The 121896-nt window shown below is 39.2% G+C and overlaps 4 protein-coding genes and 2 pseudogenes across 6 annotated transcripts; 1 reads left to right on the top strand and 5 right to left on the bottom strand.

Annotated features, from left to right (window-relative positions):
• Positions 1-9866: 9866 nt before the first annotated feature.
• On the bottom strand, positions 9867-15544 carry LOC127424657 (transmembrane protein 26). The gene is made up of 4 exons (XM_051670016.1): positions 15442-15544; positions 14592-14821; positions 12172-12316; positions 9867-10672 (listed from the first exon to the last, which is right to left on the bottom strand). The coding sequence occupies exons 2-4, from the start codon at positions 14783-14785 to the stop codon at positions 10031-10033; spliced, it is 981 nt and encodes a 326-aa protein (XP_051525976.1). The 5' UTR covers positions 14786-14821; positions 15442-15544; the 3' UTR covers positions 9867-10030.
• A 22450-nt stretch (positions 15545-37994) lies between these two features.
• Positions 37995-45800, bottom strand: LOC127424065 (forkhead-associated domain-containing protein 1-like; annotated as a pseudogene).
• A 1993-nt stretch (positions 45801-47793) lies between these two features.
• On the bottom strand, positions 47794-50422 carry LOC127424662 (chymotrypsin-C-like; annotated as a pseudogene).
• Positions 50423-53986: 3564 nt separating this feature from the next.
• Positions 53987-60208, top strand: LOC127424658 (chymotrypsin-like elastase family member 2A). Its single transcript, XM_051670018.1, has 8 exons — positions 53987-54107; positions 54324-54412; positions 54649-54746; positions 57787-57909; positions 57988-58124; positions 58868-59013; positions 59833-59985; positions 60125-60208. Exons 1-8 carry the CDS (start codon positions 54068-54070, stop codon positions 60140-60142), a joined length of 804 nt encoding a protein of 267 aa, XP_051525978.1. The 5' UTR covers positions 53987-54067; the 3' UTR covers positions 60143-60208.
• A 2-nt stretch (positions 60209-60210) lies between these two features.
• Positions 60211-68083, bottom strand: LOC127424653 (5-aminolevulinate synthase, erythroid-specific, mitochondrial). The gene is made up of 11 exons (XM_051670010.1): positions 67975-68083; positions 66943-67104; positions 66521-66697; positions 65438-65515; positions 64705-64927; positions 64316-64500; positions 63807-63986; positions 63101-63265; positions 62703-62971; positions 61774-61936; positions 60211-61382 (listed from the first exon to the last, which is right to left on the bottom strand). The coding sequence occupies exons 2-11, from the start codon at positions 67091-67093 to the stop codon at positions 61216-61218; spliced, it is 1758 nt and encodes a 585-aa protein (XP_051525970.1). The 5' UTR covers positions 67094-67104; positions 67975-68083; the 3' UTR covers positions 60211-61215.
• A 254-nt stretch (positions 68084-68337) lies between these two features.
• LOC127424647 (inositol 1,4,5-trisphosphate receptor type 3-like) lies at positions 68338-120496 on the bottom strand. Of its 3 annotated transcripts, none has more exons than XM_051670003.1 (59): positions 120141-120496; positions 115481-115551; positions 112949-113070; positions 112660-112746; positions 109738-109896; positions 107250-107348; positions 106904-106987; positions 106464-106610; positions 106113-106208; positions 105984-106022; positions 105659-105798; positions 105468-105567; positions 103448-103608; positions 103210-103351; positions 102952-103113; positions 101919-102091; positions 100782-100901; positions 100468-100650; positions 99691-99942; positions 99272-99416; positions 99003-99150; positions 97623-97816; positions 97410-97530; positions 97052-97106; positions 96773-96938; positions 96035-96211; positions 95809-95886; positions 95445-95564; positions 95214-95336; positions 93976-94176; positions 93620-93871; positions 91461-91586; positions 91201-91326; positions 90867-90987; positions 90418-90599; positions 90115-90263; positions 89954-89983; positions 88821-88929; positions 88426-88513; positions 88069-88244; positions 87766-87928; positions 87368-87516; positions 86824-87024; positions 86083-86193; positions 85886-85981; positions 85669-85767; positions 83858-83944; positions 83695-83772; positions 79999-80191; positions 79161-79280; positions 78481-78653; positions 78222-78386; positions 77258-77447; positions 72404-72484; positions 71958-72079; positions 71707-71872; positions 71437-71597; positions 69792-69953; positions 68338-69603 (listed from the first exon to the last, which is right to left on the bottom strand). In XM_051670003.1, exons 1-59 carry the CDS (start codon positions 120230-120232, stop codon positions 69481-69483), a joined length of 7956 nt encoding a protein of 2651 aa, XP_051525963.1. In that variant the 5' UTR covers positions 120233-120496; the 3' UTR covers positions 68338-69480. The 3 variants fall into 3 exon arrangements, with proteins under 3 accessions (XP_051525963.1, XP_051525965.1, XP_051525964.1); XM_051670005.1 differs by lacking the exon at positions 120141-120496 and adding an exon at positions 114819-115086 and having other exon boundaries at positions 115481-115534; XM_051670004.1 differs by lacking the exon at positions 89954-89983.
• Between the last annotated feature and the right edge of the window lie 1400 nt (positions 120497-121896).

A 121896-nucleotide genomic window follows, 5' to 3' on the forward strand; every position in this document is an offset into this window, starting at 1 on the left:
AGATTTAACCACAGAGCTCAAAAACATTTCAGGTTACTTTTCATAAGCTTGCTCTTGAGTTAAGAAAAGAAACATTGTGAGAACTAGATATAATCGTATTACAACATCCACCTGAGAAATGAGTGTGAGCCAAAGCAATGAAGTCTGTAATTCAATTCACAAACTGCAAGAATATATTAGTCATATTGTAGACATTGATATGAAAGAGAAAAAAAAAACTACCAGAAAAGATTGCTGTAACTTTTTTTATTTGGTATTGATTGTGCCTTTTCATCCTCAGACTTTCATACATTACTCATAAGGTTTATTGTACAAAGTATCTATATATTTTTCCCCCTTTTTTTTAAATTATTATTATTATTATTAGTTTGCCCATAAATCTTTAATTTTCCTGAGTATATTAAAGGAAACCCTATTTGAGATTATTTTTGGACAACACAATTTTGAGCTTTTTATTTAAATATGTAATTTTTTAATATTGCAATTATGATATAATGTTAATCACTACAGAAAATTATCACCACCACAGGTCATGCAAGAGAAAACAGTAATGGCACAGAAAAAAGAAATCAGAAATTATTTTGAATTAGTAGTTTGGGGGGGTGGGGCTTTTCTGATTATGCTCTTTGGTAAGTCACCATTCTGTATAATTCATGTTACACCTTTAAAATGAAAATGCAATTTAGAGACTCTCTGTCAGAGTCAATAATGGCCAGGGGCTATATGGATGGGGAGGTCTCTCTCGCACTAGAGATATTGCCCGACTTTTCCCACACCAACAGGTTTGAGTTTGGAGTTTGTTGTGTAGTGAGACTTCAATATTCTGTAAAAGATTTGTTTCTGAAGGCCCCTGCACAATTTATACAAAATTAATGAACGAACGGGTGTGACGTTATTTAGAACAAAATCTGGTTTCAAAAACGATCATTTTTTTATTTTATTTTTTTAGTTTGTTTTGGGGGTTCATAACAGCTCGCCAGCATGAACTTGCAGGAAAACCTTATACCAGCTGCTAAACACCTTCTTACTGGAATTGGTTAACGTCATTGGTAGGTGTGAAATGGAGGGCCACCTATTTTGAGGCCGACAACTAATTCCCATTCAGTCAGTTGAGATCAGTCAAGATAAACACACCGGCATGCAGAGTTATTAGCAAGCTGATAGAAATGTACCTACATCTGTTTGATCATTTATGTAGAGACAATTTCCAAGAACATGCTATGTGATTTTTTTTTTTGTTTTGTTTAATTAGTCCTCAAAAGGAATCAGATATACTCAAATGCACTTAAGTGCCCATTAACTCTGTTGTTTGATATGATGCTGCTTGAATTCAAAAGGTAAACATGACAAATTACACATTATATAGTGCATTTAAATTACTTTAAATCATCGAGTAGTTAAAACAGCTTCTTTTACTGATCTTGAGTGAATTCTACTCATGAAATGAGGCATGAACTCATTAATAATATATTTAATTTTAGTCATATTAGTCTTGAGTATCCTCATAATCCCCTTTTCTCCCAATTTGAAATGCCCAATTCCCACTACTTAGTAGGTCCTCATGGTGGTGTGGTTACTCACCGGGTGGTGGAAGACAAGTCTCAGTTGCCTCTGCTTCTGAGACCGCCAATTCGTGCATCTTATCACGTGGCTCGTTATGCATGACACCGCGGAGACTCCGCATATGGAGGCTCATGCTATTCTCTGCAATCCACGCACAACTTACCACGTGCCTCATTGAGAGCGAGAACCACTAATCGCGACCGTGAGGAGGCTACCCCATGTGACTCTACCCTTCCTAGCAACCGGGCCAATTTGGTTGCTTAGGAGACCTGGCTGGAGTCACTCAGCACACCCTGGATTCAAACTCGCAACTCCAGGGGTAGTAGTCGGTGTAAATACTCACTGAGATACCCAGGCCCCCGAGCATCCTCATAATTAAATGTACCTCTATATGCCTCCCCCAACGGTTTGGCCGGTGTGTGAATGTTTGCGAACCCTACCATATGTCGTTGCTCAGCTGTTTCAAACTTCTTTTTCGCTCTGAAAAGAACAAATAAGCACTCTGAGTCTGAAGAACAAAGAAGCATTTCGCTGTTGGTTGAATTTGTTAAATAAATGTTTGTAATAACAAGGCAGGTAGTAAAATAACTCTCATTTTATTTTATTTTATGAACTCACTCGGCCATGACTACCTTTGCAGTTTACTTCTTCTCTGTCTTGAACAACTTGTTTCTCTTTAACCAGTGAGCAACCCCTATGTAACACACAGCCGTGAGTGTGACAGGGCCTTTACTATATAACTTTCTTGTTGGCCTTGATAGGGTCAGGCTGTCTCAGGGAAGCAGCTTGCACATACTGTAGTATGCGAAGGTAGAGTTTACCGATAAATAATCTTACCAATGCAGTTTTGTGCTGTTGTTTTCTCACATTTTCAACCTGGTAAATTACACTGACAGGGATGAAGGTTTTTCAGGGCACAAATAGATAGTGTTAAAGTTTACTATGCAACATGGCCTTGATATTTTATGTAGATTTGCCAAAGTGTGATGTAATTTTTTAAAGAGTTTTTTAACATTTATATTTATTTATTTAGCAGACATTTTTATCCAAATCGACTTACAAATGAGAATAATATAAGACGAAGAAAATACTCCAAGGGAGAACACAATAAAGTGCTATGATATTTTCTTTCTTATAGTACAATAAGACTAGTTAGTTAGTCAAATGCTCCCGGAAAAGGTATCTTCAACCATTTTTTGAAAATTGCAATGTTTTAAATATTTTAGTCAATTACTGATTAGTAATCTTTAGTCTTGAAATGTGTCTAAAACATCAATAATACGCTACTGTGTAGCTATAATATCAACAGAATATTTTCTCTCCAATCCAGTACTTGAGATGTATGTGTAGGTACTTCTTTTAATATGGATTCACTGTTTATAAAATTTGTGTAGGTCTGTATTAATTTGCACAGTCGAGCAGTATGCATAGCATGTACTTCTGAGAACTCAGATTCAGGCAAGCCACAGATATCTCCACCCGTTTCTGAGTGGGATGCTTTTAAAGTCAAATCATTACACACATCTTCCTGTTTTCAAGTGAAGATGTTTGAACTCTGTGTGCGAGTTTGTGTGTTTGAGAGAGAGAGACCGTGCATATATATATCTCAAGCTGCATTCCTTCCTTAAGAAAACTCTAGAGCTCTGCTCACAGATAGCTTCATCCCCGTCTCGACACCCTGAAAAGGCTTCGGTATGCCCTTCCTGCTCTCAGCCTGAGACTAACTGACTGACTGGCTGACTCTGTCTGGAGGGAGTGCAGAGTGCAGATAACACTTTCTCACTCAATTTAGGAGCTGCAGACACTCTGTAACTCTTGAGAAGAAGAAATGAAGCTGTTTTCTAACTGAATTCTTAGTGTGACAGAGTGAAACACAATTAAGGGTTTTAATTTTAGTTAGTTTTACAGATGTGCTGAAATAATTAATCTAATAAATCCCTTTTAAATTATCTACTATACATTTTTCATATGTTGTTTGATTAAAAAGTGACAGATCTGTCAACCTCTAAACCAGTGGCATAGGTTCTATTTGAACATTTTGCATGTTACAAAGCTACTCAGGGTTGGGGTTAGCCTAACAAAATATATGCAACAGTATTACTGTACCTATTTAAATAGTTGCAGTTATTTTAAAAACATTTATTACTTTGAATTTTACTGTAATTTTTCTAATTAAGTCTATTCTATTGGAATTTTTTTTTCCAAAGAGGCAATTCGGTGCTGGCTATTTCCCATAAGTCCCCCTAGTGTTTAAAAAACAAACAAACATGCAGCCTATTTTAAAGCTGAGCAACTTGTTTTATCACTGAACAACTCACTAGCTAGGGGAATGAAAGCCAAAGAAAGCCACGAGCACAATGCGTTAATGGAAATAGATACCATTTTACTTTTATATTTGCCAAAGTTTGCATGTAACTGTATTTTCCAACTATCCCCTTCAAAAGATGTATTTTCTTACCTTAAGAAGCATCTTGATGAAAGTCTTTCTCAATATGGAATAGTTCAGCCAAAGAAATTCTGTCATCGTTTACTCACCCATGTCATGCTCGTTCCAAACCCGTATGGCTTCCATTCGTCTGTTAAACATCATAGAAGAAATTGTATCTTCTGAAAGTCTTCTGAAATCATATGGTGTGAGAAACAGATAACAACGTATGTCGTTATTTATTTGACGCCTGCATGAAAGGTCATGAGAGAAGTAACAATGTCTGATTTGTCAACAAATTATTCCTTTGACAGATCTTGTCAATGAATCTTTTGATCCGGTTTACAAAACAAGTCATAACTATTCATTCACAAATAAAACTGATCTGATTCACGATTTCAGCTGTTTGTAATTGCATGCGAAAAGATGTCCCAGACCCCATGAATTTTGGCCACACAAGACACAGCTGTAAAATATGTGGTTTATATACAGTATAAATATATTAATAATTATTACTTTGAATTCTAGAATTCTATGAACATCTGTGAATCTCAAAAAAAAAAAAAAAATTGAGACTGGGCAGGCATCATCTCCCCTATGATTTATTCATTTCATAATGGAGTTGTGGGTATTGAACAAAAACACATGGGAAAGACATCAAAGTTTGGTCAAATGTAACATTTTAACTGGGGCAGGGGACAGTTAATATGTTATATTTGGCAAGCAGTGTCAACGCAGTTAGAATGTTACATTTTAACTGCGTTGACACTGCTTAGAAAATGCAATTCATATGTATATGAATGTATATACAGTATCTCTGTGAGAAATGTAACTCATCAATATTCTTGTATGATCTTATGGAAGTGTCGTCAGGTTGATTACTTCAATATGTTCTGTGTTTCCTGAGTAATTCATGTAAAAAGATTCATGAAACTGTCCACCTACGAGTCTGCCCTCTCCTCTGAAATTATAGACCTTAGACACATGAGTCGAAGCCATGGAAATGTGTGGAAAGACTGTGAATTCAAGGAAATGCTATTTGCTGAAAGTGAAAGTTTATCCTTAATGTGTTCTGTGTGCAACCATTAATTGATTAATCAACGATTTTCACACTGGCAGCAATTTGCAACGGCAAAACAACTGTTTAGAATAACTGTGAGCAATTTCCTTATTCTGTATGATTATGTCTCTGCCCTATGGACATAAAAATGATCTGTTGAAAACCATGTCAGAAATTCATCATTAATTTTGTTCATGATATAATGTATTATGCACTGCTGCAATTTATATACGTATAAACGCTTTCCACTACAGAGTGATATTTTTTAGTGACAAGAATACTGATTCGTTGGAGTTGGACTTATAGCTAGGGTTATCTAATGTGCAATGACATTCATATGAGTGTTGGGGACGCTACTTTAAAACTGTAGCTTCCCAACCTACAAGCTACTCATAACTAAAAGTTGTTAAACTACTGTCAAGCTAAAATTTAAAAAAGTAGGGTCTACACTACAACTAACTACAAAAGTAGTTAACTACATTGAAGCAATAAAACCTCCTGTCCCTGGATGCATAAGTTAGGTATGTGGTATCATTTGAAAGCTTAGAATCTGAACTTTTCAGAGAATCCCATCACTTTTGCATTTAGTTAAATATAATATCAAAATAAGGCCTGAAAACATTTGTGTCGCAAAATGGCCCCACCTACCGTTGTAGACATTTTAAAATGAATATAAATGTCCTTCACATAGTAAGTAGACTTAAGTAGACAAGTCATATATCAAATGAAAGCTCTCATTCTCAGGAAGGTGACTATACGGTTTATTTTGTTACCATAATACCACATTTTAAATGATTTTTAAAAATATCACAAAGTGAAATTTTATTTCGGTTAGGCATAAAATGCAAACGTGTCTTTTCTGTGCTGACCACTGATCTTTAAAATTAGTTAAATTAAATATATGTTTACTTGTTTTTTAGCTTGCTCGGGTTAATAATCCAATGTTGTGTCACAAAAACAAATTGAACAAAATATGAGAAAAAGTATGAGAAACAAATCATCAGCAAAATAGGTAAATAGCAGTACCTAACTAAAATGTTGATTCAAAAAGAAGGCAAAGTCATAAATGTGAACTAGTTCATTTACATGAACCACCCGAAAGAACCAACTCATTAAAATGAATCGGAGTTCTCAATCCCAGCGCTAAATATGAGGGAATCGTCTATTTCAGCCACTTTATTTACATGAACTAGTATCTGAATGAACTGATTCAATTAAATTATTTGGTTTTGAGAGAGAGAGGATGATTTAGGTGAGCATACTTTTAGTTAACTACTCCCCAACACTGATTCATACATAGTATTTTAGCATAGCTTAAGTGTCCAAATACATTTTGGGGCCACTGTATACCAGAACTGTAGTTTTTCAAGATTGATATCAAAATGTTTTTTTTTTTTTTTTTTGAGGAGGAGGAGGAGGAGTTTAGAGTGTAACTGATGTAAGAGTGTACATTTTGTTTTCAAACACTGTGTATCTCACTGAGAAAAGAGAAGATAAGGGAGATGTATTTTGAAGAGCTAAGACAGTTTAGGTAATGGGATGGTGCCAAACTAAGATTTGTTTTTGTACCCAGGAAAAGCTACAACTTTTTGATGGTCTGAGTTTTACATTACTTAATTTCAGAGCACAAACCTTAATCTTTCTCTCTCGTTTTTTTCCTCAGAGTGAGGCTTGCCTTTGTAAATATCCCACATTCTTAATGCCTTTCCAAAGTATCCAAAATATGTTATCATCGCTTACCCATCACAGTTGCAGTGGGAGGACGGGCAGGCAGTTAAGCAGAGTGCAGTGGGTGAGCAGCAGAGGGGGTGGAAACTGAGAGTTTATGCCTTTATATGTGAATCATCTAGTAAAAAGCCAGAGGGAAAGTGATGGACAGCTCATGATTTATGAGCTTTAAATTATGCAAAATACATGTGTGATGACTGCAGACGTTTGAGATCAGCTTGAGGGAGAAAAATGGGCTTATGTCTTGACAGAAAGTTCTATACAAGAGAAATAAATGTATTTTATAAATGTATCACAAAACAGGGGTATTTACTGTCAGATTATTTATGGATTGTAAAGTATAGCTGTCATCCTTCACCACTCTGTGGTGCTTTGTGCTCCCAGTTACTAACATGCTGCTTTCATCATTAATAAATATGCCATAAAATGTTTTAACTTAAGTCCTGTAACTCTATATCTTGGAAAAAATGACTGATGGTAACAACACATGATCTTTCAAATCTCATAGTACAGATAGATTGAGGCAGTGAGTGTTCTTATTTTGAATTCAGAAGAAGAGGTGTTGTAATTATCTGTTGCTGTCTGGTGTTGCTCTACAGTTGTGCACCTGTTCATCCTAAAGCTAGTCATTAAATGTGTGAGCATATGCATTTTATATGAAAGAAAACAAGGGTTTAAGTGTTTATGTGTGGGTGGTGCGAGTAGATTGTTCTGGTTAAGGGAAAGACATTTTAAAGTGGCATTTGCTTCTTGTGTCATTTGCTTCAAATGTTTCTTCCTTTCCTTTTCCTCTTCTGTTCTTCTCTCTCTCTCTCTCTGTCTATCTAGGGCAATTCATTGTTTAACCAGTTGATCAGCTGACTGCGTGTCTCCTCCCACGAGTTTAAATCTCATTAAAGCATGCAGTTAATCTCTTTCCTCCAACAATCTGCTTTTTCGCTCTTCTTTTCCACTGTCTTTTCTTTATCTTTTATTTCTCTTTTCCTCACTTTCCAGATTTTGCTCTCTCTCTCTCCATCTTTGCTGTATCCTCCACATATTATTCACAGAGCTCTTGATTTTGGGAAAAAGACTTTGAAAATGAGAATGTGCACTCTGGGGAGCTTAAGGGTGTTAGAAAGGTGGAAGTAAAAAACAATGCAGGACAGTTTCATTGTGCTATGTTGTTCTCATGGGACTTTAATTGTTATTGCTTTATTTGAAAGCAGCATAGAGAGACAGACAGCCAGACAGAGAGAGAGAGACACAGTGATAGTAAGAGAGAAATGAAACTCTGTTTTCCTGTCTGTATTCTCTGGTTCTTTTGTAACAGGCACTGTCAGCCATCACAGGAATGAAAGATTTTGTGACACAACAGCACTAATGACAGAGCTCTCTTTGAGGTGTCTCTCTTTTTCTCTTCATGTCTGTCAACCATTTTTTCTCTCTTTTTTAGGTTGGCCAGATATCTGAGAGCATGTCAAAACAAACAACAATCATGACAGTATGATATGTGCATTTATTCTTAGTGATATCTTAATTGCTCCATTAGAATAAAACACAAACGCAAACTAAATTTTTTCTCCATAATCACATAATTGACTGAAAACATGTGTATCGAAATCTCACTGGTTTGTCAGCATGCTATTAAGGTCTTCTTTACAGTGCATTAATCAAACATATCACAATCAAAGAAACATTTAAGTTCTGGGCAAGCAGAAAGTTTAAAACTGAGTAAAGAGACAGCCATCGACAGATCATTCAAAAACATCAGAAAGCCCTCAGAAGAGACAGAACTGATTTGATCATCTATTTATATGATGTATATGATGGTTCCTGTGTACAGAGGGTGTGGGTCAGGGTACAGTTGAGGATGTGTCATGATAACGGTTCATGACAGTGCAAGTGGGGTGGAAGACGATACCAATTCTAGGGGCTCACAGGTTCATGCAGGGCCCAGAACAGATTCTAAACTGCATTTTAATATGTAAAGGGCCCAGAGCAATATACAGTCAGGGAGCCGTGAATTCCTTGTTACGGCACTGGGTCATAGGAAAGAATTTCCAAATGTCATGATGGTGTGGTTCTTACAGTGAGTATGTTCACACTGCCATCTGGTGGTCACTGAGTTACAGCAACCATCACCTCTTTTATTGTGCTGTTAAAGGAATAGTTCACGCAAAAATGAAAATTCTCTAATGATTTACTCACCCTCCTGGAATCCCAGATGACTTTCTTTCATCTGCTGAACACAAACAAAGATTTTTAGAAGAATTTCTCAGCTCTGTAGGTCCACACAATGCAAGTGAATGGATGCCAAAATTTTGAAGCTCCAAAATCCACATAAGGGCAACATAAAAGTACTCTAGACGACTGGTTAAATCAATGTCTTCTGAAGCGATATGATAGGTGTGGGTGAGAAACAGATCAATATTTAAGTCTTTTTTTAAATTATAAATTATCCTCCCTGCTCAGTCAATCTTCACTATAAATTTAATTTCCCATTCTTCTTCTCTTGTTTTTGGTGATTCACAGGCTTAATGCATATCGCCCCCTACTAGGCAGAGAGGAGAATTTATGATAAAAAATGACTTAAATATTGATCTGTTTCTCACCCACACCTACAGGTATCATATCATGTCTGAACACATGGATTTAACAAATGGAGTCATCTGGATTGCTTTTATGCTCACTTTATGTGAATTTTGGAGCTTCAAAATGTCGGTACCTATTCACTTCCATTTTGAGGACCTACAGAGCTGAGATATTCTTCTAAAAATCTTATTTTGCGTTCTGCAGAAGAAAGTCATACACATCTGGGATGCCAGGAGGGTGAGTAAATCATGAGGGAATTGTCATTTTTGGGTGAACTAACCCTTTAATGGTGGCTGACAAGATTACTGTAAATATATATATATATATATATATATATATATATATATATATATATATATATATATATATTATTATTTTTTTTTTTTTTTTAATATACTAAAATACAAAGTAAAATCTAAGAATCTAAAACTGTGAATCAAATTCATATGTTTATGATACAGTTACATTTAGAGTAAGTTTGAACTTCCAAAACCTCTACAACTTTTACAAGGCACTTTTTGCATGAATGCATCAATCTTATAGACAGATAGACAGATAGACAGATAGATAGATAGATAGATAGATAGATAGATAGATAGATAGATAGATAGATAGATAGAATGTGATTCTTGCATACAAAACTCAGCTCAGTCTTTTCAGGTTGATTCTGTATGTGTAAATCAAATCGATTCCTGACAGCTGGCTTCTACAGTCTCTCCATCATTCCATTCTGACTGGCCGTGAGATAGGTCACATGATTGGGCTCCACCCTCAGGCCTGCTGTGCTCAAAGTGTACAACACAGATCCTGTAGACCTCCAGTAAAACAATGAGGATGTTCTTGCAAGTGAAGAAGATCATCAGCTGGTTCAGAACATTCTCACGTATCATGAGGTACAGACGGTAAATAAGGAATGGTCCATCCTGCAGACCCACTGTAAGCAAAAGGCTCCAGACTTCACTAGAGCAGCAGGAAATAGTCCAGCCAGCTAACCCAGGTTGGGTGGTCTCAGACTGGGCTTGCTCCTGGTCTTTGGGGCGGCTGGTCTGGGTAAGAACAAGTGGAAATTGCATCAAGGCCCAGGAGAACAAACTGAGCCCAACAATGATCACTGCCTTCTTGGTCTTCACCTGTGGCTCCTTGAAAGTATCAAAGATGTCCAGGATATCGGCTCCAAGACCCACGTAAACCATGAGGAGTTGAGAGAGCTGGTCTCGTGACATGTCGCCCTTTGGCATCAGCCAGCGACCCAGAACCAGAACGATCAGCATGGTCTGCTCCAGAGCCTCCACCCAGTTCTCAGGATGAAGTTCCGCCAACCCCTGTCTCACACACATACACACAAATAGGCTAATCACCATGGTAACAGACGAGACACTGAGAGCACACAGCGAGACAGTGGTGATTTGAATGGATGAATCAAAAATGTTAAGATGTTATTGTAATACCAGATTAAAAAGGTTTCTTCAAACGGTTTATAAGGGAAATGATTTCTTTGACTAATTGGAATGCTCGAACAAAAGATCCATAGGAGGATTAAATTGATGAAAGAGGACAATTGAGATGATATGGTTTCTCATAAAGATTTTCAGTAACTCTGATTAGCTTTTGCAGAGTATTCTTAAATCACGCTGTGAGTTTTCCACCCACCTACACCCAAAGTGTTCAAAAGAAAATATGATCAAAGACTTCAGTATTAAAGAATATTCAGATCCACGGCTGTCAGTTAGATATGGAGGTATTAATTTTCCAAACATTAAAAAACTCAGACAGGCCCTCAAATTACAATGTAAAATGGCTTCTCACTCAATTTGGTGAGCTACGCACCATAATACTGGATTAAAATTAAGCCTTTATATTATTGTTTTTATGACTATGAGCTCTAGCTAGATTAGGATTAGTTGTACTGCATCCCTCAGTGTAGCAGAAACCTAGCAAACAAGCTAAGCACAGGTGACACTATTTGCTTTAAGTCTATGCCTGTGTCAGTGATATTTTAAGAGTACAATTTTGCAATAAAAGTCTGACAAATCTGTGTCAAAATCTTTTCCCCTTTGCCCCCTTTGGCTGTAGACATGAGTCACTGTTAAGTGGAACTGCCATGATCAGATTGGTGGAGCTGTGATTAGTGTGTGGGTTTGGGCTGTTTTTGTGGAGGGCACACAGATAGATCAAAGGTGAAACTGTGCTCTCTCCCAGTCTAAATCTATTAATCTTCTTCATGAGATTCTGCATGAGAAGCTGAAGTAGACATTGTAATATATTGTACAGTATACTGTATACTAATAATAACATTAATTCATTTATCATTTTTAATAATATATATATATATCAACTTCTGTCAGCCCGTGTACCTCAACAGAAATCAAGATTCATCAGACCAGGCAATGTTTTTCCAGTCATTAACTGTAGTTTTGGTGAGCCTGTGCCCACTGCAGCCTCAGCTTTCTGTTCTTAGCTGGCAGAAGTGGTCTTCCTCTGTTGTAGCCCATCCACCTCAAGGTTTGACTAGTATGTAATATATATTGTATGTGTGAACAGTATATTTGGCTAAATAAGCATTATTGGTATAAAATAAAAAAGTCTGCTTCCACATAGATGATTCAATTTCTATTCCAGCTGTTTTTGTTTATAGCTTTCCCAGAAAAGTGTGTTTGACAGTGAAATATTTAGAAATATCCAGCACAGCACAGAGAGAGAGAGAGAGAGAGAGAGAGAGAGAGTAATAGAGAGAGAGATTGTAAGTGGTTTTGCTCAAAGCTGAATTTATTATCCGAATTTATTCTGTATCTGAGTTTTATGGTTATTGCTTTTAACCCACCATTGTAAGAGGGATCTGGGAGAAGATATGCGGGTCAGAGTTTGTGCTGGTATTGATTGGCAGGTTGGATTGTAGGAGATTCAGCTCCAGGAACCAGACAGAGGGAATCACGGTGCTCAGGTATAGAAAGATCATAGGGGAGAACCTGCAGAAGAGTGGAGAGACCATCACTTGATTGATTGATAGACAGAAGGATGAACAGACTGATGGATCACAGTGGATGAGAGTCTGGGTCAGAGTTTGTGCTGGTATTGATTGGCAAGTTGGACTGTAGGAGATTCAGCTCCAGGAACCAGACAGAGGGAATCATAGTGCTCAGATATTGAAAGACCACAGTAGAGAACCTGCAGAAGAGTGGAGAGAACATCGCTGGTTGGCTGGCTGGCTGAATGGATGGATGGATGGATGGATGCCCTACTGAATAGCCATTAGACCAATATAGTCTCATTCCATGCTGGTCTGGCCAGTCAACCAGCTCAGCCATGCCATTTAGCTGGTGAGAGAAAAATTAGCTGGAAAGAAAGTCTTGCTGGTTAAGCTAGTTAAAAAGACTAGTGAAGACACCAGCATACCAGCATTCCATGCAATGCTGGTCTTCTCAGCAGGGTACACTTTACTGTCTACACAATAAAGCCACCAAAGGGTTCTATGTGTGTCAGATGCTTCTGATTGAGTGGTAAAGATGGGTCACACCACAAAGTCCAGTGCTGCAGGCACACCAGCCCAACGCAGACTGCAAATTACTTCCATTAGCTATGCAAATCCCCCCTGACACAGGCAAGCCTCTCTAAAGAGCACAGAGACTTCAAAGTGTAGAGAGTGTGAGAGAGAGATAGAAAAGTGGCATGGCAGTGGGAGAGAGTGAAAGAAAAAGAGAGGTTGAAAGGAAGAGATTGAGATCATGGCAGAGTGAAGGGGATGATGAGAAGGAGGATGTTCTCAGCAGGTCCTTGGTTCATGACTGTGGGAGGGGAGAATCTCATTAATAAATGTATAGCACAGCAATCTCCATGCACTGTACATAATTCTGCCTGGCTGCTTTTTAAAGTCTGCTTGAACACAATCATGTGCTGCTCTGTGTGAATGTAAAGGTTATTTTTGCATCATTGTTTTGAGAGATGGGGGTATTATTATCATTCATCCCTGCGAGAAAGACTGAAGACCAGAGAGCTTGAAGAATAGAGAGTGTAATTTTCCATGTTCTCCTTAGCCTTAATCATGGCACCCTGCTTCTGAGCTGCATGTCTTTTTATACCAGCATGTTTTGAGTAACTATGTAAAGTTATTTTAAAAAAAGCTGATTATATTTATTTATTTGTTTATTTTTTTTTTTATTATTATTTATTTATTTTTTTACAGGCACTGTCAAGACAAGGCAGGGCTATTTTTGCCCACACAGTCAGTGAAAAGGAATATTTCCCCAAAAATTAAAAATCATAATTTACAAACCCTCATGTTGTTCCAAACTTGCATAATTTTCTATATCTTTTTCTGAGAAACACAAAGACGATTTTGAACGTCAAAGCTGATCTTTTCAATACAATGAAAAGGAATGGAGATTGAGGCTGTCATGCTTCAAAAAAGACAAAGCCATAGAAGTAATCCATGGGACTAAATAAAAGTCCTCATTCACTGAAAATCTTGTCTTCCAAGATCTCATTTCTCACATTCAAACCTAAAGATACATCTGAAAGCCAGTGACATTTGTGTACAGTTACTTCTCTTCTTGCTCCCTCTATTATGAAGTGCTTATGTATAATATACTCAACAGATGTGAATGGGCAGAAGTCACAAATTTCAGTGAATAACAACTTCAATTTCTCACAAAGCTGTTCCTTACACAATACTATCGCATGGATTTAGAAGGCCTTTTCTGTCCTTTTTAGAGTTTTACAGCATCAGTTTCTATTGACTTCTGTTTAAATGAAAACTTCCTTTGTGTACCACAGAAAAAAACAAATCATACTTGTTTCAAATGATATGAGGGTAGAGAAATGACTTTTGTTTTTGGGTGAACTATTCATTTTAATTTTAAAAATCTGTAATACCTGAATAGTACCCTGAATAAACTGTTTTTGTTTATAAACAGTTTATCATATAAATAGATTGCCTTGCTTGAACTACTCAATATTTTTGCCATGGCATATTCATTTCATAGAAAGTAATATATTTGGAGTCAGAAAAATATCAGAAAAAAGTGAAGTCATGGTAAGATTCATTCACAGCACTACATGCTAATTTCTATGGTCTCTGCTAATAGTGACAAATTATCGTAAAACTGTGCTAGAATTTAAATGACGTCATGACCACACATGATCCAATTTTACTTTGATACTGACTCAGAGTTTGTAGTCTCCCCCTTAAAGAAAATCACTGTAACTATGTAAGCACTATGATAAAATCAAAGAGGTCATCATCACCATTTCCATTCTGCATTGCGTGTGTATTTGATCGTGATGGTCATCTCTACCCCCAGGAGTGCCACACCCATCAGCAGCAGCCAACAGGAAGGTTCGCCTGTCACCTCCACCACGCGCCACACCGTCAGCACACCATGCACCGAAAACAGGAAGCGACTCAGAAGAGCCAATAAGATGTTCAGAACCCGGCACATTTTCCAATCAATACAGTCTGAATCAGGCAGAAAGAACTGAAGGGCAAAGACACGTTGTTGTTGTTGTTTTACAATGTGTTGTTTGTTTTTATCTTTAAATAAAACATCCATACTTGCACCTCAAAAAGTACCTTAAAGGAGCAGTTACCTGATTAATTAATTAATTCATTGTTCAATTTCTTTCTAATGAGGAACACAAAAGGAAGCATTTTATTGGATATCGCAGATTGTCTTTTCAATTCAATGCCAGAAGATAGTCCCTAAAGCTTAAAAAAAGGACCAAAATGTATTATAAAATTGGCCATGCAGCTTTTGCGTCATATTCCAAGTCTTCTGAAGGCATACAATTTAAAATGTGAGTAATTTTTCAGTGAAAATCTTGAAATCTGTTGCACATTCATAAGTGCATAAAAAAGCTTGTTCACAGTGGTATGCATACACATGTGAGATCTTGCACTGTTTTAACCATTGAACTTTCATTTTTGGATGAACTCTTCCTTTAAAATATACATCCCCCAGTCAATTGTTAAAGTGAAGATGAGTAAACAAATAGTTCAAAACATACAGTTGGTACTGTACTGTAAAAAGACAACTTGCCTGGTCAAGATCTAGGTCAAGATTTCCAATGCAACAGTATAAAATTATATCAGACTTACATTCCGCCTATTAAGCCCAAAATCCAAATTCCAATTCTGGAGTGGCCTTTAGAAAATAATATATTCCACTTTTTCCAAGGATTACCAAAACAGAAGCTTCTACCATATCCACAATCCTCTGTGTACCTCTGAGTTGGCGACAGTCCTTTTAAACTGCATACACAACTTTACCCACCCCCCTAAGATTTCTGGGACTTCTTGTGTGTGTCTATCTTGTGTATCCACAGAAGCAGATAAAAAGCAGCCTTTTGGGAAGGTGTGTGTGTGTGTGTGTGTGTGAGAGAGAGAGAGAGAGAGAGAGAGAGAGAGAGCGAGAGAGAGAGAAAGTTTTTTTGGTTTATGAGGACATTTTTTTAGGTTACAAACTAATAATTACGAGGGTATTATGCTATAAATGTGGTTTATGAGGACACCCCTAGTGTCCCTGTAATCCAAATGGCATATAAAAACATACTAAACAATGTTTTTTTGAACATGTAAAAATTGCAAATGTGTGGGTTAGGTTTAGGGTTAGGGTTAGGGGATTGAATATGTAGTTTGTACAGAATAAAAATCATTATGTCAAATAGAGTCCTCATAATGATAGGAGTACCAACATGTGTGTATGTGCGTGCGTGCATGTGCATGTGTGTAAAAATGTGTGTTTGTGTGCATTTAAGGCTATTGTGACTGACCTTCTTATAGATAATGCTTCCTGCTGCTCTATGATCACCCATTATGATGTCATCTTTAAAGGCCCCAAGAACAAAGTTATCTGTAATGAGGAGCCAGTCAGTGAGACGGCATTTTCAGACTCTCTACACGTACACACCCTGTTTCCACCATGCTAAAGTCCCACCCAGGACCACGGCCAGTGATAAGACACCTCCACAGGAACCCAGAAAAACATAGGCTATACTACCTTCACAGCTGTCCAGGGAGTTAAAAGCCAGCTCAGACAGCACTACTGTGACTTCTTTGATTACATTTCAAACTAAATGTATTTATGCACTGTATAGCTTTAGCTTTGTATTAGCTACAGCAAAACAAATGTGGGCCCAGTGGTGGAAATGGCTCAGATGTATTGGGGGGACCCTAGCTGGGGAGTCAGTGGGCACTTGAAGATCAGATTACAGAAAACTGCAGGATGTTTTGGATGGCTATCAGTCAGTTTAGTGCTAGTAAACTGTTAAACACATGTGGAGGTGGATCCTGTTGTAGGGGATTTTCCTTTAAAAAAAAGTAACCAGTTGGAACAGACTAATCTTACTGTGAATTCGGTGACTGTAGTTAGAAAGCTCTTCAGTTGTTAATGATGTAATACATGGAAGAGGAATGCATATTTTATTAACTCTACCCCCAAAACCTAAACCTCACATCAGTGGAGTAAAAAAATTATTTTAGAGGGAAAATGGAACCTCCAAATGGCACTCATCATTAAGCATGTTTACATGCACACCAATACGCTGATTACTTTCTAAAATCAGCATATTTAAAAAATCTGACAAGGCAATAATTTACATGACATTTGAAATGATTGCGTTACTCTCTGCTTTTTACGTCAGACTGTGAAGAGGCATGCAATCAATACGTGCGCACACTGGATGAGTCTGTAAGAACGGCAGTTAATGTGTTTACATGCCACGCAAAATCTGCATAATGGGCAAAAATCTACCCGTGTCGATCAGTTTATTCTTACGCTGTTTATGACCTTACAACGATAAAGGAACAGCGTTTATTGCATTTACATGACCACACGCATCATCAGCTTGTTAAGCATAATTGGTGTAAGAATGTCCATGTAAACATGCTCATTGATTACGTGAACATGCTTACTTCCTGGTTTCAATGCGGTACACAAACCCAGGTCTGTGATGCTGCTGTGCCAGCACGCATTCAGTTGCACCACAGGAGATGGTAAACATACTTGAACTGATGCAAAAATATCTGATAAGAGATGTCGCTTGTCAGTAAATCGGCAAAACGGGGTAAACGTCAGGGTACTTGAAAATTCGGTAGCAACATGTCGTCCAACATGTCATCATAGACCCCTCCTAATGGTGTGAAATGTCTATGACAGGACAGAATCATTTGTGCCACACAACAAATCTAGAGCACAGCACACTGTATCAGAAGTGAACATTTGTTAAGAGAAGACAGGCTGTCAAGGGGGAATCCAGGTGAAGACAAACTGTGTTTGTGGATGGATTGAGAGGCCATTTATTTTGGTCATTAAGGAATCCATCCTTACTCCCAGCCAGGTCCATCAACCCTCACTATCCACTGCTATTTATGGACCCACTCAAAGTGCGTCTGTCATTCTCCTCCATGAAATCATCAGCATTTTCATGAGAGAGGAGGATGGGAAAATGTCTACACTTTCCGATCTCTCTCAGGGGAGCTCTGGATATCTGAAAATGATAGAATAGCTTTTGATGAAATGGTCCATCAGCACTCAGTTGCCTCAGTCTCCTCAGCAGCAGTTGCCTGTGATGTAGGAAGTAGTCAGTGTCATTATATAGGCTATGAGATAAAAACATCAGAGGTTAGATTTTAGGATGTACATGAATACATGAAAAGAACTAAAATAGCATCCTATAAAACTAGCACTGCAGCAGACAGCTTAATATTTATATCTTAATTTTCTGTTGTGTGATAAATAGTTGTATCAGCCAGCATTTAACTCACTCTGACGGTAATGTAAAATATTTAATCTTGTGTGAATGTATTCAAAATGTGGGAAACATTTATACATGCAGTGGACCTAAAACTGACATTTTTCTGAAATGTTTGTGCTTGCTCTTAAAGCTTCTTAAAAATAAATGTCACTTGGTTTGATAATTTGTTCTAATATATCTAATACAATGACATTTATACATGTGGGGCTCATGCCCTGATATTTTTCGGGGCCACTGTTTTCCAGTGAAATGATAATGTAATGCCAAGTGATAATGTAATACTAACATTTGGCCACAGGGAAGCAGTATAAATTGAAGAAGACAATTTGGGGAGCTCAGTACTGCATGTGCTGTTTGATTTACCATGAACAAAAGATTTGGATTCTTCCAATAATTGAACTGATTTCCCTCTCTTGATCCTCTAATGGGCTGGGCTGGATTGATGCCAACAGTCTGAATGGAACAGATGCCAGCTGGAATTCATCCACCCACTTCATAATGATCAGCACTAATGTGGAAGAGGAGGATCATCTCAAATATTACAGAGGTCACTGGTATTTTGCTAATAATCTTACTTATTTTCATAATCAGAGAAAAATCCAACACATGTCAATTGGGTACTTCAGAATGTTTAACATGATCTTATCTGCTTGTATGATGAAATTTAATCATCACTCCAGTACTCCTTTATTCATGTCTCCCCTACAAGTAAACCCAGTTGTGTAACAGTAATTAAGACCAGATGAGGGAAAACCCACCACTGATGTGTCTTAACACAACACTAAATATTTAATTTTAACATTATCCACAATAATGTTTTTTTCTGTAGAGATATTTTTTCTGCATCTCTACGCTTGTGTCATTTGGCTCTGTAAATGAGAAACAAGAACAAGTGCTAAGGTACTTCTTCCTCAGAGAAGTGGCTATACTATATATGAATAGCTGGGTAAAGATTACACACTGTGGATTAGAGTTTAATCTAAAGGCTTGTTTGTTAATGCCTGCATGATCTTTGTGCTTTTATTTGACTGGGACCAGGAATGTATTTAATATCTCAGAAATTGCAATGACATTAAATTGAGACATGCAGAGATTTGTTACCAAATGCCAATTTGCCTGGTGATGCTGACATCATTGTAGACACAGCAGCCTCCAGTGTTTTTAAGCACTGCAACTGTTAAGTGATGCAAGGACATAAAATGAATTAAAAAATTAAACAGTGGCAGGTTTTTTACACTGGAATCTAGAAGTTGGTGCAGTTTTGTACAAAGCTAGCTGAGGACAGCCAAATTAAGTCAGTTTTAGACAGTATTTACCATATAGCAACAGTAGACAGAGGCATTCCTGTATATACAGTATAGCCTACCGTCAAATATAAGGATAGTTTACCTATTCTGTAACCCTAGTCATCTGAAAGCAGAGAGATCAGAGAGATCCACCTATAGGTGGAACACCCGTAACAACCTCTGCAGAAGCATCCAATTGCACCAAGTCTGGCTTGACAGACAGGAGCACATGTCCAATGCCGCTGTAAAGCCCCGGCCTTACCCAAGGGCATATAGCACCAGTATATGCTACTTTTCCTTAGTGAACACATTCGCTTCTCATGCAGTAGCGGGGCAAGCTTGGTGGATTTCTCCACTCAATGTTTCAGAGAACTAGGGTTACAGAATAACTAACCTATCATTCTCTTTCATCATCTCCTCCCCAATTGCCCTATACACTCACAGTGAGACTCTGTCAGCCAGAAGGATGGTCTCCTCATAAAGGCGGTGCCTGACAAATCCTATATAATATAAGCAGGCTTTAAAACCTATCAACACAGCAAAGCAGGGATGAAGGGCCATGCATTATGCTTGGTGTGTAACCTGTAAGGTATCATCTACACAGTGTAAAGATGAAAAGGGTATGGGTGAACCCATTATGAAGAGCCCACATCCAGAACCGCATGCGATACTGGGGTTCTGGTAACATCAAGTTGGTAATACTTGACAAAAGTGTGGGGAGAAACCCAACATGCAGCTGAACAAATGTCCTGCAGTAAGACACCCTGAAACAGGGCCCAGGATGCAGCCATGCCTCTCGTGCAATGGGCCCTAAGACCTGAGGGAGGCTGTAACCCCTTAGAGCTATATGCCAAAGATATTGCTTCCACAAGCCAATGGGAAAGGTGTTGTTTTGAAATGGGTTTACCCATGTGGTGGGAAGCCCGTGAAACAAAGAGCTGGTCACCCTTCCTGATAGCCTCAGTCCTACGCATATACATATGGAGCGCATGCACAGGACACAAAGCATTCAGCTTCTCATCCTCCACAGAGGAGAAGGGGTGTGGGTGGAAGGCGGTGAGCTCTAACACCTTACATGTGAGTTTAGGGAAGCACTTAGGCATAAAGGCTGGATTGGGTCTAGAGAAACCTTCTTCATGCCTGGGGAAAATTTTGTGTGTGAGGAATGAACAGAGTGTCCATGTAAATCACTGACACGCTTGGCTGATGCTATTGCCAGGTGTATAACTGTCTTGTAAGACAACAACTTTAAAAAAAATATTCTTCAAGTGCTCAAAAGGCTGCTGTGACAATGCTTCCAGCACCATGTAGTGGTCCCATTCAGGAACAAGCTTTCTAGTTACTGTTAAGGAACGGCGAGCCCCCTTATGTATATACGAACGAGAGTATGCTGCCCCACTGCTGTGTCATTGAAGCCAATGTTACAAGCTGCCAGGTAAAACTTAATGGTAGAAAAGTATTTCCCTTTGTCCAAATGGTCCTGCAGAAAGCATCGTATATCACCAACTGAACACTGATATGACACCAGATGGCATGGATGAGGCCTTGGCATTCTGTATAGTGGCAACTACCCTGGGGGAAGCCTCAATGTGTTCAGGTTAGACCTCTCACGGGGCCAGCCCATAATGCCACCCTGCCTGGGTGAGGATGTTATATTTCTCCATTTGCCTGAAATAAGAGGTCTGTGTGCAACGGAGGAAGGAGAGATCCATGCTGCTTTGGGCCATCTGGGTGCTACGAGAATCAGTGCCAAGCTCAGCTCCCTCACTCTGGCTAGAGTGGGAAAAATCAAGCTGAGAGGGAGAAAGGCATAGAGCACCACACTGGGCCATACGTGAGCTAGTGTGCCTACACCAAAGGAAGCATCCTTGTCCCTTAGCGAGAAGGACATAGGACAGTGGGCGTTTTCGTGCGAAGAGATCGACAGATGCCAGACTGAATCTCTCTCACAACATGCACACCATTTGAGGATGGAGTAGCCACTCTCCATAGAGAGGGTTCCCCCTCAACAGGAGATCCGCACCCGAGTTCAAAATACCCAGAACATGGGTTGCATGTATCAACAAAAAGTGCTCCCTGCTCCCAGCTAGACAGTGAAGCTGAGGGGAGCACATCCCTCCTTGGCGACTGATGTGCTCTATGGCTGTAGTATTGATGCCCCTAAAGGCAGGGCAGAAAATGGCTTTGAGCCTTCCATACTGTTAGGAGCTCTAGATAAGTTATGTGAGCTGATCGTAGTTCGTTCGGCCACATCCCATGCACTGTTCTGCCCTCGCCTGTCATTGCCATCCTCAAAAGCCCCAACAGCAACCTGTATGGCTGATGCCGTAAGTCCCTGTAATCTGAGACAAGTGCGAAACTGCATGCTTGCTCCCCTCTTTGAACTGTGAGAGACAATAAATAAGGACAGAATGTGCTCTTCTGACAGACGGGCATGCATTGCAATGGAATTCAGCTCCAGTCCCAGAAACATCACAGTCTGGGCCGGAATGAAATTGCTATTGCTCAAATTCACTCTGAACCCAAGGGATGAGAGGTGTGAGAGCACTAGATGTGTGTTTTGCACTACTTTCTTGCTTGAATTGGCTATGATTAACCAATCATCTATATTTGTCAGTATTTTCAATCCCACTAGGCGTAACTGGGCTAATCCTGCTTCCACACACAGACAAAATATTTGTGGGCTCAAAGCGAGACCGAAAGGCAGAACCTTGAATTCGTAACAAATGCCGTGATAGGCAAAACAAATACATATTCTGTGTTGGGGTAGATGCCAATGTGGAAAAAAGCATCTTTCAAATTGACTGATGTGAACCAATCGTTATGATGTATTGAATGAGAGAGAGTGCTGTATGTTAACATTTTGAAATTGTATTTCCTCAAATGTCTTGTTTAACACTCTGAGATGTAATTATTTTTCTTTGGCAATAGGAAATAACTGGAATAAAACCTCGGTTGACATTGATATTGAAACTACACAAATTGCTTCTTTCTCTAAGAGACAGGAAATTTCCTCTTCCAGAAAATTATTTCTAATTATTGAAAGTTATTGTCTGAATTACCCACATGGCTGATTCATTTGATTCTTTTGATTTTTTCAAATGCACACTGGCCAAAGCCTTTAATGGGAGTGTGAAAATGGTGTTGTGCAAACGGTGTGGTGACACTGCTTGTGCACTGGACATTGAGTCTCTCTCCAACGTGAAAACTCTTTGAACTGTGCGCTGGGTGGTGACACTTGTTCTGGATAGCACTTGAATGAGTGCGGTGCAAGAAAACAGAGGATGGGAACCTGTGGGGGAGTGACCCTCCTTTTGGAAATAAGGATGGGGGTTCGGATTAGGCAGGTCACTTTCTTTTGGAGTCAGTAGGGTTGGGGGGTTTCTTGGCTGCAGCAGCAGCAAAGGACATTTTCCCTAAGGGCATAGGAGGGGGATTGGGCAGCTGACTAGGCAGCTTGTTGTGAGGTTAAGGTCTGCCTGCATTGTGTCTAGTGTAAGCCCTGTGGTCCGGGCCTGTGCGGCACATAGTGGGTGCCTGGTGAGGTGCAGATTTCCTTGGAACACACAATTTAAAAGCCTTGTCCTTCTTATTATCGTTGCAGTGCTGCTGCATGAGGGTGACGGCTGGACCAAAAAGAGCATTCGACTGGGGTTCCCACAATGCGCCTCTTCTCGCTGAAACTTGGTACAAACCCTTAAAAATGGAGGCAGACAAGCAGTCCATCTTGTTAGGGAGGGCAGGCTTGGGGGGAGCAATCAAGTCTCCCTGTGAGGGGTTGAGGTGTCTGGCTATCGAAGGTTGGATGGTAGGGGGCTCACACATACCGTGCGCAGCCATGTCCTTTACCTCCAAGCCAGCGAGACCGTGCTTAAGGTCAAGTGGGTCTCCCCAGTAGTGTTTCATGTGCTTTGCACACAAAGGAGGACAGAGCTGTTCTCTCAGGTTGGACGGCAGCCCGAACAGTTCTCTGTTGCAGACAACTCTCTCCTGACTTGCTGTGTTTTGGAAAGCCATCCATTCTATGCTGAGCTGAGCGGCACCTCGCTCACACAACTCAAAGAGAATAGCATGCGGTAACATATCCGAACCGCTAACTGGTGGAGCCTGAGCTGACGGGATGGCCTCGTTGTCGTCCGAGACTTCAAGCACAGTGTCATCATCTTCCCCAGAGCCAGGCAGCTCGTAATCAAACGGGTAAACACCGGAAAGAGTAGGGTCCTTGAGTAAACACCAGTCAGTTTGCTCGGCTCAACTGAGTGAAGGCACAGTCTAGGAGGCCCCCGGAGTCGCAGCGTCCTCGCCATTTCCCCCGTCCAAGTCATCAAGCTCAAGTTCGATGCCCTGGGTAGCAGCTACCTTGAGCCTATGGCACAGGAGCTTCCTTGGCATGGTGTAGTAATGGAAAAGAGCATCCTCTGCGTGTTTCAACCCCATGCATACAACGCAGAAGGGCTGGGAATCTCTTGCTGCAATTAGGGCTCCACAGACGGCCGGGCATGCCCGCGACTTCTGGTTCCTGGATCTTGCAGATGTTTTGGGTTTTGACTGAGCCATGCCGTGGAAAAAACACAGAATTTTAATCCAATGTAACCGCAGGCAGTTAGCCCGAGATGCAGGGGAAATGGCAAGAAAGGCGGGCTGCCATAAAAACATGAAGGCCAGCGAGCATGGGTAGCTTGCAGGCTGGATAAAACCAGTATTTTCTTAGGCAGTTACGTCTACCAGAGGCTGATCCAAAGATGTGTCCTCCTGCAGACTGTAAAACCCAGTCGCGCTGCAAGTATACGTGTAGAGGGCAAGAGAAGCGAACGTCGACTGAGAAAAAGTGGCATGTGCAGGTCCTTTATGCCCTCAGGTAAGGGCGGGGCCTTACAGCTGCATTGTACACATGCTCCAGTCTATCAAGCAAGATTTGGTGCAATTGGATGCTTCTGCAGAGGTCGTTATGGGTGTTCCTCCCATACTGTATGTGTATCTCGAACACAAAATGATGAAAGAGAACTACAGACAGGATATGGAGCAGAAAGGCCACAGAAAACGAATTAGAGAAATCGCTCAACATGGTGACTTTAGCAAAGAAAGTCATCCCTTTCAATTAAAAGAGCCAAGCACATTATTGGTAAAGGCATCATCTGGTCCTTACTCTAGAACACACAAGGCATTAATTGGAAAAACACATGGAAAATTATTACATTTCTGTGCATATTTTCTGGGTTCAGATTAGCACGTGGTTGGGTTCGTACTGTATGAGACAAAATGCTCAATTTTTAAACAAGCGGTTCATATAGACAGCAATGTGTAATATTTATACAAATCAAAACTACCCCAACCTTTTCTTATCACTTCTTCTGTAGCGGGTTTTAAGTCATAGTTTGGGGGGGTCAGACACCCCAAACCCCCACGTAACTCGCATCTTTGCTACAGTATGCGTGAATATGTTTTCTTGCCTCTGCTGGGACAGGTCTGCATATGAAAATTGTATTTTTTTATCTCACAATTTTTTTATCTCACAATTATGAGTTTATTTCTCATAATTGTGAGATACAGTATAAACTCAAAATTGGGAGATACAAAGTCACAATTGCAAGATAAAATGTGCAATTATGAGATATTAAGTCACTATTGCAAGATATAAACTAGAAATTATGGTTATGACATTTGCAATTGCAAATAAATAATCTCACAATTGTGAGATAAAAAGTCTTAAAAGTCTTACACTGTCTTAAAAAACATCATTCATCTGTAATGGATATCATGAACATTTTTGGGATTACTTTAGTAAACCTTTGTTGGTCAACACCATTCGCCACTGCATTCACAGATGCAAGTTAAAATTTTACTATACAAAGCATTCACAGATGCAAGTCATTTTTGGGTGAACTATTCCTTTAAAGGACGAAAACCACTTCTGAATGTGCATGATATCTGATCCCTCAGAGAAAGTGTCCAATAACAAGATGGTTACCGATGTTCATTTTTGGGTGAACTATTCCTTTAAGCATCACTCTATGACAACAGGTGGAAATATGCCAATACAAATGAGATCATAAATACAATTGTCAATAATAATAATAATAATAATAATAATAATAATAATTAAAAAATAAACAATAAACAAAAATAGATAGTTTACCACAAATCAAAAAAAAAATGGCTACAACAGTGATTGTCAGGGACATAATTTGATGCTTCACTACATTTTCAGAGATTAGATATGAATCTGCTGGTGGAATCTCCAAACTGCAAATGTAGGAACTAAATTTGAAACATCTTGGCACAATAGCCTATTTCTCAGTAAAATAGCAAATTGCGCTTCGTGCTACTTCATTTACATACAATACACCTACAGTTTGAGTACATTCACCCACAGACTGCGCAAACACTCCCACCTACTCCCACATGTGCTTTGCACTGGCATGAAAATTGTACTTAGAATTAGAACTCTCACAAAAATGTGATAAGACATAGCGCACAGTTGCACATAGCACTGCACTTTTTGCACTCAAGGAAATAGAGCCCATAATGTATAATGTAATGTGTCATTTCACATGTGTTTTTTAGAATTTAAATAAGTGGCTATCGTGGATGAAAAGCATAGTGTATGAGACAAAGGCATTGAAGAATAGAGTTTGATTTGCTTCTGTATGTTGTTTTATGGGAGGGCTTAGTTGTCATGGGCCTCTTTGGTCCACAGGCCCCAGTGCAACTGCCCCACCCGGACTTCTGGTAGTTATGTCACTGATCAGAAAGCTGGTTCAAGACCAGTCCCCTGGGTCACTGAGTTTACCTTCTCATAGCTTTCCTTTGGTATACAGTTGTGATGGCCCAGTCTTCCAATCCAATATATATATATATATATATATATATATATATATATAAACAAAGCTGTTCGTTCTCTTGTTTCTGAGTCTCCAGCTCTGCCTCCACATTCTCAAGCTCGGTCTGCCATTGGTGCTCCAGCGCCAGGCTCTCTCTGAGAGGGGAAAAGAAGGACAGGCTCACAAAATTGAAATTGTATGCACAGGTACTTCATTTATATTTATTATTCTTATTATTAATTTTTTAACTCTATCATTATTATTATTATTATTATTATTACACTTTATGTAAGTAAGTGCACTCAAAAAACTGGATTCACATACATTTCAAATCATAATGTTACATAAACATGTTCTACCATAGGTTAGGGTATGTTTTAGTGATGTATTGTGTGTAATGATGTCTATAGTGATGAGCTTTATACACTATATCTTCCACACCTCACATATGTATATGATATCTTGGTGATGAATGTGTGCCATCAGGGCTGTATAATTTGTACTGTTCTTTATATTAACCTTCTCTCACTAATAGTTTGGTAATACAAATGTACCTTTATTTGTCATGCAAATAAGCCCACTGAAACACTAAGTGAAAAAGGAATTATTTGTCTTGAGTTTTTGTTGTGCTGTTGAATATACCAGAGTGTGTGTATATCTCTCTGGTTCTCCTGCAACAGTCGTTCTTGCTGTTGGCTGTGGCTGTTCTGGAGATCAAGGCAGTTTCGCAGAAGTTCCAGGTCTGTTTGTCTCAGGGAGACTATATGCTGTCTCTCATCAGGTGCTTTAAACTAGCACAGCTTGACAGCTCCCCCTCGCAGAGCTCCAGAGCCTCACGCAGCAACCGAGTTAGATCCAGGTACTAAACAAAAGACCAAAAATACGTTTTTTAATCAAAGGTGAAGTGTATAATTTCTAGGTCTCCATAATGTTATCAAACAGAATTGCGAAAATTAGGGTTGTTCCCTATCTGTCACTCACTCGACGTTGTGTTGATGTAGTGACACTAGGGGTCACTCTTGGGAGCCCGAGACACCTCTGGTCTTTGATAAAAGGCCAATGAAAATTGGCGAGTGGTATTTGCATACCACTCCCCCAGACATACGGGTATAAAAGGAGCTGGTATGCAACCACTCATTCATATTTTCTCTTTGGAGCCGAACAGTCAATGTTTACTGAGCTGACTGTTCATTCACCTCTGCTGGATCTGACAGCGCATTTCAGCGGCTTCTCCCTCCTCTGCACTGGTGGACTGCAGAGAACGCCCCTGGGCGCTTCGGCAGAAAAAAGAGAGTATATTTTTCTAAAAGAGTATATTCCTCTAAAAGAGCGGCACACACAGAACGTCTTTTTAAAGATGCATCTTTTTGAAGATGCCTTTCCGTTTGTGTGTTATTCCTGGTTGCGGTCGTTTCCTCTCAACTTCGGACGGTCACGAACGCTGTCTTTCGTGTCTGGGCGCGACCCACGCGGAGACAGTGTTCGTGGATGGATCATGTACTCACTGCAAGAACATGACCATGGCAACGTTGCGGTCGCGGCTTGCTTTCGTAAGAAAGGCTAGCACTGGGGGCGATTTGGAGACCCCAATGGGACCACCTCCACCGGGTATCCCCCCACGGACCTCCCATTCCCCAGCACGCTTGTCTGCCCCGATCGGGCTTCCAGATGAGTCCGCCGATGCGGAAATGATGGACATGCTTTCCCAGGCGGCCATGAGCGTTGGGCTAGAGTAGAACCCTCCGCTCTCCCCTGAACCCTCGCGGCTCACTGATTGATTCCTGGGCTCACGGCGCCGCTCAAAGCAGCCACACCCCACTCCAGTCCCTTTCTTCCCGGAAGTGCACGAGGAGCTGACAAAATCGTGGGAGGCACCTTTTACTGCCCAGTCCTGATCTTTCAGCTCCCCCGCCCTCACTACCCTCGATGGCAGGGCGGCCAGGGGCTATTCGGCGATTCCCCCGGTGGATAAGGCGCTCGTGGTGCACCTATGCCCGCAGAGCGCCGCCACCTGGCGAGGACACCCAAAGCTCCCATCCAAGGCCTGTAGGTTCACGTCATCCCTGACGGCCAAAGCCTACAGTGCTGCTGGAAAAGCCGCCTACGCCTTGCACGCCATGACTCTCCTGCAGTTCTGCAGGGTCTACAGAGAGCCCCCTTTTAGCCTTTGCAGTCAGCTGAGCTTAAGGCCCTCTCCTTGAAGATTGCCCTCCTGACTGCACTCACTTCCATCAAGAGGGTAGGAGACCTGCAAGCGTTCTCTGTCAGCGAAATGTGCCTGGAGTTTGGTCTGGGCTACTCTCACATGATCCTGAGACCCTGACCGGGCTATGTGCCCAAGGTTCCCACGATCCCTTTTAGGGACCAGGTGGTGAACCTGCAAGCGCTGCTCCAGGAGGAGGCAGACCCAGCCCTGACGTTGCTGTGTCCAGTGCACACTTTACGCATCTATTTGGATCGCACGCAGAGCTTTAGAGTCTCTGAGCAGCTCTTTGTTTGCTTTGGTGGACGGCGGAAAGGAAGCGCTGTCTCCAAGCAGAGGATCGCCCACTGGCTCATTGACGCCATAACTATGGCATATCATGCCCAGGACGTGCCACCCCCGGTAGGGCTACGAGCCCATTCTACCAGGGGTGTAGTGGCCTCCTGGGCCTTGACCAGGGGCGCCTCTCTAACAGACATTTGCAGAGCAGCAGGCTGGGCAACATCTTTGCGAGGTTCTACATCCTCCGGGTGGAACCGGTTTTGTCCCGTGTAGTGGCAGGCACAAGCAGATAAGTCCGGGACAGCCGGCCGGGTGTATCGCTTGCGCATAGCGCATTTCACCTCCCCTGAGCTGAAGACGTGTGCCGTTAACTCCCAGTAGTGTTCACAAACTGTTTTCCCTGGTTGATTTCCTCCGAACCCTGTAGCAGTTTTCGGAGAGACTCGCTGCCGGCCTAGTACACGTGCTAACTAAAGCCCTGTACTGGGGTAGGTGCTCCGCATGTGACGGTTCCCCGTAGGTAACCCCATGCGACGTATATCTTCCGCTAATTCGTTTCCTTGTTGGCAAACCTCCCCCCCCCGGGCTGGGTGTGATCTCCACGGTGTCCTCCCCTTGGGACGCCCCCCGACTAGACCTGGTCGGCCCAGTCAGTTAATCCCCCTTTTTTGTGGAGTGGAAAAAAAGGGGATAAGAGGCCATGACTGGGCTAGCCCATCTCTATCTTTTGGGTAGTGTTCGGGGAGGTTACGTGTCGGCCTGGTGCGCTGGCTACGAGGCACACAGTGGTCTGCCCTTCACACACTGCCAGTTCAATAACACAGTTCAGCCAGTTGTGGCATTTTGTATAGGGACCCCTAGTATCACTACATCGACACAACGTCGAGTGAGTGACAGATAGGGAACATACTGGTTACTTGCGTAACCTCCATTCCCTGATGGAGGGAACGAGACGTTGTGTCCCTCCTGCCACAACACTGAACTGGCCATGACCTTGTCTCGGTTCCTCTGCATAAAACCTGAATTAGTGGTTGCATACCAGCTCCTTTTATACCCATATGTCCGGGGGGAGTGGTATGAAAATATCACTCGCCAATTTTCATTGGCCTTTTATCAAAGACCAGAGGTGTCTCGGGCTCCCAAGAGTGACCCCTTGTGTCACTACATCGACACAACGTCTCGTTCCCTCCATCAGGGAACGGAGGTTACGCAAGTAACCAGGACGTTTTCAAACAGGTTTATTAAACACTGATGTTCTCCAGCATTTATTTTATTTTGTGCTTTTTTATAATTTAATACAAATATATGAATTGCAAATTATATTATCAGCAAAATGGTTTGAGTTCATGTATGTGAGATGCACATGTATTTCAGTTTCCTTACACCAAATACTAAGAAACTGAAATTCATGTAAATTCAGTCTTTTACCATGCTGATAATATATAATGAATAATGTTTTATTATTATGATTATTATTAAATTATAAACGGTTATGCTCATGCTTTTTTGGGATTATGTCATATCTAGGGCACTGGAATCACCACCGTATTATTTCCAATTTGACCCCTGCTTACACCACTGGTTAACCCAATGTTGCTATGTCAGGCTGGTCAGAATGCTCAAACAAACAGAACAATGTTTCAAACTCAAAGCACAAAGCTAGGGGTGGGGGCCTGGGTAGCTCAGTGAGTATTGATGCTGACTACCACCCCTGGAGTCGCGAGTTCGAATCCAGGGTGTGCTGAGTGACTCCAGCCTGGTCTCCTAAGCAACCAAATTGGCCCGGTTGCTAGGGATGGTAGAGTCACCTCAGCTAGTCTCCTCATGACCATGATTAGTGGTTCTCACTCTCAATGGGGCAAGTGGTAAGTTACGCGTGGATCGCAGAGAGTAGCATGAGCCTCCACATGCTGGAGTCTCCGCAGTGTCATGCACAACGAGCCACGTGATAAGATGCGCAGATTGACAGTCTCAGAAGCGGAGGCAACTGAGAATTGTCCTCCGCCACCTGGATTGAGGTGAGTAACCACGCCACCACGAGGACCTACTAAGTAATGGGAATTGGGCATTCCAAATTGGGGAGAAAAAGGGGATAAAAAACAACAAAAAAATCACAAAGCTAGTGTTTACACTTTTTGGGGAATTCACACTATGAATGGCTTACTCATAATAATATTATTACGCTGGTAAAGGAAAAATGATTTTAACACAAAAAATGACATCACTTTTGTGAGAAGTTCAGTTACATTTAACAAATGCCAGCTGGTTAAATGATTAACTCAAAGAAACTCAGGGCCACAGATGCCCGTTTCGCACGATTCTGTTTGCACACCTACTGTATGTACATACATACACACACACATGTGTTGTGTGTAACTCACTGTTCTCTCACTGAGCTCCAGAGCATCAGATATGTCCAGCTTGGCTGTACATTCTCGTGCTGATTCTGTCAAAGCCTCAGGGAATGGAAAACCACTCTGCATGGACTACAAATTAGCACAGTTATTACACACATCATAAAACCAAACAAATATACATGTATACATACATTCTCTCACAATCTTTTCTAATCCCAGAGTCCTAGACATTCAATATGTGACTGTGGGGATCATTTATATATCAAAACCATACTTTCACAGACTGTTTTGGGTTCTGTACTCAAAGATGTGGCTTGGTGAGGCTAATACCACAGAACTGTTGGATCCTCTCAAAACTGCTGTTTTCAGTAGCTTCTGATTTTTCATCTGATCCTGCCTCTCTGGCTCCCACTGCTCTACCACATGCCCTGTACACCAAACACAGAAAACAAGTGAGAAAACTGAATTCAGATTTTCTAACATACAGACTTACATTATTAGTTAAAGTTAGACAATACGAAAGCTCATAAGACTTACTGCTGTGCCACTTCTGTTCTAGAACTCTGATTCACTCTCTCATGTCACGCAAACCTTCCTGCTGCTGAAGTATCACTTCCTCGCGGTGATGACCTTTGTGCTTTGACCTCTGATGGATGAAACTATTAGGAGTTGTCATGAGTTCCACATCCTGAGAAATCAACATCTACCACAGTTAGCAAAGTGTCCATATGTGATCGATGACTGTGCATTGTGTGTGAGTGTGCCTTGCTCTCTTTGTTGACCATTTCTCTGATGATCAGATATCAATACTTCAGATGTAAAGACAAGATTTTCTCTCTGAAAATGTGCTCTCAACTGGGTGAAAGACTGTAAAAAGAAAACTGTGATTTTATAGTAGTTACAGGCTGAATACCAAATGGCATACTGTCTGTCCCGAATATTATGTGAGATTAGTGTTAGTGCACCCCAAACCATAGTACATTGTAAAAAGTATGTTAAAGGTCCCCATATGGCACACTATTTTCAAGGTTGGGTTAATATTGCCAAAAACCCTTATGTTACGGCAGAAGAATGTGTGATGGTATTCTTTTGACATATTCAGTTGCAGAAACATCACAACAAATGCAAGGCAGAAGCTGCCACATAATTATGAGTAATACACACAAACTCAAATGGTACACACTAATGTGATCTATGGTCTCAAGACACGTTTTTATAACTTAGTACTACATACCAATACTGGTGTCTTATTACATGCTTAAATGTACTTTTGCATTATCAGCTGAGCACATAATTTTAGCGCTAAGCAGAAGTATGCCAATTAGAATTGAGCCACATTCTGTGCCTCTATGGGACTCTGCCAGCTTTTTTGTCTCTTAATCTTTCTGTTCTACCAGTTGTTACATCATGGTTAGCTTTTGTGTGAGCATGCTCATTTGCATCCTCTGGTCCACCACTAAGGCTCTTTGAGTCTCCAACTCCAACTTCTGCTGTTCGCTCATAGATACACACTAACAAACACAAACACTACGTACATACACACACTCAAATCAGTGGTACTCCTTCATAGTCTTGATTGAGTGGTACCTGTCATGTCAGATAGGCGAGCATGGGCTTGGGCCAGATCACGGATTAAGGCATTGATGATCTCATTCTGACTGATCACTTACTGTTGGGATGTGACTAGAGATGCCCTGCAGAAAAGAGAGACAGAATCTGTATGAGTGACCTCTGACACACTATGATCAAGCAAATAAAATAACAAAAATAAAAATATGATAACCTGAGGCAATACAGGATAAGTATTCAACAGCCGTATTTTCAACATACGTTGTAATTGCAGCTGTTTAAATTCTTGAAATTGTTCTCACTTCCTGACCTTTATACAAGTGTCTTCCACTTTCTTTATCAATGCATAACATTATTGTTATCTGGCAATTATTTAGAATGAATACATCTTTTATTGGTGTTAATAACCAGACATCTTCTGTGGTTATTATTGAAATATTATTTAGGAGGTTTTAAGATTGGACCATAAAAGTGATTGGAGGTGGATAGACAGTGAAGAGACAGACAGAAGATTTGTAGCTGCAATTTAACACTGCCTGATCAATGAGATGTTTTTTTTAAGAGAGATGTGGACTGTGTAAATAGTTATTAAGCAGGAGTTTCATAAATAATTAATGAATTAATATAAATAATTAACTGAATGCATTATGCATCAAGGACCACACTGTATGGATGTTGTGCTGCTCACATTGAGTGTGACAGCAGCATCAGGAAATAGCTTTACACATATTAATAGCTGAATTAAAGATAAATGGTCTACATGTCTCCTAAATCAACAAAATAATTTATTTAAATAGGAAAGTCTTGTTATTGGATTCCAGAGTAGGCGTTATGGTCAGAGTAGGCATTATGGCATTATGGTGGACATGGGTGAAACTTTTAGAATTAGCAAGTATGGTTTCAAGAAAAGTGCTCTAATAAAGTGCATTAAAACACTAAAACATTTTTGTAATTATAAGTAATTATGAGTAGTGTAGCAGGTCCTCAGGGGAGCTGTATTATACCTGAGGGATGTTATGGTCTTATCCAGTTCTTGTTCTTTTTCTGATGTGCAAGATGTGTTGTTGCTTTAAAATCCCTCCAGCGCTTCTGTGGGACAAGTTAAAAAAGGGCAAACATTATCATGAACAAAAAACATATGTTGGACTGTAGGACACATAAACTGTTTTAAGGCTGTTTCTCATGTTGCTTTAATTATAATACCAGGTAAGCTGATATGCAAAAACATGGAAACTTAGCTTATCAAAATTATTAAAAACAATTTTCTGAGAGTATGAGCAAAAATGTAAAGGTGAAGGGTGTACTTTTTTCAAAATACTTTCTCATTTCCCAACTTAATATGCAGAGACAACTATAATTTGTTGGTTGATTCCACTATGGCTCTATTGTGCTTTCAAAACATTGCTCTACTTGTATTCCAGCATCACGACAAGTCCGACACAGCAACATTGGCTCAAACAATGGCTTGAGTTTTAGGTGGGATAATCTGTTTTTTCGACCAATGAAGACAGAGGGAGTGTTCCTTTTTTAAAAGGAACTTTTTGAAAACAGTCATTATTTTTGCAATGCTAATCACACAGAAATATAAAAGTGGAAAATGAAGAAATTCTCTCTTTACATCTACGCTATGTACTTTGAGTTTCTTCTCAAACTCATGTGCTTTGGTTTAGTACTTCTCCATCTGTTCTAGTAGCTCTTATAAACAAAACAGAAAAGTGTTCGGGAAACCTTTTTGAAAACGAAGAAACATAAAAGTGTAAAATAAAGAAATTATCTCTGTAAATCTACGCTAGTTTCTTCTCAAACTCATGCACTTTGGTTTTGCACATCTCCATCTGTTCCATTAGCTCTTATAAACAGTCCAAAACCAAAAAAGTGTTCAGGAAACCTTTTTGAAAATGCAGAATTATAGAGAAATTATCTCTGTACTTCAATAAATGAGAGTCTGTTCTCACACTTGAGTTGGTCCTTTAGTGAGTATCTCTCCTCCTCTATCTCTCTCCATCTTTCATCACTCTGCTGGCCTTTTTTATTTTTGTTTCCATGGCAACGATGGTGTATGCATGCTGTCGCATCTGCTCCCTATATTCCTCCACCTCCACTCTGTGTCTCTCTTTCTTCTCTTCAGCTCGTCTCTGAAGGGCTTCACCTCTCTCTCTCCTCAAACTCTTTCATTATCTCATTCCGCTCATTCTCTCTGAGTTGTAATTCATGCAGTTTTTCCTTCAGCTCTGCCTCTCTTACCTTGGCTTCTTCTATCTTTGCTTGCCACTCAGCCTTGTGTCTCCATCTTCCTGTGCAAGGCATCCTGGGAAGGGAATAGTGTCAATAAGGACAGATCATTGAAAATGCTGTACAAGAAAGTGCCTGGATGGTACACTAAAAAAACTCAGAAACCAGATAGGTTACAAAAGCTGCTCCAGCATAGAGATACACTAAAGTTTAGGTGATTTACATTTGAATTTCAGCAAATTCAGGGGATGAATTCAATTACATTAATTATTTTAAACTCGTTTGTTTAACTGACTATAGATCAGCTGCCTCATCAGTGTGTTTTTCAAAATCTGTGTCTCTCTGCACCCTGCAGCATTAACCAGTCAAAAGATAGTGGAGACATCATCTAAATTCAGTCAATTATATTTGGTACTTAATTCTGTTCAGGAAGGGGTCCATTTGCTGAAACACTGTCATGGATATATGAATTCTATTGGTACTGGGATGTGTTTCTGTTATAATAACACAAATTGAAAAATTTGAACGACAGTCTAATTGAGGCAATCCCCTCAGAAGGTCTGGAGTTAAATTTGACTGTCTGTGTCCCTGAGACAGGCTGCGGCACCTGTAGCCTCTCAATCTCCAGCTGTTTCTTCATAGACTCCAGTCTGCTGTAAAGATCTCTGTTCTGCATCGCTCTCTCCTGAAGCCTTTGTATCTCTGACATTAGCACAGGAAAGAAAGACATTTTTATCCATTTGGTGGGTGTCTTAATCTGATTTTGACACATTTGTGAAATTCTTTGTTGCTATATCTTCAGATTCCTGAGCTTTGATTGATTGTCCTTGTGCTCCCTGCACAAAAGCTGTAAGGCACCTGATACTTCTAAAGATCAATGAAAGCATGAGCACATTTTTCCTCACTGATTAAATAAAAAATTATCAAAATAAGTTTGTATATGTTGTTTCACCCTCTGACGTATTGCGCAGCAGGTGGTGCTGTATTGTTGTTGTCTCTCCCTGTTCTTTGTGTTTTTTTCTCTCCCTCTCTTACTCTCCTCCCCTTTCGCAGGATTGGGCCATGGTGGAATCAGCTACTCCCTGTGATTGATGCATGTTGGAGAGTCTGGGCTATTTAAATAGAGCTTGCCACTCAGAAGAGCAGAGGAGGACTGCTCCCATGGCTGGAGTGTAACCTGGATGGTCATGCCTATCTGTGAAGCGTTTCTTTTGTGTGTGTTTAGTGGTTGTTGCTGATAGTGGTTAAACCCATGTTGAATTTATTGTTGTTAAAGTGTGAGCTAATGTGTTACCAGAGTTGAAATGTGTGTCAACTTTGTGATAGACAATTGTGATGGCTAGTGACTTATAGCTCTTGTGTGATTCTAGTTAACCTTAAATAAGAAGCTGTAGGAGATAAAGGCCTTTTCTTTATCTTTGTAATGATTTTCCCTTGTTTATATTTAGTTAAGGAGATAGGGAAGTTGTCTGTATTTTGTTTTGATTTTCTTGTCTTGATTAGGAAATGTATATCATATTTGGGGGAGTTAGAATGTTTTGTTTATAGTTTTGGCCATTCTCATCTCTGAAGTCTTTGCTTCCTTTCTTTTCAACATACATTTTCAATAAATTCAGATTTGTGGATTACACTTCTTGTGGTGTCACCTTTATGTTGTGTCCTTAGTCCTAGAGGGGATGTAACAGTTAATATTAATTAATGCAATAGCTAATATTATCTAACAATAAATCATGCTTAAACAGCATTTACTAATCTTTGTTCATGAAAATTGTTAATATAATAATACATCTTAAAAGTTGTATACATTGTTGTAACATTAACTGTTAAACATGAAATAATACTGTTCATTTTTAATGATACCTAATACATTAACTGATGTTTTCCTCTTTCTCTTACACCCAGTCTTTCCTGACACATCTACCCCTGCCGTCTCTGAGCAGTTTTATGCAAATGTGCGCAGGAGATTAAGTATAGAGAGCGAATGCGCCTGAACCCAGCTGAGTGCAGGACTCAAACTCATGCCCTGCAGCGCAGATATTTCCATCTGCATTCCAACCGCCATGCATGTATTCTGTACATGACTCTGCATACAAATGCAAAGAGACATTATCTAACTGTAGAAAATGTTGTGCATTGATGTTACTGAAACATAAAATATTACAGTTTACAAAGTAATTTACCAATGTTATATTTGCTTGATCTACAAAGCATAATCAATGTTTCATTTTAACAGTACCGCCAACTACTAGTCTGGCTCTGAATTTTCTGGGTCTCTTCTGACATTTTCCTCTGTCTCTCAGTTTCCTCTTTGAGTTTTTTCTCAAACACATGCGCTTTGGTTTTGTACATCTCCACCTGTTCCATTAGCTCTGATTAACAGTCCAACACCTCCAAAACAAAACAAAAAAAAACAAAGCAAAGCATAAAAGGAAATAATTTGAAATAACGCTGCTGAAAAAAGCCTAATATGGTTTGCTGGTCCAAGCTGCATTCCCAACCTGGTCAGGCTGGTCTGTTTTGCAAGTTTTAAGAGGGGTTTGGGTTATTTGTCAGTTGATCAGGCTGTGAGACTAGCTTTATGACAACTTAATCCAACTGAGCACCATCTTGGTAATGTTAGAGTAATGGGTACCAGAGCAGTTGCCATACCAAGCTGTTGTTCCTGTCTTGAGCTCAGTCACCCATAACTGTGTCTGTTTGAGATCTGCTTGGACTCTCTGTTCTCTTTGCTGTGTCTGCTGGTGGAGCTGCTTCAGTCTGTCCATCTCTGTCAGCAAAGAGGCCTGTTCCTTCAGCATAATGGACAAATGGTGAACAGAGTCATGATGCAAGATTTCATATGCTGCTACTGTCTGGACTGTGGTTTCAAGTCTCACTTGGGTTGCAGTGTGTAAGAAGATGTATGTTTATATGACTGTGCAAATATCAGGATTAAGTGTGAGTGAGAATAAAAGTGCTTACTTTCTTTAGGGATTCTACATTGCTTTTCCTGGCAAGAAGCTTGTCTTGATGCTTCTGGGTCTCTTTCAACTTGAAAAACAATATCAAAAGAGAGAAACTGTTATCTTTTCGTGAGTATGAAAAAAGCAGACTTGCTTTAAACAGTAAAACAGTGTCATTAAAATACAAGCTCTGATCTACAGTGCTCAGTGGCTGCGGAAGAAGAGTGATGCTCGAACCTTGTCTGTCATGTTTGTGAGCTTGGCTGCAATGTGTCTCACATCTTGTCTGAGCTTGTCCACCTAAGTAGCCAGTTTAAGAGCCTGTTTCTCTCGAGAGGTTAGATCTCTCTGCAAACTGCTTACCAATGCTGGATCAGACATAGAAATACAGTAACAAAAAAGGATTACAAAAAGGACTGTAATACAGTAAGAAAATTATCCTGTCCAAACACAAATTTTAAAATTAAAATCAGCATAAATTTAAGGCAGTAAAACAAATACTGTCACTGTCACAGTCTGTCTCCCTCATGTTTTCCAAGGACTCTTATCGGACTACATTTCCCACAGTACACTACCCTTATCAGCCATCTGTTCCCCATCATCCTCACCTGTCTTCCATTCCATCATTAGTTCCGTCTGTGTATAAATACCCTCCTGTTTTGTTCATTGATGGTCAGTTCTCATCCGTGTAACACTTATATGTTAGTGCGCAGTTTATTTGGTTCTTTGAGATGGTTTATGGTTCTATGTTCTCCACATTGTTTTATATCTTCATTAAAGCCTGAAAATTGATCCATCACCTCTTGCTTCCATCATCACTACCACAATACATGACAATCACGTTGTATACAGTTGTACTTTACAAATTTAGCATTATTTTTTGGCACGTTAAATATGACCCAAACATTTCTTGACAGTTTTTGTGAGGTTTAACCACATGTCATCCTCATACCTGTAGATGAGTTATTTTCATTTCTCAGTTTATTCAGCTGTTCTGAGAGACTTCAGGTCTCTCTGTCACGGCCTAAGCATGTCTCCAGAACATTTCTGAAGCTCCAGCATCATAAGGACCATATGTATAATGTAGACAAAAAATGTGACATCAGTATAATAATTAATTGGCACATCAAACTAATTTGTTAATGTTACTGGGTTACAAAAAAACTGGACTTTCCCTAGTGAAGTAATTGTGGGTTCAAGTCCCATTTGGGTCATCTCTGAGGAAAATGTGTTTGTTACAAAATTAAGTTACTGCAATCACATTTTTGTTCTCCGGCAGAATTATGACTCTTAAACCTGGATTAACTTTCTATTGTAGTGCACTATGAATTCTGTTGAATGAAAACTCACTATTAAATAACATGAAAAAGCTGCTTGTATTTGGTCACTGAATGCTGCTATAAGCAGAGGTATTCCTCTGTTTACAAACCATCTCCTTCAACAATGACCCAGGTGAGACTTGAACACACATAATTCCCAGAGGCTGATGCCTTATTCATTAGGCCACTGGACAAGTCACATAACACAGCATTATTAAGATAGACAGATAGGCAGAACAAAAACAAAGAAACCTAAGACCACACCTGATATTTAGCTGTTGTATCTGATCTTTTTTCTCTTTGATGTCACTCTCCAGGCAGCAGAATATGTGCGTGACCTCTGGATGAGCCTGCTTGCTCTGAGACAGCTGGAGCTTGAGAGCCGACACTTCCTTCTTAAGGGCCATGATCACATCATCTTTCCTCTGGGACACATCCTGTAGGAACGCAGGCAAGGCAATTTATTTATTTTAGGCACACAATCAAGTTCCTCTCCCAGCCAATGCAACCTCTCCTCCTGACAGAAAAAAATACAGTTGGGAGATTTACAACTAATAGTTTTGGTCAATATATTGAAGTGTGTATGTTTCAGCCTTATACAGTAGTTTTATGGCCTTATAAAGACCATATACAATTTTTTTGTCCATATTAAAGTCCCACAAATGGAGGCTAGATGAAAGTATTTAAAACATGATATTGCACTCACCCTTTCCAATGGCATGAATTGGACACTGAGAATTATGAGGTAGAGTTTTACTTCTGAGATAACATCCTCTTCCTGTGTTACCACTACAGCTCCCTGTAGTCAAGTCAAGATATTTATTGACATATGCACAGGGTAGCAGGTTACACTGTACAATTAAATTCATACTCCTTCATATAATAGGAAAATAAAAAGCATAACAAATTATAGAAAATATAAATTATAAATTTGACATTTATAAATTAAACTTAAAAAATGTAGAATAAACAAGAAATGGCAACTATATAATTAAATATTCAGTGTGTGTGTGTGTGTGTGTATATATATATATATATATATATATATATATATATATACATACATATATTTATATGTGTGTGTGTGTGTGTGTGTGTGTGTGTGTGTGTACAACCCCAATTCCTAAAAAGTTGGGACATTATGAAAAATGCTGATAAAAACAAAGAGTGATTTGTAAATTATATTCACCCTTTGCTATATTAAAAGCACTACAACTAAACATTATATGATGTTTTACATTGTGAATTTCATTGTTTTTTTTAATGTACAGTAATTTCAAATCAGATAATTGCAACACACTCCAAAAAAGTTGAGACAGGGGCAATTTAAGACTAATAACAATTTGACGAGTTAAAATAACAAGGCAATGTGAAACAGGAGATGTTAAACAGGTGAGGCAATCGTGTCATAGTACACCGATCAGCCACAACATTAAAACCACCTGCCTAATATTGTGAAGGTCCCCCTCGAGCTGCCAAAACAGTGCCAACCGGAATCTCAGAATAGCATTCTGAGATGCTATTTTTCTCAACACAATTGTACAGAGTGGTTATCTGAGTTTCTGTAGACTTTGTCAGTTCTAACCAGTCTGGCCATTCTCTGTTGACCTCTCTCATCAACAAGGCATTTCCATACACAGAACTGCCCCTTACTGGATTTTTTTGGCACCATTTGGAGTAAATTCTATAGACTGTTGTGCATGAAAATCCCAGGATCCACAGAAATTCTTAAACCAGCCCATCTGGCACCAACAATCATGCCAGGGTCCAAATCACTGAGATCAAATGTTTTCCCCATTCTGATGGTTGATGTGAACATTAAATGAAGATCCTGACCCATATCTGCATGATTTTATGCACTGCACTGCTGCATCACGATTTGCTGATTTGATCATCGCATGGATGATTGTTGGTGCCAGACAGGCTGGTTTGGGTATTTCTGTAACTGCTGATCTCCTGGGATTTTCACACACAACAGTCTCTAGAATTTAATCAGAATGATGCTAAAAACAAAAAACATCCAGTGAGTGGCAGTTCTGTGGATGGAAACGCCTTGTTGATGAGAGAGGTCAACAGAGAATGGCCAGACTGGTTCGAAATGACAAAGTCTACGGTAACTCAGATAACCGCTCTGTACAATTGTGTTGATAAGAATAGCATCTCAAAATGCTGTTCTGAGATGCGGGTTGGCACTGTTTTGGTGGCAAAAGGGGAACCTACACAATATTAGGCAAGTGGTTTTAATGTTGTGGCTGATCGGTGTATATGAGGAGCCTCCAAAATCAGCCTAGTCCTTCAAGAGCAAGGATCATTCGGGACTTGTCAATTTGCCAACAGATGCTTCAGCAAATAATCCAGCACTTTGAGAACAATGTTCCCCAAAGACAAACTGGAAAGATTTTGGGCATTTCACCCTCTAGAGTGCACAATATAGTTCAAAGATTCAAGGAATCTGGTCAAATCTCGGTGCGTAAAGGGCAAGACAAAAACCACAATGACGCGCTTCTTGACTCCTCCTCCACTTGACGCGTGACCTTACCAATGAGCTTACATCATCCCTCTCATGAGCACACGTCACAGAGATGTACGGAAGTGAACATTTGTAGTTAAAAAGTATATAAGTATTGTTTTTATTCTCAAAATAATCAATCGTTTGCATTCAGAAGAACTTTATTTGTCAACTGGAGTCATGTGGATTATTTTGATGCACCCTAAATATGCATTTTGGACCATCAAAAAATGGAGTACATTCACTTGCATTGTTTAGAGGAGGAGGCCTGAAATGAAATCCTGAAAGTCTAAATTCTGTTTTGATGAAGAAAGAAACTCAGATACATCTTGGATGGCCTGAGGGTGAGTAAATTATCAGCAACTTTTCATTTTTGGGTGAATTATTCCTTTAAGACTTTACTATGCAAAGCAGAAGCCGTACATCAACACTGTCCAGAAGCGCTGTCGACTTCTCTGGGCTCAGTCTTATCTGAGTAGAACAGAAAGTAGAACAGTGGAACCGTGTTTTTTGGTCCGATAAGTCCACATTTCAAATCGTTTTTGAAAAACACAGCTGTTGTGTTCTCCGGGCCAAAGAGGAATATGACCATCCAACCTATTATCAGCGTCAGGTCCAAAAGCCAGTGTCTGTATGGGCCAGGGGTGTGTCAGTGCCCATGGCATGGGTAACTCGCACATCTGTGAGGGCACCATTAATGCAGACTGATATAAATAAAATTTGGAGCAACATATACTGCCATCTGGCAGCATCTTTTCCAGGGACGTCCCAGAATTTTCAACAGGACAACTTCAAACCACATACTGGCCGAATAAGCAGAGAGTGCGGGTGCTAGATTGGCCTGCCTGCAGTCCTGACCATCTCCAATTGAGAATGTGTGGTGCATTATGAAGCGTGTAATATGGCAACGAAGACCCCATACAATTGTGCAGCTGAAGACCTGCATAATGGATAAATGGGGAAAATTCCACTTTTTAAATTTAACAAACTTGTGTCTTCAGTGACTAAATGCTTAATAAGTGTTATTAGAAGAAATGGTGATGTTTCACAGTGGTAAACACTTGCCTGTCCCAACTTTTTTGGAGTGTGTTGCAAAAAAACAATGAAATTCAGGTAAGGTAAAACATCAAATAATGTTTAGTTGTAGTGCTTTCAATGTAGCAAAGGGTGAATATAATTTACAAATCACTCCTTTTTGTTTTTATGAGCATTTTTCATACGTCCCAACTGTCCCAACGGAATTGAGGTTGTATATATGCACTTTATAGACACCAGTCTTGTACAGTATGTCCAGATAATGACTTACTTGTGCAAATATGTTTTGTGCAAAAACGATGCAAATGTGCAATATACAGTATGTACACTATGTGACTGCATTAAAATGTCAAAAAAATTGACTCCAGATAACACGCTCAACAAGCCACGTGATAAGATGCACGGATTGACGGTCTCAGACACGGAGGAAACTGAGATTCGTCCTCCACCAACTGGATTGAGGCGAGTCTCTACGCCACTAAGAGGACTTAGAGTGCATTGGGAATTGGGCATTCCAAATTGGGGAGAAAAGGGGAGAAAAAAAATTTGTCAAAAAATAATTGCACATTACAGGTCTAATTTCTTTGAAGAGAATCAATTATTATAATATCTACTATTCGTATGTTATACTGTGCATGTTATCACAAGACTAATAAAAAAGCAGTTGATGAGGACACAAATTTTTACTGGTTTCTCATTCCAAATATAGAGCTCATAGGTTGATGCTCCGTAGCCAAAGTGAAGCTTGTCTCCCGGAGAGAGACGCACAGAGGCATTGTGTATGCGACAGTCATTGATGTAAGTTCCAAGGACAGAGTTCAGGTCCCGGATAACGCAGCAGCTCTCCGCTTCACACCAGTCAATAGTGGCATGATACTCTTCCACCCCACCATTCTTAGAAGAGAATAGACACACACAGAGTGTCCTCCGGTCAAAGACAAAATCCCCCAGTGACATGTCCAACAAGAGACAATATACGGTAGCCTATGTCATATCAGATCATATCTCATCATGATGAGCAAAAACAAAACAATCACTAAATAATGAAAAGTCATATAAACTGGTGAAGTAAAATTGCTGGGGGAACATTTTAAGTTAAGGAAATAAGATTTGATACCTGAAGACAGAGATCAGGTGCCAGTTGCATAAAACTTTTTTAGACTAGTCTTACTAGTTAGTCATCTAAAATTTTGGTCTTAACTTTTTCAGTCAGTTGCATAAAAATATAGATCGGTCTAATTTAAGACCAAAATGTAAGCCTGCAGACCCCCAGGCTAACTATTGTTTACAATCTATGTTGCCATGAAAATAACTGTCAGCTGAGCTGGTGGGGTATTCAGGTGAGCACTAAAAGGGGCTTCAGTTGAGACCTTATAGAAGACTTTGGGTGTTTCTCAATTCTAAAAACGCAGAGAACGGTCTTGTTTTCTTATGAAGACCAGTCTTGCCAAGCTACCTTGGAAGGATGAACTCGGAAGGACAGGAGGACGTAGAACGCATCTATTGCGAGCTTTGAAATGTACTGCGATCTTCCTGTTGTGCAGTTAACCGTCACAGCACATCTGAATCCAGTGAGAGATCTAATGGCATTATCACACCAGTGAGGTTTTACAGGACTAGTGACATGTTAAAAGAATAAAGTCTGTAAACATTTGTTTTCTCCATGTTTATTACTGTATTAAAATTATGCCCAAAAAAACAACAAAATATTGACGGAATATATAATGTCAGACTTTCGCAAGCTTACAGCGGGAAACTCTTGAGGAAAAAAAACAAAAGATAAATGTCCTTCGTCTGTCACCGTAGTAATGAGTTCTTGCCCACAAGTCACCATCCGATGCATCCTCGATTTCAAGGACACACCAGGGTCATTTCCTGTGTTCACGGTACTTGCTTGAGGATTGGAATCGAACTTTGAGAAACAGCCTTTGACTTCTACGATGGTAACAAAAATTCTTGTTTTGTATTATTTGGGTTTAAATCACTAATGTGTTCATTAGAATCAGTTTTGAAGCATTGTATTCCTCTAATAAGCAAATATTTTCAGCAAATGAAAACTGCATCGAGTGTCCATGCACAGTCGGCCATTTTTCAACTGTTCAGTGTCTTTTCCCACAATGCAATGCGAATTAGATTGTCTTACTAAAGACAGCTTTGAGTTTGTTTTATGCAACAGGATTTCTATGGCGTCTTAAGCTAGTCAGACTAATTGTTAGCTGAAGTCTTAAGTTAATGGCTATGTTTATGCAACCGGCCCCAGGCAGCAAGGCAGCTGGTCCAGCATCTGGGAGCACATACATCAATCCGGATCGGTCACTTCCTGAGTATGTATTGTTTTGTCTTTTTCCCCATGTGTGTTTGTTGTCTTTAGTCAGTTTGACAGTTGCCACGCGTTCCACCGTGGGTGATTATCTTGTTGAGATAATTACTTGCACCGGCACCACTATCATTACTCACACCTGTTGCTCATTTAGCTCTGTCTATATCAGCTCGCCTTTTTCTCTCAGTGTTTGTCAGTTTGTTGTGTGAACACCATCAGTCTAGACCCAGTTATTTCTCAGTCAGTCAGTCAGTCAGTCAGTCTGTTACCTAGTTTGTCAGTTTGGTTGATCCTGTGCTATTTTTTTTTCTGTTTTTTTTTTTCTTTCTCCTCACTCTGTTCATCAGTGGACATCTGGATAACTTCTCTCTCTCTCTCTCTCTCCCTGCCTGCCCTGTTTGTGCCTCCTTCCTCTCTCAGACTCACCGATTTGTTGGCAGATCAACCGGACTGCATTCTCTTCTCTTCCTGAGCCGAGAGGACCAGTCGGCTCCCGGATCTTCTCCCTGGGTTCCCAACTTCACTCCATGAGGAGCTCAGTGGACTATTATTCACATCCTTCTCTGCTGTGTGATTTACCCTGCCTTACCTCTGACTCTGTTTATTGCTGTCAATAAAGACTGTGTTTTGCATCCAGCTTTTGGGTCCGAGCCTGTCCTTATCAGAACAGTCTGGCCAACATTGATCCAGCGGATGAATTCCAGTTGAAGGTGGCTCTTACACAGCAAGGAGCGCTTCTGGGTCGACACGCCGAACAGCTGGCCGGCTCGAACCAAGCTCTGGAGGCCATCACGGTCCAGCTGGCAGAACTTATGGCTCAAGTTCATCATCTACATGCTACATCGGAACCTGAGCCAACTTCAACATAGGCATCTGTCCCCGAACTTCCCGTTCGCTCAACACATGAACCCCATATCAACACTCCAGCTCTGTATGACGGCGATCCGAAGTCCTGCCGGGCTTTCCTCTCCCAATGTTCATTGACCTTCTCCCTTCAGCCTTCCACCTACCACTACCTACCACTCCTGAGGAGAGCAAGCTGCCCCTCTGTGCTTCCTACCTCACTTTCGCTTCTGAACTCAGGAAAATGTTCCGCCTATGGCAGAGAGGCTGCACGGATGTCAAGGATCCAGATCTGTTGCCGATTACTCGATTGGTTTTCGCATCCTCGCCACCTCATGCCGGTGGAACGAGCAGGCTCAGTGGGACCGCTTTCTCAATGGGCTGTCAGAAACCATTCTTGACGAGATCTGTTCCTTGATCTACCTGAAAAGTTTGATGACTTAGTGGACCTCGCCATTAGGGTCGACAGCCGTCTCAGTAAATCTAGAGCCACATCTCTCCCTCCGCATTGTCTGTACGACTGCACTATCAATCTCCTCCCCGGCACATATCCACCCCGAGAGCAACTTTACTCTCTTTCTGCTCCGGAACGGGAGGCGATGGCGAGGTACATTAATGAGTCGCTCTCGGCTGGCCTCATCCACCCTTCCTCTTCCCCAGCAGGTGCGGAGTTCTTCTTCGTGGAGAAGGAGGACTCTTTGCATCCCTGCCTCGACTATCGGGGGCTGACTGACATCACAGTCAAGAATAGATATCCCTTGATGTCTTCAGCCTTCGAGTTGCTGCAGGGAGTCGCTTTCTTCACGAAGTTGGACCTCCACAATGCTTACCATCTTGTCAGGATTAGGGAGGAGGATGAGTGGAAGACGCCATTTAACACACACACTGGGCACTTTGAATATTTGGTGATGCCCTTTGGCCTTTGTAATGCACTTGCCGTCTTCCAAGCACTCGTCAATGACGTGCTCAGAGATATGGTCAACCAATTTGTTTTTGTGTACCTGGATGACATTCTGATTTTTTTCCAGGTCTCTCCAGGTACACATCGAGCACATCAGGCGAGTGCTTCAATGGTTACTTGAGAACCAGTTGTTCGTCAAGGTGGAGAAGTGTGCGTTTCATGAGCAGTCGATTCCGTTCTTGCGCTACATCGTGTCGTCCAAAGGCATTCGCATGGATCCAGCTATGGTGAAAGCCGTCACCAATTGGCCAACCCCAGATTCTCGCAGAGCCCTGCAGAGGTTTCTGGGGTTTGCCAATTTCTACCTATGCTTCATTCGTAACTTCAACTCAGTAGCCACCGAGTTCACATTTTGCTGGTTGCCTGCTGTCCAAGAGGCTTTTGTTAAACTTAAGGCACTTTTCACACTTTTGTGGTGGAGACTGACGCATCTGAGAGGGATATGGGTGCTATTCTCTTCCAGCGGTCTCCTCAGTAGATTACATTTACAATAATCTATCCAGCACTGGACACTATACTGCAGAAATAATGGGATCAATAGCTGTATTTTAACTTAACTAATATTTAGTAGCCTATTTATCATCTTGTATATCCTGCCTTGTCTTTTTGTGGCAAAGGCACTTTAAAGTTATTAAAATTCTGGCAGTGCATTGCTGAAAAGTTAATTCAATAGATGACTTGGAAGAAAAGAACTTAAGAATTACAATATTTTAATCCAAAAATTTGAAAAGTAGGCAACCTATTCTGATCAGGTCCATGTCTATTTTAAATCTGGAGTAATTCTGTCCTTAGTTGCACTAGCTGTTTTTAAAAATCCATAATTATGCCATTGGTAAAAAGAACAACAACCAGAAGAAAACACATGAAAACAATGCTTGTTTAATGATTATTTATTTATGCCCAAGAATTCTGAACTTGTTTTATTGATTACACTTTATATTTGTTGTTGTTTATAATGTTGATTTTGAAGTAACCAGGCCTTTCACAATTTAGTTAGAGGTCATTACCTGAAAAAAAAAAAAAAAAAATGAGGCAAGATTAAAAAATGTATCTGAACATGTTCATTTAAAATTGTATGCATTATAAAATCTATTTTATGCTTCCAGGAAAAGCCAACAGTTAAGTAACAGATATGTAAAGTGTGCCCCCCACATGTAGCCAGAGACACGAGTGAAGACGGAGGGCTTCTTAGGGTAGTTGCAGCCCAAGCTAGAGCCAAAGCTCACAATACCATTAACATCCCAGATGCCATCACTTCTCTGGCAGTTCAGAGGGCCACCAGAGTCACCCTGCACCAGTGCATAATGCATAAGGTACATACACATTACAGTTGATTCTTCACAAAGTATAGATTCTACATCTACACTGGAAGTTAAAAGTTTGGACATACTTGACTGAATTTATGTTTGTCATTTGAAAACATTATTACTAAATACTTGAAATTAGTGTTATTTAGTGCTGACTTGACTATTATTCTAAAATGTGGGAAATTGAAATAACAAAGAATTAGGTGGGTGACATGAGTCCAAACTTTTGTCTGTGAATAAACATCTGTTTCATCTGTTATATATAAAGACAAATTTTGAGAAGGTTTATCAGAAATAGACCTGAAAAATATCAAATGTGCCTCAAACCCACATTGCAGCTGGACACCACTCCATTTCCACCAGCACACACCAAGGTCAGTAACCTGGGTGCACCACCAGTCAGACCTAGAGCATGTAGTTTGGTCCACAATAGGGAACAGGGCCTGCTTCAGGATATCAGCAATGGGACCACTGGCTGGTGAGAAAGAGAGACAAAAAGGGGGTGAGTCCTTTGAGACCGGAAGTCTTTTTTTTATTCTTTAAAGTTTATGGTGATTTCCAGATTTAAATTAGATTTTATTTTTATTTTTTTTTGGACTCATACTTTTGAACTCCACTTTATCATGTTGCCATAGCACCACAGATGCTCTTCATATAACCCTTCTAGGCCTTTGTAGTAAAAAGCCACCTACTCCAGAGGCATCCCCAACCAGTGACAAAGTTGCTGGGCATGATGATGCCATCAGGCAGGCGAGATGGTGTCAGAGATCTCCACTGGAGTCTCCAGTTTGATCATGGCAATGTCATTGCTGAGGAACACATTCACAGAGACAGATCATCATAGACTTCTGTTCCCCTACAATATGCTTGGGCTGGTTTGGAAAATAAGGATAGGGAAATAAGATAAGATGAGAACCAACCGGATGTTGTAGGAATCCCATTTCTCATGCACATTCTTGGCAGGAGCGATTGCAATGGAACGGGCCTTATTAGTGAGTGGCAGATTGTGCTTGCCCAGGTAGACTCTGTAAGTATGACTGCTGCTCGGCAAAAGCACAAAAGACATGGTTTTAGTCCATCTCACAATACAAGTCAGCTCATATGGAAACTATTATTGTTCTCTTGCTCTACCAGTGAGAGATGTGCCTTTCTACTATTTCTATTTCATACCTAATGCAGTGAGCAGCAGTCATCACTCACTCCTTGGAGATCAGGGTTCAACCACAGGTGTGGTAGAATCTGGAGCCACTCTTGTACTGGAGAGATATCTGAAGTTTGGAGGTGCAAAGCAGAAAAGAGGTAAAGAGCGCTGAACTGTCCTCACTCAGTATGTGTATTCCTGCAGATTTAACCAATTAGTTGGAGCTCATTCCAATTCATTTAGTGAAAGGATCAGTATGCCTGAAGAATTGGAAGTTGTTTTGAATGAGCAAGTTTCTAACAATGGATTAAATATTAAGAGGCTAAAGAAGATGTTAACTAGTAGAAGGAGCAATCGTAATTAGTGGATTAGCACTAATATAGTCAAACATTTTTAGAATAACAATAGATGACTGTGTTTATAATAATTAATTAAAAACAGAGTGTGGCAGCGTGGGCGTGGTCAAGCATCTCTCCGGAGAGAGAGAAAGCAGTAAGGGCGCTTACACCTGAGTTAATTTATGTCTAACACCTGTCTCTAATTTCAGTGAGCATGGGGAGAGCGGCATAAATAGAGCCACACAGCAGTTAGAGGAGAGAGAGAATCTGGGCACGGACTATGAAGCCAGAAGTTTTTATGATTACAAATTTGAGAGTTTATTTTGTAAGCTAGTTTGTGGATGTTTTGAGACTGTGTTTTCCAACAACGTAAAGCCCTGAGAGTGTGTTTGTGCTGCACTGAGGAAAATAAAAAAAACGCCTACCTGAACCAGGAAATCTGCTTCTCGCCTCCTCCTTCCACTGAGAAGTGTTACACTGGTGCCGAAACCCAGGATTAAAGTCTGGTTGAAGATGGATGGAAGTCGCCCCATAGAGTCCTCCCAGTTGGCGGAGATCCTCCAAGCCCTCGCTGGCTTACATCGGAGCCACCAGCAATCCCTGCTTGAGTTCCAGCAAGATCAAGACCGCCGGTTTGTGGAGCTCATGCGCGCTCAAGCAGAGGACCGACAGGCGATCCGGAGCCTTCTCAGCCAGGAGGCATCCCCAGCCGCGACCCCGGACACCCACATGCCGTTACCCCCGCCTGCGTTACAAAAGATGGGGGCGGCGGACCCAGAGGCATTCCTGGATCTCTTTGAACGCACCGCCGAGATCTGGGGCTGGCCGCTCGACCAGTGGGCGGCCTGACTCATACCGCTACTGTCCGGGGAAGCCCAACTCGTGGCTCAACAACTACCAGCGGTGAGCCTCCTGACCTACGGAGATCTAAAGAGAGCCATCTTGCAACGGGTTGGTCGTACTCCAGAGGAAAGTCGTCAACTCTTCCGGAGCTTGAAGTTGGAGAGCTCCGACCACCCGTTTGTCTTCGCCCAGTGGCTCCGCGACGCCTGCCGAAGATGGTTGCTAGCGGGGGACCGCGGCGTCGACGCGATCATCGACCAGGTGGTACTGGAGCAATTAATACGTCAACTGCCAAAAGGGACGGCGGAGTGGGTCCAGTGCCACTGCCCGGCGTCGCTGGAGGAAGCTATCCGACTTGCGGAGGACCACATGGCGGCGATCCTGAGGGCGGAAGAGCCCTCCCTCTCTCTCTCTCTTCCCCCTGTCTCATTCCCCTCCCCTATCTCCTCTCATTCTGCTCTCTCTCCAGGTCCCGCTCCTGCCCCACGCAGACGAGGAGGACTTCAGCCACGGAGACCAGTTCCCTGGGTGTGGGAGGTGACACCTTCCCCTTTTCCAATGCCCAGCCGCTCTCCCCCTCAGGGGGGGGGTGCCTGCCGACGCAAGTGTGGGCGTAGCGCCTGGGCCGGCCTACCGGAGGTGCGGAGACCCGGGCCACTTCCAAGATCAGTGCCCTCTGATGGAGCTGGGGACAGTGGTGCGGGTCTCTGACCTCCCACAGGCTGCCCCCGACCAGGCCGGAGCGTACCGGATACCGGTAAGTGTCAAGGGGGGTACTCACCAAGCGTTGGTGGACACCAGGTGTAATCAAACCACTATCCACCAACGCTTGGTTCAACTCGAGGCATTGGTCACAACTAAAACGGTGAAGGTGAAATGTGTACACGGGGATATTCACAAGTATCCGGTAGTTACCCTGACGATTAAATTCTGGGGGAAAAAGCATAGAGTGGAGGCCACGGTTAGTTCCCGCCTCACCCATCCGCTGATTTTGGGGACTGATTGGCCTGACTTTAGAGTTTTATTAAAGGGAATTTGCGCGGATGGGTCCTGTACAAAAATAGGGAGATGTGTGATGTGCGATGCTCTGGCAGGGGAGGCGGAGCCGGGGCTGTCCTCGACAGCTCCACGTCATAATGACGAGAGAGGGGGAGAGGCTGCAGCCCCTCCCCTTCTCAGGGGATTCCCTGAGGGGGATTTCCCTTTGAAGCAGTCGTGAGACGAAACCCTCAAACACGCCTTTGACCAAGTGAGAGTCATCGATGGTCAACGACTCCAGCCTGACATCGCCCTTTCATACCCCTATTTTGCAATTATAAATGAGCGGTTGTATAGAGTGACACAGGACACTCGGACCAAAGAGGATACAACCCAACTTTTGATTCCAAGGAGCCGTCGGGAAATGGTATTCCAGGCGGCTCATTATAATCCCATGGCAGGTCACTTAGGAGAAAGGAAGACACTGAACCGTCTAATAGCCCGTTTCTATTGGCCGGGCATTGGCGGCGATGTCCGCAGGTGGTGTGCGGCATGCCGCGAATGCTAGCTGGTTAACCCACTGGCCACCCCAAAAGCGCCATTGCGTCCTCTCCCTCTGATCGAGGTCCCCTTTGAGAGAATTGGAATGGACCTCGTCGGGCCATTAGAACGGTCAGCACGCGGACATCGCTTTGTATTGGTCCTAGTGGACTATGCAACACGATATCCGGAAGCAGTGCCTCTTCGCAACATCTCAGCACGCAGTGTTGCGGAGGCACTCTTCAAAATAATATCCCGGGTGGGGATTCCGAAAGAAATCCTCACCGATCAGGGCACAACGTTTATGTCACGGACACTACGCGAACTGTACGAGTTGTTAAATATTAAATCGATTCGCACCAGTGTGTACCATCCTCAAACGGATGGCCTGGTGGAATGATTTAATAAAACCCTCAAAAACATGATTCATAAGTTCGTGCACGATGATGCTAGAAATTGGGATAAATGGCTCGACCCCCTGTTATTTGCAGTACGAGAGGTCCCGCAAGCCTCCACTGGCTTCTCCCCATTCGAGCTGCTGTATGGGCGACGCCCACGCAGTGTGCTTGATGTATTGCGAGAGGCCTGGGAGGAGGGACCTTCAAAGAGTAAAAATGAAATCCAGTACATTCTTGATCTTAGAGCAAAACTCCACACTTTGGGGCAGCTAACACAGGAGAATTTGCTCCAAGCTCAAGAACGACAGTGCCGACTGTATGACAGGGGAACTCAGCTAAGGGAATTTGCACCGGGAGATAAGATAGAGGGGGCGCACATCAAATATATCACCTCAATCTCCTGAAATTGTGGAGGGAGGCAGTTCCCGTGACGTTGGCTATGGTAGTTCCCGAGAAGGCTGAGCTCGGACCGGAGGTGTGTTCAAAACATAATCAGTTCACCCCGGTCATTTGCGGAGACCACCTCTCACCGAGCCAACTCGCGGAGATTGCTAGGTTGCAACAGGAGTTTGCAGATGTGTTCTCCCCTCTACCGGGACGTACAAACCTCATCCATTGCTCGATCGGTTGGGCACTGCTCGTTTTTATTCGACATTGGATTTGACGAAGGGTTATTGGCAGATCCCCTTGACACCAATTTCCCGTGAGAAAACCGCCTTCTCCGATACTACCTGCTGGGGCAGGCCTTCACCCTCTGTTCCGATCACGCCCCGCTCCAATATCACTTCCACCCACTACCCTTGAGAGGAAAGTATTGTAGGTGGGCCGCCCACAGCTTTAGGCCATTTCAGGATTAAACATGCATAAATACAAATAAATAACTTAATTGGCTGCAACTGTGTTTTATGTGCTTAATTAGTTCGTAACATTTTCACCATAAATATTTAGCTTGAAGGCTTTCTTATTTAGAGAAAAACATGTTAAACAAAAACAAAGTAGAAACAAAATAGTCATCTTACCACCAGCAGTGAGCACAGCCAAGACCACAAGTTTCATAAAGCCTGATTGCAATGGCTACATGCAAGCACCCAACATTTATATAACTCACCTGGACTCCAGCACTACAGACCAGTTAGATTTGATGTAGCACTGCCAGTATCATTTAACCTTGCAGATAAACATCCCAAAATATCATAGTTATCTTAACAGTACTGTATACAGTATGAGGTCTGTGAAATGCACAGATGACAACCTGAAAAGTAACACCCTGTGGAAAAAAATACATTTCATTGCACACGTGCACAGATGTTTATTGGGTATTTATATATTTTTAGTAGAGTGTTCTGTGGCAGACCTGAGTTTTGGATTCATATAAATTCTAAAAAATATGTAATGTGTCAAGTCAAGCTTGAAGTATACATATTGTTGGTGCAAATAAAAATAAAAACAATAAAAGGCAGTTCTGCAATAATACAAAATGTGAGAACATGACAAACCTCCAACACAAGTTCAGTAAAAGCAACATTATTTTTAATTGATTAGATTATATTCTGTAAATGTGTACAGATTATATTCTAGGAATACTGTAAATTGTATCCAAAGAGCCCCCAACTGGGGCTGTTTGGGTCTCTTATTTGTTTTTCCATAGGCTATCAAAGACGTTCCAAAGAATTGCTTAACATTCTGAGGGTGAACTGGTCAGTATATAAACCCCAGCAGAGTGGGCAGAAAGTGCAGATACAAACATGATGAAGTTTGTGGTTCTGGCTGTTCTGGTCGTTGCAGGTAGGAAGCCTCAATGAGACTTAACAATTTGTTGATTTCTGATAAACATAGGGAGAGTTTCATAATTATGAATAAGCATAAAACACATTTAAATTAACAGTTATAACAATTATACTACTTTTACTATTAATAATAATTTTAAATTATTAACAGTATATTTATTGCTATGATAACAAACATAAGTGGACTACATAATTTTGTTATATTATTCCTCAGTTTACGGATGTGGGCTGCCCACATACCCCCCTGTTGTGACGAGGGTAGTGGGGGGTGAGGACGTGCGTCCACACAGCTGGCCATGGCAGGTAGATTCAAATTCAATAATCTTATTTATTTTTAATGAAATATATTGTTAGGATTATTTTAATTTCTATCCAGACCAACTCAGGCAGCAAATTTAATCAAACAAATATCATAATCTTAGAGCATCTTGTGCAGGTGTCCTAGTTCAAACACCATCTACTTGTGTACAATGAATTATGTTGATGTTTGCCCACTTGCCAGCACAGGGAATGATAACTGATGCCTGTTCTATTATTAGATCTCCCTTCAGTACAGCAGTGGTAGTAACTGGGGTCACACTTGCGGAGGCACCCTCATTTCCAATGAGTGGGTTCTTACTGCTGCTCACTGCATCAGGTAAGTCTTGCTTTAGCCCACATAAAAGTCAGAACTTCTTACAGGATTAGGCCGAGAATCTAAAAAGGCAGCCCTTGACAGACAGACAGACAGACAAACAGGTTGATTGATTGATTTTTGTTATTCAATACATTTTTTTGTTATTTTGATAATACCATGATAATCTATGAAGTAGCCTACCTTGGAATACCATTCTGATTCATTGAATAATCAAGTAACATTAAATTACCATTTAAGGCCATTGCTGTACCAATGTACTGCCACAGTGCTTTTACAGTTGAAGTCAGAAGTTTACATACACCTTAGCCAAATACATTTAAACTCAGTTTTTCACAATTCCTGGCATTTAATCATAGAAAACATTCCCTGTCTTAGGTCAGTTAGGATCACTACTTTATTTTAAGAATGTGAAATGTCAGAATAATAGTAGAGAGAATGATTTATTTAAGCTTTATTTTCTTTCATCACATTACCAGTGGGTGAGAAGTTTACATGCATTTTGTTAGTATTTGGTAGCACTGCCTTTAAATTGTTTTACTTGGGTCAAACTTTTTCCAGTTCTCCAGACAGAACTGGTGTAACTGAGTCAGGTATGTAGGCCTCCTTGCTTGTACACGCTTTTTCAGTTCTGGCCACAAATTTTCTATCAGATTGAGGACATGGCTTTGTAATGGCCACTCCAATACCTTGACTTTGTTGTCCTTAGCCATTTTGCCACAACTTTGATGGTATGCTTGGGGACATTGTCCATTTTGAAGACCCATTTGCGACTGAGCTTTAAATTCATGGCTGATGTCTTGAGATTTTGCTTCAATATATCCACATAATTTTCCTTCCTCATGATGCCATTTATTTTGTGAAGTGCACCAGTCCCTCCTGCAGCAAAGCACCCCCACGCTTCACGGTTGGGATGGTGTTCTTCGGCTTGCAAGCCTCACCCTTTTTTCTCCAAACATAATGATGGTCATTATGGCCAAAAAGTTCAATTTGTTTCATCACACCAGAGGAAATTTCTCCAAAAAGTAAGATCTTTGTCCCCATGTGCACTTGCAAACTGTAGTCTGGCTTTTTTATTGTGGTTTTGGAGCATTGGCTTGTTCCTGGCAGAGTGGCCTTTAAGGTTATGTCGATAAAGGACTCGTTTTACTCTGGATATAGATACTTGTCTACCTGTTTCCTTCAGCATCTTCACAAGGTCCTGTGCTGTTGTTCTGGGATTGATTTGCACTTTTCACACCAAATTACGTTCATCTCTAGGAGACAGAATGTGTCTCCTTCCTGAGTGGGATGATGGCTGTGTGGTCCCATAGTGTTGATACTTGCATACTATTGTTTGTACAAATGAATGTGGTACCTTCAGGCATTTGGAAATTGCTCCCAAGGATGAACCAGACTTGTGGGGGTCCACACATTTTTTTTCTAAGGTCTATGCCAATTTATTTAGCTTTTCCCATGATGTCAATCAAAGAGGCACTGAGTTTGAATGTAGGCCTTAAAATACATCCACATGTACACCTCCAATTCAGTATGCCTCCTATCAGAAGCTAATTGTCTAAAGGCTTGACATCATTTTCTGGGATTTTCCAAGCTGCTTAAAGGCACAGTTAACTTGTGTATTTAAACTTCTGACCCACTGGTGTCATACACAAAGTAGATGTCCTAAATGACTTGCCAAAACTATAGTTTGCTAATATTAAATATGTGGAGTGGTTAAATTAGTTTTAATTACTTCAACCTAAGTGTATGCAAACTTCTGACTTCAACTGTATGTACAGTTGTGCTCAAAAGTTTGCATACCCTGGCAGAAATTGTGAAATTTTGGCATTGATTTTGAAAATATACCTGATCATGCAAAAAAACGGTCTTTTATTTAAGGATAGTGATCATATGAAGCCATTTGTTATCACATAGTTGTTTGGCTCCTTTTTAAATCATAATTTTAACAGAAATCACCCAAATGGCCCTGATCAAAAGTTTACATACCCTTGAATGTTTGGCCTTGTTACAGACACACAAGGTGACACACACAGGTTTAAATGGCAATTAAAGGTTCATTTCCCACACCTGTGGCTTTTTAAATTGCAATTAGTGTCTGTTTATAAATATTCAATGAGTTTGTTAGCTCTCACGTGGATGCACTGAGCAGGCTAGATACTGAGCCATGGGGAGCAGAAAAGAACTGTCAAAAGACCTGCGTAAGAAGGTAATGGAACGTTATAAAGATGGAAAACGATATAAAAATATATCCAAAGCCTTGAAAATGCCAGTCAGTACTGTTCAATTACTTATTAAGAAGTAGAAAATTCAGGGATCTCTTGATACTAAGCAGGTATCAATCTTTCAGGTAGACCAAGAAAGATTTCAGCCACAACTGCCAGAAGAATTGTTCGGGATACAAAGAAAAACCCACAGGTAACCTCAGGAGAAATATGACAATACTTGAACAAAAATGAGCTGCATGGTCGAGTTGCCAGAAAGAAGCCAATGCCCCGGTTACAATATGCCCAACAATGCCTTGACACGCCTCACAGCTTCTGACACACTGTAATTTGGAGTGACGAGACCAAAATAGAGGTTTATGGTCACAACCATAAGCGCTATGTTTGGAGAGGGGTCAACAAGTATTGTGCTCCTTGAAACAACCACACCATCTTTTTCCAGAGCAGCCTGTATTTCTCCTGAGGTTACCTGTGGGTTTTTCTTTGTATCCCGAACAATTCTTCTGGCAGTTGTGGCTGAAATCTTTCTTGGTCTACCTGAAAGATTGATACCTGCTTAGTATCAAGAGATCCCCAAATTTTCTACTTCTTAATAAGTAATTGAACAGTACTGACTGGCATTTTCAAGGCTTTGGATATATTTTTATATCGTTTTCCATCTTTATAACGTTCCATTACCTTCTTACGCAGGTCTTTTGACAGTTCTGCCAGGGTATGCAACCATTTGAGATCAACTGTAAGTGAATTGTTGATAATCCCTTTCTATTTGTGTCTTGGCAAGTGTTTCTGAACTGCTTTGTCTTCCCCTTGTGGCCCTGCAGCAGCAGCAGAACTTACAGAGTGTATCTGGGAAAACATAACCTGAAGGAAGAGGAGGATGGATCTGTCGCCATTCCCGCTGGCAAGATCATTGTCCATGAGGGTTGGAATTCCTTCATTATCCGGTATGAGGGCCAAGAAACTATAAATGTCTTGAGATTGTAATGAATCTAATGAACTAATACTTTGTTTCTGGACTACAGTAATGACATTGCCCTGATCAAACTGCAGACTCCAATCACCCCAAGTGACAAAATCGCACCTGCATGTCTTCCTGTGGATGGGGATATTCTGCCCAACAATGCACCCTGCTATGTCACTGGTTGGGGACGCCTCTACAGTAAGTAATGCTTATGGTTATGGATAAGGTTGGTGGCATTTTGTTGCTAAACTTACAGTAATTGACTACAGGCAGCACAATTAAAAAAATAAATAAAATCGGGAGTAGTTACAGTGGGGTGCACTTTGCAAATCTGTCATTTAAATTCTAATTTAAACCTGGAAATAAACAGAAAAATACTGATTAGAGAAATTTTGACTTGAAATGAATTAGAAATAAGATTCTAGGTTTCTAATCATTTCTGTCATTGACCATGTGAACTCCTTTTAACAAAAGGTCAGGTTTCCTTGCCTCCATTGAAGCACATGCAATGTTCTTTGGAACATTCTCAAATCATGCTGGAATAACATGGATTCTCAGGTTTTGCACAAACTTCTTCAATCAATGCCAGATTGAGTGCTTGCTGTTATTAAAGCAAAAGGGGGGCATTAAGAAATTCTCAAATTAATTTTAAGTTTAAATTCAACCTTTTCAAAATTGGTATGTTGATAATACAATTTGTAAAGCAAATACTGTATTAAATTCTAAAAATGCAAAATAGAAGCATTCTCAAAGCTAGACCCAGACTTTTGTAATCTGCTGTATTTTTAAAAAAAATTTCTTCCAGCATTTAATTTTATTCTCCTCTGATTTCATGTCAGTCTGTTTTATCTAATACTCTGCTAAATGAATCAGTATGATAATCAGCACCATAAGTCACCCTAACTTATCTCTCGCCCCCTTTTCCAATTGTCAACAACTAGCCAATGGTCCCATTGCTGATAACCTGCAGCAGGCTCTCCTGCCTGTGGTGGATTATCCCACTTGCTCAAGGTTTGACTGGTGGGGCTCTCAGGTCACACAGAACATGGTCTGCGCTGGTGGAGACGGTGTTGTGGCTGGATGTAATGTAAGTACATTTTATTTATTAAGAATATGAACTGAGCGTGATGAAAGCTCATGTTGAAGGGTATTACTTGGTCAATGGTTACAAATAATTTGAACAAGAGTATTTTGAATATACGTACATTTAAGATTAGAAAAAATAGGGTGAATCTTATGAAATCTGTAAAGAAAATATCCATACTTATATTTTTAAAAGAAAAAGGAAATTATATTTTGCAAATAGAAAACAGTCTATTTTTAGGACCATCAAGATTTTTCACATTGCAATATTATTTTCGGGGCTATTACACACAAAAACTTTCTCATATTCTCATTACTGTAATGTGAAAACAATGATATAGGCCTATTATCTAAATTATTTAACAGTGATGTCATACTGCCTTTAATTTTGAAAAACAAAAACAAATCTTTGTAAACGTAAGGATGTATTTGAGAATTAGGGGCAAAATATGCTTACTTGTCTTGAAAATGATGTCACAATCTTAATGGTGCAAATTGTAGGCTATGATTTCTTTATGAAGTGTGTGTGTGTGTGTGTGTGTGTGTGTGTGTGTGTGTGTGTGTGTGTGTGTGTGTGTGTGTGTGTGTGTGTATATGTATATTCTTTTTCTTTAAGGTGAAGTATGACCTGGCATTTTTTTAAAGGTTTCATGGGACTCATCCAATAACTTTTTCATTTTTCTGAGCTTTAACAGAATGTTTTTCTAAAGGAAAGTTTTGGATCAGTAATTTAGTTCCAGTAAAGAAGTCTTTAGACTTCATAGAATCTTCTTTAAATCATATAGAATCTCTGAATTGATATACTATATGTCACATGACACAGGGCGACTCTGGTGGCCCTCTGAACTGTAAGGGTAATGATGGAGCTTGGGAGGTCCATGGTATTGTGAGCTTTGGTTCTGGCCTGAGCTGCAATTACCAAAAGAAGCCCACTGTTTTCACTCGTGTGAGCGCCTACATTGACTGGATCAGCAAGGTACTTGTTGTATGATAGCGAACAGAGGAGACTGATGCTATAATCATATTAAAATTAAGTGGCATTTCCTATTGGACAATGTTTGTCCTTATGGAGATTACTGCTAATAATGTTCTTTTCCCTTTCTAATACTTCACAGAACATGGCCTCCTATTAAAGAGTGGACAGAAAGATGAGATTTGTATCATCCATTCCTTGAACAATAAAATATTAAAAAACACAAGAGAGAGAGAGAGTAAATTTATTTACACATAGCATTTATCAATGTTCTAGATGCACAGTTCATATGCAGTTATGATCTAAATTATGTCGTGTTTTTAGATGTTTTTTTGAAAACTCGTGAGATGTTTCCAATACTGTCCGACAAGTGGCAGTGTGGTGATTTACAGAATTTAGAGAGCCACTCTTTTAGCTTCCACAAAAATATTTTATGTGAAAAAAAATCTAAATATTTGCCTTTCTTTTGTTAGTTTTGCTTTTAAATGGCCCTCTTCAGTGTTTTGATTAAAAAACAAGTTTCCCAACCAAATGTTTTCCAGTCATTTCCAGTCTCAGATCCCACCTAAATTTGAATGATAAACAGTTTTGTATTTTAAATGTGGCCAACATTTCTTAATCATAAACATAATCTCATTTTTTTTTATTTTTTTTGTAGTAGGGACAGATACATTTTATTGAATTTCTAAATACATACATTTTAATAGGAAAATAAAATAGTCCAAAACACCAATATGACACGTGGCACAGTTTCAGTGTAAGCTGTTATTAAAGAGATAGTTCACCCAAAATGAAAATTCTCTCATCATTTACCCTCCTGCCATCCCAGATATGATTTTCTTTATTCAAAATTCTTGCATTGAATGGGGGGGGGGTGCTTAAATAATAATTACCTACCAAAAAGTGCCCATGTGCAGGTTTGTTGTCATGCAGAGGGGACACACTGTGTAATTAAGCCAGTTTGTTAATAACTATACTTTAGTGGTACATTTACACAAATACATAAAACATATTTTCCTTGCATTATTAATAACAATCACAGCAAACAAAATGGCAACATTTCACATTGCCACAAACAGTGCTTAAAATAATTTATGACATTTTTGAGCACCCTCCACATTTGTTTTAGATACTATGAAAGATAATTTGGTTTGGAACTGGATGTTTGAGTTTCGAGGAGTTGAGATAAATCTGATATAACAGATCATCATCTTGGTCTGCTGAATGGTTGACTTACTGTGCAGCCACAGTGATGTACCTGGGCTCCATGTTACCAAAATATGACTTCTCCCACTCGCTCATGAGGTCAAAGTGGAGTGGGCGATCACAGAAGGTACAAGAGGCCATCGCTGGTCCATTCAGTGGTAGTCCAACCTCCTGCCAGACGTCCAACAGTTTCTCTGTCCAACACAAAATACCAATAAAATATTATTAAAAATACCAAGGTATGTCATCATCAGTCTGAAATGCAACCAGATGTTATTTCTGTGTATTTGACTGTTGTCACTAGCAACCAGTCTCGTACACTGTGCTAGTTTCTTGTCTTGTAGCACTCCATACTCCATGAAGCACTTTCAATTGAAATCAATGATTTAATGTCAATTTATTTACTTATTAAGTAATTAGCTGCTTCAGGATTATACAAGACCCCTCTCCTTCGTGTTGATAGAAAATCCTAAAAACAATCCTTGCATTTTTTGTTTGACATGAACAATCTCTGAAAGTGTCGGAAAAGAGCTTCCTCTCAGATCAGAAGCCAAAGGTGGTTTTCACCAGTACTTGACCACTCACCAACAAAGTAGTTCATCATAATAGGGTTGTGGAAAGGAGAAGGGGCCAGCCGCAGCAGCTCCTCTCCACGAGGCACTGTTGGGTAATTTATGGCCTGCACGTAGATGTTGTGTCTCTCCAATAGAATATCACACACTTCAGAGTTTTTCACTGCATTTCCAACCTGTAATAAACAATAATATTTGTGCAAATTAAGGCTTCCTCCAAATCACAATTAAAATTGTAAAATCTATCACAACTCATTTAGGAAATAAGCTGGTTGAAAAGCTATAGTTTGGTTATGGTTAATGGGGTCAAACTATGTGCAAAACATAGTCACAGCACTTAAAGTCCAGCATGAGTGTTTACTGTGCTTGCAAGGCACAGGCATAAACATTCTAGGGCTATCCCAAATTGTTAAACTTCTGCAATTAATTCAGCTCAAACTGCTTGACGAATCCATTGAAATTTTGTTTAGTACAGTAGATAATTTCAGCCTTAGGTGTGCTACCTATTTTAGTTTTTTGTAAACTTTGTACTTTTTAAGAAATTTAAGATTGAAATTTGAAAATTTCACATTGATTAGTAATAGAATGTTTCTTTTAAACACCAACATCTATGATATCAATGTATATTTTCATACTGCATATTGCAATTGGTTTTCTTTCTTGCATTTATTTGCATGGAGAATTGTGATTGGTCTTGCTTCCTTACATATGCCACATTTAATTTACACAGAACCTAAGTCTAAACCAAATCTTATCTGAAGCCAAAAATCTAGTCATGAATGTGCAATATTTTTGCAGAAAACCAATACATGACATGCCTAGGCCAAGAATATCTTATAAAATAATGTAACTAAAATTGCACGTGATCATGATTTTAACATGATTTAACATGTTTAGTCATTTTGCCTCCAGAATCTTTTGCAGGCATGTGCAGATACTCACTCGTATGGGAATGATGTGACTGGGGCAGTTGACTACAGGCAGTCCAGCATCCAGCAGCAGCTGTCTCATGTGTTTGACGTTTCTCTGGTGAGCTCTGCGCAAAGCTTGACCCTCTGGGCTCTTCAGCACACGTACTGATTCCATTGCCCCCGCAAGCACCATAGGAGGCAAGGAGGTAGTAAAGATAAACCCTGCGGCATAGGAGCGCACAGTGTCCACCAGGGCGGCAGTACTGGCAATGTACCCACCCACACAGCCAAACGCCTTACCTAGAGATGTTTAATATAATGTAACAAAAAAATTATAAATAGAATCAGGACAAGAATACAGGGCTTACAGTAAGGTTATGCAACTGACTTTGTATAAGTTTTAAGCTTTTATTTGGTAAAGAATCTTACCCAGAGTTCCAGAGACAATATCGATCTTGTGCATGACATTGTCTCTCTCTCCCACACCTGCTCCATGTGCCCCATATAGCCCAACAGCGTGAACCTCATCCACAAAGGTCAGAGCCCCATATTTGTGTGCTACGTCGCACAGCTCTTCTAGAGGGCAAATGGCACCTGAATAACAAATTGGGATTTTCATCATTTCCCAAGGCAAAGCACTTTGTGTTAAGGGGCTAGTTCAACCAAAAATAAAAATCCTGTCATTGTTTATTCACCCTCCATGGAATACAAAACGTAGAATGTAAGGGACTGACAGTCTCAGAGACCATTCACTTTCATTACATCTTTTTTTCTATACAATAAAAGTGAATGGTGACTGAGACTAACATTCTGTCTAACATCTCCTTTTGTGTTCCACTGAAGAAGGAAAATCATACAGTTTTAAGACAACATGATGATGAGTTAATGATGACAGAATTTTTATTTTTGAGGTGAAGCTGTTTAGCAAACTTTGGTATTAATGGAAACAGTGACAAATTAAATGAAATGGAAAAATGTTGGTTCACTAAATTCTTGTCACATATTTTCATTTTGGATTGCATCAATAATCTGTAATAAACAGGTTACCTACCAAGTGATATAGTTGCTTCATTTTAATAGTTGTGTCTTATAATACTGCCTTGAATCAGTTCTGTGTTGTCCTCCCCTTACTCACCATCCATAGAATGCACAGTTTCAAAAGCCACGATTTTGGGGGTGAGTGGATCGGAGTGGCTGAGCAGTTCCTCCAGGTGATTGGCGTCATTGTGTCGGAAAATGTAACGTTTGGCTCCACTGTTCCTGATGCCCTGGATCATGGAGGCATGATTGCCCATATCTGAGTAGATCTCACAGCCTGTGCAGAGAGAAGACATTTATGGTTCTTGAATACCTCATAATTAAAAAAAAAAACAGGCAAAAATAACAATTCTAACATTCACAAATATGTGTATGGTGACTCACAAAGACAACACACAAGGATTTTATAGGCCTAGAAGGCCACTTTTCCATAATTATGATTGTACTTTTTAGTGGCTTTCTACATTTGAAGGCACATAGATAAGAGGCAACCTGCAGCTTTTAATTTAATAGCCGTTATGTCATGACCCCTATGATCAGTATTACAGTAAACATTTATTCATCATACATTCATGCAGAGAAAGCATGGTCTGCTTTCTAAGATACCTGGGAGCATTTTTGCCAAGGTAAAGAGGGTGGAATCATTGGCCACAAAGCAGGAAGAGAAGACTAGTGCTCCATCTTTCTGGTGTAGACGGGCTAGCTCACTCTCCAGGGCCACATGATAATTACTCGTCCCAGAAATATTCCGTGTGCCACCTGCTCCTGCTCCATGTTTTTCCAAAGCCTCTCTAGAAAACATTGTCAAACCCCATGACTGGCCAGCTAATTTATTTCCCCCCTTCAGAACAAGTTTGAACAGCTATGTATCCAGAAATGCAAACATTCAGAAACTTGCTTTAAATAAAACAGTAATAATAATAATCTAAACGTATAAGCTTCATGACATTTATATACAATTAATTTTGTTGTCTGCTATGTTATGTTGTACTGACCGAATTGCCTGGACAACACGGGGATGTCGACTCATGCCCAGGTAATCATTACTGCACCATACAGACACCTGGGAGCCCATGCGTCCTGGGACAGAGTAGTCCTCAGCAAAGGGAAAAACCTCTGCAAAACGGTTCACCGTCTTAAAGACACGGTAGGTATGGTCATTCATCTTCTCCACAATCTTCTGTGTGAAGAAGTCATCATAGTAGAAACTTGGCCTGACTGTAAAATTTTAAGAACAAATTGGGCAACCACCTCAGTAAGTATGAAAGCAAGCAAGAGAGAAAGGAATAGGAAAGGAAGGAAAAAAGAAGGAAAAGAAAATGAAGGACAGAATGAAGGAAGGAAGGAACAAAATGATGCCCAAAATTGAGGTGGAGAGGTGGGGGGCTGGAGGGTTTAGTAAGGGGCATGGTGCAAAGGCGAGGTGAGAAAGTGCAAGCGCGAGGCAATCTGTGTTCCATAACTGTTACCGGATCCTTGAATAACATATAACATGTGAGTAAGGGCAGATGGTGGGGTTTCTGGTGCCCCCCTATGGTAAGATGGCGCTCACCTAGGGAGCTGGTGCCCTACACAGACTGTGTAATATGCATATAAGGCGGTACTGGGAAGCAAGGAAGAGGGGGAAAAAAGGAAGTAAAAAAAGAAGGAAGAAAAATGAAGAATATAAGGAAAGAAGAAAGAGGAAAGGAAGATAGAAAACATCAAAATAAAGTTGGTTGAAATTACCAATGTTGTCCTGGAGAAGGTGTGTAGGACCAATAGAGTGATGACTTTGTAAGCCACTGAACAGTGAGCTCATCATGCCTGGAGAAAAGGTGGTTGAATATGAGAAATTATTCAAATAAACAAAATATAAAGTATTTTAGCTATTTTTTCATACTGAAATTACAACAACGTAATTGTTATTGCAGCACCTTCAGTGCAAACCTTAGTGTTGTGCTTGACTATTATTCAGTAAATTACAACAAATGTATAAAAGCTGTGAAACCAAGTAAAACCATCATAGCTATGAAAACCAGAGAAATTGGGTAATTTGTTCTGAGAAACTACAATTTTCCAATAAGATGTTATTTTCTAGTGTACATACTGACAATACATACATACTGATATGAGTTGCATCTGTAATTTGATTGCCTGAAGACTAGTGTTTGTTTCATCTGCACTCTTTGAGCCATTATCTTCTTACTATTCACAGCTGAGGAGTCTCTCAAATTAAAGATAAATTGTGTAAATTGCAGAGGAGAATGCTCTCCAAGCTGTGTGTTATTATGAATAAGGCTTTAAATTGCTGCATGATACACTGCTCAGACAAAAGAGCATCTTCAGCAGCAAACTAATTACACAGTGGTGAAAAAATGAGACATAAAGGCAGTCAGGCTCTACAAAACACCAGCTAAACAATATCTGCCTCTTAAGCAACATATAAACTCTTACTGTAAGCACTGTTTGCAGAATGTCACCAAAACAAGCTATGTTCATTTAAAGTCCTATGTTAAGTCCATTTGTGTGGTGTATTGCTATAATAATAAGCATTTTTTCCTCCCCGATCAATAGTTCTTTCATATATATATATATATATATATATATATATATATATATATATATATATATATATATATATTTATAGTGTAAGTATTTCAAATTTTTTGTCTATTAATTTTCTCATAATATGAAAACATTATTTCCACACTTATAGCCTATACCAATCCACATTTCAAACAGCACTGACACACTCATTAAAACATTTGAAATTAATGAATTGGGCCTCACATGTCTGTATTTTGTTTATTTTTTTTATTTTTTTTTTACCTGTTGTGCCTTGATTGTTTGATTCATTGATTGACTGTACATCCTCCTGCACTTGCGGACTGGCTTTAACCAGTCCAATCTTAGAGGAAACAAATGGACAGCTCTGTGACATGGAGATCGCCACCTGAGTGGCTGTCATGGCCAGCTGTCGCTTTGGCTCCTTATGAGGGAGCAGGCCTGAAAAGAATAGGAACACAAATGTAAGCAAGTGTATATTTCTTAGCCAAAGAGTGTAAACTAAATACTACTGATTTGGAAAATTGTAATGTCAAACTATTAATTTTTTTTTTTTTTTTTTTTTTTTTTTTTGTATGGCTGCAAATAAAGCATCTGGTATGATAAACCTTGCAATGAAATGGTTAAGTGTCACTGCAGACATTATCAGTTAGACAAACTACATTTTAAACTGGCACACCATTTACCATTTTCCTCCACTGACTGGTCGGCTTTTACCGAGATCTGCCGGACAATGATCGGGCATCGGTCAGCCAAGCTAAGGTACGCAGCCACATTCCTCAAAGAAGGGCCTGGAGTGGACTTCAGGAATGGGCAGTGATGTAGAAAAACAGACATGATTTAAACAGCTGTAAAGAATGACAAAATGGTGATTAGTAACCAATTACAATATTACTAGTGGCTTATGTGCATTAACAAAATTATTATTTTTTAAATGTGCTTTTTAGTGTGTAATAAGCATTTACTTAAGATTTTATATGATTTTCATGAGGTCCAACTACAATAAGTATTATGTTGCCAACAGTTACATAATGTTAACATGTCAGTCCCGTCGAGACACTCTCAAACGACGCTACTTAAGCTTCGCGTTGCTTCTGTGATGCGCAGCGAGCGCTGGGCTCGTCGAGCACCTGGGCGCGGCCGATATCACGCTTTATCTAGAGCGCGCAGACGCACGGTCTCCACAAGTTAGAAATTTACGTCATGCGCACTGATAAAAGCTCGATTAAGTTTACCGACTAGTATCAGCCCATAAACCCGAAAGCATAATTAAAATGGTCAACGTTTGACAAGCTGTGTTGTGAATATGTGAAAGGTAAATGAATTTGCCATTTTTCTATTTGAATAAAAAACAACCCATACTTATTTCAGAGGTCTAGTTGTGGTATAAAGATAAAACTTGTGGTTTCCCTGCCAATTGTTTCTGTGGTCTGAGGTTACATTCACATCACCTAAACGATCAGATAATACACTTTCTATAAAACATAAGCAAACAGGATTGCCAACTGCAGAAATTCGACCCTTGAGCAGCTTTTTGTTGAGACTGATCCATCCATAAAGGAATAAATGCCATTGATAGCTACATTCATCCAGACTTTCAAGTGTTGAATTATATATTCGATCTAATAATTTAATTATACCTGCATATAATTGTTTGATACAATGGTTCAAACTTTAAAGATGAACTTAAAATATTTAAGTACTAATTAAAATATTACCTGTTGACCTGCACTGAGGACGAACTTCTGAACAGCACGCGACTGTCACGCAAGCAGAGAGGGAACTGAGCCCCTCATTCCGTTCACACCCTGATACTGTGAATTTTGCGTGACAGGAGGGACATAATCAGACACGAGACATTTCAATGCACAGATCTGCACTTATTACTGAGAGCAAATTTTAGAAGTTGACATTTCGATTAATAGGTTAATTGTTTCATTCATGCAGTCTTCCAACTTCCTATTCATGAATCAAATTACAAGATATGTTTGCACAATTTAGCCGAGTAAAATCATAGTATAAATATGACTTAGCAGTTTCTCTTATGGTCCTGCCATGTTTGATAATGATGACACAAGTGGTTAAAAGGCTAACAGTTTTATTTGGTGCAAGGCTGGTGAGTCACTTCATATAGCCTATAGCAAACAATATGGACAGTAAATTAATAATGGCCTCTGAAACTGACATATCAGTAGCGCAGTTTATTAATTACAAGCACTGGCTACCTATACATACACTGATATAATAGCAAGGCCAAAATACAAGTATGTTCCAGCATTCTAGTTGTGGCCATAAAAATGCTCCAAAGCAACAGTTGACATATAACTTCATTTTGGTCTTGTGCTGAATGATTAAAAAGTCACACATAAATATACATATAAATACAATATATATATAATAAAACCACAAGACACCGGAGCTATACAAATTGGCATTTCTATGATACAGTAGATAAGTCTTATAAATATGTTATTTTCCTGAGCATAAATCAGATTACGTTATTTTGACAGGTGCAATTTTAGGCACTTTGACTTTTCACTTAAAGCTGTATGATATTTAACACAATTAAATATACTGCTATACAATATGCCATTTATAATCTTCAGACAAGAAAAATTCCAACTATATTAAGATGTTAGCATTGCCAGGTTTATCATGACCTGTCATGACAGGATATCGGCCTTCACGTTGGGTACATTTCATGTTAACACATCCAAAACACATCAAATGCTTTCCCAAATCATTACATACATATCAAGTCAGGTGCATACATGATACAAGATTTTTGTAAAAATCATCCCTAAAAATATGATCTCATCAGCTCACACTTAAAAATAAAGAGTTTTACTGTAGTAACTTAATGATCCCTTATTATTTATCTAAAAATCAGCCTTACTTCATGCCAAGTGTATCTGTACATCCAGTATGATTTTTAAAGATCAGTGAAGCTTTCATTTAAATGACATAATCACATCAATGATTTTAACACATTAAATACATCAAATCAAAGGCTGCTCTAAAAACAAACAAAAAATTATAAAAAAATGTTGTGCATACTAAAACCTTTAAATCAGCCCTTCAAAACTGATTGAATGTTTGAGTCAGTAGTGCTCTTCCTGTATGGATGTGTAAATGCACACAACTTTTCCAAATTGACAAGTACATTAGCATCACTGGATTACATTATTGGTCCTATAATGCCTGTGGAAGGTTGGTTAAAGACATTAAGGCTTGAACATCTGGTGATTTCCTCCTGCAGCACTAGGAGGCAAAGGCAGCCCAGGGTTTGAGCCACCCTGTACATCAACAAAACCCATCCGCTGCCTTCTCTTCCTCTGATCTGTCATCTAAGTGATCAAACACACAACCACTATTTATTATGCTTGAGCATGGAATGGAGTGGCAGAATCACAAAATTGTCTCAAAATTTTGGTTGATAACAATAGTATATCACCATATAGGTATTTTTTTGGAAAAGTGATTTAAAACTTCTGAAAAGAATATGGAAAGGTCTAACTAAAATTTAGAAAAATACCTGCTCTTTCAGCTCTGTTAACTGACTCGTGAGTTGTTTGACCACTTTCATGGTGGAGATGAGACGATCCTGCAGGTTCCTCATCTCATTTTGTTCTCCGTCTCCCTCCGTTACAACCAGAGACATGGCCTGCATGCGTGGGAACCAATCCAGGTTCTTATTCTATCAGGAGAGGGGCGGAATTATCAATGAATGTATGAATATTTTTCCACTAAAGCTCATCAATCTCAGTGGCGTAGCCAAAGGTGGGCCAGGGCCCACCTAAATTATAATAAAAAATATTAGAGATTATTCTTTGATTTCAAATATATATTTATAAAATAGTTTTAAAAAATGCATAAATTCTGATTTCTGAAAGTGTGAAAGAACTGTTTGAATGTGTCGCTTCTCTGTTCTTAAGGAAAATTTGGTCAAAAACAAATTTGGGCAAAAACTTGGCCTATCCATTTTTATTGAGGCCCACCCAAAAGTAATTTCCTGGCTATGCCCTTGATCAATCTGAAGCTGCTATGCAGAGAATATTTTTAAATTGATATGATCTTTTATAAAGACATTATTTTTAATTTGATCAATTTTATATCAAAATGTAATTATATAGTATTAATTATAAAAAATATTACATTATTATGACTATTATTGGTAACATTTTACAATAAGGTCCATTTGTTAACATTATTTACCTAAATTAGTAAACATGAACTAACAATGGACAATACTTTTACAGCATTTATTAATCTTGGTCTTGTTTAAAGGATTACTCCAGGTTCAATACAATTTAAGCTCAATCGACAGCATTTGTGGCATAATATTGATTACCACAAAAATTATTTTTACTTGCCCCTCCTTTTCTTTACAAAAAAGCAAAAATCTTTGTTCCAGTGAGGCATTTACAATGGAAGCAAATGGGGCCAATCCATAAAGTTAAAATACTCACTATTTCAAAAGTATAGCCACAAGACAAACAATATGCATGTTAACATGATTTTAGTGTGATAAAATCACTTACTAACCTTTTCTGTGATTAAACCAATTTTACAACTTCGTTATCATGACAATGTAATGTCAACAAACCCTGAAATGACTGTAATAATGATGATTTAAGCAACTTTACAGCTCAAATAATACACAACTTTTAACAGAAGAATTAATGTAAGTGATTTTATAAAATTATAAGCTTCACATTTCTGCCTTTTAACCCTCCAAAAATTGGACCCATTCACTTCCTTTGTATGTGCCTCACTGTAACTTGATTTTTGCTTTTTTTAAGGATAGGATGGATGAGTCGAAATGACTTTTTGTGGTAATCAACATTATGCCACAAATGCTGTCGATTGAGCTCAAGTTGTACTGAACCCGGAATATTCCTTTAATTTTAATTTTAACATATACCAAGACATTTGACAACTGAAAAGTTGTATTTGTTAACATTAGTTACTGGTAATGCACTATGAACTAACATGAACTAACAATGAATAATTGTACTTTTGTAAAATTACATTAACAAAAGCTTGTTAGTTCATGTTACCTCATGCATTAACTAATGTTTACGAATGGAACCATATTGTAAAGTGTTACTGTATTATCTATCTTCCTGCAACAATGAATCAAAACCTTAGCAAGGTGATCCAAGCAAGATCTAACTTACCTTTATCATATGGGCCACATAGCTCTCCGGGCCGGTGTAGTCTGTCTTGTTTTTCTCTCGCACCAAGACAATGAAATAGAGGTAGTTCCAGATGTTGTGCTCTAATTTAATGTGTTCCTCAAATGACACTGTTTTATTATCAAACTTGTCCCTCTCAAGACCTGTTGGAACAGATATCACACTGCAAATAAAGAGCAGTAAGTTTCCTTGAGGTAAGATATTCTTTTCTTTTATGTTTGCTATGACAGTATATGACCACTCAAGTCATACCACAGATGAAACATGTGGTCTTCAGGATCTCCTCCTTTTTCTGTTTTTCACTACGCAGATCGGCAAAGGTGTCAATAATCACACCAAAGATCAAGTTGAGGACGATGATGATTACAATGAAGTAGAAAAGAAGGTCAAACACCACACGAGCAGGGAACAACGGCTCCTGTAAGGTGAAGAACAATTTGTCCACTTGGGTGGGTATGAATTCATGCGTGCATGTGTTTACATGTGATTGTGGGTCTTCATACGTTTTTCGAAGGTTTGCGTAGAACATCTCCCACACCTCCTCCGTTCCTCAGCCCATGGTTCAGTACAGTAACAATACACATGAGGAGTGTGTCACAGGCTCTCTCTGTGTTCCCTTCCTCTTCTGCAAAACCACAAAATCAAACACACAGCTGAGCTCTGATGCAAGCATAACACCCCCCCATCTCTTCACACAAACACATACACACACACACACACACACACACACACAGACACAACACCAACACAAACACAAAAAAATGATCATAGATAATTTCTCAGTCTCTTGTAATGCTTAAAACACAGCTGTACTCTAGAGACCCAGTGGCTTAATGGATACAACATCAGCCTTCAGAGTTATATGTCAAAATGCACTTTGCTTTGTTAGGTAGTTAAAGAATACTTCAAGGGAAATTATTAAAATACAGGTTTTTATTGTTAAACTCACCATCTGGAGGTGCAACCAGGCCAGTTTCTTTATTGCATTCCACTTCATCTGCACAGCAGCTGCCCAGAGAGTTCTCTGTACCTGATTAGAGACCAAGTCACCATAAAGATTACAATTTTGCTCTACAATATTCTGCCTGGCACAGAACCACAGGCACTAAAGGTGTAGATGTTCTACTAACTGGTGTATTTTATGATTAATCATAATTACGATAAATCATAAATGCTCGATTTGATACTTAACCGCAACCACTATATGGCAAAAACATGCAGTACTTGCAAAAACATAAAAAAATAACAGATTCAGCTCAACCCCAATTCCAAAAAAGTTGGGAGAGCATGCAAAATGCCAATAAAAATAAAAAGGAGTGATTTGTAAATTCTAATCACCCTGTGCTATATTGAAAGCCCTACAGCAACACTTTATTTGATGTTTTACCATGTGAATTTAATTGTTTTATTTGGAAAATATACAATCATATCAAATCAGATAATTGCATCATGCTCCAAAAAGTTGTGACAGTCAAGCGTTTACCAATGTGTAACATCACCATTTATTCTAAAACTTATAAAGCGTTTGTGCACACAATTTTACGTTTAGCAAGCAGAATTTTCCCCATTCATCCATTATCCAGGTCTTCAGCTGAACAATTCTACAGGGCCTTTGTTGCTGCATTGTGCACTTCATAATGCGCCACACATTCGCAATTGGAGAAAGGTCAGCACTGCAGGCAAGGTAATTGTGGCAGCGGGGGCGTGGTCAAGCGTCCGTCGAGAGAGAGAGAGTAAGGGTGCATACACCTGAACCAAATTATGACTAACACCTGTCTCTAATTGTAGTGAGATTGGGGAGAGCGGCATAAAAGGACCATGCCAGCGCCAGATCGAGAGAGAGAGACTGGGTCGAGAAATGTTATTGTGAAGCTGATGAGTAATTGTGAAGCTGTAAACCAGAGAAGTGGTCAATTAAAAGTTCCCTACCTGTGTTTGAAGAATCCAGTTCCCGGTGTCCTTCCTTGTTACACTGGTGCCGAAGCCCGGGATCTGATTTGAAGACTGCACGCCCCATGGAGTCCTTCCCGCTGACCGACATCATCAAGTCCCTCACCGACCTACATCACACCCACCAACAGGCTCTGCTTGAACTCTGCCAAGATCAGGAACGCCGCTTCCATGTGGTCCTTAGAGTTCAGGCAGAGGACCGGCAGGTCATTTGGAGCCTCCTCACCCAGGAGAAAGCCCTGGCAGTGACCCCCAGACAACAGCAGCCCCCTGCCCCTGCCAACGCTGTTGAAGATGGGGGCAGAAGATGACCCTGAAGCCTTCCTTAACATATTTGAGCGTACCTCTGAAATCTGGGGCTGGCCGCATGCTCAGTGGGTGGCCCGGCTCATCCCTCTTCTGTCCGGGGAAGCCCAGCTTGCAGCACAACAACTGCCGGCGGCTAATCTTCTGGTCTACAGCGATCTGGAGAAGGCCATCCTCGGGTCGGCCGGAGTCCAGAGCAATACCGTCAACTGTTCCGCTCGATGAAGTTGGAAGGGGCCGGTCACCCATTTGCCTTTTCTCAGCGGCACCGTGATGCCTGCCGGAAATGGCTGTGGGTAGGGGACCGCGACGTCAAGGGAGTGGTCGACCAAGTGGTGCTGGAACAGCTGATCCACCGGCTTCCAGAAGGGACGGCGAAGTGGGTCCAATGCCATCGTCCGGCGTCGCTGGAGGAAGTGGTCCAGCTGGCGGAGGACCATATGGCGGTGTGCCCAAGCGCGGAGGAGCCCTCTCTCTCTCTCTCCCCCCTCCCCCTGTGTTTTCTCCCGTCTCTTTCCACTCCCCTCTCCCTCTGTCCTTTCTCCAGGCCCTGTTCCTGCACCCCGGAGGCGTGTAAACCTGCCGCCAAAGCCGGATCCTCGCTTGCGCCGGTTTATCCCTTTCTCGGCGACTTCAGGGTCTACCCGTTCTCCCACTCAGGCGGATGTATCCGCCCCCACAAGTGCAAGTGTAGTGCCTGGGCCGGCCTGCTGGTGTTTTGGGGATCCGGAACACTTCCGGGATCAGGGTCCTGTGATGGAGCTGGGAACTGAAGTCCGGATCCCCGACGCACCACGGGCTGCCCCCGATCAGGCTGGAGGGTACAGGATACTGGTAAGAATCAAGGGGAGTACACACCAAGCCATGGTGGACATGGGTTGTAACCAGACCACTATCCACCATGGCTTGGTTCAACACAAGGCTTTGGGCACAACTAAAAGGGTGAGGGTGAAAACTACCCTGTGGTGACCCTCATTATTACATTTCAGGGAACAAAGCATAGAGTGGAGGCCACGGTTAGTTCCCGCCTCACCCATCCGCTGATTTTTGGGGACCAATTGGCCTGATTTCAGAAATGTGTTAAAGGGAATATCCGCGGCTGGGTCCTGCACAAAAGCGATGAGATGTGAAATGTGCGATGCTCTGGCAGGGGAGGCGGAGCCGAGGCCGTCTTCGTCAGCTCCACATCAGGATGACGTGGGAGGGGAGAGGCTGCACAACGAGTGGGGGATCTCGATTATGAGGTAAAGTGAACCGATAGAGGGGGCACACGTCAAATTTATCACCTTAACCTCCTGAAATTGTGGTGGGAGGCGGCCCCTGTGACGTTGGCTATGGTAGTTCTGGAGAGGGCGGAGCTCGGGCCGGAGGTAAACATAAAACAAAATCATGTCACCCCGGTCAATTGCGAAGACCACCTCTCACCGTACCAACTCGCAGAGGTTGCCAAACTACAACAAGAATTTGCAGATGTGTTTTCCCCTCTACCAGGTCGCACGAACCTCATCCAACACCACATCGAGACCGAGCCGGGGGTGGTGGTACGTACCCGTCCCTACCAATTGCCTGAACATAAAAAAAAATTGTTCGGGAAGAATTAGATGCAATGCTCGATATGGGAGTAATAGAGGAATCCCACAGCAACTGGTCCAGCCCGGTTGTTCTGGTGCCTAAGAGCGACGGGTCTGTACGGTTTTGTGTGGATTATAGAAAAGTCAACGCAGTGTCTAAATTTGATGCCTACCCAATGCCTGGTATTGATGAGTTGCTCGATTGGTTGGGCACTGCTCGTTTTTACTCAACACTGGATTTGACAAAGGGTAATTGGCAGATCCCCTTGACACCAATTTCCCGTGAAAAAACAGCTTTCTCCACGGGGTTCGGATTACACCAATTTGTGACACTTCCATTCAGTTTGTTTGGGGCACCGGCCACGTTTCAGCACCTCATGGCACCTCAGACCGCATTCGGCTTACGCCACTGCCTATTTGGATGACGTCATAATTTATACAATGATTGGTAGCAGCATATGCAGCATCTGAGGGCAGTTCTGAGGTCGCTGCGATGGGCGGGGCTCACAGCAAATCCTAAGAAGTGCGCGTTTGGGCGGGTGGAGGTACGGTATCTGGGGTTCCACTTGGGCCATGGGCAGGTGCGTCCCCAAATTGACAAGACGGCGGCGATTGCAACCTGCCCGAGACCCAAGATCAAAAAGGGGGTGAGACAGTTCCTGGGGCTGGCTGGCCATTATAGGAGATTTGTGCCTAACTATTCGGACATCACCAGCCCGCTGACTGATCTCACTAAAAAGGGAGCTCCAGACCCGGTCCAGTGGACGGAGCGGTGCCAACAGGCATTTACGCAGGTTAAAGCCGCACTTTGCAGGGGGCCGCTTTTACATGCACCTAATTTCTCTCTCCCTTTTGTATTGCAGACGGATGCTTCAGACAGGGGGCTGGGGGCCGTACTCTCACAGGTGGTGGAGGGGGAGGAGCACCCGGTGCTGTACATCAGCCGCAAGCGCTCCTTGAGGGAAACAAAGTACAGCACCATAGAAAAGGAGTGTCTGGCCATCAAGTAACTCTCCGTTACTACCTGCTGGGGTGGGCCTTCATTCTCTGCTCAGATCACACCCCACTCCAATGGCTCCACCACATGAAGGATACCAACGTGCGGATCACCCTTTGGTATCTGGCACTCCAGCCTTTTAAATTCAAGGTGGTCCACAGACCGGGAGCACAGATGGCTGTCGCCGACTTCCTGTCCAGAAATTGGGGGGAGTGGTAGGCAGTCCGGGTGTCTCCCCGGTCTGAGTCGGGCAGTGGGGATACGTGGCAGCGGGGGCGTGGTCGAGTGTTCGTCGAGAGAGAGAGAGAGCGGTAAGGGTGCATACACCTTTGCCAAATTATGACTAACACCTGTCTCTAATTGTAGTGAGATTGGGGAGAGTGGCATAAAAGGACCATGCCAGCGCCAGATCGAGATAGAGAGACAGTGTGTTGAGAACTGTTCTGTGAAGCTGATGAGTTATTGTGAAGCTGTAAACCAGGAAGTGGTCAACTAAAAGTTCCCTACCTGTGTTTGAAGAATCCAGTTCCCGGTGTCCCTCCTTGTTACAGTAATTTTACACCCGCACTCTCTACTCACGCAGCCATGCACTTGTAATCCGGGTATGATTCCACTGTTGTACTTTCCATCTTATACGAGACCGAGCCCAGAGAAGTGTGCAGCGATTCAGGACAGTGTTGATGTATGGCTTCTGCTTTGCATAGTAAAGCCTTAACTTGCATCTGTGGATGCAGCTTTTTTTATAAACGTCAAAGTACATTTACAAACCTATCCTTTTTGTTTGTGTTGGCATTTTGCATACTGTCCCAAATTTTTGGGAATTGGGGTTGTACATTAAAAGGCCAAAGTTATCATAGGGTACCACAGCCACTTCCAAAAAAGTTTCTTTTTGTCAATTTGTCATCTAAAAAAAGGCCTCTTCTAATTACCTAACCCCCACATACTACTCCCATCTCTTTAGGTGTATGCCATTATTTACCTGCATCTGGAATAACAAGCCGGTCCACCTCCATTATGAAGTCATTCCTAAGGAAGAGAAAGCCCACGATGGAGAACAGATAGACCAGAATGATGGCCAACACAGCAGTGAGGAGGATAGAGCGGCCGTTACGTGTCACACTCTTAATGACGTTGAAGAGCGTCTCCTCACGGTAGATCAGATCAAACAGCTGAAAGAGGTAAAAGGGGAACGTGAGATGAAGTGATGCCCACTGTATAATTTCTAACACATAATCCTGTGTTACTATCAAATAATTATCACATACTCTCCCACACGTTTTGACCAATGAACTTACCTTGACTTTTCCCTGACCTTCATTTGTTTTGTGGTTTCTGGATGATGATTTTGTTTTTAATCATTTTTAGAAATATCTGGGGCAATTTTTCAATTGTATGTTATGTGCAATATCATTGGAATTAATATCTTTTTTTAAATCATTTAGTCTCCAATAAGACAAAAAAAGGGAAATCAGTTATTCGCTAGTAACATCTTTATAGAGCATAGTATGTCTATAAAATGATACAATACAAATTTCCACAACATTTAATTTATCATAAATTTCCATGATTTTTCGAGGCCTGGGAATTTTACAGTTCACTGATATTTCCAGGTACTCATTTTGACATTTCCTGTTTGTTATGACAATTCTGTTCCATAACCCTTTGTATAACACATTATAACTGGAAATCATTTTCTGTTGTTGTTCTTTTTAATTCTTCATATTAATTTAAAATAAAACAAATAAACAAAATAATAAAAACATACATTTCTGCATGTTGGTGTGAAATATTTTTATATTATATTATATTATATTATATTGCAAAAATTATTTAAAAAAAAAGAAAAAAAGAAGTGTTGCTTTATTCCAGATGTTCCTTAATTCAAAACATGTTGAGTACTTCAGATACAGTATGAGTTATGAAATTAGCTTTGAGACACCCACCAATATGCTGTAGAAGAGCTCATGGACAAAAAGCCCCAGTGTACTAGTTAACACATAGGCCAAGTGATACAGGAACTCGACGTCCATTACCATGGCTTTGTAACCCATGATGAAGGTGCCATTGTTTCCCACAAAGCTCACCACGAACACAATCTTATTGATCAGCTGTTAAAATAGAGAAAGAGGAAATTTTCAATCAAAACATGATGTATGCGAGCAAGCATCAAGCTTTAAACAGAATTTGGTATATAAGACTTACATTGAGAGCTCCGAGCAGGATGAGAGAAGGTCCAATCCCAAAGTTATATATGCAACGCAGGGTAATGGCGATTGTGAGGGCCTGGAACCCATAGCGCTTAGATAACAGGCCCACAACAGCCAGTCCAGCAAAACACCAGAACACCATAATCAGCAGAGAAGAGTCTATGCTACCTGAACGCATCAGAGACAGTTAGGATTACATGAAAACACAATTTTCATTTAAAACCACATCAGTTTACCCAGTCTTCTGCTGGAAAATCCATCTTAAACTGGTAGATGTTTTTTAAAACATGGTACTGTGCCTGGTTTCTAGCTGGTAGACCATTCAGCCAGGAAAAAAAACAGCTACTAAATGGTCATTCCAGTTTAAGGTGGTCAAGATGGTTTTTGGAACATTATAGCATGTCGACCTGCAAATAACCAGCTTGAACTATCAAGAAACCCGTTTCCATGTTCTAAAACATAGCTACCACTTGAACCTGGATTTTCAAGCAGAGCATTCTGCTTTTTATGTTATTACAATCTCAGTGGAACAAAACAGCAAAAATTCTGTTGTTTGAAATGTAAATATACTGTAGCAACTACATGGAACTTATTTAAATGCAATCAATACTCTAAAGTTACAAACAGTCAATACACAAATACTGTAAACAACAAACACATATACTGAGAACGTACTTTGACCAGCATCATGTGGGTAGAACAAAGCAATGATAAGGTTGATGAAGACAGCCAGATTGAACGATAAAGTGCCCCATAGAGACATTCGGCGAGAAAACCAGAATAGCACTGGCATGTCTAAGACACACACACACACACACACACAAAAATCATAATATATAATCATTAAGCATGTGAAGTTTGAAATAATCCCAGGTTCTCTATCTCCCTCTCTCTGTAAAAAACGACTTAATGAGATTGGCTGAAGTATCTCCTTGCTCCGTTAAAAAGAAAAAGGCCAAAAAAAAAAAAAAAAAAAAAAAAAAGCTTTTTCCATAGATATCCACTTAAAGTAATCAGGTTTACTTTTTAACTGGTCATGACATGAATTGAAAAAAATGTGATATCGCTTTGCATAGATGATGTTGGTAAGTGATTTGATCACACCAGTCTCAGACTAACATGTGTAATAATTAAGTGTTATGATGATACTTTCAAAACAGTGTGATAAAGCTGCATAAAGTTTAAAAGCAGGCCATATATGCTGCCCAATTTAACCCAGATAAGTATTTAACCCAGAGTATTCCTTTAATGTCACTACTGTTTTTCCACACTGAGGGCTGATGAACTCATTCTTACATTATATTATTCTTCATTTAGGCAATACATTTTTACACAAAGCAACTTCGAGTAGTATATTTACTAAAGTGAAAATCCCCCTGAACCAACCTGGGGTTAAGCACTTTGCTCAGGGCATAATGTACAATAATCAGTTTATAAATCGCTCCATATGGGGTTTAAACTAATGACCTTTGGGCTGTCAGCCAAGCTATTCAGCCACCACCCCAAAACTTACTGCGAAGTTTTTTCTGCCATTCCATTTCGTTGTGCAGGAAGGAGGTCTGCTCGAAGAAGTGCGTGACCTTGCTGCCCTGCTCGTCTTGCTCTGTGGTGGTGAACACACGGAACTTTGAATCCTCCGTCAAGTACTCACAGATGGGGTGAACAGGAAACACAATCTGCTCCATGCTGCGGTCCTCACGCACAATCTGTATGTGACATGCCGGGGAAAAATATTTCACAGCTTTGGTTTCAATCACATCAGTGGTCTAGCAGTGAGCTTAACCACAATTTCATTTATGGGTACTGAATAGTTTATTTGCTAAAACTTTACAATAAGGTTTATGCATTAACATTAGTTAGTGCATTAGATATCATGAACTAATAATAACCAATCATTTTTAACAGCATTTATTAATCTATATTAATACAGCACAATTGTTCATTGTTAGTTCATGTTGGTTCATAATGCATCAATTACAGTTAACATTAATGATAAAAATGTATTAGTTTATTTATTTATATTTGTATATTACCATTAACCAAGATTAATAAATGTGGTAAAAGTACTGTTCATTGTTATTTCATGTTAACTATTGTGTTAACTAATGGCTGATGATGGAAAACCTTTGATTAAAGGTGTCAAATCATGTTTTTTTTTAAAAGCATTTTAATTTTCTCTTCAGTCCTTTCATAATCTTTGGACTCATGAGAAAGTCACAATATATTTACTGTTAGTCTTTTATTGGAAAGTATCAAGATGAGTGATATATATATATATACATATATACACACACACACACACACACACACACACACAGGTGGCCAAAAGTTTGGAATAATGTACAGATTTTGCTCTTATGGAAAGAAATTGGTACTTTTATTCACCAAAGTGGCATTCAACTGAGTCAGGACATTAATAACATGAAAAATTACTATTACAATTTGAAAAAAATTTCAGAACTTCTTAAACTACTTCAAGAGTTCAATCCTACATGTGCAGCAATAACAGCTTTGCAGATCCTTGGCATTCTAGCTGTCAGTTTGTCCAGATACTCGGGTGACATTTCACTCCACGCTTCCTGTAGCACTTGCCATAGATGTGGCTGTCTTGTCGGGCACTTCTCACGCACCGTACAGTCTAGCTGATCCCACAAAAGCTCAATGGGATTAAGATCCATAACACTCTTTTCCAATTATCCGTTGTCCAATGTCTGTGTTTCTTTGCCCACTCTAACCTTTTCTCTTTTTATTTTCTGTTTCAAAAGTGGCTTTTTCTTTGCAGTTTTTCCATTAAGGTCTGCGCCCCTGAGTCTTCTCTTTACTGTTGTACATGAAACTGGTGTTGAGCGGGTAGAATTCAATGAAGCTGTCAGCTGAGGACATGTGAGGCATCTGTTTCTCAAACTAGAGACTCTGATGTACTTATCCTCTTGTTTAGTTGTACATTTGGCCTTCCACATCTCTTTCTGTCCTTGTTAGAGACAGTTGTCCTTGTCTTTGAAGACTGCAGTGTACACCTTTGTATGAAATCTTCAGTTTTTTGGCAATTTCAAGCATTGTATAGCCTTCATTCCTCAAAACAATGATTGGCTGATGAGTTTCTAGAGATAACTGTTTCTTTTTTGCCATTTTTGACCTAATATTGACCTTAAGACGTGCCAGTCTATTGCATACTGTGGCAACTCAAAAACAAAAACAAAGACAATGTTAAGCTTCGTTTAACTAACTAAATAGCTTTCAACTGTTTGATATAATGGCAAGTGATTTTCTAGTATCAAATTAGCAATTTAGCATGATTACTCAAGGATAAGGTGTTGGAGTGATGGCTGTTGGAAATGGGACCTGTCTAGATTTGATCAAAAATGACTTTTTTCAAATAATGATGGTGCTGTTTTCACATCAGTAATGTCCTGACTATACTTTGTGATCAGTTGAATGCCACTTTGGTGAATTAAAGTACCAATTTCCTTCTGAAACAGCAACAGCTGTACATTATTCCAAACTTTTGGCCACCAGTGTATGTACGGTATTGTATCTAAAATATAATATATATATATATACAGGTGCATCTCAATAAATTAGAATGTTGTGGAAAAGTTCATTTATTTCAGTAATTCAACTCAAATTGTGAAACTCGTGTATTAAATAAATTCAATGCACACAGACTGAAGTAGTTTAAGTCTTTGGTTCTTTTAATTGTGATGATTTTGGCTCACATTTAACAAAAACCCACCAATTCACTATCTCAAAAAATTAGAATATGGTGACATGCCAATCAGCTAATCAACTCAAAACACCTGCAAAGGTTTCCTGAGCCTTCAAAATGGTCTCTCAGTTTGGTTCACTAGGCTACACAATCATGGGGAAGACTGCTGATCTGACAGTTGTCCAGAAGACAATCATTGACACCCTTCACAAGGAGGGTAAGCCACAAACATTCATTGCCAAAGAAGCTGGCTGTTCACAGAGTGCTGTATCCAAGCATGTTAACAGAAAGTTGAGTGGAAGGAAAAAGTGTTGAAGAAAAAGATGCACAACCAATCGAGAGAACCGCAGCCTTATGATTGTCCAGCAAAATCAATTCAAGAATTTGGGTGAACTTCACAAGGAATGGACTGAGGCTGGGGTCAAGGCATCAAGAGCCACCACACACAGACGTGTCAAGGAATTTGGCTACAGTTGTCGTATTCCTCTTGTTAAGCCACTCCTGAACCACAGACAACGTCAGAGGCGTCTTACCTGGGCTAAGGAGAAGAAGAACTGGACTGTTGCCCAGTGTTCCAAAGTCCTCTTTTCAGATGAGAGCAAGTTTTGTATTTCATTTGGAAACCAAGGTCCTAGAGTCTGGAGGAAGGGTGGAGAAGCTCATAGCCCAAGTTGCTTGAAGTCCAGTGTTTAGTTTCCACAGTCTGTGATGATTTGGGGTGCAATGTCATCTGCTGGTGTTGGTCCATTGTGTTTTTTGAAAAGCAAAGTCACTGCACCCGTTTACCAAGAAATTTTGGAGCACTTCATGCTTCCTTCTGCTGACCAGCTTTTTAAAGATGCTGATTTCATTTTCCAGCAGGATTTGGCACCTGCCCACACTGCCAAAAGCACCAAAAGTTGGTTAAATGACCATGGTGTTGGTGTGCTTGACTGGCCAGCAAACTCACCAGACCTGAACCCCATAGAGAATCTATGGGGTATTGTCAAGAGGAAAATGAGAAACAAGAGACCAAAAAATGCAGATGAGCTGAAGGCCACTGTCAAAGAAACCTGGGCTTCCATACCACCACAGCAGTGCCACAAACTGATCACCTCCATGCCACGCCGAATTGAGGCAGTAATTAAAGCAAAAGGAGCCCCTACCAAGTATTGAGTACATATACAGTCAATGAACATACTTTCCAGAAGGCCAACAATTCACTAAAAAATTTTTTCTTATTGGTCGTATGATGTATTCTAATTTTTTGAGATAGTGAATTGGTGGGTTTTTGTTAAATGTGAGCCAAAATCATCACAATTAAAAGAACCAAAGACTTAAACTACTTCAGTCTGTGTGCATTGAATTTATTTAATACACGAGTTTCACAATTTGAGTTGAATTACTGAAATAAATGAACTTTTCCACGACATTCTAATTTATTGAGATGCACCTGTATATATATATAGAGAGAGAGAGAGAGAGAGAGAGAGAGAGAGAGAGAGAGAGATTTTTTAAGATTACCTCAATCTGAGCTGTCTGATGGTCATAGTGCTCTAATGGATCCTCTTGTGGGTCCTCCTGCTTGTTGTTCAAGGTGAGCTATATAAAAAAAGAAAAACTCAAAATGACAGAAAACAAAATGGCAGTACTCTGTGTTGAAAGTTTGCTTCATAAAGCAAGCTACCATAGAAGAGATGCCTTCCTCTCCTTCCTCCTTTGTCTTCTTTTGTGGTTTAAGCAGTGTGAGGAGTGTTTTGTTGTGTCGGGCAAGCTGCAAAAAACAAGAGCAACACTGAAACACGGGGCTCTATTTTCATGGTCGCTCTAAGGGCAGCGCAATGGCTGTGCGCAACGACTTATCTTATTTTCAGCGCAAAGCGCAAGTAGGTGTTGGGTGGAAGTGTTTGCGCTATATGTAGGTGTATGAGTGCAATCTGTGAGTGTTTTGTATGTTAAAGAAGTGTCGTAAACCGCAATTTGCTAATTTACTGAGAAATAGGTCATATCACTAAGACGTTTCAAAACCACGTCTGTTTTCAGAGCAAAGTCTAAATTCAGTTCCTGCATTTACAGTTTGGAGTTTCCACCAGCAGGTGGAAATAAAGTTAATGTCCAAACTCTGAAAATATAGTGAAACATCAAATCATGTCCCTGACAATCATTGTTGTAGCCCTTTTAGGAAACAAAAATTTATGAGATTTGTGTAAAACCTTCTAGAGGTCATGGTTTATCTTTCAATTATTAATAGGTTTATATTTACAGTTGTATTTATGATCTAATTTGTATTCATATTTTTTCCACCTGTTGTCATTGAGTGATTATTAAGTCACTGCAAAAGAGGCCGGTGGAAGAAGTTGGAGGGGATAAAATGTTTGGATTTTACGGGAGGTGGTTATATTGGATTTTTTGACCGCTTCGTTATTTTTAATATATTTTCACTATCGGGATGAAAAAAAAAAAAAAAAAGAAAATAGAATTTTGAAATATTTTCAATAGTTTCAATAAATGAATTACATTTTTAAAACAGTATAACCCGGAAGGCTGATTCAATCACTGTTAATACTAGCCCTGATTTGTGTGTCACTTGATCAATATGATTAATAACACTTACATTCTCTATATTTTAACAGAGCCTGCATCCAAATCTTGATGAGAACCAAATTTTCCATGCGTATAAAATTAGCTTCACTAGAAATATGCCAGACATTCAACAAGGACGCAGTTAATGCACAAAAGAATGCAAGTCCATATTTCTAGTCTTCTAATTCATTGCATACAGCAAAGTTTACACAACTAGCTTCTTATGAATGTGCTGTCTTTTTTTATATTGCTGGTGCTTGACAGGGAATGTACTATATAACAGGATACTGATGGTGTAATAACCAGAAAGGAACCTAAATTGCAATTGACCCAGCCCAATAGCGCTTTGCAAGCGCAATTTTGCCAAACCCACTTGCACCTAGACTTAGCGCATGCTTGCATGAAAATACCAAAACTTCATGGTCATGCCCATTGACTTTGCACATATGACTACAAGCATAGCGCTGCACTTAGTGCTAGTGCTCTTAAAATAGGGACCTTGGTCTCTAAAACAGAACTGGTATAGTTGATATGAAATATTTTTGGGAAGTTGACATGTCCTGTGTTGTTCTACATCATGCTACAGTATACTCCACCTAAAATTATTTTAAACAGCATTTTGCTTGAATAAATATTATGCATGTAGTTTTATGACCTCATACTAATTGAGAGACTTCATAACATTTTTACACTATCAAAAAACAACCACATGACCATTAAAAAATAAACTAGTGAAAGAAAAAATGTTGATTAAAATTGTATAAAACCTAAAGTAATAGTGACAAGATTCAGCACCTAAAATATACACTTTCCATTATACATTCATATAAATGTTAACACAAATCTTGATTTTGCATCAATTACCCATATGAAAATTAAGAATATAAAACATAGCACATTGATGTAAAGGTCCACCTGCAGTGCCAGGATGTAGATGTTGTGTCCAACCTCCCGTGGTGACACTTCTCCCTCACATTCAGTCTCTTGCAGATAAGCCTTCTTTATCACCTCAATCTAAATAAATAAAGCACAATACAGTTAAAATACACATAAATAAGTCTTTAAAATGTTATTATACTTAATAAATAATAATTATAATTATTCACACAACACGGTTATGTGTTCGACTGACCAGCTCCCTAGGTCGGAGGTTAAACAGGATCCTCTCCGCATTCTCACTGTCATGACGACTTTCCATCAAAGCGAGTAGGAGCTTGGAGGCATTGTCCTGACGATAAGTACATACAAGTTATAAAGAGTTATGCCAAAGGGAATTTATTTATAATTAGCATAGATTGCTTGTAAAAGAGGTCATAACCTGAGCCTCACCTTGAGCTGCAACACCAACTCCATGCGGTAACGACAGAGTGGACTGATGTCATTTAGAATCAAGGCTGTGATGATGTCAATGCCGTTGCACTCGTGAGACACAATGCATGTCTTCAGAGAGACAAAAAGAAACAAATGTAAACACTTACTGTATTCAGCCAAAAAAAAAAAAAAAACGTATTCAACTTATTTATGCAATCAATAAAAAAAAAAAATTGTGTTCAACAGTATATTAGATTTTGCTGTGTCAAAGAAATTGGGTATTCACTTTATATTCGGTGTCTCTTGCTACTAATTACTTAAGCATTTTTTACATATGTGTTTTTGCATTGTACTTAAAGTACCTGCATTTAATTACATCTTTAGTTACACTGTTAACCTTACCCTTAACCCTAACCCTAACACAATCCCTACCCTAAACACTAACCCTAACCCTAGTCCTAAACCTACCTGTACCTCAACCTCAGTCGCAGCAAATGTGAATCTTGTAAGAATTTGGCAGAACAACATATAACAATAAATACATTGTATTCAACATATTTTAATGTTAATACAAAGTAGTTAAAAACACTTAATTAAATGTGGGACCAAAATTAGTATTTACAATCATGAAACTGTACTGTATTGTATTATTATCAACCACTAAAATTTTGTTATTGTGAAAACCTCATCTTTGACAAAAAACAAATGTTTTACTCAAAAATGATACCACTCGGCAGTACTGATAATTGATCATTTCACCTGGTTCTCTTGGCATGGTCCCTGGCAGTACTCTGTGAGTGTCTCTAGTGTTTGTGTGATCAGCTCAACATTGTTCTCATTGATGTAAAGACCCAGCAGCCCAAGCCCTCCTGTCGTGCTCCCGCACATGATGTCCAAAAACTGGAGCGTCTCACACACCAGGTTATAGTTTGTTTTGTTATTCTGAGAGCGAAGAAAATTCTAGGGCAAAAAAAATTGAATATATTTGAGAGTGAATAACGACTTCAATTAAGCTTGTCCATCACACAGTGATCTTATGTCTTCAGAAGGCTTGGAATATAGTGCATGATACAGAATGATTACTTTTACTGTGTTTTTTTGTGTCCTGTATGAACCTTGATATCCCAGAGTCACTATTCACTGTTATTTTATTTCAGAGAGCTGAGTGAAGACTTCTTAAAAGAATTTCCGTGTTGCAAGGGAAAGAAAGTCATACAGGTTTGGAGTGACATTAGGGTGAGTAAATGATAACAGAATTTAAATTTTTGGGTTAACTATCCCTTTAAACTGAATTTAGTCAGACCTGAAGGTCTTGATTGTGGTTCTCACAGAGCAGCTGTAAAAAGCGCAGGATGGGTTTCATGATGCTGACAGAGGGGCCCATTTCTGCCTCTACTTCCTGCTGCTCAACCTGTTGAGGTGTCTCGGGCTGGCCAAAGGAAGACACTGCACCTGAAGGAAACACCATTGTTAGAAACAGCAATGAATGTTGCTTTAAAAATGGCATTTATTTAATTTATTAGAAATACATATTGTATAAATTTGCCGTAGCTGACTGGAGGCATATTTGTACATTGAACAAATTCATTTGCAGCCTTTCTTCACCAAATGCCTTTATACATTTAGCAACCCAATTGTCAATCCTGGTTGAAGGTGCCAATTTTTACCATCATCCAGTAAACTGAATTCGTTTTGAATTACCTGTCTCTAGGTCTTTATCATCCTTGGCCTTGTTGCTCATTTCCCCCACATTGACTGAAATGGTGGATTTGATGTCCAGCTGTGCATTCTTCATGCGGTCATTCAGTACTTTAAAAAACTTCTCAGACTTGTTATCTCCCATCATGAGTTTGTAGAAGGATTTCTGTTGTAAACATGTACAATACACAAGACCCAATTTTAGTGTAGGATATGGTCATGTCAGACTAACAATATCTTAAATAACTTTTGCGTGAAATTACGAAAAATGTTTCTGAATAGAGCTTTTGTTTTTTTGATTCCTACCTGGATCTCTGTGTTGCCACCTTCCAGCAGACAGATGGCTAGCTGAATGCTCTCCTTGAAGATCTTTTCATTCTTTGTGCTGGTTATGAGGTCTGTGAAGAGTTTCGTGCCACCTTCTCTGTCCAGACGACACTGTAAAGCTGCAACTGCCGTCCAGTCTCTCTCTCCCTCTCCTCCTTCACATACACACACAGATCATCGTACATCATGCACTAAACATAAATATGCCCACACAGAAGTGTTTTGTGGTTATAGATTTACCTTTTTACCCAATGTTATGCAAGCTGGAGTTCAATATGATTTTGTATAATTCTACGTAATTCTCAGAGTTTGTGTAGTATTTATATGCAAAATTACCTCCCCCATGTTCAGCAAGTTCTACCTTCATGTTCTTTTTATTGTTAAAGAGGTAGTTTTGGAGCAACACCTTCCTTAAGGCGAAGCCCTGCAAAAGACAGCATTGACTTTATAGATAAACACACTCCTTCACTTTAATATAAAAAAAAAAAAAAAAAAAAACAGGACTTTCCTTTGATTACTTCTGTTCTAATATTAAGCCAGTAATAATTATTACAGAACCCAAATCCTAACCCTAAACCTAAGTGTTCTGGAATTTGTAGACATGAATAGAGACATTATTTATACATAAAAAATCTATTTTGCCCTAAATTATTACAAGTAGACTTATACACCAAAACACAAAAATGTCAAACAAGTTTCCCTAACACCCCACAACATTTCTTTAGTCTCACCTTCTCATCAAAGTCCAGGTCACGAATAAGCATTTCCTGTAGAGTTCTGAGGACTTTGATACAAAGCTTCTCATCTGAGCTCATCAGGGCCTTTGTGTGTTGGATCAATCTGCCCAAACACACACATATTAAAAAATACACCCATAGAAACCACAGCACGATGGAATTTAATCTCTTTATTTTTATTTGACTGTCTTAAAAACTAGTAACACTTATTAACACCTCAATAAAAGCTTTATAACATTTCTAACTAGAGGTTGACCAATAGTGGATTTTGCTGATATCGATAATTAAGGTGGTGGAAAATGCCAGTAAACGATTAATCGACCGATAGTTTTTAAAAATTGATTTTGAGAATGTTAAAAAAATTTCTTTGTCTATACCCATCATAGTAAGGTAAGACTTAGAGGCTGCAAGAGTCCAAAATTAAGAATATCCCAAATGCAGTTTACTGTGCAACCAAAATCACAATAATGACCAGTCAAATAGTTTTTTAGATTTGGTGCATAACCCGGGACATTTAAATATAAACAATCCTGAAATACACCAGGGACTCTTATTTTACAATGCCCTATATGTAAGTATTTACCAAATTATACTTATCTGGTGAAATATATATATATATATATAGACACAATGTGCTGATGGGTGCATGTTTCCATATAGTCACATTTTTATTTGCATGCCCTTGCTTCAGTTTAGAATACTTGATTATCTGATCAAAATAATAAAAAATCCATTGAAGTGAGGATAAAAATATCCATTGAATTGAGAATACAAATATGGATGAATATTGTCAATGATAAAATATTTAGATACAGCAAATCCCAGGTGTCAGTGATTGTTTTTATTTCACTTCTAGAGGCTGCTGTTATACTGTAGAACCAAGGTGTACTAACGTAGACACCTCCAGCACCAGCCGCAGAGGAACACAAAGGAATAAACAAAACAAAACAAAAAAAATGGGCAACTATCAGCATAGATTTTGGCTGGCAAAACCAATATATTGGTCTGCCTCTATTTCTAACTATTTAAATGTACATACATTAACCTATCTTGCCCTACAAAAAGTGTAGTATGAATTTTGTAGGTACTGCTAAGTCTAAGAGAGTTATAACTCAATGTGTACTTACTGTGTTTTGCTTTTGCATGGCAGTGTTAATCTGTTGGGCATTATATCATGTAAGTTTGTCACCAAAAACCTTGAAAGATACTATTCCATGCCACAACATGCTATAAAAATCTTTATGGACCAGTCTTTGGTCAAGCCATTCGTTCAACATCAGTGACTCACTTGGATATGAAGCCTCCTGATTCACAGCGTGTTCGAGCATCTGTGCCCTCCAGGAACAACAGCTCGGGCTGATGCAGCACATCCACCAGCACTGACAGCTCTGCATTCACCAACGGCATCAGACGTTCCTCCAGTGTGTTAATGATATCCTAACAGCAGAGTGTAACAACAAACATTTAAAGCCACACACACATTTATAGACTAATATTTAATCAAACAAAATATTGCACAAACAACTGGTTTATGCCTAACCCATGTTTTCATATGTTTTGCAGACACACACACACACACACACACATACACCTGTAGTTTCTCTATGATGTTTTTGTAGTCCCAGGAGTTGCTGGGAGCAGCAAGTCGTATGAGGCGTGACAGGTTTTTGCTAATGTTGCTGGAGCGGGACAGTGTGCCAGAGTTGCTGTGACTCAACATCATGTTGATATGAGCCTCTAATTCCACTGGCAGAGGGATGGAACGACTCTTTACTGGAAGAATAGCCACATAAAGAAATAATGTAACATGCTTTCCAATACATTAAATGGGCCTTTTCACCGATTTTATTTTTTAATTTTGCCCTTATGAGGTCCACTTCTAATGCACAGAAACTGTGTACTTGCCATGTACAATACTGAAATTATGTAAACAATATGTGTGTGTGTCTTATTTTTTGTTAATTATATGAACAATATGTGTGTATGTGTCTTAAATCTTGTTTAAATGGAGCAAACTGTATTTCAGGAAGTTTGACTTACTCGTCACAGCCATAGTTCGGATGCAGGCCTCTACTTGGACTTTCTGCAGCGGTTGCAGCCAAGGACAGTCTAACAGACGCATAGTAGACTGCAGGAGCTGCTTTACTGTGGTGTGATGAGCCTAAATAAGATTAAAAAAATCTGTTAATCAATCAATAGCCAATAACCTTTCCATCTGTATGCACCAAATTTCTAAAATGCTGTGCTTCTGCATATACAGGCTACTGAAAGCATGAAGGAAACTTTAAGCAAAGAATAAGTGGCATTCCCAGACAATAAAATCAGAGGTGGGAGAAAACAGAAATAAGACTATGAAAGACTGATGGTGCTTCACCTCTGTGCTGGTGCTGTTCTCTGAGAAGGGAGAGCTGAAGAAGGCATTTATAGTGTCTAAAACCACCTGAATCACGTACTTCTCCAGCACAGGGTCTGACATACGTCTCTCACGGTTAGAACACACCTGAAACATCAATTAAACAAAGTTAATTAGATTGAAAAGAGCAATGAAGCACTGAAACTCCACTCAGAACAATCAATCAGTTCATACATATTGAATATACATTTTTTTTTTTTTTTTTTTTACAGTGCGCCTACTCTGGCCATATCTGTAGTGAAGTCCTCAAACAGCTTCCAGATGTAGTTGCTGGTGTATATCTCCTTCATTTCCACTTCTGTGTCTACATAGCAGTGGTTCACAAAGTTTACGTAAGCAATTTTCACCTGCAAGACATAAAAGCGTTTCTTAACCAAAGGCAATAGGCTTTACCTAGTTAGTGTTTAGGCTCTAGCAACAACTGTTAGACAAATAGGTTCTACAAATTAATGCATCCATTGGCTTTTGCAACTCATAAATCAGATGTAATCCTTCAAGATAATTGCAAAAACCAGACTTTTATTTCCTCTAAAAAATCCCAGTGCTTGCAAGGCTGCAAAAGTACAGTGTTAAAGTTTTAGGTATGCTTAGGTTAGCTTATGATTAAACAGATGTAAGACTGATTGCAATTCAGTATGCAAATAGACGTTGGAAAGATCACCTATCAAAATTCATATGCAAATATACCAGTGACATCATCGCTGTCAAGTTAAGGGTGATTTTAACATTTCAACTTTATTTTACATTTCTTAAAAATTATAATCCTTATAAAAAAACAAAAATACATAGTACCCCTTAGATTTATCAAAGTTAACCCTAGAACGCATGTGTAACTTCACCCCCTTAAAACCAAATGTGGGTCAAAAAAGAAAAATCTAGATGCTTCTTTTTTTTATTTATTTTTTAAGGAAAATGAACTCTAATGAATATGTCTTTAATTCAATTCTGATGAATTTCAGACATTGAAAAAGGTGTAGGAGTTTTGGGTGAGAGTGTGAAAAAGGCTATATAACAGAAAAATGAGTAATTTCCATGTTTGGTGGTAAAATATAAAATGTCTCAACAACTCTACCTACACAGACATACATATGTATGTACAATGGACCAGGATAAAATGTTTTTTTCCCCCCAAATTTTTTTATTAACTTGTAAAATGACAACCTTATATTCTCTACAGTATATTGCCATATCACACTATATTTCTTTATTGCATGGCTCTCTGGAATACTTGATTCTGATTGGTCAATGGCGCCATTCAGCAGTCAGATATTGCTCTGTAACTACCGCAAATCCAGGGATTTAGACGAATCAGACCGCTCATCTGGGTTCTGCGAGCCATCTCTCCTGCTTCTCAGCTCACTGTGCGATCTCTACAAGTAAGCTAATAAAATCATTTAAACTCAAATCAATGTTTCATGTGCATTTATTTATTTATTTGGCAAGTAGCCTTGTAATACAGCATGCTGAATAATGAGGAGTCTGACAGTCATTTTTACAAAGTAAACACCAACAGAACTCAAGACGCAAACCGGTGGTGGATTTCAGCTGTTCAGCAATTTATTTCTTCTCACATAATTACATAATTTCAGAGAAAATCAATGCTTCATGTTCATGTATTTATTTATTTGGTTAGTGGCTTCGCGTCGGGGTCAAGATCACCCTCTCTGGGTTTATTGTGCGATAACAAGCGGCTGACTGTACATTATCCCTTACGTATTGCTCTATGTAATTATATTTGTTGTTTGGAGTGGTGAGGCATACTGAAAAAATAAAATTTGCAGGTTCAAATACATTAAGAAGAGGTCCAGGAGCTATTACCATCTAACATCAGGTTGCTCCATGAGGACTGTCCCTATTATAGGTATAATGTCAAGCACTTTGGATGCAAGCATCAGCTGAATTACAATACAATTTCTATACTTGCATACAACACCAAAATATGAACCTGAACATGGTATTTAACATAGTTAATTATATAACAAATGGAAACTGAAAACAATCAATGTATTACAAAAATAATACCACTGTTAACTGCACTGAATACCACTGGAAACACATTCAGGTTATATAGGACTCTATATGCATTGAAGGGGTAATGATGCAAATTCTCTTATAATTTCAAAAATATTGAACTAAATAAATAAAAAGTCAGTTCACATGATAGAAGACACCTTAACTGAGGAATACCTGGAGTGGCAGATCAAAAGACCACTTCCTGTCAAAAGTATGTCTTAAAAACTAGACGCTGGGTCTTTTTTGACCCACATACATTATGCGTTCTATGGTTAATAAGAGGAATTTCAGTATACTCTAGTGATTGCCTTGCATGACATTTTGTGCAATAATAAGTAAACATTCATTTTTACCATCAGCCATTTACCTCTGTGATGCAGTCTTCATGTGTGATTACTCTCACCATGTCCTCTAGGGGCAGCAGAGATGTGCACTTAATCTCAGTGTAGACGTTTTTGCCCTCTGCACATGCAGCCAGCAGCTCTACCAGAGAAATGTGGTAACGCAGAGGGCTATTCTCCTGCACCCCCTCCCTCGACTGTGTCATCAGATCCACCATGGTGGCAAACGACATCTTATCATTGTAGAACACGACCACATCATCGCCAGCACTTGTAAGCTAATGCCATAGAGAGATGTCATCTCACACAGGTGATGTTTTATTGAATATTTACTGTATACTGTGAACTGCAAGTTTACTATATTTCAATCATAATCACAAACCTCAGTCATGATCATGTCTTGACATTTCTTCACATATTTGCCCTCGGCCTTAATGATTGTGTGCAGGAAGTTGAGGTACTGAATATGGCGGCCGTGTGTGGCCAGACAATGGATAAAATGATGCAACACAGACTCACTGATCTCAGAACAGAGCTGGTAATTATTACTGAAAATTTGCTGCATCGTCTCTGCCTCTAGGAGCTGAGCGAGAGAAAGCACAACAAAGCAGGATTAAAGAAGGGATAGAGCAAAGTAAACAACTATGTAATGAGAAAAGATAAGTGATAGATGAAGAGAACAAAAGACATTTAAACATTTGCTTCTGTGATTACATGTCCTGGTACACATCATTACCAAACACATTATGCAACCTGCACATTCTACACCACACTATTCACTATGTTTTTCATGTAGTGCATAGCATACAGTGGCCCCTAAACAGCTTCCCATTTGGACATTTAAAACTTAAAAATGATGAACAAATCTTTGCATTATACAACAAAATATCAAACCAAGTGTTATATATTATAACTACACCTGTGGTTACACTTCTAAGACACCTGTGTGAACATGACTTTACATATACTACCCTAAAAATAATTTTGGAAGGGGGGCCTGGGTAGCTCAGCGAGTATTGACGCTGACTACCACCCCTGGAGTCGCGAGTTCGAATCCAAGGTCTGCTGAGTGACTCCAGCCAGGTCTCCTAAGCAACCACATTGGCCCGTTGCTAGGGAGGGTAGAGTCACATGGGATAACCTCCACGTGGTCACGATTAGTGGTTCTCGCTCTCAATGGGGTGCGTGGTAAGTTGTGCGTGGATCGCGGAGAGTAGCATGAGCCTCCACATGCGGAGTCTCCGCGGTGTCATGCACAACGAGCCATGTGATAAGATGCACGGATTGACTGTCTCAGAAGCGGAGGCAACTGAGGCTTGTCCTCCGCCACCCGGATTGAGGTGAGTAACCACGCCACCACGAGGACCTACTAAGTAGTGGGAATTGGGCATTCCAAATTGGGAGAAAAGGGGATAAAAAGTAAAAAATAAATAAATAATCATTTTGGGAAGTCATTGAAAAAATGGCTCAGAAAAGAGAAGTATCTTTTGTTTTCATTCAGGTGCTACTTGCTTTAATATATTGTATCTAATACAATGGCATTCAGACGTGTCAAAAGTGTCCAAATATTTCGTAGGGTCAACGTATGTATTATAAGAGATCCTGCATGATTGCACTCACCCCGGGGGTGAGAAAGAGGTTGAGATGTTTATGGAGGAGGGCCTGATTTTCCAGATTCCCTGTACAGAACCTCTGCAGGAACAGGTGTGTGTACTTAATGATCTCCTGCATTTTGGTGTCAGTCTGTTAACAGGAAAATAAAGTGTTTAGTGAGGGATATGACCTGCAAGAGCAGCACTGCTTCATGTCTAGTACAGATCTCATGTGTGTTACTTCATAAAGATCACAAACCTGATCGTAGGTGATCTGCAATAGATCCAGCATCACTTTGTGGGCGCCCATATTCTTCAATAGCCTTTGTTGCTTCTTAAATACGCCTGAACTGCACATTTTATTCAACCGCTCTAAGATCTAGGGTTTAGAAAGATTGGTTTACAAACACATTGGTATAGAAACACTGGTTTCTTCATTCATTTTATATTTCTGAAGAATTTATGTCTGTCGTCCAAACATACAGTGGGGCCCAAAAGTCTGAGACCAGTGAAATGCAACTTTCAGGTTTAAATAAAATTTTGAATCCTAGATTTTCAATGTGGCCTCACCCTTTTGGACCCCACTGTATAAGTACAGTCAGATAAGTGAACACAATATGAACCTCTTTGACGTTCTGGTAGCTTTCATTGCTCTTTTCCACATTCTGTTTCTTAGTGACTATGTCCTCATCTGGAGGCGGCTGCAAGAAAAAGAAAACAGAAATAAGCCTTCTTTCACCCATTTATTCTGTAATACACAGTGACATAAAGCTACAGGTTGAAGTACAGTCCTGAAGTTATCTACGGGATGCTGCAGAGATGCCCCACATTCCCCAGTGCATGCCTCACCTCTGCAGGCTCTTTTTTGTCCTTCTTGTCTTTTTTGTCATTCTTTCCATCTCCCCCAGAGCTGCTTTTCTTAATGACCCAAAGCTCTGACTTTTCCACCATGGTGCGCAGAAGATCCAGATCACGCTTTATGTGTTTGTAGTTGTCCACATCCTGAGCTGAAATGAGGAGCTGGACCTGAGAGAAGAAAAATAGAACAGAAGATGTCCTGATGTACCAGTGTGATTGCATTAGACCACCAGAAAGAGTGCCTTTGACTGTGGTACAAAATGGCACACAAAAAGTTTTTTTTTTTTTTTTTATGCAAGAACCCGGTTTTTAAATTAAAGGACACATCCTGTGTGAAAGCCCCCTTACATGTGAGTGCAAATACTCGCTATGGTTTGTTCAGTGAGTAAAACACATGAAAAATGACTATCCGATCTGTACGATGGTTTTGCAGATTCTTATTATGATTATTATGATCATATTTCATGAATGATGAAACAGAACACTTCTAATGTGTCAGCCAATTAAAAGCAGCTGTTAACAGTTGGTCAGATCATCTATATGCATTGTAAAATCCATATTCTAAGTGGCTACTTTGTTATTATCAGTTATCAGCCACAACGAGCTGTTGATTATCGGTTTTATCCAGTTGAAACCTGGATTTTGCAAATCTGAGAATGTGCTTGTCTGGGCACACTTTTTCCCTATTCAAGCCTGTTTGTGTTTGTTTCTGTGGGCTGTACATTCTACCTGTTTAAAGGTTTGAAGGACTTCTTGTCTTTGACTAAAATGTTTGAAGAGCAACTGCAAAGCTCCAGATACCAACGGAGGGTAGTTGTGCATGATGAGGTGGATCAGAACACGCAGAAACATTCGCCCGCCCTCGTCATCTACCTCCAGAATGCTGTTCCCTTTACTTCAGGGTAAGAGAAAAGGTCAATAAGGTCAAAAACGGTAAATAAAATCCTAATGACCCATAATGTTAAAAAAAAAAAAAAAATACGTTGAATAAATTGCCGTTTAGTGTACCCGATTCCAAACATGGCCTCTGCCTGCTCTCCAATTTGTTGGAGGTTGATGGAAGCTGTTGAATGTAATAATAAAGAATTTAGAAGAATAAAACAAAAATATAGAGTCATTGGGCATAAGATATTTTAATTCATTTTCCCTCAATAAAAAAGTTTTACACAACAAAATGAGCATTACTTCTGAAAAATGTTTAAAATCATGTACACTTACATGAGAGGACTCCAGTAATATCAGCCATTACATAGCCTATATTGCCTGATAAAAACTGTTTTATATATGAATGTGGAAACTCTGTTTCCACTCAAGTTCGACCAATCACAACAGTTTCATGCTGTGCGTTTATCTGAACAATAATTACCCTCATGCTCCGTGTGATGTGTTGCATCTGCATCACCCATAGGATAGACCTCCACAAACTCCTTCTTGAAGACGGAGAGTAGGAAGGACAGTCGATAGTCCAGCCGTACACTGAGGATGAACTAAGGAAAACCGGAAGTTGTTTTAGATGTTTCCAACTATGATAGCACAAAACAGTTTCCTCATAAACATCTTCATCTATGGCCGCACCTACCTGTAATATCTCCAGGATCTTCAGTTTGGTGTCCATGACAGTGATGTCCTGCGTGTCAATGCTGTCTTTACTGCCGGCCTGGCTGTCTAGAGCACCAGGGCGACCAGGGCCAGCAAAAATGGACTGCTTTCTGCTCAGCACCATGGTGGACATCATCTGTCCCATGCCATGGATGGAGCGCCTGACATTTTTACCTTGGAAATATGATACAAGATTAAAGAACCATTTTACTGGACATTTTGGAACATTAACAATGGAAGTCTAGCTGGTTTAGTTCTGTCTTCGTGGATCCAACATAAATGATTAATATATACAGTAGATGTAGATTGATAAATTGATTTTACAGATTAATCGGTGCAGATAGTTGCTTTTTGGAACTATCGGTTATTGTCAAAAATACAAGCTGATTTTTTTTTTTTTTTTTATTACTCCGTGTTCCTCTGTGGTCCGAGCTGAAGGATTTTACAATTAGAACGGCTTGGTTCTGCAGTTTTTATCCTCACTAAAATGCTTATTTTATTATTTTGATTAGATAATCAAGTGTTCTAAACTGAAGCAAGGACATGCAATGAAAAGTGCAACTACCGTATATGGAAACAAGCACCCGTATATCATGTCTCCAACATGATATCTTGTGAATAACAATAAACCTTATTCCTCATTAAACTTCATTTGGTGAAATATACTGTATATAAACAAAAGCCTTCTTCTGGTGAATATATAGGCTATAAAAAGTTTAATTTGGTTAATACATAATAAAGAGCAGTCACCAGTTCACTATTTTTTCAAACTATCAGTCAATTAATTGGTTATTGGGATATTCCACCAATTTAGTTATTGGTTTCAGCAAAATCCATTTTCAATCGACCTCTAATATAGAGAGGCCCCCAAAAATATATTCGGACACTTTTGGACACTTAAGTCACATTTAAAAATATGTGAATTTCATTGTATTAGACAACAAAATCTAGCAAGTGTCATCTGCAAACAAATGACGCAAGAGATTTTCTCAGAATTAACTTACTTTACTGAGCCAATTACTTTCAACCAACAGGTTTTTAATGGATATAAGAAGTCAGTTCTCCTCAAAGTGTCCTTGCACAGAAACCCCAAGCATAGTTCATCAGTATTTGAACATTATTCAATTTTTAATCATATGGAACATAAAAAATAAAAATAAAAAAAAAAGGTTTTAAGGTTTGTGTGTGTGAGTGTGTTCTATTTTTAACAAATGCCACTTTGTCAATATCTATTGTAATGGCATTCAGACGTTCAGATCTTTAAGTGTAGCTTAAGTGTCAGAATACTGTTTTGCGGCCACTGTAAATCTGAGCTGCATTAAATATTGTATGAATTGAGTTCTTCTTCTCAAATACTAACCACTGCCATCATCACTACTAAACATGGCATTGATGGCAGCAGGGTTCGGAGTGCAGTCTACGATTCCCAAGAGCGTGCGAGTCAATCTCAGGAGCTCAAAAAAACTGTAGAACCCAAAGTAGATGAGATGCCTTGCCAAGCTCACCACCTAACAAACAAGGTAAACAAAGTACCTTAAAATATATACAGTAATAATGTAATTAAGGAATGTTAGTGTTAACAAGGCATGCTGTCTTGTGGTTTCATTTTAATAATACATAAAACTGTACCTCATATGTCAGCTTATTTTTCTCCTCATTGGCAAAAGGCAGGTCATCATTGAGAACATTGTTGAGGTACTCCTCCATAAAAGCCATCGTATTGGCGAACTTGTTCTTTTTATTGTCTCTTGAATAGTCCATGTGAGAATCATAACTAGAAAAAATTAATAAATACCAGGATTATAAACAGAAATTTGAAGACTGTTGAAGTTCTCTTTTCTTCCACACAATAATAGTGAATGGTGACTGAGGCTGTCAGTCCCTCACATTCTGCCTAACATCTCCTTTTGTGTTCCACAGAAGAAAGTAATCTGTGTTTATATTACAAGACATTTTACATATGTAAAATATCTTTACAAACATTGCTGAGTATCCAAAGAAAATGCAACAGAAATGTTATTGGTGAAGGTGTGGGTATGTGAACACACTCTTTGATGCTGACAGAGGTGGGGATATCTGTCCACAAGCGAGCAAACTTGATGGGTGTCACAAGTTCCTGAGGGTCACGGTCAACGTGCGCATGTAGCATGAGTCTACAGAAAGATGCCCGCAGATCAAAGGGGAGCATCTCATCCATCATACAGAGGGAGATGAGCTCCACATCCAGCTGCTTTGAGATCTCATCTATGGCCAGATACTGCCGATCAAAACACATTCGTGCAAACAGCTTGAGCTGGTACCTAGAAAAAAAACAATATTTTGATTGGTATGTCTGTGAGCGGAGGATAACGTTTAAATTTTTCACACTTTTTCAAAGTCTTGTAACTGCTGGTAAAATAACACGTAAAGGCCCAGGTATCCTTCGCTTTTGTGTGTTCCAGATCGGATCGTGCCTGGTCGACCACACTGCCTTTCAAATATACTGTTCTGACCGCAAACAACACGAACGCGTTCGACACAAGCGCACTTAAACTGCTTTTCAATACTTTTTAAGTACAGTCAACGGCAGGTGCATGCACCGCCGCGCGCAATCTGTGCTAATGACAAAATTTGTGTCACGCATAAGGGTGCACGGAGGGATGACCATTGCAGACAACTGAAGTATACTTTGGTCTTAAAGGATTGTGTGAAGCCAGTTGGTCATTAGCGTAAAATAAACATTACATAAAACATTTAAAGCTCAATGCTGTGATCAATCAGAATCAAGTATTCCAGAGAGCTGTTATTTATAAGTTCTTTGTTATTTCTCATTTCCAGTAACCTACCTGTAATACGTTAGCACATTTTCATCACGCACATTCCCTTGACGGGCCTCTTGAGCGAGCTGCCGAATGCTCTTCTCATGCGTCTCGTTCACCTTATCAGACCAGATCAGCCAAACTTCATCCTCATCTCCAAACTCTTCCAGGTAATCAGAGGTGTGCTGGACCTCTTTAGGGGCTCGCCGTCTTCATAAACACACACACACACAAAATCATATACTAAAGCACACGACACAATACATACACGTAAGCAGATTAACAACCTCTTCGTTGCTCAGGTATGATTTCACAATTATTGTACACTTGTGTCAACTCACTCTGTTTTCATGAGAATATCCTGGTTCTTGGCATCCAGCACACACTTACAGATCAGCTCTTGAGTCACTGCAATCGCAACATTATTGGACACACAGAGGTCTGAAAGATAGTCCAGAAACCTAGAAACCAAAACACAAACTGCATGGAACAGCATTCACAGACAATCAGATTTGGAAATGTCATATTGGATACCATGTTGTCATCTACAATGCTTAAAGGGATAGTTCATCCAAAAATGTAAATCATTTTCTCACCCTCATGTAATTTCATACTTTCAAGACTTTCTTCTTTCAGACTCAAAAAATGTTAGGTTAAAGTTAAAATGTTAGCCTCAGTTCACTTTCACTGAACCTTTATTTTCCACACAATTCATACAGGTTTCAGACAATATATGGGTGGATAAATGATGACCAAAGTTTCATTTTAGGGTGAACTATCCATTTAATATCTGAGAACACAAAGAAAAACAAAACAAGATTTTAAGTACTACTAACTCAAACGAGCAAGTACCGAACTGAGGTTGTGGGGTATACCCATAAGCCCTTGTGCTTGAATAATTTAAGCATGTTTGTATGGTCAAAAGGGCATTTAATTAGTTGTTATTAAGAATTCATATAGATTTTAGCGCTTTTTAATATTATTGATGTTGTTTTACTGTAATTAGTTGTTTTATGTAAAGTTACCATTAAAGTGATCAGTGTTCCCTTTGGTGAAGTTGGATCCAGTTCAATCCAAGTAATTTAATCCCTGCACATGTGAATGTGCATAGATGAAGAGCAGCTTTATCTGCACTTCTTTGGGAATCAAGTCTAATGACTGACCTCATTTAGTAGAAACTAAAAAGTTCATTTGAAACAATGTGCTATTAGTTGTTCAATCTTATTCGTGTGATGTACCTTTTTAAGCAAATAAAGTTGAATGAACTGATCCATTTGTGAATATCTAACAAAGGTTTTCTAGATATGCTGACCTAAAATGACCATAGTTTGGATTAACTTAAAAAGCGTGATGCAAAAACGCTATATATATTGTAAAAGTAAATCCAACACATTGCACAGCTGGAGCAATCAGTGTTTACTTCAGTGACAGTAATTGCCAATCCTCACAATGTTGGTTAATGGCATGGATTGACTGACCTGGGCTCCCTGTTCCTCCGTACGAGACTAACGAAGGTCTCCACTTCAGTCTTGGTGATATGTTTCTCCAGTAGCTTGCGGTTGTTGTGAAGCAGGGCTGTGATGGTGTCTTCAGCCAGAATATCATAGCCAATCTGAGACTGCATCATTCCAAACTGTTTGGCTATGTGCTCCTGTAAGACAGGAGAAAGGGGGATGAGAATGACAGGTATAACAACAGATGGATTGATCAGCTTTATCTATCCTTGAATGCTTTCCTGCAGCTCTTCCAGTGTGCCAGAAAGTTGAATTATGTTATGTTCAATTAAGCCAACATGCAGTTATTCTACATATATGGTTTAGGTTATTTTCCAAATTAATTCAAATATAATTTAAATTTCAAATATTCAAATTCAAATACTCTCTCGCTTGTCCTTCTCTATCTATCTATCTATTTAAAACTTTCAGGCCAGGCTTTGTCAAGCCAACACCAAAGTCTGTCTTGACAAACTTTACCCATGTAGTTCCTTATTATTACTATTATCCACATTTGGTAGTAATAGTAAAGTCATTGAGGTTATGAAATAGCACAAATAGAAGTGTGGTAATTACATAGAGACCACAAATGGAAAACAAATCAAAACCATCTTATATTTTAGCATCTTCAAAATAGTCACCCTTTGCCTAGATTACAGCTCTGCACACTCTGGGCATTCTTTCTCTCAAACAACTTTTTGAGGTATCCATATATCCATGTAAACAGTATTGAAGGAGTTCCCATGTACGCTGCTGGGTACTTCTGGCTGCATTTCCTTCACTATCACTATATTCACTATCCAACGCATCCATTTTGAAAACATTTTAAATTAAAATTAAATGGCGAGTTTTGTAAAGAAATGTATTTGTTAATTTTATCTTTATTTTTGTCTTTAAAATTAATTTCTAGCATTCATAACATAAGACTTTTGAACAAAGGTTTTTTTTTTTTTAGATCATGGGAAACATAAGTGTGTCCAAACTTTTGACTGGCTGTATCTGACATGGTCCGGAGTACCTGATTCTTACGGTAGTCTTCCTGCGAGTGCCGAAGCACCCTGTAGCATAATCGGAGCATGTACTGATAGGGAGCGTTCTTCTGATCAGACAGCTCTTCCAACCTCAGCAGAGGAAGCTCTGTCCCTCTCTCTTTAAATGGGGCCTTAATGATCCCAAATATCTAAAAAGATAATGAGATATCAAGGGTATGTGGATTACATAATCTATCTAGATTATTGTGAAACCCTGAGTCTTTGTTGATTGTTAAAAATCAGACCTGTTTGAGAATGTTCTGTTCTCTCATGAGCTTCTGTCTCTCTCGGTTGGGCTTGTTCATCGTCACCTCCAGGGCAGGCTGGCCATTATTCGGTTGGTCCACAACAAAGAAAACTACATCTTCCAGCAGTTTAATGGCATTCCTGTGCATTGAGAGCCAACGCAAAGCTGTGAAAGCATGTTGACTTTAAACATTCATTAAAGGACACTGTGGGTGTGTCTTCTCAACTCTACAGTACCTTCTATAATTAGGACTGGGGAAACCAACGTTGAACTTGTCGACCACGTTGCTCAACGTCAGGCTGGCATCATTTGCAAAGTCTAAATCTCTTATCTCCATGACCGGCACGGAGACAATGGCAAAAGCTTCCTTGTCCTCTTTTGTGGGGCACGTGCCCAACTACACAAGGTGGAGGAGAAGATATAGAATGTGAAACTCAACACTAGGGCTGAACACTAAACGTTTCATATAGGCTACTACAGTATATAAATAAGATAATGATGCACGATGGATCATTTTCACAATAAACTATAGCAGGGTGAACATCTATAGAGGCAAAAGGGAGGCCACAGCAAATGTAACTATTTTCCATTTCCCATTTGCTCCAACAGCAAAATAAAAACTTAAACTCCATGACTTTCTAAAATGGGGAAAAATGGATTACAGCAGTCAGAAAAGAGAAAGATCCCAAACTTATGGTTACTACCCCAGCAGCTGTATTTGAAATCCCATCGTAGTAGTGTTAACTGTTTATTTTTTTCAATTCCGGAGTAATAAGACAAAGTATAGTAATGTAAATGTACATTAAATAATAATAAAAAAATAAATAAAAGTAAATATGCAAGATTTACCCTGCTAAAATTAAGGCAGAAATGCATCACCTCAAAATGTGAAAAGAGTCCATATTAGAAAATGCAGAGTATCAAAAAAACTATAAATAAATAGTTGGAATGAATGATCTGAGATAAAACACAAATAATTTAACCCTCCTATTGTCTTAAGAAACTGCACCCTCCTTTTGTCCTTCGGGACAGTTTTGACCCGTATTGAAAACCAATCAAAATGCAGAAATTCTTGATTATTGTAAAACGCCACTAAAGACCTCCTTTAATGAAAATCCCTGACAACAGTTTTGTTGTGGTCTCAAAGTGTATTATGATTGGGAACAAAATGACTACATTCTGAATATTAATGAATTGACATAATTTTAAAAGAATTTTAAAAAAGTTAAAAAACTTAGCAAACACTGGCAAAGGATGTCTAAATTTATGTTTATTTCAATCACTTCAGGCATTTTGTATTATACCAACTATATTGCAACAACTTTTTATTTATTCTGCTTGTAGAAAATCAACAGTGTCATTTTAGAGTTGCAATTTTAGTACGTGTCTATTTCACAAATGAATCTCTATTGCCTTTTCCAGCAGTCAAAATGGGCAAATTTTGCACGTCCATAGAAATAAATCCATTCTTTCTCACGAATTTCAAAAAACGTGTTGAATCTTACAGGGATTTAGGAAGGTGCTGTAACAGTTCTTTCTGCTATCTAATGTTTTCCGAGAAAATAACATCTCGGAACTGGGGGGGGGGCCTTTTGTACCCTTTCGTAAAATCATGTTAGTAAACATATTTACTACATATAACCTGTTCAAATCTGTTAAAAAATACTCTGTGTGTGGTTGTGTGTGTACATGTGCATGTGTGTACAAACCCAGTTTTAGAGAAAAGAATGCAATTTGTGGGAAAGATGCAGTACCCAGTGAAACAGGTGGGGAAGCTAGAGAACAGTATGGGGCTAGGGGCTAAATCTGAGAAAATGTGAAATATTTTTAGGTCAAATTTGATTCAAATATGTACAAAAAAACTATTTAAAGCTGCATAACTTCAGGAAAGTCAGAAGGTGAAAGGTCAAAACTGTTTTTCCCATTAGACAATGGATGGAACAATTGGTTTTAAATAGTTTCTTCTTTATTTTGTTTGCTTTAATTATCTTAAAGTCACAACAATTGGTTCTGGTACCAAAAACTATGCTGTATTTATAACGTATTCTTTACCTGTGCCAGATCAAAAATGACCCTAAGATAATAGAAGGGTTTAGAACAGATACATAATTATGTTTGAACTCTACCTGTTTTAAATAAACCCAAAATGTAATATTTAAGATAATAAGACAACATTTCAAAAATATAAATGAAATAAACAAATGTTTGACAGAAGCTGACGTTAAAATGTTTGGACAAATAGTCACAGTTTTTCACCATTAATCGAACGGGCCTCTCCTCATCAATGTCAATGGGAATGTTGGTGCTTTGGATCCAAGTGTTTGTGCACAGGTGACGGAATCGAACATAGGAATTTCTGTTGGCAATAAAGGCAGGAGGTTAAATCAAGAGAAGCTTTTCACATAACAGCGCATGAAAAAGAGAATGAGAAGTGCATAACTGAATACCTTGGCACAAATGAATCGGTCTTCTGTAGTGTGGTGGGGTCCAGCTCAAACAGAGAGGCAATATCATTCCCATAAGGCACTGCAACCAGTTTATACTCGATCCTCTCACCGAGGCTTCGCTTGATGCGGCTACTATCCAGCTATTAAAAAAAGCACCATTCATAGACACTCTCAGAGAGACAGGGCCATACATAAATATCAGACTTTTTCTGCAACGACTTATGAACTAAGTCTTGCAGTGAGAAAACAGCATTCTTGGCTTTTTACTGAAATGAAATCTTAAGTTTAATATGCATCATATACTGTAACAACGTTTTTAACCTACCTCTATTTCATTGACGTTTTCTTTGTAACCTGGATTCTCCTGCCACAAGAAGAAAAACATGAAAAATCTTTATATCCATCATTTTTTGATTATTATAGCATATTTCTCTAATTATATGGAGAGTATTACCTCAGCAGCAAGATAGTTGCCTGTGGCCAAGTGTTTGAATCGGTAGAGGCTGTTCCAATGGCCTGCTCCCCCTCGACAGGGATCATGATGCACCACCTACAAATAACAAGCAAACAGTCCATCATCACATAATGGATTAAATAACATACTAAACAGTAATTAATAAACAAAAGTCACAAAAAATTAAAAAGGCTCAATTTAAAACCTTTTCCATTAAAACCATTTTTTTTTTTTTTTTTTTTTTTTTTTGAAAATTTTTGGTACTTTTTGAGAATTAACCAACAATTCCATAACAAAATTCTACCATTAACCACAGCTCAGCTCATATATCTATGCAGAGGCTGTTCTTACCTCCACTTCCCATAAAGCATTGGAGCTGGTGGCTGAAGTAGCAGATTGGCGTAGAGTTGTGCGCAAGAATACATGCAGTTTAGACTTGTACTCATCGCAGGTAAGAAACTTCTCCTGTTCTGCATGGAAAAGCCTCACCACGTCCCCCTACACAAGGACGTCGTACAAAATGGGTCATCCATGACATCAAAAAATAGTGGGTTTCAAAAGTTTGAGTCCACTTGTGAAATGCTTTCTATTTTTTTTATTTTTTTTTTTTTGAGTTACCAGCCCCACATTTGTGAATGTGTGGACATTTATAAAACAATAATAATAATAAAAGCAAGCAAGCAAAATTACAGCACCATTTAGCTTGTATCATCATTAGGGTTATTATGGAATTTTACATTAGACTGAGTTGACATTAATGTAAGAAACTTCTACAGGGCAGTTGCACTTACTCCCTTAAGAACTTCATCTTTATGATCACTGAACATCATAAACAGGCTGATCTTCCAGCTGGTGTTGCTATTCACCGAGTTGATCTGTAGAGGGCAGTGTTACATTATAAAAAGAACACTGACATACAACCAGCACTCATCTCAGCTTAACAGTAAGGCGAAAGAATGTGATACGGGTTTAGACCAACATGAGGGTCGAGTAAATGATGACAGAATTTTTATGTTGGGGTGAACTAATCCTTTAAGCCATGAATAAATAGTCTGTTGGACCTCTCATAATCACCCACAATCCATATTCATATAGAACTTTACACCCCGTTAATCATGTCTTTTAGAGCAGGCCCACCTCTTTACATCCTGGGTGATTGGGAACCTCATAACTACTAGCGTGGAGAGGCTGTCCAGCGTTAACAGGATTCAAGATCACCTTATCTCCAACTACCACCTGAAACGGTGTACAAAAGATTTAGTGACTGGCTCCACATGACTGTCGCAGCCACATATAACTGAAAAGCAAATATGTACATCACTATCATTATACAGAAGGGGGCAGCAATCTACAAACATGTAAACTTGGATTAGCTCAGTAAACCTGCTTTAAATGAGTATGAGGATCATTTGCATGCATTTACCTAACTTTATGGGCATGTATGTAGCTCTGCATGTGTGTCCAGAGCATATGTGTCTATATGCGTATAGGTGTGCAGGTAAACATATGAGTTTGAAGAAATGTATGTGTGGGTGTGTATAGGTATAAGGGTGAATCTCATGATAACATTCCCAGCTTTTACGCCCCCCCCCCCCAAAAAAAAATTATGCTTATTTTTGGGACCATTAAGATTATAATTGTTTTGCATTTTTTATGAAAATTAGGTACATTTTCCCCTCAAATTCTGATTATAGTAATGCATCCAGATGTTTTTGAGTTTTCTGTCATTCTCATTATTCTCTCTAATTCTAATTAGATTCTCATTATTCTAACAGTATTTTTTACAAAATACACTGGCGGGCAAAAGTTTGGAATAATGTACAGCTGTTGCTGTTTCGGAAGGAAATTGGTACTTTAATTCACCAAAGTGGCATTCAAATGATCACAAAGTATAGTCAGTACATTACTGATGTAAAACACAGCCCCATCATTATTTGAAAAAAGTCATTTTTGATCAAATCTAGACAGGCCCCATTTCCAACAGCCATTACTCCAACACCTTATCCTTGAGTAATCATGCTAAATTGCTAATTTGGTATTAGAAAATCACTTGCCATTATATCAAACACAGTTGAAAGATATTTGGTTCATTTGTTTTTTTTAGTTGCCACAGTATGCAATAGACTGGCATGTCTTAAGGTCAATATTAGGTCAAATATGGCAAAAAAAGAAACAGCTATCTCTAGAAACTCATCAGTCAATCATTGCTTTGAGGAATGACGGCTATACAATGCTTGAAATTGCCAAAAAAAAAAATACGATTTCATACAGAGGTGTACACTACAGTCTTCAAAGACAAGGACAACTGTCTCTAACAAGGACAGAAAGAGATGTGGAAGGCCAGATGTACAACTAAACAAGAGGATAAGTACATCAGAGTCTCTAGTTTGAGAAACAGACGCCTCACATGTCCTCAGCTGACAGCTTCATTGAATTCTACCCACTCAACACTCGTTTCATGTACAACAGTAAAGAGAAGACTCAGGGGTGCAGGCCTTATGGGAAAAACTGCAAAGAAAAAGCCACTTTTGAAACAGAAAAACAAAAAGAAAAGGTTAGAGGGGGCAAAGAGTGGTGGTGGTGTAGTGGACTAAAGCACTGAACTGGTAAGCAAAAGGTTGTTGGTTCAATCCCCACAGCCACCACCATTGTGTCCTTGAGCAAGGCACTTAACTCCAGGTTGCTCCAGGGGGATTGTCCCTGTAATAAGGGCACTGTAAGTCGCTTTGGATAAAAGCATCTGCCAAATGCATAAATGTAAATGCAAAGAAACACAGACATTGAACAACAGATAATTGGAAAAGAGTGTTATGGATCTTAATCCCATTGAGATTTTGTGGGATCAGCTAGACTGTAAGGTGCGTGAGAAGTGCCCGACAAGACAGCCACATCTATGGCAAGTGCTACAGGAAGCGTGGGGTGAAATGTCACCCGAGTATCTGGACAAACTGACAGCTAGATTGCCAAGGATCTGCAAAGCTGTCATTGCTGCACATGGAGGATTTTTTGATGAGAACTCTTTGAAGTAGTTTAAGAAGTTCTGAACATTTTTTTCAAACATTATTAATATCCTGACTATAAACTGTGATCAGCTGACTGCCACTATGGTGAATAAAAGTACCTATTTCTTTCCATAAGAGCAAAATCTGTACATTATTCCAAACTTTTGGCCACCAGTGTATATACAAAAATTATACAGTATGTTTTTACAAAACATATACAGTATATATTTTTAGAATTATTCTATATTAAAATCTGCATAAATTGGAGGCAGTACAAACAAATACTTCAATGTATAAATAATTTGGCAATTTAAATACTATGTAATTATATTTAATTATTCTTTTTCTTTATTTTTTGCATTACAGTAATTAGAAAGAGATTTTTCTTGGGAAGTATGTTTGACTGTCATTAAAATAATATCACAATACAAAAACTCTCAATGGCTTTAAAAATAGGCTTAATTTTTTTATGCAAATTATAATTTCTTATTTTTTAAATTTGATTTTGGGGTGAAATTTGACACAGACATGTTCTTGGCATATTTTGTGAGATTCAACCATAAAGCTTGTGTATATTGTGTGCCTACTGCTGAACGGATTGTATGCGTGAGTGTGTTAATTACATTGTCCCCATTGGTTCTGAGCTTCCAGAATGGCTGGATAAAAAGCCAGGAGCCTTCATTGCCCATCCCATCAAGAGTTACTCGCATAGCGTTCTTCTCCAGCAACGCTGGGAGACGCTTATTCACTGTCAAATACTTGTTACTCTTCATGTGCAGGAGCTGAAAACAGAATAAAAAATAGATGAACTGTTTCTACTTTGCAAAACTCTTATTTAAATAATTCTCCATTATAAAATGGACAGTTCCAGCTCCAAACTATTTATAGGAAGAGCTACTGTACATACAAGTTGATATGCACAGTTAGGAAAGAATAACAACAGAATTCTATATTAATGCACCAAGTTGCTACAAACCATTAAAACTGTTGAAGCTGAAGTGTGTAATTTCTGCACCATTAACATCGCCAAACAGAAGAACAAAAATAATGATTGCTTTCAACCAGGTTCGCTCCCAAACACTTATCCTGTCTGCCATTAGTCTGTCATGTTAGGCTGATCAGATGCTAAAACAAATAGAGCAATGTTTTAATAGCACCAAAGAGCCACTGTGTTTACACTTTTCGGAAATCAACTTACAAATAGCTTACATATAGTTGTCTCTACACATTAAACTGGGACAGGACAAATTATTTTAACATCAAATTTCATCAAAACAACAAATTACACATTTCAGCTTTAAAATGATTAAGCTAATTAAATTATATGGCAGAAAAATTGTTAGACATTGAATTATTAACTGAACGTTTATGTCTCATATCACATTATTCCCATTATTTTATAAAAGCAATAAGCCACTCAAGGCTATTCGCTTTGCATCGTACCCAACAACACCCCTTAACTGTGCCAAGTTCACTGCAACATACAATCTCTTGTGGCTTATTGCTTTAAACAAAACACTGCATGTACAAAGAGTTAATTAATAACAACATACTTTGGTGTTGTCTAAATTTCGTGAATGGGTACGTTACAGTATGGTAGCACCACCTCAGGCACTGTGTGACAGCTGAATGTCAGTAAATCGAGCTATCACTTTAAACCACCAATTCCTCAATGATGTCTAGAGTGTTATTTCAGCAATAAAAAAGGTCCACCACAAAGTCATGCATTAGAAAGATTGCATGGGTTTGTTTAAATGCAGAGATGGGCCTTGTCACTTTATATGCAAAGTTCTAATGTGATGACAAATGCAAAGTGAAACAAGTTCACACTGAGATGGAGAAATGTGCAACTGATTATGGTTTGGTTAGAGGACTATTTGTCCCTGCTGATAAACCCTGCATGTGCTCACATGAAATTAAATGCCATCATTCAGCTGAGCATTACACAAGACACTGGTCTATGTGCCCAGGAGCTCTTTTAATTGGCATGAACATATAAATATATATTGAGTGTATATGCAAATAATTCATAATTCAAGTTTAATCATTTCTCTGATATATGCATGATGCAACAAGGAAAAGCATTTTTAAAAACACCTTTTTTCTATGCCAGTGCCACAGTCTTAAGCACTAACTAGGACTCTCTGTGGAAAGGAACCAGATAAACATGTTGGCTGGATTTCTAAGCAAAAACTGTAATCCAAAAAAATTACTGGGCATGGGAAGCTCTTTTTTTAGTTTAGAATACTGTATGGTATCAAGAAAAGGCCTGGCTTCCTATAGTGCGTGCATCACTATCTGTAACTGACGTCACTAAGAGTAAGGAAGCACGGCATTTCAATATTTGCCTTTTTTTGTCTTTCTCTTTTAAAGTCTACAAGAAATAAAAAATTGTATGTTGTTAATTCCGTTGAATATCACTCCATACTCAACATAACAGAAACAAAATGGTTTGCACATGCTGTTTCAGGTTGGCATAAACTTTTGTTTATAACTAAGTTGTATCTTAGTGTCACAGAATAACTCAGAATCCAGAGTTACAGTGTTGGTGGTTGGCCTTTTTGTAAATCTTGAATAAAATGCATGATTACTTTGGGTAACTAGGATACCTCTTAATCTTTTGTTTCTAGAAAGAGGTTTATGGCACAGAACTGAACAATTCAGAAATTTCTACTCCTCAATACAAGGGCTTCAAAGATTTTACCCTTAGGTCAGATTAACTGGACAAGATTGCCGTTTAATTAAAGGTATAGTTCATCCAAAAATGAAACAATTATCTCATCATTTACTCAACTTTATGCCATCCTAGATGTATATGACTTTTTTTCTTGTGTAAAACAAAAGTTAAGATTTTTAGATGAATAACTCTGTAGGTACGTATAATACAAGTGAATGGTGGCCAGAACTTTGAAGCTCCTAAAAGCACAAAAAGGCATCATAAAAGTAATCCATATGACTCCAATAGTTAAATCCATGTCTTCAGAATCTATACGATAGGTGTGTGTGAGAAACAGATCAATATTCAAAAAACAAAATTAGAATGTGAAAGTGGAGATTGATAGTAAAAAAGGATTTAAATATTGATCTGTTACTCACTCACACCTATCATATCGCTTCTGAACACATGGATTTAACCACGGGACATGTATGGATTACTTTTATGCTGCCTTTATGTACTTTTTGGAGCTTCAAAGTTCTATTTCAAAGAGTTGAAATATTCTGAAAATCTTTGTTTGTGTTCAGCAGAAGAAAGTCATACACATCTGAGATTGCCTGAGGGTGAGTAAATGATGAGATAATTGTCATTTTTGGGTGAACTATTCCTTTAAGCTTTACTACTACTCCTTTAACTTTAGTTAAAACTTTAATTACTAATTGAAATAATTATTTTAAAGGCACTATGTCTTTGTAAAATATATAAAAAACACAGAGATGTAAATGTCGACAAAAACCCGGCAGATAAAGTATCATGCTGACATTAGATAACATTGAATCTATCAGAACCTCATTAACATATATAATTTAATTCATTCTGTGATTCTCACCTGAATGACACTGCCATATTTTACAATGTCCCCATGGACCTTTTTGTTCTCAGAATCATTCTGTTTCTGTTCCAGGTTAGCTGCATGCTTTGGTACAAGCAAAGAGATAATAAAGAATGAACAAAGAGCAGAAAGCAACTTAATAGATCTAGCTGTATATGACATCATCTGAAACGTGAACCAGCAGACTAATTCAATAGATCAGATTACCTTTTTCTTTCAATTCACAACCGTATTCAAAAAACAGTTTGATTATGTAAAGTGATCAGAATTGTAAATAGTCTCTTACTTGTAATTTCTGAAGAAGCACCATATCTCCAATCTTATCCTTCTCATGTTTGGCCTGTTTGGCCTTCCAGAACTGTTTCTGGGCAGAATATCGGTTCATGGGATACACTTTAAAGAGGCAATCTATATAAAAAAGAACATCAGAGAACACCAGCATCAGTCAGATTATTTTCCAGTGTGTCTGTTTTGGGTAAACATGACTTATTCTCCAAAGAACACTTTGCACAAAAATTACACCACTGTAAAGTGAATATGTTTTAAGGAATATAAGGAATATTTACAATTTGCTTCAGACTTTCATGGGAAACAGAAAAAGAAGAACCGTGCTAGACATTTTTATCTAAAATAAACTTTTGAATCTACTTTATTTCGAATAAAGAGAAAATACAACTACTTTCCGATACCTCTTCCCAATAATGCAGCTTGATGGTTAGGGGTGTATGGTTTGAGGTTATTTTGCTGCATCGCTGACCCAGTTAGCACTAACTAACCAAGACTAATGTAAATAGTAGCTTCATAACCAACATTAAAGTAAACATTATCTTACAGCCATGACTAAAAACCTTCCAATGAAACACTGAAATACTACTTTTCAAATCTGGCTCTGCCTGGAAAATTAATCATGAAATTACATTAAAGGAATATTCCGGGTTCAATACAAGTTAAGCTCAGTCGATAGCATTTGTGGCATAAAGTTGATTACCACAAAAATTAATTTTGACTCGCCTGTCCTTTTCTTTAAAAAAAAAGAAAAATCAAGGTTACAGTGAGGCACTTACAATGGAAGTGAATGTGGCCAATTTTTGAGGGTTTAAAGGTAGAAATGTGAAGCTTATAAAAGTACTTGCATTAATTCTTCTGTTAAAACGCATGTATCATTTGAGCTGTTAGGTTGTTTAAATTGTTGTTTTTAGTCATTTTAGGGTTTGTTGACATTACATCGTCATGGCAATGAAGTTGTAAAATTGGCTATAACTTTACACAGAAAAGGTTAGTAAGTGATTTTATCACACTAAAATCATGTTTACACGCATATACTTTATGTGTTGTGTCTATACTTTTGAGTGAGTATTTTAACATTCAAAAATTGGCCCCCATTCACTTCCATTGTAAGTGCCTAGATATTTGCTTCTTTTTTTTTTAAGGTGCAGTATGTAAGATTCAGAAACCCTTCTTATTAATGACACCTGTGGCCATTAAGCAAACTGCAGCCAGCTACCTGTTGCTCGTGCTCATGTACACACTCCATAGGGACGCGAGCGAGCATCGGCCAAAGCAATGACGTAACGTACAAAGAGGCTGAACGTGATTCACCGGCATCATGCTGACAGATGAGGCAGCATAATTAAATTTACACAGTTAAGATTGTTGTACTACAAACTTTGAGACTGTATATTATATTTGACTCTCCAGTGCTGGAACAGGGATAAAACAAAGTGTGGATATAGGTCTGGCTATGCGAGACTGTAGTTTGAAGTAATCACTTTTCTTTGCATGATACATAGACTGCATTTATATGATAGCCTATGTCGGCCTTAGCTAGCTAGCCAGCTTAAACAATAGCTGTTAGCTAAATTTGGTGGATGTTTATAAAATAGTCTGTACATTATATATATGTTGACACAATTCAGGATTGATGTGATTCCATCACAACTGTCATTTTGATATATTGATGCACTATTGTTTTATAATAATAGAATGTATATATTTTCTGTATAACCAAGTTACATTACACTAATGAATGGGTCTTTTTGCATTATCTTGAACATTGTCTAGCATTCATTTCATGTGTTATTGTAGTTTAGCTAAAATTACACAGATCAATTCTTATGGCACCATATTTCACATGCTTTGCAGTTATGTAAGCTTACCTGTCCAATAAGAAGAATGCCAATTCAGGGTCGGTTTTGGGGGAACGAAGGTCCCTCCAGGAATCAAATGCCATGCCGATGTTCACTGTAGTTTTCGCTCGACCACAACATCGTTCCCGCTTAGCCAGATGGGATTCAGTAGATAAATGCTTTTTTGTTTTTTTGGCTTACTCGGAGTTTGTGTAGGAGACGGTGTTGTGCTGGGAGCCGGACGTTTGCTGGATTCCATCTCTAAGATAACGTTAGCTAGTGTCGCAGTTTGTTGTCGCTGTTGAATAGCGGAAGAGAAGTTACTGTCTGAGGCAAGGCTCTCGGGAGCACGCATAAATGTCACATCCTTTGGATTTTCCCGGCAAAAGCGACCCGCTCCCTTCACATGAAAATCAGTCTACAGGCTTTAACAGGCAACCTAGGAAGTCCAGGAAGGGCTCATTTTTTAAGTTGCGTTACAAGCCGTTCACACATTTGCAAAAAAAAAAGGACGAATATTACATTCAAATTTTTACATGTTGCGCCTTTAAAGAAAAGGAAGGATGAGTTTGAATTAATTTTTGTGGTAATCAATATTATGCACAAATGCTGTCGATTGAGCTTAACTTGTATTTAACCTGAAATATTCCTTTAAGCTGTGTTAAAGACTATTTTTAAAAAGTATGATGCACCTCTGAATTTTTTGGGAGGGTTGTCCAGATCTCCACCTGCTGGCTCCACAACACAACGGTCATCTACCAACCTTTGAATGTAAAAAACAGAGTTGTTTGAGTGTTGCAATAAAATAATTCTTCAAAAGCCTCTGAGAGCCATTTCAGCACCAGGGGTCAAATTACATTTTGGGTCACAAGTTCAAAAATGAGCTTCAGTCCAGGCCTGAAGGGTGCATGTGCTAATTTTCACAGATTTCTGATGGACATCCTGCTAAATATTTTATCATCTAGGGGGCAAATGTTCTGCCAAAGTTCCTTCAAGGTCTAAATATATCATATATGAATCCTATTTGATAATACCCTAAGGGTAACTAGCCACTAACTATAGCAGTCTTTGGGGGTTTTTTAGAAACTGGTTAAAATATGCTTATAGGCTGCCAAGCCAGTTCAGTAAGAAACTTGGTGAGCCTGTCTAACAGAATTAATGAAACAGCCAGAGGGAAAAGCCCTGGATGCTCTGAGAGCTGCACTATTGACCGCATAAAGATTTCTATTCCTGAATAACATTTGCTTTTTAAGATGACTGTCTCCCTCTTTTTGTATCTTGGCCTGTATCCAAAACTGTGGTGGTATTTCTGACATTAAAACAACCATAAGTTCTTGGCTGAAATGTCAATACAGTGAGAAATTGCACTAAACAAGGTTTCTCAATAACAATTCATCTTACAAAAGGTTTTAATCATGTAAATTTAGGTCAATTTGACCTTCAAAACTCTATTTAGGAGAGGGAATACCCTCTTTCACCCAAAAATGGATGAAAATAGACTCACTCTCATGACATCCCAGATGTATATGGCTTTTTGTCTTCTGCTGGACACAAATTTTGTCACAAATTGTGAATTGACTAAATCAAAAGAAGAACACTTAGAAGAGAAGAGCACTTAGGAGGGCTGTTCGAAAGTGGAGATTTATTGTAAAAAAAAAAAAAAGATTTAAATATTGATCTGTTTCTCACCAGCACCTATTATATCGCTTCTGAAGACATGGATTTAACCACTGGAGTCGTATGGATTACTTTTATGCTGCCTTTAAGTGCTTTTAGAGCTTCAAAGTTTTGGACCCTGTTGACTTGCATTGTATGGATCTACAGAGCTGAAATATTCTTCTAAAAATCTTAATTTGTGTTCTACAGAAGAATGAAAGTCATACACATCTGGGATGGCATGAGGGTGAGTAAATGATGAGAATTACAATTATTGGGTGAACTTTCCTTTTAAGCTAATGTTTTTGTTTTGTTTGATTTTGTACTATTTGAGTGAATTGTCCTGTGGAAAATTAGGCAGCTTTATCAATCAAATAGGTTATGTAATAGAGTTCTAATAGAATGTTGTAGCTTATAACATTTTAAAAACAACTGTTATTGCTATTGTTGATAACCTGCAATCATGGAATAGAGCTGAAAATTAATAATTTATTCCTGGGACTAGCACCTACCATAGCCTACAACAAAATTCTCAGCATTAAATATCCAATACAGTATTTATTCAAACAGGCTTCACAATCCAGGCTGTGACTGCACTGCTACAAACACCTGTGTGCAGCTGCAGTTCTTTGCAGACCAGAACCTCTAACACATCAAAGGTCAGACAGTATGACAGCGTTTTAGTGCCATGTTAAAAAAAAAAAAAAAAAGAATCCAAGATTTCCAAGAATAAAGTAAAAATTTCGAGAATAAAGTCATAGCATTATGAGATTAAAGTCATAATATTTTGAAAATAAAGTCAAAATTACAAGAAAAAAGTCATAGCATTATGAAATTAAAGTCATAATATTTTGAGAATAAAGTCAAAATATTTTAAGAATAAATCGTGAGGAAAGTAACATCAAACAAAGCACAAACAGGCCTCAATTCTATGTAAATTAGGCTCATTGTAGATTGGGCTTCATTCACAAAAATTACCTGCCGCAACTTAGATTGCGCTATTACCACAAATAAAAGTATTAAAAAGTAGTAAAAGTGAATTTTATTTAAAATAGATGTTTGTGGACATTTTCAACCCATCATATCAGCAGTAATTCATCAAACACTAAATGATGGAGAGCATTATAGCTTAGCATATAAGTGGCATTCAACTGATCACAAAGTATAGTCAGGACATTACTAATGTAAAAAACAGCCCCATCACTATTTGAAAAAAGTCGTTTTTGATCAAATCTAGACAGGCCCCATTTCCAACAGCCATCACTCCAACAACAGTAATTATGCTAAATTGCTAATTTGGTACTAGAAAATCACTTGCCATTATATCAAACATAGTTGAAAGCTATTTGCTTCGTTAAATGAAGCTTAACATTGCCTTTGTGTTTGTTTTTGAGTTGCCACAGTATCCAATAGACTGCCAAATCATCTCTTAAACATGCCGAAAAATTGTGCTTGACTACACAGCGCATCTGTGTTCAGTGATCAGTGGTTGATGAATTACTGCTACATCAGAGTCTCTAGTTTGAGAAATAGATGTCTCATGTCCTCAGCTGACAGCTTCATTGAATTCTACCTGCTCAACACCAGTTTCATGTACAAAAGTAAAGAGAAGACTCAGGGGTGCAGGCCTTATGGAAAGAATTGCAAAGAAAAAGACACTTTTGAAACAGAAAAACAAAAAGAAAAGTTTAGAGCAGGCAAAGAAACAGACATTGGACAACAGAAGAGTGTAATGTAGCTTAACTCCATTGAGCTTTTGTGGGATCAGCTAGACTGTAAGGTCGTGAGACTGACAAGATGAATTCATGGGGTGAAATGTCACCTGAGTATTTGGACAAACTGACAGCTAGATTGCCAAGGATCTGCAAAGCTGTCATTGATGCACATGGAGGATTTTTTGATGAGAACTCGTTGAAGTAGTTTAAGAAGTTCTGAACATTTTTTTCAAATTGTAATAGTAATTTTTTCACACTATCAATGTCCTGACTATACATTGTGATCAGTTGAATGCCACTTTGGTGAATAAAAGTACCAATTTCTTTCCATAAAAGCAAAATCTGTACATTATTCCAAACTTTTGGCCACTAGTGTAGGTCTTTAGTTCAGTACTGATGTCTGTCATTTTAATCTTGTTCTTTGTGCATCTATTCAGGTCCCAGCCAAAGAAACAAAACTTTAGGCTATGTGAGAGCCCACATCGTGTGCATTCATATTACATGCATTTATTGCCTCACTTTCATTAATCTCTATGAAGTTGAGAACTATTTGACACCCCATCTTACTAAAGCCATTATTATTCCTATAATTAAATTCTGTAATAGTTAATCAATTGCAATGCTTTGGCAAGGTTACAAACAACTTTCATGTTTGTCAGTATTTCCACATTATTTTCATTTTGAGAAGACAAACTCCTGGACATATTTGCCAATGTTTCAGCACCTTTGGACCAGACAGCTCCCATAACACTTAAATATACTTTAACGAGCAATCTACATGCTGGTTTGGGAAACAGCTGTTACTCCATCTTAAAATAACAAGTGACGTTAGTTAAGACGATCGTAAACGCTTAAGTTGCAACGTTATTGGGAAACCCAGACATGGTCTGCTTTTTTGTTGGTTTTTGCTCTCAAAACAATACTATAACTGAGGGGTTACCACATTCACTATTAATTAATTGTGCCTGGTAAAAGCACTATTTATTAGGATGCTGCAAACCATCGAATTTGACCCTGACTTGACTGTGCATGTCCACTGTGATCCAGACACCTAAATCATCTCTTAAACATGCTGAAAAAGTGTGCTTGGCTACACAGCACATCTGGATAGGCTATATGCCAAGCTATAACGCTCTTCTCCATCATTTGATCAGTGTTTGATGAATTACTGCTGATATGATGAGTTGAAAATGTTCTCTTTTAAACATCTCTTTTAAATAAAATTCATTTTACCACCTGCTTTTATTAGTGGTAATAGCGCAATCTAAATTGCGGCAGGCATTTTTTGTGAATGAAGCGCAATATACAATGAGCCCTTTAAATAATCAAGACGCAGCACAATATCAGTGCTGTTTGCGCCTGCTAAAATAGATTGCATGTTGTTAATGAATAAAGTGCAGGCTTTTGAAATACAATATGCAAAAGTTGCGCAACTGTTTAGTGAATCTGCATAATGCCTTGAAATGGACCTCTATAATTCACAGCAGTTCCAATTATTTTTCACTTCACTTGAGAGCAAGCCTGTATCTTGCCTCACTTGACAGGCGCCCACAGGTGTACTAATTCCTATACTAATGCACACCTCATTCAAGAACAGAGAGCTTTCATAATGCCATGACTTTATTCTTGTAATTTTGACATTGTTCTCAAAATATTACAACTTTATTCTTGTAATTTTGACTTTAATCTAAAATTTTACGACTTAATTCTCGAAATTTTGACTTTATTCTCGAAATATTACGACTTTAATCTCATAATGTTACGACTTTATTCTCGAAATTTTGACATTATTTTCAAAATATTATGACTTTATTCTCGAAATTTTAGATTTTTTTTACGTGGCACTAAAACGCCGTCGTAAGACAGCAACAGAGTGACAGCTGTAGTTTACGCTTGCATGTACAATTAACAATGAAAGTACTTTGCTGCAGAGTCTGGGGTGAAGGCAGGAAGACAGTGAAGTCAATAATAAGTCACTTACCCGAGGGTGCTTATAAAACCATTCACAGTTCCTTCTGCATAAAGGGATACAATATCCCCTATATGCAAAAAACTGGACGCTGAATCAGACATCTTCGCTATTTAAAGTCTGGATGCTTCAATATGATCTTAAGAACCCCGACCACTTTTCTTGACAACTCTTCCTGATAAAGCGGGTGTAGGCACGCGCTTCACCCACAGTTACAGTATAAATACATCCCAGTAGAGGTGGGAATCACGCAAAAGGACAAAGCAGTTTATCACTATGTGCAGCCGGGAACGGTGGCCAGACAGTAGCAGATGTGAGTTGATCTTGGACCTTGGATGTACCTGAGATCTTAGTGGTTCAAACCAGGAAGCACGCGCAACTTTGTCAAGTCAAAACACGCCTGTAAGGCAGGGCATCACGTGGAAGAATACTGATGAGACAGTTCACACTGCAAGTGAGCGACGCTCAGGAAATCTTAAAGATATATTATTATTATTATTATTATTATTATTTTAAAGTTTCTGAAAATCACTGTAAATATTTCCATTCCTGTAGCTAAGCGTTATATGCACAAACAGAATTTACTAAAATTATAATAATTAAATTATAATTATAATAAATTGCAGAATTATCGCTAGAAGTCGACTACTTACAGTAAATGCTCTTAAAACTATTACAAATGTGCTTTAATGAGATCTTTCCTGTCCTATGATTTGTAATCGTTTGTTCTTTATTTGTATTTCTTCAAATATTTATTTATTCGTTATCTTTTTTTATCTGTATGTATATGTTTATTATTTATTGATTTATTTTCATTTAGTTTTATTATTATTATTTGTAATATTAATATTTTATTTTCAATTTTAGCCTGTGACTCATTGAATGTATTCATACATTGTTCAGTCTGTAACTTTGAGCGATTTGTTGTGTATTGTAAATTGTAACAAATATGTTTTTCAATTAAAAATATAGCTAGAATCAATGAAGTTACTGGATAGTCAGTCATAATTAAAGCCAAAAAAAAAAAAAAAGAAGAACTAGTATGAACTAGTAAATTTTATTTTTGCTTATTTTTTATTTTAGACTTTTAGACTCGTTTTGGTCTGGATTCATTAATATACTTCTGGCATTAGGGGCTGTTTACCAAGAACACAAATTGTGTCTGTCCATGCTGTTTTCAACTGTGTAAAAATCGTACATTAGCGTCTGCCAGCAGGAGGAGTTAATCCCTTGAATGTTGGGACTCCCAGCTGAGTTATTGGCTTCAAAAGCTGAAAAAGCTCATCAAAATGGTTAGAATTTTTTTTCTGTTGCATGGGCGGGGTCTTGTGTTCTTGTGTCAAGTGACCAATGAGCTTCTTCTTTATTGAATAACTGACAAGACTTCAGCATGGCACTAAGCTGCATATTATCACAAACGCTGATTGTAATCCAAAGTGATTCTGTCACCAAGCATTTTCCTGCCTTTTTTTTCATACACTTCATAAATGACATCAGATAGCGGAGCCACAACAGTCTGTTTTTACTGAACGTTATTTCTTTACTCACTGAAAGCTGCATAAATGAACATACATGTTCTTTGGCAAGCCTCGATGGGATAAATACACGATCATGCATTTTCACAAGGTAAACTTACTCCATGAATCGCACACCTGGCTCGTTTGGAGCATTTGTTTCAGAACCTGGTGCGTTTTCTCCCATGGATTGTTATATTTAAAATAGAACCTTGTGAAAGTGAACAGAACCAGTAAGAAAATGCAACATCGTA

The sequence above is a fragment of the Myxocyprinus asiaticus genome, chromosome 33, assembly GCF_019703515.2.
Source record: "Myxocyprinus asiaticus isolate MX2 ecotype Aquarium Trade chromosome 33, UBuf_Myxa_2, whole genome shotgun sequence".
Taxonomy (NCBI): Eukaryota; Metazoa; Chordata; class Actinopteri; order Cypriniformes; family Catostomidae; genus Myxocyprinus; species Myxocyprinus asiaticus.

Coding starts and splice junctions, on each gene's coding strand:
- LOC127424657 (XM_051670016.1), bottom strand. CDS start 14,785: ATGTGCCGGGTTCTGAACATCTTATTGGCTCTTCTGAGTCGCTTCCTG. Junction 12,317..14,591: donor CGCAATGCAGAATGGAAATG/GTGATGATGACC, acceptor ACTCTTCTGCAG/GTTCTCCCCTATGATCTTTC. Junction 10,673..12,171: donor CCCAGATCCCTCTTACAATG/GTGGGTTAAAAG, acceptor TGTGTGAGACAG/GGGTTGGCGGAACTTCATCC.
- LOC127424658 (XM_051670018.1), top strand. CDS start 54,068: ATGATGAAGTTTGTGGTTCTGGCTGTTCTGGTCGTTGCAG. Junction 58,125..58,867: donor TGGTTGGGGACGCCTCTACA/GTAAGTAATGCT, acceptor GTCAACAACTAG/CCAATGGTCCCATTGCTGAT. Junction 59,014..59,832: donor GTGTTGTGGCTGGATGTAAT/GTAAGTACATTT, acceptor CACATGACACAG/GGCGACTCTGGTGGCCCTCT.
- LOC127424653 (XM_051670010.1), bottom strand. CDS start 67,093: ATGTCTGTTTTTCTACATCACTGCCCATTCCTGAAGTCCACTCCAGGC. Junction 63,987..64,315: donor CTTGGCAAAAATGCTCCCAG/GTATCTTAGAAA, acceptor CTCTCTGCACAG/GCTGTGAGATCTACTCAGAT. Junction 61,937..62,702: donor GTCACATCATTCCCATACGA/GTGAGTATCTGC, acceptor TGTTTATTACAG/GTTGGAAATGCAGTGAAAAA.
- LOC127424647 (XM_051670003.1), bottom strand. CDS start 120,232: ATGTCTGATTCAGCGTCCAGTTTTTTGCATATAGGGGATATTGTATCC. Junction 103,609..105,467: donor AGAGGCCCGTTCGATTAATG/GTGAAAAACTGT, acceptor CACCTTGTGTAG/TTGGGCACGTGCCCCACAAA. Junction 97,817..99,002: donor TAGTAGTGATGATGGCAGTG/GTTAGTATTTGA, acceptor CATATTTCCAAG/GTAAAAATGTCAGGCGCTCC.